The sequence below is a fragment of the Corythoichthys intestinalis genome, chromosome 3, assembly GCF_030265065.1.
Source record: "Corythoichthys intestinalis isolate RoL2023-P3 chromosome 3, ASM3026506v1, whole genome shotgun sequence".
NCBI classification, from domain to species: Eukaryota; Metazoa; Chordata; class Actinopteri; order Syngnathiformes; family Syngnathidae; genus Corythoichthys; species Corythoichthys intestinalis.
Genome location: NC_080397.1, coordinates 34,382,815 through 34,523,092, shown reverse-complemented (window position 1 = coordinate 34,523,092; position 140,278 = coordinate 34,382,815). Strand labels below are relative to the sequence as shown.

The following is a 140,278-nucleotide window of genomic DNA, read 5'->3' as shown; positions in this document are numbered from 1 at the left end:
AACACTATTGATTCTGTTTTAAACCCACAACCCACTGTCTTAACTGATGTGTCAGCTGCCACATGTGAAGAGTTTCTCAATTTCTTTCAAAACAAAGTCTCTTCAGTTTGGCAAAATGTCTGCAACTCTGGTTTCTCATCCGATAACGTACGTCCTTCAGAACTGCTCAGTGCCTTTGAACAATTTGATCATATTTCATTGTCATCTCTCACCGAAATAGTTAGTGGCATGAAACCCATTAGATGTAATACCAGCTAGGGTTCTGAAGGAAGTCATTAGTTGCCTTGGATCAAGTCTGCTGTCCCCCATAAACACCTCTCTCAGTTCCGGTTCTGTCCCAGCTGCCTTCAAACAGGCTGTAGTCAGACCCCTTCTTAAAAAACCCCATCTCGACTCCTCTGTGCTGTCCAATTTTAGATCCGTTTCCAACTTGTCTTTCCTTTTCAAAGTTCTAGAAAAAGTTGTTTTTATTCAATTGCAAACCTTCTTACAGACAAACTCCACCTTTGAAAAGTTCCAATCAGGCTTCAGGTCTGGTCAGGTACACAGCACTGAGTCAGCATTGTTAAAAGTACATAACGACATTGCCCTTTCTGTGGATAATGGAAACCCGGCTATCCTTGTTTTACTGGACCTCACAGCAGCATTCAATACAGTTGACCATACAGTCCTCGTATCTCGTTTAGAACAAGTCATAGGTATCCGTGGTAACGCTCTAAAATTGTTTAAATCGTACCTACAACATAGAACATTCTCGGTAATGATTGGGGAATTTTCCTCCTCACAAACTTCTCTGTCTTGCGGGGTACCGCAAGGCTCTATTTTAGGGCCTGTTTTTTTGCACTTTATCTCCTACCTTTAGGATCAATTATAAAAAAACATCATATCGCTTTTCATTTTTATGCTGATGACCTACAGCTTTATCTGCCCCTGAGACCTAACAAAAAAACTGCTCTTGCTAAATTGATGGAGTGCATATCTGATGTGAAGCAGTGACTTGCACAAAACTTTTTACATCTTAACGAGAGCAAAACTGAATTCACTACTTTTGGCACACCTTCCATGATTAAAGCCCTTGAGCCCAACTCTGGCGCTCCGGCTGACATTTTTAAGACACACATTCAAAATCTCGGAGTGATATTCGATAACAGGCTTAACTTTGAAAAAACAAATAAGTTCTGTTGTAAGAGCAAGTTTTTTCCAACTCCGTCTCTTAGCAAAAGTGAAGCCTTTTCTTAGTCGCCACGACCTTGAAAAAGCAATTCACGCTTTTATAAGCTCAAGGCTGGACTACTGCAATGCACTTTATGTTGGCCTCCCCAAGTCCTCGATTTCTCGGCTGCAACTTGTTCAAAATGCTGCTGCTCGATTTTTAACAGGTACACCTAGACATGAGCATATTACCCCGTGCTATCATCACTCCACTGGCTTCCAGTCCATTTTAGAATTGATTTTAAACTTTTACTGTTTGTTTTTAATTCTATTAATGGCCAGGCTCCATCATATTTATCGGAAATTTTAACTTTTCGTAACTCTGGCAGGACTCTTCGCTCGACCGGCCACTTCTTTTAGATGTTACGAGGTCAAAAATTAAACACTGGGGAGACCGATCCTTTGCAGTTGCTGCCCCCAGGCTGTGGAATAGCCTTCCCCCCGAAATCCACACCACCACGGATGTAGGTCTTTTTAAGTCTCGGCTAAAAACGCACCTTTTTAGACTCGCCTTTCAGACAGATTAGGATAGCCTGGTTTTATTTGCTTAAGGGTCTATTTAATGTCTTTGGATTTTATCGGTTTTATTGTTTTATTTGCTAGACTTTTATCGCGATGCGCTGTCTTTGTTTTATTTTTTGTTTTATTTCTTGTTTTATTTTTTAAAATGTCATTGTATAATATTTTCCTGCCTTTTATTTATCTTGAGCCATGTTTTGTTGTAAAGCACTTTGAGGGCCTTTCGGGTTTTGTAAAGGGCTATATAAATAAATTTGATTGATCTCACGTAGAAGTTGGTTGGTTAGGTCAGCCACGCTTGTAGCTGTTTTGTATCTAGGAAGCGGGAGTTGTGGATGTTTACTCTTGGTCCGTTCCACATAGCGTCCAGAAGAACGCGTTGACCGTGTTTTTGTTCCGCTTTACTTGGCATATTTAAATACAGTGGTACCTCTACATGCGATTGCTTCGACACATGATCTTTTCGACATCCAACGTAAAATTTGACTCGCCATTTGTTTCTACATCCGACAACATGCTCGAAATACGACGATTTATGACAGCCCAGCAGTGTCTTTGTTTTCCCACAAGACGGACACACGGTGGATTTTCTTGTGAGAGAAATCAACTTGGGTACCAACAATGTTAGTGCAGCTGGTGAAAAAAATGAAAAAGGTGAGGCAGGGGACCACCCTGGGTCCCGGGGGGGGGATGGTGGCTCCTTTTCTGGGCGGCGGGAGGAGGCCCCGGGCTGGCTGGGTGGGGGCCGTGGCCCTGGGTTGGCGCCCGCGCGGTTTCTCCGCCCGTCTGCGTGGCTGTCGCCCGCCCGGTGGGGCTTGCGTGCTGCTGGATGTGGTAGGGCATGCTCGGGTTGGGGGTTCCGGTGCCGGGATTGGCGATGCGGCGGCGTAGGGTTGGTCGCCAACGGGCTTACACTCATAAGAGATTCACACGATTACTGGGTTCTAGATCACAGAACTGATTTGTGTACACTCTACCCCTATCAATCACTTAGCTTATAGTCTTATAGACACCCCCACCCCCATTCTCCTCTTTCACTGGCCAATTGGCCCCCACATGGTGTAAACCGGAAATACATCTCGCTGACGATAGCACCAGCATATTAGTAACTAGTTTAGATGTTCAATGTATTTCTTGTTGTTGTTTGTGTATGTGTTTCTTTTCTTTCTTCTCTTGTATTTCTTTTCTTCTGTCCCCCCATAATCCCTTCCTGTTCGCTGCTTTGTCATAATAAAAAGGTATTTTGAATGATCACAATGGGAGTATGTCAGACTCTCCATGTGAAACATTAAAACTGTTCAGAATCCGGGCACTTAAGGCCCAAGTACACTGCATGCGTGATCGTTGCGGTTCCGGTCCGGTTCAGTGTTGCCTGCGTGCCACGCAGTCCGTCAAAAACAGGCAAATCATACCGGCTGCTGCACGGCTGCGGTCCGCCAACCTCGTCCCCCCCGTGAGCTCTCGCGTGATCGCGCGCGATAATGTGCCATTTAAAACAACGAAAAACACACGGAGTCTATACTCATCAGAGAAGCAGAGAGAGAGCACATATTTTCTTTGCATATTGATATTTTAGTAAATCTGGAATTAAGAGACGGACATGACTGCATCATGATGAGATCAGGACAGAAAAACACACATAATAGGACACCTTGCAGCTTCCTTTTTTATATTGTCCTTATAGAAAGGATCTGCTGCATCATAAATGATTTTGTGGGTTTCCACCTCCATGATGAAGCGCTCATCATCCATCTTCGCTCGTGTTTAAACCGTGATTAGGCACCTGGGTTGTTACGTCCAGGCCCAGCTCCGCCCATTTTGCCGGATGCGTGTCCGGCAAAAATAGAAAATAGCCTATACCATCCGGCGGGCATGCGGCACGCCGGAGGTGGTTCGCAGTCAAGCCGGAGCACTGACGCGGCCGGTATACGTTGAACAATAGGATATAATGGGAACGGATTGGCTCCGGCGCTATTTTTTACCGGAGTCGGACCGGAAACGCAACGATCACGCATGCGGTGTACTTGGGCCTTTTGACTTCCATTCTCTGTGTCAAACAGCTGAACAGGACAGGTTTAAAAAAAAAAAAAAAAAAAAAAAAAAAAAAAAGGTGAGGCTTACCATTGAAAGGAAGTTTGAAATGATAGGGAAATATGACCGTGGTGTCCGCGTCCGTAAACTGGCTTGACAATACAGCAGTAGAATGGCTACGAGCTCGGCGGTACTCCTCCGTTGGTCAGTCTTTATAAGTTAAGGTGGCCATTATTATTATTGTAACATCGCCAAAGAAATCGCCAGCTTCGTCAGGTTTTTAATCATTTATTTCAGAACTTGCCTTAACAACATGCTTACGAGCCTCCGCAGCTGACGTCCAAAAACAGAACACGGGAAAATGAAAGTAAAAACTCCAATACACTCTCCTTCGGTGCGTTCAGGTACAGAAAAAAACGTCCGCCACATTAGAATCCGATTCGTTACATTATTACAGGAATTGTTATTATTACTATATTATTATTCCTGTTTGTATTAATAATTCATTTGTTTTGTTATATGTAATTGCCATTTCTAATATAGCAGCAGTATTTATTATGGATTTAGTGTAGGTTTTTGGGCTGTGGAACGAATGAATGGAATTATAATGTATTCCTGTGGGAAAATCCTGCTCGACATACAACCATTTCGACTTACAAACAAGGACCTGGAACGCATTAACTTCGTATGTAGAGGTACCACTGTAATCGTAATTTGGATGTTTGTGAATCGTTCTTGAATCTTCCACGGCCGAATCACCAATAATCCAAGAATCGGAAATTTCACACACTTTTAACGCTGTCATAAATAATCGCATCTTGAGCATGTCGTCATATGTCGAGAAAAACGATGAGTCAAACTTTACGTTGGATGTCGAAATGATCGTATGTCTAGGTACCACTGTAATCCAGAGGTTTCAGGACATTAAATAAAAAAATTACCCCAAAGCTAATTGAGAAGCACTCTTTAAGCCCTAGCTCCATCTAGTGCTATAGCAGAGAAGTACAACAGAATGTAGGCTGAATTTAAGATTCTTGTGCCGATTCATATTCAGTGATATTTTCATAATTTGCTGCAAGACAATAACAACTGGGCAGCGGGAAGTAGCGAGTCACCTGGCAAGTTCAAGAAGTGCGTTCTGGCGGTACTGTTCCTCGGGGTTAGTGGGCTCACAGTCATGTTCGTCGAAGTAGGATGCCATGTTGCTCTATGATTAAAACAGAACAACCACAGATAAGAATGGATGGAGTTTGACGTGCGATTAAACGTGTAGATAGAATTCAATAGAACTTTTAGGGTATCAGACTCTTTTCAATCAAATTGTAGAACAGACAAGTGACTAAAACAGCACCGCGACCCCTTAAAACGCTCAAATTCGTTGTTTTTCCCCTTTATGTCGTTTTTAAAAATACAATAAAATAACGCTACATTAGCGATCCGTGAATACATGCGTTTTTTTTCTAGAAAAGAGATACGATTTACTACCTTAGGAATCTAAATCACTTCCAACAATAAACATTTGTCATTCTTCCGGGTAACACTGTCTTAGTCACGTGATCTGCTTACATCCAATCAGCGCAAATGAGTTCTTCTTCGCTGTTGAAAAGCAGCAGTGGCGCGCTGCAGTTGCTCAGCTAAATAACAAGCACCACGCGGCATGACCGCGGAGAAGATTTGAAAGAGCAGCATACAAAAATGAGGCGAACATTGAATGTACAGCGGGTTCTGAAACTGTTTTACGACGAGGAAGATATTTCTTCTTCCTCGTCTTCGTCCGAGGACGAGGAGGAGAATGACGAAGATGAAGAGATGATAGACCCATCCTTTGGGTCCGATGATGTCGCCAGTGATGGGAGGTAATTCAAACCAAATATGAAAATGTACAGCTTTTGTTTTGTTTGTTCTCGTTTTTTTTAAATATTACTACTCCGCTACATTTTGTTACACTACAGTCGTTCCTTTTTTTCTCTTTGGTTTTGGGTTAACCCTAACCAGTTTCAATAAATGAGACGTCGCAACAATAATCACATGACTCCATTATACCAATCACGTAACAACAGTCATATGACCACATACAAAGTTTGCAGTCGAAAGTTTTATGATCTCGCTGTAAAAATTTGGATCAACACCCTAAAGTCATTGATACAATTGAATTCTTTTCAGAGGCGTCTGGATTAATGTTACACGTAAAAAAAATATGATTCGTTGCCAAATCATGATTCTCATCTGAAAACAGTTCATAACATACCAGTAAATTCTACAGTTAAATACTTGGGCATACACAAAGGATGCTGAAATTTTAAATTACGTTAATATCTGGAACAATTTAGAAAACTTTAAATCGCTTTAAAATATTTGGTCTCAAAGGGACATCTCTCGAGTATTTCTCACGATAGAATGCCTTATTACATTCATTTACCCAGCCTGTTCTCTATCACTTTCAAGAAAAGTGATCAAATCAATAAATCAGGCTAATATTAATTACATTTGGAATAGACAAAAATATTATATTTGAAAAGGTACTTTAATTAATGATTATGAGAAAGGAGGCTTTAGAGCTATTAATGTTGATTGTATTAATGGCACTATTAAAATAAATTGGTTACGATCCTTTTTGAAAAGCCAGAACCAATTATGGTGTCAAATTCCAAACTGCATTTTAACCAGTTAGGAGGTACTGAATTCTTTTTGAGATGTGATTTTGACCTTTAAAAAATTCCCTTAAAACTACTGTATGTACCATCAACAGGTTCTGCATTATTGGAGAATCATCTATAACAGTCAAGTGCACGGGGGGCTTGAGCACCTGCCCCTTTGCTCCTACATGCCCAAAGTGCCCCTTTTGACTGAGCTTTTTTCCCTGTGTTTGTACCTGTGTGCTTGTCGACTGTGCAGGCACGCCACAGAGTACTTTGCTTGAACACCGAAAACACCCTTAATTAAAAAAAAAAAAAAAAAAAAGCTAGCTGTTTGCCGCTAAGCCGCCGTATAACCCCCCTCCGCCCCCTGCACGCTGTTCCTCTGTGACCTGGGTGTGTGGTGAGGAGTCTGAGGAAATCCGGTGGTTGAAAACAAACAGTGTTACCCTATTAAACTGTATTTAAGCAAGTTCTCTAATAATGAAATAATAGTTTTGAAAAAAACTGTGCTGATGGTGGCTAAGTGAACATCTATAGTCCCTGACAAAAGTCTTGTCGCTTATCCATTTTGTAGAAACAATTGCTAATAACCTGACTTTTAATTATTCAGTTGGTTTCCAAAATGGCTCATATGAAAGATAAGACCCAAATGATGTTGAATGTACAAAAATATATTTGTTTCACTGAAAAAAGATTTATCATTTAATGAAGACATAAAGGTCAAATTTTGGCAAGACAAAAGTTTTGTCGCCCACAGAAAGTAATGTGAAATTTGAACAAAAAATGTACTTCAAATACAAAAATATGTTACATAACATAAGCAAATTAAGTAGTGGTGCTGTGCGATCCAAATTTAATATTTTGTATGACTTCAATGGGCTTCGGCTAGGATTCATACAATTTATTGATGACGTCATCAGGAACATCAAAGAAAGCAGTCTTGCATGCCTCCCAGAGTTCATCAACATTCTTGGGTTTCGTCTTCCATGCTTCCTGTTTCATCCTACCCCAGACATGCTCAATGATGTTCATGTCTGGTGACTGGGCTGGCCAGTCCTGGAGGATCTTGATTTTCTTTGCCTTGAGGAACTTTGAGGTAGAGATTGAAGTATGTGATGGAGCACCATCTTGCTGCAGAATTTGTCCCTTTTTATGGTTAGGAATGTAAGAGGCAGCTAAGATTTGTTAATATTTCAGACTATTTATGTTGCCTTCCACCCTGCAGATCTCTCGCACACCCCCATACTGGATGTAACCGCAGACCTTGATTTTGGTAATGATGTAACCACCAAACTTCACTGTTTTCTGAGTGAATCTCTGATCCATGCGGGCTCCAGTAGGTTTCCTGCAATATTTGTGGCGACTGTGGTGTAATTCAGTGGAAGATTCATCTGAAAAATCCACATTTTGCCACTTTTCCAGGGACCATCCTTTTGACAGGCTGTGGCCCTGGCAAATGCTACACGGTTTTTTAATTATCTGCACCCTGAAAGATAAATAGTCTGAAAGATCAACAAATCTTAGCTGCCTCTTACATTCAAAATCTTACATGTCAAAATTTGAAATATTTTTGTGAACGAAATGTACCCATTATCGTCAGACGGAGCTTCAATTATGCGATTTTTTTTTTTCCCTAAGAAAGATGTTGGGATTATGAGATCCAAATTCTTTAAGTTTCCCATTTTACCAGAGGCAAAGGAAGTTCATCATAAAATTGTTAACAGAGCGTTCCCCTCTTCAGAATTTTTAAGGCTCCGTTTTAATTTGGACCACAACAACTGTATTTTTTGTACGAAGACATTGAAAGGACTGACCATATTTTTTTTGCATGATAAAATAAATTAACACTAGAAGTCCCAGAGAATTATTGTACTCCTAATAGTCCCAAGCAATGGCCGATTTGGCCTCTACCCCGGAAAAACCCAGAGGTGGCCAAAATGACCCAAGTGCTTTTGAATTGGAAAGTCGTTGTCCGACAGACAAGAGCCATTCATATATGGGAATATTAGGAGTATTTGTCTTGGGGAAAGGCCGATTTGCCCTTTGCTGGGTTTTCTAGTGTTAAACTTTCTGGGAAGATTTCCATGACTGTTTATTTCCTAAATTGGCTAATCTATCTAGCCTCCCAAAAGAAAATGTTTTATATGGTATCTCTGTATTAGATTCATCCCACGATCTAGCCATCAACATAATTATGATTCTTTGTAAATTTTTCATACACAAGTATAAATATTTCAAATCTATGCCAAATTGTAATATTTTTCACACGGAATTATGTCATTATTTTTCTTTTTGGAAATATATGAAGGGGTAAAATGCTTTGAAACTGTGTAGGATTATTTATTATTTTTATTATTTATTATTATTATTTTGTTTGTTTTCTCTCTGCTTTTTTTTTTTTTTTTTTACTTATTTGTGATTGTAATTTCTGATGTTGGTTTCATGATAATTCCTTAGGCTTCTCTGTTATGTTTAAAGAACAATGTACCATGCCACTTATGTTGTTATGTTTGTGGGAAAGACAAAAAAAATCGTGCTGTCGTGTTCAAACACAAGGACTCCTTAAAGCGCCGTAAAAGAAAACAAAAGGGGGGGGGGTAGCGCTTGTAAATATTAATAAAACATGCGAGCTTGAAACTTCCAGTTTTTATTTGGCACCGATAGACCACGGAAGTCCGGAAATAGGATCGTTTTAATTTCATGGTTGAAAATATGCACTCATGCTCCTGGGAAGGGTGATTTTTTTTTTTTTTTTTTAAAGAAAAAAATTGTAAAGGTTTTCCAGTCAGAATTTGAAGATTTTGGTGTATATTTGGCTTAATATATTTCATGTGAATAGGTTATAGTATCATAATAACCGTTCATATATATGACATTGTGCTGAGGGGAAAAAAGTACCATTGTTTAAATCAGACATTGTAAGCAGTTACTCATTATTTATGAGTATTTTTTTTCACCAGATACTTTGTTACTTGAGTGAATTATCTGGATCACTACTTTTACTTAAGTAATTTTATTTTTGAAGTAACGTGCCTATCACTTGAGTAAAATAAAAAAATGTTACTCTACCTACCTCTGCTTTACAGGTTACTAGTGTTAGGGTTTTAAAGTTGTGTTTAAAAACCTGTTTAGGGTTTGTAAAGTAGGGCTGAACGAAATTGGGGAAAAAAAATGTTATTGGGATTTTGGGGGGGTTGGCGATATATTGCGTTATTAAAACTAAAATAATTTTCACCAGACTCGAATAGCTCTGTTTGGGAAGACTTTGGTTGACTCACTATGAACACATTGTATTCATTAGAGATGTCCCAATCCGATCACATGATCTGAAATCGGGCCGACTGCACCATTTTCTTCAGAGGATCAACATCGGGTGAAAATTAATTTTTTAAATTAAAGTATTTGTTTTTCTGCTTCATGCTCGTACAGCCTCTCACGCTGCCTCCTGTAAAGCAGTGCGACCAAACAGTTTTTCATGGTCACCAGTGAGCTGGCGTTTGGTACTTAAACAAGCTTGATACATCCAAATAATATTCTAACAGCTGATGATCAATTTTATCTACTCTCAATGTGCTTTCTTCAATCAGAAAAGTAATAGTTAAAAAAGATTACTCACGATAAAAAGTGCACTAATTAGGGGTGTGTAGGCTGTCTGTATTGAGCATTTGCTTGTGCACACACATGAACGTTGTGGCCCGCGTGTTTTTTTATTTTTTTATATTAAACCTTCCCAGCGTTATTTCGTTGTGTAAATGCTTTTATAATGATCCTAAAAATATATAGGATATTTAAACATTAAGAACACTTTTTTTCTAAACGTTTTTTTCTGCCAACTGAGAATATGTAGACTATTTAAACATTAAAAAAGTTGTGTTTTTTCTGCCAACTCGAAGAAATGAAAATAAATTGCTGCTGCGTTTTTTTCTTTCGCGTCACTCCAACAACAACAAAAAATTCGGGTTTTTCGGGCTGGGCCTGCAAATCTAGTTAACTGATCGGGCTCTGGCCGGGTGGGGCTTCAATACCAGCGGGCCGTGTCGGGTCGGGCTGGATTTTTTAGGCCCGATCTAACCTCTGTTGCATATATAGTGGGTAGGGATGTCATGCCGATCGATCGGGTCCGATCACGTCATTTTCAAAGTATCGGAATCGGCAAAAAAATATCGGCCATGCCTTTTAAATTTTTATTTTTTTTATTTTTTATTTTTATTAAATTGTTTTCTAATTGTATTTAACGTTACAGACATAATATGTTACACTCATCCAGAGTCTTTAGTTTAGGCTTAAGGTAGGGTTATCAAATTTATCCCGATAACGGCGGTAATTAATTTTTAAAAAAATGTATCACGTTAAAATATTTAACGCAATTAATGCATGCGCTGCACGACCCACTCACATATTGTCGCGCTCAATCTGTATGGCGCCGTTTTACCTATATACAGAGATAAAAGGCAGCGTAAAATGAGTAGAGTGAATTTTGGCAGCCTTTGGAGCCTTTTTTTTAATTGGCTAAAGCCTTACAATCCCTCTCCCTACGATTAGAAATATCATGGGAAGCAATGTGGGGAAGCAAGGTAGCAATTGATCTTTTTCTTAACACCTTATTTCCCAACACAGAGAAGATATATCAATTGGTAGCACCACGCACAGTCATGGTTCCACTTCCCATCATGCATTTGGGCATGGCTACAGTATCATTTACCGAAAGCTCAACAAATACACTAGATGGCAATATTTAGTCACAATATACAAAGTCACAAGTCTTTCTATCCATGGATCCCTCTCACAGAAAGAATGTTAATAATGTAAATGCCATCTTGAGGATTTATTGTCGTAATAAACAAATACAGTACTTATGTACTGTATGTTGAATGTATATATTTGTCCGAGTTTTATTCATTTTTTACTTAATGCATTGCCAAAATGTATATGATCGCGAAAAATTATCGGGAATGATTGGAATTGAACCGGGAGCAAAAAAAAAGCAATCGGATCGGGAAATATTGGGATCGGCAGATACTCAAACTAAAACGATCGGGATCGGGAGCAAAAAAACATGATCGGAACAACCCTAATAGTGGGCTAGGCCTACATTTTACTTTTGTTCTACATTGCAATTTAGTTGATGTTTTGTTTGCAACTGAACTGATCCCTGGATTGATATTGGAAGATGCTGCTGCACTACAATATTTTCTTTGTCGTTTTCTTTAATATTTACTTGAATATTTTTATTGATGGGTCGTTGTGACTAAAATACAGTGACTGTTATTACTGATTTTGCACAGGAGTTCAGATGTTGCACTGTGTGAAAGGCTGCTACTGTGTGTAAAAAAAAAAAAAAAAAAAAAAAGAGAGAGAGAGAGAGAGAAAGCCCTGGTCACATTCAAAGCACTAATTAAATGCTGTGATGTTTTTTTTTTAATATACAGCGTATATATCTGAAAGTATTTTCATTTGACTTCAACAAGAGTGACACAAAAGCCAATAAAAAGTTTGCTTTAGAATTTTAATGCATCCCAGGCTTTAATGCATCGCGATGCATTGCCGAATCGAACCGAATCGAATCGTGACCCTCTGAATCGAATCGAATCGTGGCCCTCCGAATCGTAATCGAATCGAATCGTGAGGGCATTGCTGATGCACAACTCTAATCCCTAGCATTCATATAATACCGTTTAATCCTGGCTGAGAGGGTTAATTTGTTAATGATGAAGATTGGTGTATATAAAATGGATCCAGGAAGCTCTGCACACATGCTGCTTTTATGAAGAAAAACAAAAGTTTACATTTAAAAAAAAACCCAAAAAACAATCACACGTCCCGCGATGGGACTATTTGCTCATGTGCGCATTGCAATGGCGATGTTCAAACGATATTTTGTGGAGGCCTATTCCAAACTTAGGTTAGGATTTCAATCTAGGGTTAGAGTTTCAAATTAGGATTTTTCACTGACTATTCAAATTGTTGTGAAGAGCCAGATAATTTTGATTTCAATGCTATGTTTGAAATCTCAATTTACCATGTTCTTATGTATAATAAACTGAACAATCCAAAATGCATCTGTTTACAGATATGAGCATTGCGGACCCTCTTGCCGGAGGTCTACCCAGAGAAGGTGTGGGACTAGGAGTCAAACGAGATCCAGATCTCCACAACCTGAGCCACTCCATCACTTGGAGCCTTGGAGAACTGGAAACGACCCTGACATTGCCCCACCAATTAGCCCCTTCATGCCACGGAGACCACCAGGAGCCCAGTTGGACAGTCATGTCGCCTATTCACCGCGGGACCTCTTTCAGCTGTACTTTTCTCCAGCCACACTCCACAAACTGTGTGAAAACACCAACAAGCAAGCAGCACGCAATAAAGAAATGGGAAAGAAGAACATCTGGGTTGATGTCGATGTTGAGGAACTCTGCAAGTTCATCGGGCTCCTTATATTCACATCTGTGGTGTCAATGCCAAACATCAAAGATTACTGGAAACAGGACACAATTACATCACTGCCGTTTCCAGGCACCGTGATGCCAAGGGATCGTTTTCGGAATCTGCTCACCAACATTCATCCGAGTGACCCAGAGGAGGACCGAAAAAATGACAAGAGGAAGGGAACTCCATCGTATGATAAGTTGTTCAAGATGAAGCCCCTTATTGATGACATCCTCCGTGCATGCCAAGCCCACTATCATTCGAGGAGGGAATTGGCTGTGGATGAAAGACCGGTGGAAAGAAGAACTGGAAAGACCCAAAGCATGACGGTCAAGCCTGCTAAGTGGGGGATGAAACTAATTGTGTTGGTCGACTCCAGCAATGGTTACACGGTTAGTTTTAATGTTCATGTAGAGAAAAATCACACGGAAACAGAGCACGGGCTTGCTTATGATGCCGTGATGAACCTTATCCAGCCATTATATCTCTGTACTGGCTACCATGTTTACATGGACAATTTTTATTCCAGCCCCCAGTTGTTCCTTAAGTTAGCAGAGCTGAAGTTTGGAGCCTGTGGAACATACAGGGACAACAAGAGCGGATGCCCAACTAATAGAGAAAACGCGCTCACTAAAACCTCAGAGAGGGGTGCGGTCAGATGGATCAGGGAGGGCTACCTTGTTTTTGTTAAGTGGATGGACACCCAGGAGGTGTCTATGTGCTCCACGATCCATCCGGCGTTTTCTGGGGAGGTGGTCAAGAGAAGAGTGAAGGACGAAGACGGCCGCTGGTCAACAAAAGAGATCTCCTGCCCTACCCCGGTCATTGCCTACAACAGAAACATGTGCGGTGTTGACCTGTCGGACCAGCTGTTGCAGTACTACTCCACCAACCGAGAAACTGTACACTGGTGCCGCAAAGTTTTCCTGCACCTTGTGGACATTGCTGCCACTAATGCCTACCTTCTCCAATGTGAAATCAGCACCTCAAACCAGATGAAGCCCATGTCCCGCAAGGACTTTCAAACAGAGCTGGCGGCTCAGCTATGTGGTGTGGACTGGAGCGACAGGACATCCAGTAAAATTCCAGGTCACGTTCCTGTTCCAATTGCTGTGGTAACAGACTCGCGCTTGAAAACCACACAAGGCCGCAGGAAGTGTAAACATTGCCATCAAATGGGCAGAAGGAACCTCACTCCTTGGATGTGCAAGTCCTGCAATGTGTCATTGTGTGTTATTTTGGACAGAAACTGTTTTGAAGAGTGGCATACGTAATGGGAAAACAAAACTGGCCCATTTCATATAGTTTGTAATCAGGGTGGGATACAAAGCTTACGATACAATTGTGATATGACGATCTCACAATATGGTGATACAACAATTATCGCTAGATTGGTCATCATCAATATATTCTACAAAACAACAAACAGAAAAGCAAGCTTCTGCTGTGAATTGGAATGAGTTTATCACTAGTAGACGTACAATCCATTTGAACTGGGAGGGTTCAAATGGATCCCTCCCACTTCAAACGGATTGAACGTCTTTGGCCGTCAGTGGCAGCCAATGCCAGGTAACGAGGTAATTTTGAGGCGTTTAAGGTCCTGTTGACTTTGGGTTACAGAACAGGAAGTGACACAGGAATCTTCCAAATGATTAGGCAGTGACTCAAACCCACAGGAAGTGACCTGGAAATGCCCTAAAATTAGGGGTGTAACGGTACACAAAAATCTCGGTTCGGTACGTACCCTGGTTTTGAGGTCACGGTTTAGTTCATTTTCGGTACAGTAAGAAAACAAAATATAAATGTGCTAGTTCTTTATTACACACCTTTCAACAATAGGAACATTAGCCTATACAAAGCTAGAATTCTGCTCAAAAAGTAGCGGGTATTTAAAGATAATCCAACAATAATTTGCCTTTCAGACCCCGCGTATTTGTCAGCTTTCTTTCTGAAAGAAAGAAGAAAAAAGTCCTGTGCTAAAGAGAAAAGCAATCCCAATGACAAAGATTTTAACATGTATTTTACAAATGAAATGCCTCAATGAATCATTTTTTTCTTCTTATGAACTGATATCAAAAGCTTTATTGGTGGAAGCGCCACACAGAAATTAATAAATTTAATTGTGTAAGCAGGATCTGTTTATTATTATTTAATTACAGGTGTTTTAGCTCATTTCATTTTATTTAAATGGGCTATCATTTATTTTATTATGTGTGTATATTTTACAAATGTGATGTAGTATTCATTTATATTGTATATTCTATGTTGTATAACTTTAGTTCCTATGCGAATATTAGTTCCTTCTTGTTTTGTTGTGGTAGGAGGGTTTTGTATTAAACTCAGGGCTGTGTTGGTTATTATTATAGCAGAGAAGACAGCAGTAAATCAACTAAAACAAGTAAACTGTGCCCCGATCTAGCACTCAAGAGATCTGATGGACTCAAAAAGTGGGTTACGATTGCATATTAGTTTGAAAATCGACCGGATCCACCGTATTTTTACGCGAGTGACTTCCGGTCTCCCCGATCCTAGCTACCGGCAGTAGTATTGGTGCAGGAGGGTCGAGTCTCGCGTCAAATAATAAACTCTGCCGTTCTTTTCGCGTGCGTCGTGTTGAGCCGCTTCTGGGACGAGTCTAACACGCGGTCGCACTGCGACTGGTGTGCATTGGCTGATTGACTTTAACGCCCGTGTTTTGCGGCGGCCACATTGTCGCGCCATTGATGTTTCTGGGTTATACTGTCCTACCGTGTTGGTCCTCATTATAGCTTTATATAGCATTATAGCATTACCGAAACGGTTCAATACATGTACAGTTACACCCTTACCTAAAATGAATAGAAAGTGACCTGTAAATGGCCTGAAAATCGGAAAGAGTGTCTGTGAATGCTCTGTTCATTCGCCCCACCCAGTCTAAATGGATTGGATCACCATCAACGGCAGCCATTGAGTTAACTGAGACACTATTATGATAAGATTTTGGTAGCAACTTGTTTCTTGCTTTTTTACTTTGAACACTGACACAATTTTAAAACGATATCTTGGCTGGATCATATCGATAACCTTTTGGGATACAAAGTATCACAATATTAGTATCACAATTCAATATTTTGTCACACCCCTAGTTCGAAATATTTGTAGATAATATGATGGCATCTCAATTGTCTCAATGGCACATTTGCACTGGAGAATGCCAAGCTGTTTGAAAAGTCGCACCTGAAGTTTTACTTTAAAAAAAAAAAAAAAAAAAAAAAAAGCCTAAATTTTTTTTTTTTTTTAAACGATGTCTTTATTTCAATTGATCATAATCATGTTTCCACACTGTTCTTTTTCAAGTTACAAAACAGTTCATTCGGTATAATTTGGGTTTTTTATTGTGATAACTAGTATATATTTTATTCAGGTTTTTCTTCAGATTTTTGACCTATCGTCATGAAGTAGGTTATAGTGAAATAAATTGTTCATATAGATGAAGTTGTGTTGGAAAAAAAACAAGCATGTCTTAAACATTTTTTAATAATAATAATAATACATTTTATTTATAGAGCGCTTTTACCGGTGCTCAAAGGCGCTTTACAGTTGAGGAAGAAAATAAATAAAGCTCACACAACGTGGGCAGTAGACAATTGAGAAAGAATTACAAATTAAAAGCCAGTTTAAAAAGGTGAGTTTTTAACAATTTTTTGAATGTGGAAATATTAGAACAGGTGCGGATGGTTTTAGGGAGTGCGTTCCAAAGTGAGGGGGCAGCAACGGAGAAGGCTCTGTCCCCCCAAGTACGGTGTGTTATTTGTGGGGGCAGTGCGAGAATGTTTCCATTAGATGAGGGGGGGTGACGGGAGGGGGTGTGGGGACAGAGAACGGCCGTGAGGTAAGGAGGAGCCAAGTTATTGAGTGCTTTGTATGTCAGAAGGATGATTTTGAAATGTATCCTGTATGAGATGGGAAGCCAGTGCAGTTTGTGAAGGACGGGGGTAATGTGATTCCTGTAGGGGGTACGGGTGAGAAGGCGTGCAGCGGAGTTCTGGATATATTGTAGTTTATTGAGTTTGGCTGGAGATCCAAAAAGAAAGCTGTTACAATAATCGAGTCTGGAGGTGACGAATGCATGTATGAGGGTTTCTGCAGCAGAGTAGGTGAGGGAGGGGCGGAGGCGGGCTATGTTCTTGAGGTGGAAGAAGGCAGTTCTGGTGATGTGGTTGATGTGCTGGTCGAATCTTAGTTTATTGTCGAAAATGATACCTAGGTTGCGGGAGTGTGTTGAGAGAGGGAGGGTGCAGTTGTTGATGGTGAGGGTGAATTGACTGTTATTTATGTGAGCTGTAGGGTCTATGATGATTATGTCCGATTTGTTGCTGTTGAGTTGAAGATAGTTAAGTTGCATCCAGGATTTAATTTCGCTGAGGCAGTTGTAAAGTGTAGATTTGGTGCTGTGTGAGATGGTTTTAGTGGAGATTTGTATTTGTATGTCATTGGCGTAGCAGTGAAATTGCAGTCCAAATTTTCGGATGATCTGACCAAGGGGGAGGATGTAAAGAATGAAGAGGAGGGGACCAAGAACTGAACCTTGGGGGACACCTTGTGGTAGGGAAATAGCAGGGGACGTGCAGTTGTTAATGCTGATGAATTGTTGTCAGCCGGTGAGGTAGGAGTGGAACCAGGAAAAGTGCAGTGCCAGTGATGTGTACAGACTCTAGTCGGGAGAGCAGAATGGTGTGGTTGATTGTGTCAAAAGCAGCAGTGAGGTCCAGGAGGATGAGGATGGTGAGTTGTCCGGAGTCCGAGGACTGTCTATACATTGTATAGAGACAAAATTAACAAAAAGAAAAAAGCCAATAGGCTCTTAAGTGTTTAATTTATTGAGCTAAACAATTTTTTTTCCTTAATGCCAAAAGCTGTGTCAATATTAAGTTTGAGGGAGGGGAAAAGATCTCAGCATGCTTTTTACTAATGACCAAGTACTGTTACCTAATTTTGCAGCGCTGTCTTAAGTCGTTCCATGTTGATTTTTGTTACCGCTGAACAATTCGATAGCTAATTGGGAACAAGTTAGCAAACATTGAAATTCACAGGAATTTATACAGACTCGTCACTCAAAAGATTCATAATAATGTCAACTATTTTATTTAGGTAATGCTTTTCTTTCCACAGTCACCATGCCCAAATTCTTCGGTGAGTAATTAAAGTGATCCCGACACCGAATTTTGGCTCATTGGCTGCCATTATGACTGTGAAGGGTGAATGTTTATTCTAGTGCGGTCAATTACACTGAAACATGAGCATTCACAGGCAGTCTTCCCAGTTTAAATGAATTGGACATCTAGCGCCATCAATGGCATGGAATGAGTTAGATATTTTAAAAAATCAACTTTAGTGTTACCTGGGGCTGTAATAACCAGTGTGTATTTGTTTTCAATTTCATTAATTTAGTTAACATTGTATTCATATATATTTATAATCATAAAATACAACATTTAATAAACATTAGCAAATGTTTTTTAAATTACCTAAGATAGTCACTTACTCTATAAATGGTCTTAAGTGCCAACTTTTGAATAGCCGTCCAGTCCTGACCACTGTTCCCGAAAGGGTTAAAAAGAAAGTATAATGATCCCAAGCAACTTCCCTCTTTAAACTTCACGCCCTCAATCTATCGTGGATTTTTTTTTTCTCAGTTAAAAAAAAAAAAAACAATGCAGTACTTTATAGTGCGGTCTTGATCCGATCACGTAGTCTCTCACTCTCGTTCCTGCTGCTTTCCTTGGTCAGTGGAGTTTATTATTAAAGTTAATAATGATTGACAGACGTTGAGGTTTGATCTTGCTAGAGACACTTGTAAGCTGAAACTTCAAAGCGCTGCATGCGTCAATCATCGTTTAACTTGTTAAATAGTTGCTGTGGCAACTCATTGTAAGTGAGCAGCTTGAGCAGATTTGAGTGGACTCAATGAAGCATCTAAAAAAGATATGGATTTTTCTACTTTATTCTTGTTTAAAAATAATTATGTTGGACGGTAACATATTTAAAACTTTTTTTTTTACATTTGAAGTGCTTAAAAACCATTTATTAAATCAATTTACTGTATTTTTCGGACTATAAGTCGCACCTGAGTATAAGTTACACCAGCCCAAAAATTTGCAATGAAGAGGGGGAAAAAAACATATGTCGCACCCCAGTGTAAGTCGCATTTTTGAGGGAAATTTACTTGATAAAATCCAACACATAGAACAGATACGTCATCTTTGAAAGGCAATTTAAAATAAAAATACAATAGAGAACAACATGCTGAATAAGTGTACAGTATGATAATGTTACATGATGCATGACCAACGAAATGAGAACATGACTGGTATGTTAACATAACATAGCTATTAAGACTTATTCAGATAACTATAGCGTAAAGAACATGCTAACAAGTTTACCAAACCATCAGTGTCACTCCAAAACACCAAAATAACATGTGAAATGATATAATAATGCTATAGTATAGTATATAGTAATGTTAATAATTTCACACATAAGTCGCTCCAGAGTATAAGTCGCACCCCCAGCCAAACGATGGGAAAAAAAAAAACTGCGACTTATAGTCTGAAAAATACGTTACATTTAAAAAAAATTTTTTTTTTTTTTTTGAGGAAAAAAGTGAAAAAACATGTCTTATATGTATCTCTTTATCCAATGATAAACCTGAATAAATACATTGAACACACAAAGCTACTTTGCGGTTTTTCACTTATAGCAGCAGGTTGTGGTCCCCATTAACCGTGACAAATGAGGGATCACTGTACTCTCAAAGTGCAGTTTTTGAGGACACATAATTTGAGTGTTTTTACTGTGTTATACTGTCTCATCCATCCTAGCACTGAACAAATGAAGCCTCAGGAAAACATTAGTTACCAAAACATAATTTATTTGTGAGGAATCTCACTACTGAAGGGACACTTTTTGACATTCAAAGTGAAAAAAAATACTGAGAGCATTCGGTTGTTTAAAGAATTAGTAAAATCATCTGAAATGTTTTAAAACATGAAATTGTTGCATAAATTCCTGTTAGACATAAAGTAAATATATAACTTCCTCATGCAGGAAAAACTCCGTTTGGTGATATTATGCGTTCATACAGTTTAAAGTATGTAATTTCACTTATTTGTGTCGCAATCACATCAGTAGTGCAGCATCACTGTCCCACCATTAGTCACCATCTTTGTAGGGAGTGGTTATTCAACCTGTACTTGGTAAGCAGCCCAGTGCTTAGCCTAATATTGCATGTTTAGAAAAAAATACTCTTAAGCTAAAGTACAGTCATGAAGAGCAAGAGACGCTGTAAATCACTAACTCCCAATGTAAGTAGTTACACTGATAATGTTTTTTCCATTTTTGAAAACAAGGAATGATTTTGCAGCTAAACATTTAGAACTCAACTGTGTTGAACCGGAATTATTATATGAAAAAATATTTTCACGGATGAATATTTCAAGAAAGATATTCGATCGTAACTCCAAGAACGCTCGATTCATGTAAATCTTTTTTTCCCTAACATGCTGACATTAACAAATCAACTAAAATATCTGGCTGACTGAATAAATCCGTAACAAGCAAAATTTTCACAAACAATAAAATATAAAATCTCATTTTCACTTAATGTTTCACTTGCGTTAATGCCTCTGCCTGGTAAAACGTGATAGAATAAAATGACCACTTTAACAACTCCACATCTGTTGGCTGAAACTCCGATAACAGATCACTTGCTTCCTGCTAACATTGACTTGAGGTTATTATTTTTAATTCCTAAAAAAAAAAGGACACACTCAACCAGTGAGAATGTTAAAAATATATATTTCTATTATATCTTCAGACGTTCACCATCACGTGATAAGTAAATGAATTAGCAAAATGTAAAGATATTAGAAAAGCGGAAGTTACGTCAAAACATGCACCTGTTATTTCAACCTTGATTTCTTTTGTAAAATCAATCACTGCTATTAACCTCTATAGACCTCAAATCTCTATGTTAATAGGGAAGTTTGGCAGTGAATGCCTTTTAAAAGCTACAAGTTTATGGACTCATTTAATTTAGCCCATGCATGTCACATACTGGTCCTTCTCAAAAAAATTAGCATATTGGGAAAAAGTTCAATCTTTTCTGTAATGTGCTGATAAACATTAGACTTTCACATGTTTTAGATTCAATACACACAACTGAAGTAGTTCAAGCCTTTTATTGTTTTAATATTGATGATTTTGGCAAAAAAGTCAAGAAAAACCAAAAATCCCTATCTCAAAAAATTAGCATGTCATGAAAAGGTACCCTAAAGAAGCTACTAACCTAATCATCTGAATTAACGAATTAACTCAAAACCTCTGCGAAAGATTACTGAGGTTTTTAAAAACTCCTTGCCTGGTTCATTACTCAAAACCCCAATCATGGGCAAGACTGCTGACCTGACTGCTGTCCACAAGGCCATCATTGACACCCTCAAGCAAGAGGCTAAGACACAAAGAAATTTCTGAGCGAATAGGCTGTTCCCAGAGTGCTGTATCAAGGCACCTCAGTGGGAAGGAAAAAGTGTGTCAGGAAACTCTGCACAACCAGAAGAGGTGACCGCAACCTGAGAAAGATTGTGGAGAAGGGCTGATTCCAGACCTTGGGGGATCTGCAGAAACAGTGGACTGAGTCTGGAGTAGAAACATCCAGAGCCACCGTGCACGAGCGTGTGCTGGAAATGGGCTACAGGTGCCGCATTCCCCTGGTCAAGCCACTTTTGAACCTGAAACAGTGGCATAAACGCCTGACTTGGGTTACAGAGAAGCAGCACTGGACTGTTGCACAGTGATCCAAAGTACTTTTTTCAGATGAAAGCAAATTTTGCATGTCATTCGGAAATCAAGGTGCCAGAGTTTGGAGGAAGACTGGGGAGAAGGAAATGCCAAAAAGTCCAGTGTCAAGTAACCACAGTCAGTGATGGTCTGGGGTGCCAGTCAGCTGCTGGTGTTGGTCTACTGTGTTTTATCAAGGGCAGGGTCAATGCAGCTAGCTATCAGGTAGGGGTGTGACGATACGCAAAAATCTGGGTTCGGTATGTACCTCTGTTTTGAGGTCACGGTTCGGTTCATTTTCGGTACAGAAAGAAAACAATGCAAAATATAAATGTGCTAGTTGTTTATTACACACTTTTGTGCTTTCAACAATAGGAACATAAGCCTATACAAAGCTAGAATTCTGATCAAAAAGTATTTAGCATTTAAAGATAATAATCCAACAACAATTTGCCATTCAGACCCCGCGTATTGGTCAGCTTTTTTCTGAACAAAAGAAGAAAAAAGAAGTCCTGTGCTAAAGAGAAAAGCAATCCCAATGACAAAGATTTTAACATATATTTCACAAATAAAATGCCTCAATGAATCTTTTTTTTTTCTTATGAACGGTTTTCAAAAGCTTTATTGGTGGATTTTCTCAAGTTAAAGCGCTACACAGAAATCAATATAATTGTGTAAGCAGGATCTGTGTATTATTCTTATTATTTAATTACAGGTGTTTTAGCTCATTTCAATTTATTTTATTTAAATAGGCTATTATTTATTTTATTGTGTTTATATTTTACAAATGTGATGTAGTATTCATTTATATTGTATATTTTATGTTGTATAACTTTAGTTCCTATGTGAATATTAGTTCCAACTTGTTTTGTTGTGGTAGGAGGGTTTTGTATTGAACACGGGGCCGTGTTGGCTATTATTATAGCAGAGAAGACAGCAGTAAATCAAAGACAAGTCAACTGTGCCCCGATCTACCACGAGATCTGATGGACTCAAAAAGTGGGTTACGATTCCATATTAGTTTGAAAATCGACCGGATCCACCGTATTTTTACACGATTGACTTCCGGTCTGCCCGATCCTAGCTACCGGTAGTATTATTGACGCAGGAGGGTCTCGTCTCGCGTCAAATAATAAACTCTGCCGCTCTTTTTGCTGAGCCGCTTCTGGGACGCGTCTAACACTGCAAATGGTGCGCATTGGCTGATTGACTTTAATGCCCGCGTTTCACTGCATTCTCGCAGCGGCCATGTTGTCGCGCCGTTGACGTTTCTGGGTTATATACTGTCCGTGATGGTCCTCATTATAGTAGAGAAGACGGAGTAAATATATATTACACAAAGAAACTGTAACCCGATCGACTCACAGCCTCGAAAAGTAAGGGTTACATTACGCCAGAAACTCGTTCGGTACGCCTCCGTTCCGAACCGAGCACCCCGTACCGAAACGAGTTCAATACAAATACATGTACCGTTACACCCTTGCTATCAGGAGATTTCGGAGCATTTCATGCTTCCATCTGCTGAAAAGGTTTATTGAGATGAAGATTTCATTTTTCAGCACGACCTAGCACCTGCTCACAGTGCCAAAACCACTGGTAAATGGTTTACGAACCATGGAATTACTGTGCTCAATTGGCCTGCCAACTCTCCTGACCTGAACCCCATAGAGAATCTGTGGGATATTGTGAAGAGGAAGTTGAGAGACACCAGACCCAATACTGTGGATGAACTTATCCGCTATCGAAGCATCCTGGGGCTCCATAAATCCTCAGCAGTGCCACAGGCTGATTGCCTCCATGCCACGCCGCTTTGAAGCAGTCATTTCTGCAAAAGGATTCCTGACCAAGTATTGAGTGCATAGCTGATATAATTAATTGAAGGTTGACTTTTTTTGTATTAAAAAACACTTTTTTGTATTGGTCGGATAAAATATGCTAATTTTTGAGATAGTGATTTTTGGGTTTTCTCGACTTTTTTGCCAAAATCATCAATAATAAAACAATAAAAGGCTTGAATTACTGCAGTTGTGTGTAATAAATCTAAAATATATGAAAGTGTAATGTTTATCAGTACATAACAGAAAATAATTAACTTTATCACAGTATGCTAATTTTTTGAGAAAGACTAGTATTTCATACACTTTCTAAAGATTACAACCTTCTTGGACGCTCTGCTGTGCAGTACCACAAGTAGGAGCCAACTCCCCTAACTGAAGAGCTTCACAAAGCAACCGTGGCAGTAGGGTTTGTCATTCTGTTCTTTAAAGGTGCCTTTGTTGAGTTGCTTTAGGCAGAAGGCGCACACAAAGTGTTCCGGGTGGAACTTCTTGGACATTGCTGTGATACAGCGACCCGTGATTGGCTTCTGGCAGCCTGAGCACAAAGAACCACGCCTTTCATGGTAGTGGACTTCACAGTAAGGCTGGCCGTCATGCTCAAAGAAACTTCCGTTGACGAATGGGGTGAAACATTCCTGTCGAGAGATAATGGGCAATAGATGAAGATGTATTGTATAATTTCAAAACTCTTTCATAAAAAACTGTCAACTACAGACCCTGCAAACAAAACACTCCGGGTGCCAAAGCGAGTTGAGCGCTGAGATGTAGTTCTCCACGATGGCTCGAGCACAGCCGCCACACTTTGGTGCGAACATGTCAAAGTAATCCTTCCTGCAGTAAGCTTTGCCGTCCTTTTCGTGGAAACCTTCAAAGAAGAACAGGAGTAGAATTATTAACATTCTGACTGCAGCTATCGATTAATTTCGTAGTCGATTAATGATGAACTATTTAGTTCAAATAATTTAGTAATCGGATAAGGAACATAAAATAATAAAATACCTGAGCTGAGCCTCAAACTGTATAAAAAAATAAATGAGGATCTGAATACAACAGAAGAACAACAGGCTAACTTATATAGCAAAAGTCCTCTAGCTTAAACGCTATAAAATGCTAACTTTTTTTTTCTTCCAAACACATATTCCCACATTCCACACACATACTCATAAACTAAATTACGAATGCATTTAAAAAACATTAGCTCAAACAAAAACTTGGCTTACGTTGGTCTTAATAGGGAGCAGCTGGATTACACCATGTGAAATGAGTTATATCAGATTCACTGTTGCCACTAGAGGGCAGTGTAACCACCCAAATCAAGAAACCTAATGCAAACACTTTCAAAACAAACCATTATAAAGCCACTTTAATTAAATGAATACACAAAGCAGCAAAATTTAATTTAAATCATTTTTCTAATATAATTACTCAAGTTAATCGATTAATCGTTGCAGCACTACTTTGAAAAAGTAATTAGTTACAGTTAGTAGTTACTTGTCAAGTAAGACAGTTAAGCCATCTAAAATGTAATTAGTTACCTGGTAAAGTAACTAGTTTTAAATGTTTTGGGTGGAGTTGTTTGATATTTTCAGGTAGGCGATAAATGGCATTTTAAAATGATCAGTTTTTCATTATCGGTTTTGGGCCCAATATGCATTTTGCCTTCAAAGTGAATGTAGAAGCCTTGTGCCTTTGTACAAGGGATGGTCACAACTTAGCACAGCAGTTATGCTTATTGACCGTTAGATGTCTCCAAACTAAGATGCTTGCGATTTGTTATGCGAGCAGACCATTTGCATTCGTTGAGCAAAAATTAAATGAACAATAGATGATTGAAAAATAATGAATTATAAACTCATGAATTAGCCAAAGTACAGTCCCTGACAAAAGTTTTGTCGCTTATCCATTCTGTAGAAACAATTGCTAATAACGTGACTTTTAATTATTCAATTGGTTTCAGAAATGGCTCATACGAAAGCCAAGACCCTCCCAAATGATGTTGAATGTACAAAAATATATTTGTTTCACTGAAAAAAAGATCTATCATTTAATGAAGACATAAAGGTCAAATTTTGGTAAGAAAGTTTTGTCGCCTACAGAAATTGTGTGAAAATTGAACAAAAATGTACTTCAAATACAAAAATATGTTACATAACATAAGCGAATTAAATAGTGGTGCTGTAAGATCCAAATTTAATATTTTGTACGACTTCCATGGGCTTCGGCAAGGATTCACACAATTTATTGATGAAGTCATCAGGAACATCAAAGAAAGCAGTCTTGTATGCCTCCCAGAGTTCATCAACATTCTTGGGTTTCGTCTTCCATGCTTCCTCTTTCATCCTGTTCTTGTCTGGTGACTGGGCTGGCCAGTTCTGGAGGATCTTCTTTGCCTTGAAGGACTTTGAGGTAGAGATTGAAGTATGCGATGGAGCACCATCCTGCTGCAGAATTTGTCCCTTTTTATGGTTAGGAATGTAAGAGGCAGCTAAGATTTGTTGATATTTCAGACTATTTATGTTGCCTTCCACCCTGCAGATCTCTCGCACACCCCCATACTGGATGTAACCCCAGACCATGATTTTGCCACCACCAAACTTCAGTTTTGTGACAAAAGGTGGATTTTTCAGATGAATCCTCCATTAAATTACACCACAGTCGCCACAGATATTGCAGGACGCCTACTGGAGCCCGCATGGATCCGAGATTCACTCAGAAAACAGTGAAGTTTGGTGGTGGCAAAATCATGGTCTGAGGTTACATTCAGTATGAGGGTGTGCAAGAGATCTGTAGGGTGGAAGGCAACATAAATAGTCTGAAATATCAACAAATCTTAGCTGCCTCTTACATTCCCAACCATAAAAAGGGACAAATTCTGCAGCAGGATGGTGCTCCATCGCATACTTCTATCTCTACCTCAAAGTTTCTCAAGGCAAAGAAGATCAAGATCCTCCAGGACTGGCCAGCCCAGTCACCAGACGTAAACAGGATGAAAGAGGAACGCATGGAAGACGAAAGCCAAGAATGTTGATGAACTCTGGGAGGCATGCAACACTGCTTTCTTTGATATTCCTGATGACTTCATCAATAAATTGTATGAATCCTTACCAAACTGCATGGATGCAGTCCTTCAAGCCCATGAAAGTCATACAAAATATTAAATTTGGATCTCACAGCACCACTACTTAATTCACTTATGTTATGTAACATATTTTTGTATTTGATGTACATTTTTTGTTCAATTTTCACACTACTTTCTGTAGGCGACAAAACTTTTGTCTTGCCAAAATTTGACCCTTATGTCTTCATTAAATGATAAATCTTTTTTCAGCGAAACAAATATATTTTTGTGCATTCAACATCATTTGGGAGGGTCTTATCTTTCATATGAGGCATTTCTGAAACCACTTGAATAATTGAACGTCAGGTTATTAGCAATTGTTTCTACAAAATGGATAAGCGACAAGACTTTTGTCAGGGACTGTATAACGGCGTTGCAAAAATAACATTAATTAGTTTGTTCCGTTTTTCATTTCATTTTTCATTTCATTTTCCAAGCCGCTTATCCTCACCGTTTGTCATTAAATCAGTACTTCTCAAATAGTGGGGCGCGCAGTATATTTGAAGTAAGCAAGAGCACACAGAAGAGAGATATGAAGAGCTGTGCGCCGTTTTCGAAAGCCGTTTACTGGCCGGACTCACGCAGCAACCCACTGTCTTCTCCGGTTCTCACGTGTCCGCCCGAGAAGTGCCATTTTCGGCTTGGGATCGTCACGACGACCGCCATCACCTCCGGTTCTCCCTCGGCCGCCGAGAATGCGCTTTTTTCGGGACGTTTGCCTTTTTGCTTTGACATTTAATACAGTGGTAGATGAGGAAAGACCACTGTTTACTGTGTCTAAAAATGATTATAGCGGACAGCCGGAAGCCAAATCAATTAAGACGCCACTTAAAGACATTAGACCCCAATCTCAATGATAAGACGCTTGGTGGTTTTTCAGCGAAAACGTGCCGAAAATTGCCAACAATCGTCCCGCTTTGTCAGTGTTATATCAGTAAACCAGTGAGCACTATTAGCATGCTCAGTGCAAAATAACCCCACACCTTTGCAAACTGGAGGTGATACTGTGAGCAGCGAAAATAAAAACTGTCCTTCTGTCCAAAGACACTTTTTTTTTTTTTTTTTTCTTCTATTCAGTTTTATTTTTTCGGTCAAATTTTTGACATATTGTCCTCATTAGTTAATGTTTCTAATCAATTTGAATTTGTTATTATTTACTGATTTTATTTTTTCAGTACCAAATGGTCAAAAATGTACCTTGAGTGTATTTTTACAGTTTGGATGTGACTTTTTGTTTTTAATTCAGGCAAATTGATGCGCGTTAAATCTTTTCTGTTACAAACAAAACAATGTTAATAAAGTTATACTTTATAAGTTGATCTGTTATTTTCTCTAATAGGAAAAAAAAGGACACAATGCGAGGCAGAGGCGTACTTATAATAGTTATATTATAGACAAATGATACTGTTTACAGTGGCGGCAGAGTTTGGGGGGGCGCGAAACATTTACGTCTTCCTTGGGGGGGGCGTAACAGAAAATAATTGAGAAGCACTGCATTAAATAATTGCGCGAGTAACTCCGTTATAGTGTCCTAACAGTGCTAACAGGATTTTTTTAATCTATAGTTTACACACCATCTGGGTCAAAGAAGCATCCACACTGAGCACAGAAGAAGTGTTCAGGATGCCATGTTCGATCCAGCGCAGTTACAACTTGCTGTAAATACAAGAACACATGTAAATTGAATGGAACTTAAAAGTCTTGTTTAAATAAGACGGGGACCCACATTTAGTATGGGCCCATTGCAGTAGTGGCATCGAGGGGAGAACAGGTTATGGTAGTCCCTCTCACAATAGGGCTGTCCTTCCCGCTCAAAAAAGTTTCTGGAGCCGATTTCCTCTTGACAGTGTGTGCACACAAAGTGTTCGGGATGCCACGTGCGGCCCATGGCAGTCACCAACTAGTCAAACATAAGTGAGCATTACAAGGCATTATCAAATCATTCTAACCTCCAGACCTCAGCTCATACCTGACCTGGGTCATTCCGGAATTGGACTCACCTGTCCCACAATCGGCTTGAAGCAGGCACCGCAAACTCCTTTGGCTACTGTCTGCACACCAAGTTTGTTGAGATCTGACTGCAAGCTGCCAAGCATGTTGTCCAGCTTGTTGACCTGTGTCTGTGGACCACCAGGAGCTCCCACTTTCCCTTGAGTCATCTGCAAAGGTGGGAATGAGGAAAGGGTTGAAAATGCTCCCGGTAACCTACCATGCTAATAGCAAGTGTTTGAGAGGTGTTACAGAAAAAAAGATGAGGGCTCATGCCTGCACTGAGAAGAAGAGTGGGTCATAGTCAGTTTGGCAGCCTACTGATACCAGGAGTTTGGGTGCAATTGGTGCAACACTTTCCACTGGCATAGACTGGGTTACGTTTTTGTCAGGAGGCAGAGGGCACTCTAGTTTGGGAGCAGGTGGTTCCTGAACTGGTGGCGGTGGTGGTTGCAATGCTGGTGTAGCTGTTATGTGCAGAGGTGAAGCAGTGACTTGTTCTTGGCTGTGAGGAGGGGCAGAGGGAGGTAAAGGGGGTGGAGGTAAAGGAGCAACAGGGAGCATTTCCTTTGGTTCCTCTATCACAGGAGGATGACGAGGGGCGGGGGGTGACTGGGGCGGCAGAACCCTTCTCGTGGAAATGGGTGACATGGAGGAAATTACAATCTAAAGTGGAAGAGACAAACACAGAAAAGAGAACGCAAATAGAAACAGTGTGGACCAGGGAAGGTGAATCAAATGGGAAAAACGAAGTTGTTGAGAACACCGCCGCCAACCTTGTCCACCTCGCCAGCCGCGCCATCAGGGCGGTAACCTTGAGATTTGGATGTGACGACGGCCCCGTCGGTCAGCCAGTCGTCTGTCTGTTTGCGTCGACGCTCAGAGCGGCTGATACCAAACTTGCCCTGAAGTTCCTCTATGAGGCGGTCCTGGGAAGAGTTCTTGTTGACAATGACAGGGCCCATTTTCCTGCGCAGGAGACCGTCTCGATACATTGGGTGTACATTGGGGATCTCCTTAGTGCGCCTTATCACGGATTTGATCTGGAGAGGAATGTCGAGCAGCTCATGATCAATCCACACTAAACTGAATTTGGTGAAAGGCAACAGCACTCCAGGCAGGTGAGTCACATGAAAGGCTTGAGAGTCACACGTTTCCATGCTGTGGCAAACTCTTGCATTCTTCTCAAACCTTCTAGCACACAAAACAACTTAGAGCTTTCTTGCTCAGATGGTCAGTAAAACAGCAAAGCAATCCATGTTAATTCACTGAATACCATCCATTTTAAAAAAAAAAGCCCCTTCAGTACCAGCCATTTGAGAGAAATCTGACTTAATTTTCAAGGCCCACAAAAAATTGCATTCTATCATTAAGTACACACCGAACCTACCAAAGCAAAAAACTTTCTTCCATCAAAAAAAGTCTTGATTCTACCTTTACGATTCTTGTGTAATCAGCAGTGGAACACAGATGCGTTTTTGAATTTACGGCAACATCTTAGAAAAAGTGGAGATGAACAAGGACTGAGTTTTTACTTTCTTGAAACTAACATTAAAAAATATTTCATTCTAAAAAGCATGTAACATATGTTGGAATGGCTTTTGATGCTAAAATAATGACAGTGGTACCTCTACATACGAAGTTAATTGTTGTTTGTAAGTCGAAATGGTCGTATATCGAGCAGGATTTTCCCATAAGAATACATTATGATTCCATCAATTCCTCTCACAGCCCGAAAACTTACACTAAATCCTTAAAAAAAATACTGCTGGTACTACTGCAAATAGCAATTACACAGAGCAAAACAAATAAATTATGAATAAAAAAATAATATAATAATAATAATAATAATAATAACAATACCTGTAATAATGTAACAAATCGGGTTCTAATGTGGCGGCTATGTTTTGCGTGGTGTACTTGAATGCACCGCGCGGCTAACGTGACAGAGTGAGAGAGGACTTTTACTTTCACTTTTCAGCTGTGGCGGACAGTAGGCCTGCACAAGTTCTGAATTGATTAAAAACCTGACAAAGTTAGCGTTTCTTTCGCGATGTTACAACAATAATTATTGTCACCTTAACTTATAAAGACTGGCGAACGGAAGTCGGAGGAGGACCGTCGAGATCATAGACATTCTACGGCCATATTTTTGAGCCAGTTCACAGACAGGCACACGAAGGTCATATTTTTCCATCATTTCCATCTTCATTTCAATGGTAAGCCTCGTCCTATTTTCACTACCCTAACTAACATTCTTGGAACCCATGTTGATTCCTTTCACAAGATCCCGCAGTGCATCAGTCTTGCGGGAAAACAAAAACCGCGGCGCTCTCATAAATCGTCGTATTTCGAGCATGTCATCGGATGTAGAAATCAATGGCGATTCAAATTTTACGTCAGATGTCGAAAAGATCATGTTTCGAAGCGATCGTATGTCGAGGTACGACTGTACATACTTAGTGATATGCTCGAGACGTCGTGAGTGACACAACTTCACAGAATGCATATAAGTCGTGTCGCTCATAAGCAGTGTTGGGAATAGCGCAGTTATAAATTACAGTAACAGTACAGTAGTAAATCTAACTATTTTTTCCGCCGTTACCGGTACTGACGGTCAAAAACGGTGTGTTACTTACTTTGAATAAATTGAAGAAACTACCAACCGTAGCGAGTCTGCTCTGTTTATTTGTCATCCAAGACTTGGGGTGCCTTCAGGTTCATGGCAATGAAAATAGTAAACACACACAGCCTACACCTTTGCAAGAACGATGGAGTTGCCGTTTGATATGGTCATAATGTGCAGGAACTGCACCCATCCACAGCAAAACTGTTCGTAGCTTTGTAGCGATTTGTAATTTCGGAATCGCTGATGAGTTTAGTAACATACACCAAACAATAAATACAGCAGAATGTCCACTTCGCGTAATTGTGGAAGCCCGGCGACATCTTTACTCCATTTGTCTTAGGCTTGCTTGTAAGGGTCAACATTGTTCACATCCTTAAGTTTGATCACATATCTTCTCTTCGCCTTAGTAACAAGTTTGTCTCTTTATCGAACCGGCAAGTTAAAGTTTAATGTCCAGCGAGCCAGACCTGCTTCCAATATGGCTGCGTTGTTGTCAAATCTCACGTGATCCCTCATTCTCTGACGTAAACGCTCGAGCCTAATAGCGCAGTTACTTCAGAGCCGGTGTTTTCACACACAAACCGGAACAGCGCGTGCGGCAAACACACACACGCAAAACAGATGCAGAGGGATATGATGGCAGAGCATTCAGAGGAAAATTTGTCTTTTACGAGGTGGAGATATGCCTGTAACGTGTTAATTTATGTCCCGGGCAAAGCTTTTGTCGACATCCGTGGTAAGCAATTCAAATCTGCTTATTTTTGTTGCACTTCAAGTGTAGGATAAATCTGTTGCTGGTAAGTTGCAATAAATATTACAAGGTTCTATAACACAACTACCTGTCTGTTCTTCTCTATTCAACTGACTCGAATACTGCTCAGAAAATATCAAATTTTTTGACATACAACAACTTCTTTTTAAAGTACTGGCAATAGTTACTTTCCCTGGTAACTAGTCACTTTAACTATAGAGTAATTCAGTTACTAACTCAGTTACTTTTTGGAAGAAGTAGTGAGTAACTATAACTAATTACTTTTTTAAAGTAACGTGCCCAACACTGCTCATAAGGTTACACCGCGACCGTTAGGTCAGTGATCATAAGATATATCCAAGTTATAGTCCGAGGCCCATGATTGTCAGATATATTACCTATGCCATAGCTGTTGTTTTTGTCACATATTAAGTCCGCGCATCCTTTTCGGCTTTTCTCCTCAGGTGTCGTCACAGCAAAACATTTGATTCGCATGTTAAACTTGGCAGACAAGTTTATACTCTGAAAAACATAATACTGCTACAAAATAAGAGGTAAGATGAAAACAGTACTTTACTGCCCTCTACAGGCAATTTCAGATCATTCACTTTCTATTAGGGATTTTTTTTTTTTAACTGCCTTTATTTTGCTTTTTAAAAAATGAAATAAACACTTAAAATGTGAACATTTTTGACTGTTAAAATGCCTCTTAGCTCTTTGGCTAGTGTAGTGACTGACTACTGAAATACACACAGTAGTAAAAAAGTTTCTTGGGAAAGTAACTGGTGATACCTTTCATGAAAAAAACAAACAAACCCAAAAATATAGTAACCTTTGCTATGTTTGGAGGTCATTTAATGTTGTGAATCAACCGTTAAAGTTGATAAAATTGCCCCCGTTTTTGCATTAGTTCCCTTCTGTCTACTTTCGACAAGTGAACATTTTAAAACTGTTTCATCCTTTAAAGATAGACTCAAGTCAAGATTTTGCCGATTTAGGAGTATTTTAGATAAAAAGTTGCTTAGGTTCGCCCGTAAGGTTTACTACAACAGAGCCTTTCTGAGAAGTTTACTGCTCTAAAATGGCGGCTGTTTACTAACGCTACCGAGTCTGTCATTTCGCATGTAGTTCTATATGCATGAGATATCTAGGCGTAGATTGCATGTTGTCGGCTAAGTCAGGTAATATTGGCGCCACCTAGCCTAGCATCGCGTTTGCTACAGCGTCTCAACACTCTTCCCTCTCCGAGTCTCTGACTTTTCTCACGTAATTCAACCAACGCATTGTCTCGTTGCAGAAACGTTGACCAAATCCGAACGGATGAAAAAAAAAACGTAATGCACGAAAAACGTGCAGATTTTGAACGTAACGTACGGCGTACACATTTAAAAATGAGTGCTCACTTGTACAAATTACGACGAGACCATACAATTTGACAGGTATGAATTATAGTGGACCGTCACAGTTAGGTAGTAGCACTCTGTAGCATGGGGCGTCCAACTTCCAACTATCAGTGGTCAGGGCGAAACTATGCGCTTTAGCGAAATCATCTTCGATGGCTTTGCGTGCCATTTCATAAATGTCGGGGATTACGTTGTTGGAGAAACATGTCCGCGAGGGAACAATGTAACGCGGGTCAAGCGTTTCAAATAAATTAACGAAGCCCGCCGTGTGTTTTCACTGGTGTCATCTTCGGGGTTGTTCTACCCTGAGAAAGTGATATCTGTGGGTGATGCCAGCCGAGGTGCCGGAGTCATGTTATAGAAGTGTTGCCATTAGCATGGGGAACAGGCGCTGAGCAATGCTTGCGATTTTTTTTTTCTTCAATATTTTCTCTCGCTCCGCATTGACGTCCACGGGGAAACCAAAATGTTGCCACACCGCAGATTTGAAAGAAGCCGGTGCTTCCTCAAAATTCGGCCTCACCTCTCCTCCACTCGCCATAGCTATTTGTTTTCTTTCTTGTTTCACTTTCATTTCACTCGTAAGCGAGAGAGGGCGTTACTCGGCTTCTATTACACCGGTGCTTGACAGCGATCAGACATTTACTTGCGGGGCGGGAATTTCTCCACAGCGGTGCTTCACGTCACACACAGGCACACAGAGCTCGATCAATTCATTCCACAAGCGTTCGGAATACATTAATTGCAAAACCGAAAAGGCGCGGTTCATAAAGGCGTATTGAACCTTACAGGGCGAACCGTACAGTTCGGCTTTGAACCGCAAACCGTTGCACCGCTACTTTCTATACAGTGTAAGAAAAAAAATTGGAATTACCAGCACAGATGCTAAAGACATTTCTGGTACTGAACGAGTTAAGAGCCTCAGATCAACACTGATGACAAGCGGACGGTGCAACAGCAGGCATCAGCTGGTAGCAATGTATCATTCCAATGAGCAAACAATGTTGAGAAACACGTAGTTATCCTGCATTGAGCAAAAGAGATGCCTACGTGTCCTGAGGCAGACGTTCTGTCCATATTGGGGGGCTGCAACAAAGGCAAATCCAGGGCGACATCCGGTGACCCAGGACACGTGGACGGCGTCACGGACTCGTCCATCCAGCTAGCTTCCGTCAGCGGAGTCACACTGCCGTCGGTGAATAGCCTCTCAGTGTAAGGTGTCATGGTTCCGTCCGGTCCATCATGGAAGGACAAAGACAGCTCCTCATCAGCCCAGTCCAGATCGCCATTTGTGTCAGTACATCCGTCTACGGATTCGTCTGTGATAGTGTTGGTGGAGCAGGTGAACATGTCAGGCTGCACACTCTTTCTGTCCATGGGTAGAATGAGCTCCTCCTGCACCTCCGGGGGTCCACTGCCAAGACAGTGCGCCGCCGTAAGCTGCAGATCATTCTCCTGGACTAAGTGACTCTGAGAAAAACTCATCTCTAGCAGCTTGTCGAGCACTTCATCCAGGGACTGTTCTTCTACAGGGAGTGGACACAGAGTACTCTTTGCTGTGGGAGTTTGCTGCAGCAGATGACCACTGGGTATTGAGCTCGTCAAGGTCGTAGGTGAAGGAATGTTGACCAGAGAAGATGGGGAGGAGGTTTTGAAGGAGTTACTGGTGAGGGGTGGAGGTACTGAGGAGGTAAAAGGAAGCGGTGATGGAGTTTTAGGCACTGTGATAGAAGGGGTGAAGGAGTGAAGGGGTGAGTCATATATATTCATACTCGGATCAAAGTGGATGCCATTGATCATATTGTCAGGTGAACATGATATTTTACAAGTAGCTTCTAGGGGTGAAACATGCTCCACAGATGGGCTAGGTGATTTGGAGCTTTTGTGGTCCAAGACTGTGTTAACTGAAGTCATTGAGGGAGTAGTGGATGGGCTTGAACTGCTTCTCTGCTGGTTGTTCCTAACAGAAGCGTTAAGGACAAGCAGGGAATGTTGGGGGGATGTTGGAACAGCAGCAAAAACATCTGCAACGGAGCCGAGATCACTCGCTGCAGAGAGGGATGATATTGGACTGTGACAAACAAGACGATTGAGATGGGCTGTTGAAAAGCCTCGGTTTACTCCATCCTCAACTATGTGCAGTTCTAGACCGGCAGGGAAAGAGAGCGTAGGAGAGGCACAGGCAGATGGGTCAGACAGATCGAGGAAAGGAGAACCCACTGTGGGGACGAAGGTAGAAACTGGAACGTGAGGAGAGGTGGAAGAAGAGCTGGGCTAGAAATACAGAAATGAAAGTAAGCCAAAATGAGAGAATAGAGAAACCAATGCGAATAGGATAGGAAAAACCTTTATGAACAATTTCTCTACCTTAAAGTCAGACAAAGAGGCCATCAGTTCATCTAACTCTCTTGTAGCACATGAAGCTGAAATCCGTGTTTGTTGTTGAGATGGGCTGTCTAAATCACTGTGCCGGGGAGAAGGGCTGGAAAACACAAGACATGTCCCTTCCAGTTAAATTTGAACATATTGCTCAAACTCAACATACTGTAGCTGTTATCCTAAATGCTAACTTGGGACAAGAAAAAGTCAATCTGTGGACCATTATGTCACTCAAGGAAGCACAATGAGCGTGTCAGAGCAGGAATCCATTTGATTTCCATTCAAATGAAAGTGAAGGTTAAGCATTGAGACGTTATCTCAATCTGACCTGGTTGAAGGTACTGAACCCTCCAGCTCATCCAGAAGACTCTCCACTGTGGGCCTGACTTCATCTTGCCTCGTTCCATTCCTCTTGGGCTCCTCTTGAGGGGGCGGGCTCACTCTGATGTCAGGGGCATTGCCGTTTTCATAGTGTGTGATGCTGGTGGACGGTAACGGTGGAGGCCTCTCCTCTGTAGAAACATGAACATTACTCATCCTGTTAGCATGAACAGACCTGATAAAGACGAAGACCTGAAATGTACCTGTAGTAGCGAATGAAGGGGAGCTCTGTTGAACCGCATTAAGCTCTAAAAGCAGTCTGTCAAGCTCAGACAGGTTGCTGCCGAGGGCAGAGGACATGGCTGCTGACGATGAGTCTGATGATTTTTGTTTATTTGGAAAGCTGATGAAGAGACCAAGTGTTAACATCGTAGAGCAACAATGCTATGTAGATGCCAAGAGAGAGCATGCTAACCTGTATACGTGGTCCTCTTCAAAATGAGACGGAGAACTGCTGCTGTCCCTTGAGCATGAACTCTTCTGGGCTGAACCTAAAGACTGCAGTCATTCAAAAATTACTTATATGTACAAAATAGCAGGGAAGGCAATTCGACTGCATATGAAGAGTTTAAAAAATGAATACGAACAACTACTCTCTGAATTAGTTTTATAGCTAGAGAAGTATGCATAATTCCTTTGTTGAAATTGTTAAATTGGCAAATTTACTGTTCAAACACAAGGGTAAGACTGGAAACAGCCAGCCTCACCTGAGACTGTGCCATGCCTCAGTAAACACAGAAATACCACAATGCACCTGCATTATCTATAGTTTTGTTCTCTCTTCTATGTACATACAGTACATATACAGTACAAAGGTCTTGTCGTTTATCCATTTTGTAGAAACAATTGCTAATAACCTGACTTTTAATTATTCAATTGGTTTCAGAAATGGCTCATATGAAAGCTAAGACCCTCCCAAATGATGTTGAATGTACAAAAATATATTTGTTTCACTGAAAAAACATTTCTCATTTAATGAAGACATAAAGGTCAAATTTTGGCAAGACAAAAGTTTGGTCGCCAACAGAAAGTAGTGTTAAAATTGAACAAAAAATGTACTTCAAATACAAAAATATGTTACATAACATAAGCGAAGTAAGTAGTGGTGCTGTGAGATCCAAATTTAATATTTTGTATGACTTCCATGGGCTTGAAGGACTGCATCCAATGCGGTTCGGCAAGGATTCACACAATTTATTGATGAAGTCATCAGGAACATCAAAGAAAGCAGTCTTGGATGCCTCCCAGAGTTCATCAACATTCTTGGGTTTCGTCTTCCATGCTTCCTCTTTCATCCTGTTCACATCTGGTGACTGGGCTGGCCAGTCCTGGAGGATTTTGATCTTCTTTGCCTTGAAGAACTTTGAGGTCGAGATTGAAGTATGTGATGGAGCACCATCCTGCTGTAAAATTTGTCCCTTTTTATGGTTAGGAATGTAAGAGGCAGCCAAGATTCGTTGATATTTCAGACTATTTATGTCGCCTTCCACCCTGCAGATCTCTCGCACACCCCCATACTGGATGTAACCCCAGACCATGATTTTGCCATCACTAAACTTCACTGTTTTGTGGCAAAAGGTGAATTTTTCAGATGAATCTTCCATTGAATTACACCACAGTCCAGCAAATATTGCAGGAGACCTATACTGGAGCCCGCATGGATCTGAGATTCACTCAGAAAACAGTGAAGTTTGGCGGTGGCAAAATCATGGTCTGGGGTTACATCAATGGATAAGCGACAAGACTTTTGTCAGGGACTGTATATATACAGTGGACTCACATGATATGAACACTTCACCTTAAGGTTTTTTTTTTACGATACGAAGATCCCCACGAGAGAAAATGAGTCACAATATGCGAGCAAAATCCAGAAAAGCGTCTGTCTCACTTGGCATGTCCTAGTGCCTTGCCATCCCGCCAGGTGGCATGCGATCTCTCTATTTCACTTTGTCTCCCTGATTGTTTTGGCGTCTCACTAGGTGGCATGAGCGTCTCGCATCAACTAAATCCCTCATCTGCCCACCTGCTGCTCATCCTCATTTTCTGCAGTAATGGAACTTTGTATCTAAGCGCATCAGAATTATTTGTGCTTACAAGTGAACATTAACCATGTACCCCAGTTTACTTACACAAAAAACATTGTTTTGTTCATGTTATGCTATCGTTTCTTTTATTGTTATGGTGCATGTATAACTGCCCGTTCTCTCTGCTCTTGCTGCTTGGCTGGCTTGCACTATTTTTTACGTCACTATAGGACTTCCGCCCTCGTGGTAGGTGCTTGTATATTAATAATTGTGTTTGAATACTTTCAGTTTATTTTTCTGATTATTTTCCCTTATATACAGTATATTTATAATCATTCAAAAGACAATGTGGAATGACTGCAAATCACACTGACAGCTTTTCCTCTAGATTGAGCCAGAAGTTAGTTAAACTTTACTCACTGGTCCAGCTACAGTACAACATTGTATGTGGAAAAAAATATTCTACTTTTAAAAACTAAAACATGCATTCGGAAAAGAAATGATCAAACCATTCTTTACTGGCAATAATCAGTAGACTATTTAGACAGTGTTTAGAAAATAGGAAGTTTGAAAGGAAACTTAGTGATCAAAAGTTTCGTCTAAAGTTAAGCAAAGCTGGGTAGTAACGGGTTACATGTACTCAGATACATTTACTTGAATAACTTTTTGAGAAAAATGTACTTCTAAGAGTAGTTTTACTAAGCCACATTTTTACTTGAGTAGATTTGTGAAGGAAAAAATGCAACTCTTACTCCGCTACTTTGGGCTACATGTGAGTTGTTACATTTTTCCTCTTTATTCTTCATATTAGAATTTTTTTTTTGCCAGCGATGCCAAGAGTAGCTCTACCAATTTCACCAATGAAACGTCGCAACAATAATCACATGACTCCATTATACCAATCAGACACAATCTTGCCGTTCTATGATCACTCCAGCCAGTTCAATCGCGTATTTTTAAAGCATCATAAAAAATGAAATATTTCACACAGAGCACTGCCCTCAAGATGACTCCAAAGCGCAGGTTTTAATCTCTCTTCCTGTCTTTACTCAGCACCGATTGACCACGGAAGACCGGAGTTATGATCCTTTTAATTTCATAATAGTAACTACTAATAGGAACTATTCACTATTCAAAATAGGGAATATTTTCTCCACTAGAGGGCACTCGTGCTCTTTGGACGAATAATGCTTCATTTCTGTCATTTTTTTCTCTCGCCGGAATTTACTTTTGCATTTCTTTAGCTTACCGTGGTTATGTAATGGGTTGTTGTATTGTATCATTGTAAAACAGTTCATATAGATAACTTTGTGCAGAAATAAAATCTAACAGGCGGCACGGTGGCTGAGTGGTTAGCACGTCTGCCTCACAGTTCTGAGATCAAGGGTTCAATCCCGGGCTTCGGCCTTCCTGTGTGGAGTTTGCATGTTCTCCCCGTGCCTGCGTGGGTTTCCTCCGGGAACTCCGGTTTCCTCCCACATCCCAAAAACATGCATGGTAGGCTGATTGAACACTCTAAATTGTCAATAGGTGTGAGTGTGTCCGTGAATGGTTGTGTGTCTCCTTGTGCCCTGCGATTGGCTGGCAACCAATTCAGGGTGTCCCCTGCCTACTGCCCGAAGTTAGCTGGGATAGGCTCCAGCACCTCCGCGACCCTCGTGAGGAATAAGCGGCATGGAAAATGAATGAATGAATGAATAAAATCTAACAAATTTGTAGGCAGTTACTCACAATGTTACCCATTACTTGAGTATTCTTTTCACCAAATACTTTTTTACTTGTAGTTAAGAACATTTTTTGAATGACTACTTTTACTTTTACTTGAGTAATATTTTGAAGTAATGCTACTCTTACTTGACTACAATTTTTAGCTACTCTATCCACCTCTGAAGAGAGTTGAATGTCTTAAATTCAACCTAAAGGAGATCAGATTTACAACTACAACAAAATGATTGCGTTAATAATGTTCCATATTTCCATATCATTAAAGATCATATTAAGATGACGCTTAATGTGATCTTTAAATTATGTCTTTGTGTCTGAGATATGTTTTAGTAATGCAGAGGGTCACACTAAGCACGTACCTGCTGGGACGAGTGGTGGGAGTGGTCTTGCAGCGAACCATTCAGAGCCTCGGCAGAAGGCGGAGGAGGAACTGGAGGTGGAACCGATATATCCTGGTAATAATTCCCACTGGTGGGGATTGAGTAGGGGGTCTCTTCTTGCAAAAACACTGGTCTCTTTGAAATATGGGATGTAGTTGATTCCAGGTCAGCCAGTAATGCGTCTGAAAGGTCAAATCAGGAAAACACTCATGGTATTAAAAGACAGAAATTGTGTGGATTGACTGAAAGCAGGTACCACGAGATGTATTGTCTAACACCAGTGTTGTCAGTAACGCGCTAGTTAGTAATGCGTTACTGTAATCTGATTACTTTTTTCAGTAACGAGTAATCTAACGCGTTCATTTTTCTACACCAGTAATCTGATTAAAGTTAGTTTCCTTAGTGTCTCTGCGTTACTATTTTTTCATTGCCTCATAACGTATGTAGAATGAAGAATGTTGTAGTCATGTACGTAGAGCATTTTGAATAGAAAATGCTAAAATAAAAGGTTCCAGGTACGTGTTTCTATGACAACCTCTTCGCCATTTCCTGTTTTGGTCTCGCGTCACATGTGTTGTGGGATTGAGAAAGGCGTGGGCCAGGCGAGTGGACATTCGAGCCGAGTGTTGAGATGTTGCGAGGGAATGTTGATCCGTGGATATCCATGAATGAAGGTGAGTATTTTTCCTTCATTCTGGAGGGTATCAGCAAAAGGTTGGACCCCCTACATGCGCGGCCGTTTCGTAGCTTTGCCGTAGCAACGACGGGCAGTCATCGCTCCAAGTTGGCAAGCTTTGTTTACATCATATGCGTGTTGCACATTTATGCCGTGAGGTGATGTGTTCATTTAGCATCTGTGGGATGTGCTGTAAGTCCATTTGAGTGTAAAGTGCTTAGTTGCCGCCACGTTTTGTGGCCAAATTGACCGCGTGTGTGTTGAGAGGAGTACTTCCGGGTTGTGCCCGCGCATCCGCGCCCACCACCGCCTTTGTGTTTATTGCTTTTGAGGCGTAATCAGTAATCAGTAATTAAATTACTTTTTCAAGTAATCTGTGACAACACTGTCTAACACCGACACTGGATATTTGTCAGGCTGTAAAAAGAAAACAGCACCCAATCGAATTACGCCACTCATTTCAACCTGTCATCAAAAAGTGATTCACCACTTATACCTCCTTTGTACTGACTTCAGAAACATCCAACATATTTGGTCCACAAGTCCTTCACCATAAATCCAACCTTGTTGTTCCCATGTTCACTTAGTGAAATGTGGATCTGAATCCATTTGATTGTTCTGAACAAAGCTGAGGTGTTGTTCAACATTATTCAGGGAAGGAAGTGCGGCACACAACATAGTGGCAAATGGAATCCCAGAATAAAATAGACTCTTACGTCACACAACACGTCCATCCAATCGCCGGCTGCATACTTTGACACTTAAGACACATGGAACATTTACAGTCGATATTTCAGATCCGTTAGTAATGGGAGCAATAGAAAATAATTAACTGACAGACTGTAATAGTATATGCACATAGAGAATATCATCTGGAATCTGTTTGTCAACAGATTTTCATAATGTACGTATAATATAGGAACCTGAGGAACAAACGCATTTGTCGTGAGAGAAAATCTAATCCTCTTTTGAACATCAACCCATCATCCCCCATTTGAGGCAGCGCTTAAAGCTACTTCAAATTCGTGAAGCAAAATGAGACACACTACCAATGTCAATCTTAGTCACCAATTTACTGTAAGGAAAATATAACAGATACAACAACCTTTGAATTTAAACTTTTAAAATACACTCCAAAAAAAGGATCATTATCTATACTCACATTTGTGCTGCACCTGTTGTATGTGTCCAGCCACAGCAACGTGAGCTTGTGAACCAGACAAAGAGGGAACAAGAGTGATGATATACTGCTACAAGGGGAGTGGTCTGGTCACCAAATTTGCCTGACAGTGTCCCTTTAGTGACAACAATAATCAAAATTATTAGATTTTTTTCCCCCACCAAAAAAACGTTCTCATCTAAAAATGCTATATAACTGAAGCAAATTGCAATTTCATATTTGAAATGGATAATTCACCAATGCATTAGAATTCAACTACAGAAAAATATTGGAAAAAAATAAACAGTAAAACACTAATGCGCACATTCTGACAAATATACACTATGAATCTTGGCAAGCTGGCCAAAGGTTACATGTTGAATTTAGGCTGGTTTACCAGAAACCACATGGGACCTCCTGCCTATTTAAAGCACTAAGCCCAGCGAGTAGCTCATGTCTCTGCAAATGATCTGAAACATCATGGCCTTCTCAAAATAATCTGCACCTGGCGTTGACATGCTGAACAAGGTCTCACTGACGGTGTCTGTCACTTAAAAGACAAAGCCTCTAGGAAGGAAACATACCAGTGCTGGCTTTGACTGTGTGATTTATACAAAAACCTTTCCCTCACACATTAGAAATCAAAAATAAAATCCGTGTCGACACATAACTCTTTTGAGTAACCTGTTCCTAGAAAACTCATTGGTAGACTGTCATAAGAAACTCTACTCCCTGAGGCCTTTGAAAGTACTGTACTTGGAAACTGCCATGTTCTGAAACCACTTTTTGGAGCACGTCAACTCAGCAAATACTCTTTAAATGAGAAAGACAATGTTCAAACAAAGAAGGCGAGAACAGTAAGGGTGTGACAACAAAACATCGAAATGGTGATATATCGTGATATTTGCATCTCGAAAGGTTATCGATACGCTCATGCCAAGAATCGAGATATCGTTTTAAAAAGGGGTCACTGTCAAAAAAAAAAAAAAGGAACCAAAAAGTTGCAACCAAAATCTTCCACCATAACCACCATAATAGTGTCTCGGTTATCTCTATGGCTGCCGTTGACAGCGCTCGATGCCCGATCAATTAAGACTGGGAAGGGTGAATGAACGTTCGTTCACTCGAAACCAGAGCATTCAAAGTCACCCTTTCCGATTTTCGCGGCATTTACAGATTACATTCTGTTCATTTAAGGCATTTACAGGTCACTTCAATCAATCCTTGTTCTCCTCGATCTCACTGCTGCCTTCGACACCATTTCCCACACAATCCTGCTCGACTGGCTCTCCTCCCCTGGTATCGCCCAGAAACCCCATTCTTGGTTCACTGCCTATCTGTCTGACCGCACTCAATTTGTAAAATTCGGCTCTATAAATCCAAATCCCTCCCTGTCTCCACTCTCCGCTGGTGTGCCCCAGGGTTCTGTCCTGGGGCCGCTCCTCTTCATCATTTACACTCACCCTGTCAGTTCCATCTTCCGCAAACACAACATTCACTTTCACTGTTATGCCGATGACACCCAGCTCTACATTTCCTCAAAACCATCCTCTTCCCTTCCACCTTCCTCCCTCACCCTCTGTTTAGGTGACATTAATTCTTGGTTCTCCTCTAACTTTCTCCTCCTCAATAGCTCAAAATCAGAAGTCCTCCTCGTAGGACCCACCGCCATGCTCTCTCATAACAATAACTTCTCTATTACCATCAACAATGTACCAATCTCTGCTTCTACTCAGGTTAGGAGTCTAAGTGTCATCCTCGACGGCACGGTCTCCTTCCGTTCCCATATCAACAACATCACCAGATCAGCCTACTTCCATCTTTGCAATTTTTCTCGTCTCCTCCCTTCTCCCACCCGCTATACGGCTTCTACTCTGGTCTGTAGTCTAATCACCTCCCGGCTCGATTATTGTAACTCACTGCTCTTCGGATTTCCAAATAAGCCCCTCCAAAAATTGCAGCTCCTCCGAAACTCAGCGGCACGCCTCATCACTCGTACCCCTACCACACACCACATCACCCCCATCCTCTGTCAACTTCACTGGCTCCCAGTCAAATAAAGAATCAACTACAAGCTCCTCGTCATTACCTTCAAAGCACTCTATGACCTGGCCCTCCCTACCTTTAGTGACTGTGCCCCCCTGCTCTTGAACTCACTACCCCCCGACCTTCGCAATACTGTATATCTACCCTTCCACTTTTCAAGTCCAAATTCAAAACACACCTGTTTACTCTTTCTTACCCACCATGATCCTTAGCTCTGTTGTATCTATACCTCTTAATTTTTTTTTTCATTTACTTTTATCCTGTTTTCATTCCAATTTTATGATTGTTTTGTTATTATTGTGACTATATGTTTCTTGTAAAGCATCTTTGTGTGGCTTGAAAAGCGCTTTGGAAATAAAATCAGGGCTGTCAAACGATTAAAATTTTAAATCAAGTTAATCGCAGCTTAAAAATTAATTAATCGTAATTAATTGCAATTCAAACCATCTCTAAAATATGCCATATTTTTCTGTAAATTATTGTTGGAATGGAAAGATAAGACACAAGACGGATATATACATTCAACATACTGTACACAAGAACGATATTTGTTTATTATAACAATAAATCCACAAGATTGCATTAACATTATTAAAAAAATTTCTGTTAAAGGGATCCACGGATAGAAAGACTTGTAGTTCTTAAAAGATAAATGTTAGCACAATTTATAATAATTTTATATTAAAACCCCTCTTAATGTTTTCGTTTTAATAAAATCACATAGGCTCCCTGCTGTTCTTCCACAGTGTCTTTAACTACGTAAGGTAGGGATTGAAATACACCACAAGGTGTCAATGGAGAGTTTTAAATTACTTGCCAATGAGTGTGTTTTGTCCCCCAACTGACCCCGGAGTTCCCTGTTTACTAGGTCTATCCATTCCATTGTACTTCACGGTCATTTGAGTGCTGGCTTCACAACGTACGAGACCTCTGTTAGTTTGTATATTGTGACTAAATATTGCCATCCAGTGTATTTGTTGAGCTAAACGAAATTTTTAAATAGAGTTTGACCAAAGTCTGAGTAAGTTTTATATGTATTTTGAATAGCTATTTTGAGTGGGAAAGCCAGTTCTCTGTGCATTGCTGTTTAACTGTGTGAGAATAGGGCCTCATTAATACAGATTGAAGCGCTTTTCTTTTTGTGAACATTTTTTTTTTTTTGGAGAGATAGGAATGTTATTTTTGTTGTGCTTCCACTAAATTATACTTATGTTTGTTGTGAAGGAGTTGCCGAAACTTATGCCAATACACGGCGCGGTCCAATGAACGCCTGTGTCCACTCGCCTTTCTCTGCCTCTTAGCTTTCAATGTGCAAAAAAAACGGCGTCATTGTTATCTGTTTGAGGCAATGCATGAGCGGGTCATTCCGTGCATGCATTAAATGCGTCAAATATTTTAACGTGATTAATTTAAAAAATTCATTACCGCCCGTTAACGTGATAAATTTACCAGCACTAAATAAAATGTTTTATTATTATGACTATTACTTCCAGTTGAGTTTGAGTTACTGACTATTAATTTGGGAGATTCCCGGGTCACTTCCTGTTCAACAGGAGGCCTAGAATTACCTCGTTGCTTGGCATTGGCTGCCACTGACAGGCATAGAGGTGGGATGGGCCCGTTTGAAGTGGGAGGGGTTCATTTGCTGCCACCGTACTAGTTCAAATGGATTGGATGTCTACTAGTGATAAACCTACAGCAGCTAATGTATCGATAACCGTTATATCGCCATATCGTGAGATCACCGTTATCGTGAGCTTTGTATCGCAAATCGTATCGAATCGTAAGGTACCAAGAGGTTCCCACCCCTAGAAAACAGTGGAAAATTTTGCATTTTTAGATCTAAATGTTTAATTAAATCACAATTGAATTTTGATTGTTTTGTTAAAAAATTTGAGAATTGACATCAAAGTAGCGCTGCAACTAATGATTATTTTAAAAGTTCATCTACTTTTTTTCTCTCCCATTAATTGATGCTTATGACAATATTTTCACATTGATAATGAGGAAAATGACATGACTTCACTATGATTCATTTGCTAGTTTTTCTGTAACATGTCAATAAATAGTCAAACATGTTGGTCCTTTTCTAAAGTGCGAGCAATTGTTTGAAAATTCTTTTATTTAGATTCAACACATATCTTTGCTTTCACGGAGGTGTACAAAAATCTGCAAATAATAACTATTGAGATGCTGAGGGATATGTACAGTATAATTTCAAGACGAACAATCATTGTCAAAAACAGTTATTGGCTAATTTGATAATCATTTGCACTCTTCAGCTAATGCCGTTGTCGTTTGTAATAAGACTGTAGTGTCCATTTACACTTGTTGCTGTAAATCATGGAATGTAAGATTGAAATCTTGTAGGCAGACAATTTCCTGTGTAGAGGACTTATTTGAGCGTTGCTTGAGAATGCCTGCGTGCTTGCCTCTGTCACCAAGTGTGCCTTTACAAAGCGTCAGAAGCAGTCAGATTGCATACATGCAATGTAAGCCAAGTGACAGACTAATCTTTTCCATTCTAAACGGGGGACTTGAAGCCAGAGGACAAAGTCCAATTCTGCTCTAACAGTATACTGACTCAATAGTTCATTGTGCAGCCTCTGAAGAAAACATGTCATTCAGAGGTCTACGACTGGTGTTGATCGTTTCACTTGAATCAATCAGTCAAACAAACAGCGACTCAAGGCCCGGTCAAATCCAGCATCTGTGTTTCATTGGGCTACCCAGAAGTCATTCTGTGGGTACAGTACAGATTCTTGTGGTAGTAGGACTTGTCCATTCCTGTCTGTGCACTGACATGAGGCTCTGCCACACTACGGTCTTGCAGATTTTATCAGATAGATGTGAAGGTTGATGCAGCATTCCATACATTCTTTGTCCAATGTGCCGAAAGAAAGCCATCAGGTTTGGGAGGCAATGTATAATTAGCCCTATCCAGTCATTTAAAACCCACACCTGCCTTGACAGGAAAACTGAGTGGAAAACCTAAACAAAAGCGTATTCCAATTAAACTGAATATGAAAATAATGACAAAAATGTCCATAATTACAGGGCATCTTCTGCTAACTCCTGCATGCTTTGAATTCCAGAATAATGGATATGAAAGTACAGCTTTTGAATGCATTTCGTTGATGTGCTGGCAATAAGGATGGATGACCAGGGTCCACAACTCACCAGTCAACCTTTTTGATCCAGAAAGCAAAAAAAACAAAAAAACATGATTCCATAATAGCTGTACATACAGTGCATAGCCTACAGTATATTTGTTGTTTGTTATTAAACTAAGCAATTGCTGTTACCCGATTCCGATCTTCTGAAAATTACTTCATCTGCCCTGATTTCCGATCAGACATGTCTACTTTGTACTTTTTTTTTTTTCGTAATCACCATCAAAAGTTAAATCTGCATTACTCATATTACTACCACCATCAGACGAAATAGGCTTTACAAAAAAATTCAACCATTCAATAATTTTGTTTCTTGTTTTTGCTCACATGTGGAACATACTACTTTCATTAGCTAGTCTTGGCCTAGCTGCTGAAACAGCATTTTTTTTTCTTGCTTTAGCTGTAATGATTTAAGACCACGATGTTCATTCCTTCTAAACCACCATGAAGCAAAGAAACAGTCACACTTTCCTGATCCCAAATACTTGTCTTATCAGGCTCCTACAAAGGGTTTTGAAATTTGTGATTTTATGCATTTACCGATTGCTATTTGTGAATGGTGTTTACCACACCTTCGTTGCTCAACTGCACTTAAATTTCAGTCTTAAATTCCATTCAACCACAATGAAATTATTTAATCCATTCCTACCCCAAGAGACAATTTAAATGCTCTGATGAAATCATTCTTAAAAAATATGTATTTTCGGCCTACACAATATATCGTTTGAACATCGCCATAGCAATGCGAAATATTCCCATCGCAGGACGTGCGATTGTTTTTTTTTTTTAAGGTAAACTTCTGATTTTCTTCATAAAAGCAACACTAATGCAGAAACATGACTTCCTGTATCCCTTTTATATACACCAATCTCCATCCATAGACTTCATAATGTATTGACGGGACACGGAGCATGGGGCCGATAAATAGGGGGCCTGCATTGTTGGCGAGGCCGTCAAAGCTGACTGGGTTGAATCACAGACAGAGAGCTTTTCTGGTGAAAATTCTTGTGAATAAATGCTTAAATCCCTGAATTCCTTATAGATATGGATGTAAAACAGTCTCGATTTTTGGTTAAAAGCAAAAAAAAAAAAAAAAAAAAAAAAAAAAAACACGTGCAGTTAGGATTTATTTTACGCAAATATTTCGAAGTACAATGCTACTCTGTTAGTAAATGTAGCTATCGGCCGCCTTATGTAAACAGCTTTTCTGGTGAAAATTCTTGTGAATAAATGCTACAATCTCCGAATCCTTTATAGATATGGACGTAAAACAGTCTCGATTCTTGGTTAAAAGCACACAAAAAAACCGTGCAGTTAGCATTTATTTTACATAAATATGTCGAAGTACAATGCTAGTCTGTTAGTAAATGTAGCTAGCGGCTGCCTTATGTAAACAGAGCTTTTCCGGTAAAAATTCTTGTGAATAAATGCTTAAATCCCCAATTCTTTATAGATATGGAGGACGTGGAGATCGCTGCGTGCGTGTTTGGGAAAAGCTCGTCTTGATGCTGCCTACTTGAATGCGAGGCGTAGTGCATGATGCATGACTGATCTGACCTGTCAATACCATTATGAAGTCTGTGCTTCATCATTCACAGATAAACCCCCTTAGCCTGGATTAAACGGTATTATATGAACACTAGGAACGTCTGAATCACATATTTTTGCACCCGAATCGGAGTCACTTGATTTTGACAATCTGCCAATATGAGTCCCGATCTGATACCGATTTTTTTTTTTTTTTGCTTTGACACTCAAAATGCCGAGAACAGCCTCTCACTTACACAATGAATGAGTTGCCACAGCACACTTCAGACTGCACCAAGCTTAACGTTGATTCACATATTTGTGCCTTTGATCGTAGAGCTACCAAGGAGTCTCTGGCCAGATCAAAGGTACAAGCCTGTCAATCATCATTAATTTTAAGTACAAAACGCCCGCTTCACTGGTGACCAGGAAAAACAGTTTGGTCGCACTGCTTAGCTGGAGGGAGGGTGAGAGGCTATAAGGGAATGAAGCAGAAAAACGTAAATATATCATTTTAATAAGAAACCTTATCCTTTTCACCCGACCCCGATCCTCGGAAAAATCTCTACAATGAATACAATGTCTTCATCACTGTGATTTTGCTACCACCAAACTTCACTGTTTTGTGGCAAAAGGTGGATTTTTCAGATGAATCTTCCAATGAATTACACCACAGTCGCCACAAATATTTCAGGAGACCTACAGGAGCCCGCATAGATCCGAGATTCACTCAGAAAACAGTGAAGTTTGGTGGTGGCAAAATCATGGTCTGGGGTTACATCCAGTATGGGGGTGTGCGAGAGATCTGCAGGGTAGAAGACAACATAGATAGTCTGAAATATCAACAAATCTTAGCTGCCTCTTACATTCCTAACCATAAAAAGGTTACAAATTCTGCAGCAGGATGGTGCTCCATCGCATACTTCAATCTCTACCTCGAAGTTCCTCAAGGCAAAGAAGATCAAGATCCTCCAGGACTGGCCAGCCCAGTCCCCAGACATGAACATCATTGAGCAAGTCTGGGGTAGGATGAAAGAGGAAGCATGGAAGATGAAACCCAATAACGTTGATGAACTCTGGGAGGCATGCAAGACTAATTTCTTTGATGTTCCTGATGACTTGTATGAATCCTCGCCTAACCGCACGGATGCAGTCCTTGAAGCCCATGGAAGTCATACAAAATATTACATTTGGATCTCACAGCACCACTACTTAATTCGCTTATGTTATGTAAAGTATTTTTGTATTTGAAGTACATTTTTTTGTTCAATTTTCACACTACTTTCTGTAGGCAACAAAACTTTTGTCTCGCCAAAATTTGACCTTTATGTCTTCATTAAATGATCAATCTTTTTTCAGTGAAACAAATATATTCTTGTACATTCAACATCATTTGGGAGAGTCTTAGCTTACATACGAGCAATTTCTTCAACCAATTGAATGATTAAAAGTCAGGTTATTAGCAATTGTTTCTACACAATGGATAAGCGACAAGACTTTTGTCAGGGACTGTATGTGTGCTGATTTAAAATGATTTTATTCTTTCAAAATAAGAGAAGATGAAAATATAAAGAGAAATAATGCCAAAACGGTCACCTCTGAACAGTGTTTCTGACAGTCATTGTTTTTTTTCCCCCTCTGTTTCCTCAGGATGTGTGGCAGGGTCTGTTGCCTGAGCGATGAGGTCAGCTACACTGCTCTCCCTTCACCAGTTCCAGAACAGGATGGGTGGGAGTTTGGGAACGATAGTGATTTACAGCCAACAGTTTCCGTCCTAGTGGCTTGGACTGGTGTGTGGCAATCATAAGGTGTTGATAGCTAGTCAGGTTGTGCTAACTGCGACACAGAAACCACAAAATGACTTTCGGTATGCTGTTCAAACACACAACATTTAAGTGTATGTCAGCTCAAACTCAAAACAAGACTGTGTCTGAAATATAATCAGAAATTACTGGAATACTGTTGCAGGTGGCAAGGGCAAGACAATCCTGGCTAAAGCTAGATGTGAAAGTTATTGTTGGCTTCTGTGATGAAGCCCTTTTGATGTGTTTTTAACTCATTTGCTCCTAAAAACGTATAAATACGTTCTATTTATAATTGTTTCAGTGTCCCAAAAACGTATTTATATGTCTTTTACGTTAATTTTTTAAAATTTTTTTTACAAGAGACCTCTCTGGGTTCTGTTTTAATTTAGCTCCAAAGCACAAAGCTGAGAATCCATTTTAAAGCAATAAAACTGGCCACTGGAGGGCAGTAGCGCATTTGGTAAGACCCGCAACATGATGTAACGGCAACGAACAGCCGGGCCGCACGGCCAGGGATCCAGCGGAAGACGACCAAATGGCGTCCAGGATGCTAGGTGGCGGACGGCCGAGCAGAACAACCTAGAGGACGCCCGGGATGCCAGGCGCTGGACAACCGAGCAGAACGATCGGGACCACCAGTGCAGAGGACGATGCCGTTGAGTCCGTGCTGCTCGCCGAGCAGACCCCGCAGCGACTCAAGAAAATCCATCTTTATGAGACAGGCGGTGATGAGGGAAAACTTTACCCACGGCCACAACAGCGTCATCTCTCAGTTACTTATGTGTAAATAAATTGTTACTTTGCAATCAAAAGCTGTATTTGTCTTGTTGTTTATGTTATTTTGTAAAAGGAAAACATTATTCAGATGTTTGGGAAGTAACTAAAGCAAAAAAATAGCAGTGTTAAAGTCAAAGTTATGTTTGAAATGTATGCTTTCACAAAAAGCTCAATTTCTCTTTTTTTTTCATTAGAAATGGGAAAATTGCTCAAACTAAGCTATTTTCTAATGCTGATTTCCAAACAATGGAAAAAGATATGAACTTACTTTTTTTCCTGCTGAAAGAAGAGAGTCTAATCTTTCTTTTGGTGGATTCCATGTTTATATCACAATACAAAAGAATTTTCTGTGGGCCTTGCAAAATCAGTCAAAATCTAGTAAAACGGCCAGGCGCGAAGGGGGTTGCACCGGTGAAAATGGCTGGGAGTGAATGAGTTAAAAACATCAGAGTCGATGCCAGTCCCGATATCTGTGCCGATAACTATTATATCGGCACTTGTAAAAATTCCCAGACACTGGGTAGGAACCATGTTAGCTCTGTATATTGTGAATGGAGAAACTCTAGGGGCGAGACCAGTGATGGTGTCGTCCCTGTGAATAACTGCCATCCTATATCTGGTTCAGGACACGTTGTGAGAGCCAACTGAGAAGCAATTGCTGTCTTCAATCTGCCTACCACCTGATCAGAGAAAAGCTCTTGCTAATTATTGGAGCACTAAATCTCGGAGGGAATTTCCTTCCTTGGTAGACCGCTCAGGTTTCCAAACAGCTAGACCATCTAGAAGCATTTGTTGACAAGTGTGGTTTACAGGATGTGAAATAAATACTTGACACAGTTTGTCTTTGCATGTCTAGAGTGCGCCACTGAGAGAAGTGAAGGGTGACAAAGTCGAACAGTTGAAAGCCATGAAGTTCAGAGCCCCAGCAGACCTATATTAAACAATTCCAAAGAATTTGTAATTACCAGGGGGCACATGTTTGAGAACATGGATCATACATGGAACCAAGAGTGGACATAGGTCACGACCCAGAGAGTTTTTGGCCTTGGAGCCAGCATCAGATTGATGTTTGACATTCTTCTGCAGCCTCACCCCCGCCTTCAAACTCAGGCTTCTTCAGCGAGACTGCAGGCTTCTTTTTAACCAACAATCAGCCCTTTCACTGGCTCCGACTCCCAACGTATCCTGGAGCTCTTCACACAACAAGGCAAAACAAAAGAATGCTGGCAATGTCTCACTACTTGAATCATTAAAACACCATTTGACAGCTTTTCTTCAATGCGCAATCTGCAATGTGGAATAAGTCCTATATATGGCAAGAGTGTGTGTTTTACTCAAATACACATCCATGGAGTAATTAATCCCTCCTCAAAAGGTTTTTACTTGCCTGTGGTTGTCACCAAATAGTGGCTAACAACTACTCTTGTCTAAATTATGCTAATAAACCCACTTCAAATAGTTTCTTTGGCACCAAAGCAATACTTTAATTGCTTCACGCTGATCATTAACAGTGTTGTCAGTAACACGCTGCGTTACTTACTCGTTTAGCATCTTTTGAATGTGTTGTAATGCCGATTGAGCGTAAAGTGCTTAGGTGCCACTACGTTTTGTGGCCAAATTGACCGCGTGTGTGTATGGCGTACTCGGGGTTGTGCGTGCGTATTCGCGCCTGCCCCCACCTTTGTGTTTATTGCACTGTTTATTGCACAATTCATTCATGTGTTGTTGATTATTGTGCAGTCAATTTGCATTGTTTTACAGTGGCACTGATATGCTGTTAATCCTAACCCAAAGTTCAGAATTTTTTACATTAGGCTTAATCTTCGAGTTAGCGAGGGTTTAATTAGTCGGTGGAATTGATTTTAACAAATTTCAATGCAGATTGTCACTTATTTGTTAGTTTAGTGGGTTCCTGAGTGGAGTCAATGGTGGTTGAAATCAACTCCATCGACTAATTAAGCCTCGGCTAACTCGAAGATTACCGTAATTTTCGGACTATAAGGCGCACCTGACTATAAGCTGCCACCCAACAAATTTTACATCATCACAAGATGCTATAAAACCAAAGGAACCACCATGAATCTTTGCAGCCAATTGGTTCAAAGCTTCAAGAAGCTTCATTCGGCCATCACTGCTCCCTTGGAGAAGACTGTTAACCTCTGCTGCTACCTGCTGTAAACACTTGTCGTTCAACATGCCTCCTAGCATGCACTGCAGCGCGACAGACGTAAATAACAATCAAAATTCATGTTCTGTGCTAATTATTTCCTCAGTTACTGTTCCAGTTGTTTTTAAATTGCTAGTTATGGTATTTGTTAAAACTTTATTCGACAGTGCTACCATCAGACTGTCATAAGACCATCATAATTATAACATTACACTTCAATGAGCATTAATGAATACTTATGACAGATGTCATTTTGTGTCATCCTGCAAATTATCTCACTTTTGAATGGATGCGAAAGATCCGAGCTGGACATAAATTAAGTAAGTGACAATTTGATGGAAGACACTTAATGACATCTGTCATAAGCATTCATTAATGCCCATGATAGTGTCATGTCATAATTAGGACGGTCTTAGGGCAGTTTTATGACGTCGCTGTCAAATAAAGTGTTACCTACTAACCCAAATAAATCAACAAATAATCCACACTGGACTATAAACCGCAGGATTCAAAATGATGGAAAAAGTAGCACCTTATAGTCCGAAAATTACAGTAAGACTTATGCGAAAAATTCTGATCTTACTATTTAAATTCAATTACCAGTGAGTCAATTATAAGTTGCATGTGATGACATTGTTCTGCTTTCATTCTTATATTGAGGCAGTAAAGGGAGAAAAATTGGTAAAAAGTAACCGTTAAATTACTTTTAAAGTAACTTAGTTACTTTGATAATAATCAGTAAAGAAACTAGATTACTTTTGGAGGCATAATCAGTAATCAACTCATTTTTTTCCAAGTAATCTGTGACAACACTGATCATAAACAAATAAAATATGTGTGGTTCTTTTTTTTACTATAACAGGCTCATATCATACACGGATAAGTAACTGATAAGTCAAATTATTGCCAAATAAGCCTGCATTTAAATGGCCAAAAATTCCTTGAAAGCTTGCTCCTATTGGTCATAAAACATTAATTTATTACAATATATTATGTAGCAGTAATGTTACAAAATAAACAGCTTTGTCGAACTTGATCCTGCTCTGATATACAATTTACGATATTTGCATTATCTGTACTGTAAAACTGATTGAAGAATTACTAGTCTTGTTAAATGTGGGTATGTCTGGAATGTCAGTGCTGTGTAATCACAGTGCTTCAAGGCATAATTTAATGCCAAACTGCTGCAGCACATGAATAATCCATAGCCAGGAAACTAAATGAAAGTTCAATTTGAATTTGTAGAGCATGTCTAAAACAGAAGCACCTCTATTTCCTGTCTTTTTTGTTCTTTTGAAGAAAGACAAGGGTACAGACAGGCCTGTTGTCGCGCCAACATCAACAAGAACAAACAGCACCTCGGAAAAGAAAGTTAAAGAGTTGCTATTGAAAGGTCAGTCCAAATGATCTCAATCATAAAGTTCAGAGCAAGGTTAGCTGCTCCACAGGAATGCGTCTCAAAGTGAACGAAGAAACTTTTTCTTGTCACGTTGACTCCACCGCCCTGCTTTCTCCGCTACTTTGGTTTTCCCGAGTACGACCCTTTAAAATGCAACATCACGACTCACCCAGGTCGTCCATGGTGAATGCCTGCCTCGACCGGTGTCACTCGGTGCTCTAGTCCTTCAAAAACTTGGAACGAAGTCAGGGTTTGCTTTTCAAGTTTACACACTTCACCGCTGATTTTCCTCCTGGAAGTTGGTCAGGGTCGTTCACGTGACCGCGCAGGACGTGTGTGCGCGATACGTGTACTCCGCGAGAGCGCGAGCCTGCCACTTCAATGAGGGTCAGTTTGGAGCGCTATCTAGTGGTTGAAAAGTGGCATGACGTTTTCCAAGCACATTTCAATACGCTTTTTTTGTTTTTGTTAACTATTACTTGAGTGGAAAAAAGTTCTGAAGTGGCCAAATAGATTGCACCGTCAATGGCAGCCAATGAATAAAACGAGTGCCCTATGAAGGGATGACATTTGAAAAATCTCATAGCATGCAAGACTAAACAAAAATGTTACGGAAGACATGTATACAGTACTTTAATATTGACGTGTAATTTATGAGAGTCAAAAGATATTTATTATAAGCAGGGGTGAAAGTGGGCCAGAACGGTCAGGAACGCAGTTCCGGTATAAGATTCAGGGCCAGAACGCAGTTCTGGTATAAGATTCAGGGCCGGAATGCTGTTCCGGTAAACGGTGCTTTGATTCCGAAAATATGACGGCAACTGTCAAAATGCTATGTATTTAAAAAAAAAAAAAAATGCTAAGCTGCCACACATGCATTTCATCTCAAAGAAGAAAACAATCTACCAACATCAGATTCACATACACAAGTGTTAACAAGCATAATAAAGTGCTTGTTTAGAGTAATCCGTTTCAACCAATATTTATTATTTATTTTATTCTGCAGACGGCATGGACGTTTCCCCAGCTGCTGCAGTTATCAGAGTCTGACGATGATGAGTCACGTCAATGTGCGAACGCACGCAGCAAAGCAAAACGCCTGGACTCATTTATCCGTTCAATTGGCTGACATACTGACATGTGATCAGCAGAGATAGTTAGCTCTGATTGGTTCAAATGTGCATATTTTTTTCTACAACAGCAAAAAAAAAAAAAAAAAAAAGGTTGTTGAATTGATGCGACTAAAAAAGGGCAATGCAACATAAAATGGATCAAATCTTTAAGAGCAAAGAAAGAGTTGAAGAGGCTAATTTATTATATTGTTTTTGCGCTGATGAGGAGGTTCAGAACATCTTACTAGTCAATGTGCACTGCGGATTTACATTTGTGCATTTATGTTAGGCTACTTATTAATTTCCTTATGATTTAAAAAAAAAAATGTTTGCGCAATCTTCAAAATATATTCCATTTCATTCTGCATAATATGCCATTTGTACTTATTTCTCTGAATGTATGTTACATATATCTTTGTTATAAAAAAAAAAAAAAAAAGTAAATGTTTACATTGACTTCAATTTTAATATACATCCTATGTTCTTAAGTAGTTAAAATTGAGATTTGGCATTTAGTATGTGAGGAAATGAGGGAAGATATAAATTAGGAGATTGAAGTTGGGGTTATTGCTGTTTTTGTTAACTTTTATTTTGAAAATCATTGAAAAAATACAATTTTGAATGAAAATCAGTTTTTGTAGGTGCTATAGAAATAACTGCTAAAAGTTTTCTTTGCATTTCAGTAGTTTAAGAGGTTTGACCCCCCCACAAAAATGAAAGAAAAAAAAAAATACAATTTCTGGCTAACCCAAAAGAACTGTTGTGTTTTATAGAACAATACGTCCATATGCTGCAATAGCACATTCACGGCGCATTAAGCCCCCAAACTATTTTTAATTTGTCCGTTTTACCCTGGAAACCCCCATTTACAGACGTCGCGCAACCGCTTGTTTCAACCCAGCCATAAAAAGCTCAGTAATTATATTATTGGCAATGTCTGTCATTTTTAGCTTAAAATCATTAATCGAGGTCTAATATTTAGTTTAAAAAATGACTTTAAAATATTATTCACTCTTTTAAACAAATTACGTCAAAATGAAAAAAAAAGTGGTGTCTGTAAAAAGGTCACGGATATCTACCTCATAATTATCGCTTAATTGTTTTTTTTTTTGTTACAGTTGCATTTCCCCCAATATTTTGGACGATAAATAATCGATCCAACATAGAAAAATTTGGAGGGAAAAAAAAAAAAAGTTTAAAAGGGTAAAAACAAGAAAATCTCGACCACTCCTCGATGTCTGCATCACGACCCTTGTTGTATGACCATGTTTCACCCATAAAATCCTCCAAAAATCCGGCTGTGGCCATTCACAGCGGTGTCTTTACACTCGGTGATACATGCTACATGGGAGTTTTTGGATCGAAAAGAGGTAAATGCACGATAATACAGTATCTCGTTAAAATCTTTATGTTCTCATGCTCTCACCTCCAGTTAGGGTTTTGCTGTTTATTTATTTTTTATTTTTTAAATACCCTCCTGTTCAAAATTTTTCTTCCCCCAGAAAATTGAGATTTTAAGCTTTCCAATGATGCATCACACATGCATATAGGACAATTTTGAAAGCTGGCCAAATTGGGGGTTTCAGAGCGGAACAAGTCACCTGAGTGTTTTCCGCCATATAAGTAAAAATTTATAATTATCGGAATTACAAACAATGGCACAAGAAGACATGCTCAGTTAGTGCTTAACATTTTTTGGAATGGTTTATAATTATGTAAAGCACTGGTCCCCAACGTTTTTTACACCACAGACCGAATTACATTAAATAAAAAATAACACGAGGGGGCTAAAACTAACGTTAAGTCCAGGGAAAATGAAACTCACCATACGCTAAATCAACCTTTTTTAGCAGTAGCCTCTCTTAAAACTTGACGGCAAATATCCTCTGTCGCAGGCAAAATGAGTTCTTCTCCAATCGTGAAAGGTTTCTTGGCCTTAGACACTAATCTCCACTCAGATTAGTCAATAGGTGTGCAAACACCCCAGTAATGACGGTCAACCACAAGAGGGTGATGTACACAAACCTCGACTAGGATTAGTCAAGAGGCACTGTCAGATTGCGATCATTAACAAATGATTCAATATTTCTCTGCGGCCGGGGCCCGGTACCAGTCCCCGGCCCAATGGTTGGGGATCACTGATGTATAGCGTAGGTTAGCGAGACTTCGGTACATCTTACTAATTTTTTAAAATATTGAATAGTTGCCGTAGTTTGAAAATGGAACTTAAAACTGAGACCAACATTTTAAAAAATTGAATTTGCATAATACACAAATATGAGTTAAAATATTACTTTATTAAATACTTTGTTGGAAAATACCAGGGACGTTATCCAATGGTATATTCATGTGTTTCTATTTTCAAAAAGAAAGGATACAAGTATCAGTGAGTAATTACTGACCGATTTAAGTCATAATGACAGCTGAGCAACGGTACGAATGACAACATAAAATGCAAAAGATTTATCCAAATGAATACATAAAGGCAGAGCTCAAGTTCATAACAAATGTTCATTTTCATGTAAAAATGTCACATTTGTCAAATGTCAACGACTTTTAACTTTCTCTCCTCCTTTTCAGTAAGTGGCTCATTGTTGACAATTTTCTCATGCAATCGATGGTGTTTTCCAATACCCAGCTTGGGCAGGCCCCTGTTCAGACCCTCCAGCAGCACACATGACTTACACAACATCTGACTAGAGATATAGCCACACTTGCTGCAGATACCCTGCACAGGCATCTTCACATCCTCCCGTATGGAAAGATTTTCCCCTGAATGGATGATATCAATGATGGAGCTGGAACGTATGCTCTCTAGATCTTTTAAAAAAGTCCGTGCATAGCCGCGATAAGCGTTGGGGGAGTAGATGCATTCGGTGGTAAAATAGTCCAACTTTTTGAAATAGGCATACAAAACGATCTCTTTCTCGTACGCGTATTTGAGAGGCTTGCAGCGTGGCACGACACCGTCGCCCTCACTGTTCGTTGAGATGGCTGTACAGCGGCGTAGACGGGCGATGTCCCCTCGTAAGACATTCATCAACACCGTTTCCGCAACATCGTCGGCATTGTGACCTGTTCAAAAAGACGCACAAATTACATCTTGTGTGAAATACAGTATACAACCCCACTCTTCTGTAATAAACAGGTGCATCCAAATAAATTGGAATATTATGCATGAAAACATCCTTTATTGCAATAGTTAGATTCTAATTTTGAAGACAACATTTCAATTCTGATTGACAGCATACTAATTTTGCAGTGACCATTGTACACATGCATAGGTAACACTTGAAGGTACCTGTGCAAATCTTATCCACTTTCAGCATGACTGCTCCTCTATCAAGTGCCTGTCGTCTGAAAACGCCACAGAAAGTGCAGTTATTTTTCAGTCCCACTTGCTTCACAATGGCATCCATGGTCCAGCCGTATAGCTCCTCGTACGACACGATCTTCAGTGGCAGCTCATACTGTTGCTGGTTCCTCTTCACAGTCTCCAAAGAGTCATCTCTATAACCAGTGATGCCCTCGTCCACGGAGAGAAGCATGAGATTCAAGCCGTACGAGTACCTCTCATTCAGGAGCTTCATCACGTGTGCGAGAACTGTGGAGTCTTTGCCACCAGAAGCTGCAATCCCAACGGCCTCACCGGGTTTGAATAGATTTGCTGCCACAATGGTTTGATGCACTTCTTCCTCAAAGGCCCAAAAGAAGCACTCCTTACAGAGCGAGTGGCCCGTTTTGGGACGTTTCAGCACAGCACGCTTTTCAGCACAGCTGCTACACTGGACTGGCATCTTTACTGTTGGGAGATTAAAATGCGTTGACAACAATGAAGGTGCAACAAGTTATTTCCAATAAAGATCATCCTAAGAACATTGTTTTAAAGGGATCCACGGATAAAAGACCTGTAGTTCTTAAAAGATAAACGATATGAGTTAAAATAATTTGATTTTGAAACCCCTCATGATGTTTTTGTTTTTAATAGGGCTGTCAAAATTATCGAGTTAACGGGCAGTAATTAATTTTTTAAATTAATCACGTTAAAATATTTGACGCATTTAATGCACATGCCCCGCTCAAACAGATTAAAATGTCAGCACAGTGTAATTTCCACTTGTTGTGTTTTTTGGTGTTTTGTCACCCTCTGCTGGCGCTTGGGTGCGACTGATTTTATGGGTTTCAGCACCATGAGCATTGTGTAATCATCGACATCAACAATGGTGAGGTACTAGTTTGTTTTTTGATGGAAAATTTTACAAACTTTATTAAAACGAAAACATTAAGAGGTGTTTTAATATAAAATTTCTATAACTTGTACTAACATTTACCTTTTAAGAACTACTAGTCTGTCTATCCATGGATCGCTTTATCAGAATGTTAATGATGTTGATACCATCTTGTTGATTTATTGTTATAATAAACAAGTACAGTACTTATGTACAGTATGTTGAATGTATATATTCGTCTTGTGTCTAATCTTTCCATTCCAACAATAATTTACAGAAAAATATGGCATATTTTATAGATGGTTTGAATTGCGATTAATTACGATTAATTAATTTTTAAGCTGTAATTAACTCCATTAAAATTTTTCATCGTTTGACAGCCCTAGTTTCTATACCATTTGTAAAATTAGTTTAACTAGTAGGTGGCCATTGTTGTTGACGTCGCAGAGCGGTGACTTCACATGGTTACGCTGCCGAGCTTCCAGAGTACAAATCTAGCGACATAAACATGTCATCTGTTCAACCGTTTCAATTTGAACCCGAGAGGAACATTAATGAGCATGACAGCAATGTCGATATTTCACAAAACAAGCAGCAAAAGCAAAATGAACAGGAAAGACGGGATGCAACGAGACGAGAGTAGGAAAAAAAAATGGTGTTCTGCCAAAATGTGCTATACTGGCGAAACGACACAAAACAAGAGGCGAATTTGACACCCAAAGTACTACCGTGCGCTGTCAGCTTGTTTTGTTTAGATGCATACAGACAGAACATAGTAAAGATGCCTTAAGAAAATACTTGAACGTAGAAATATCAAATAAGGGTTGTTTAAATATACTATGTGATAAATGTGGTCAACAGATCAACAATCTGCTTCAAAGCTGCCACATGAAAACACAATGCTTAAAAATATGAGAAGGAAACACATGCAAAAGTATTTGGAGGCAATGGAAAGGTAATAAGACTCCATAAAAACACATATAGTAAGTACTCCTCGCTTTTAACCTACGAGCCTATGTGTTGGACGTCTCGCTGCGTAGAAGTAATTGCAGTAACTCGGTAGTATTCGTCGAGTGACAGTGACAATCTATGTCAGACATGTCCAAAGTCCGGCCCGGGGGCCAAATGTGGCCCGTGGTCAAATTTTATCCGGCCCCCAGCCTCTGTCATAAAATCAATAACGTCTGGCCCGCACACAGCCTTAATAAATTGGTCAGCAATACTGCTACCAGCATATGAAGTAGCTGACAGACTAAATGTTGCTCCTCACTTACCCACTAAAAGGCAGCAGCACTCTAAGCAACATTACCCCATGTGACCCTTTACTCCCAATTTTCTAAAATGGCGACAATCAACAAAAAAAAGAAAGTTGACTGCGACAGCCGACGCTTCAAAGATAGGTGGAAATTGGACTATTCCTTCGCTAAAATACGCAACAACTGTGTCTGCCGCATTTGCAAAGAGACAGTCACTGTTTTTAAAAGTTCAATCTAAGGTAATATTATCAAACAAGACACGCTGACAGGTACGACAAGATTACAGGGAAGATACGTCGCAAGAATTTGAAGCAACTTGAAGCTAGTTTAATTTCACAGCAGCAGTATTTCGCAAGAGCCCAAGAGTCCGAAGAGAACGCCAAAAAGGCTAGTTGCAAGATTGTTGAAATTATTAAAATAATAAAGCAAATGTGACACACAGAATGGCTTGCTAAAATTTGCTTAAATATATTGTTAAATATATATATACGTAAATGACGTCAGCCAAGGTCACCCCCCCCACACACACACACACATTTTACCGTACCAAATCTGGCCCCCTTTGCAAAAAATTTGCACACCCCTGATCTATGTCATCACCCCGAGCGTTTATTGCAGGTATTAAAACATGGCGCCCTCCTTAAGTCAAAACATGTACTAAATCAATGGCAATATTTTATGTTTTTCTAATAAAAAATTTTAGTATAAGAGAAGAATTGTGGCTTATTAGAGCCTACAAGTCTTTAAGTCCGAGGTTCCCTTTAAACAATTAAATTTGTGAAGTAATAACTTTAAAAATCTTTACTATTGTTTATATCTGGCATTTAGCATCAGTAGCCAAGTGGAGGGAGTTACTGCTATAATGTGACAATTATCATTATTACCATTTATCTATTGAGTATTCCCTATAAATGAGCAGGTCAATCACAGCTAGTTAAATGGCCACGAGGATCATAAGACCTCACCGAAATGGAATCTTATTTTTAGGGTTATGTGACTCATGCACAAGATAAAATATATTTGAGAAAACCAGACACTGTTTTGCAAATGACTGAAAGAATCATGGCGAGAAATTGATAAGAATAACCTTTCGAAATGTGCTTTGTTTGAGTGAAGAAACAAGGCGTAAATGCTCCAGAAAAGCTAGTTTACAAAAAACACACTCAAAAAACGCTTTCCATGCTTTTCCACGACCTGTTTACAAAATATAAAACAACACATTTATTGCTAGTTTATAACCATGATTCTCTATGGTTAGCTACCAAATAAGTTTATCTTATTGTGGAAAATATTACGTACCGCTCAAGCAAAGCCGGTGTTGAGATGGAATGGCAAGACAAACAAAAGAAAAATAAGACAAAGGTGAAATTCTGTTGCTAATCTAAATAGTAGTAGTTAGAATGTGTACGTTTATGAGTAGCATGCTGTCTCGATGTGGCTGTCTTTCTTGGCTCTTCTTCGTTGCTCACTGACTGTCAGGATGCCGCATCAACTTCCAACAGCGCATCCTATTGGCATTACCATGAACATACTACACTTGCTGTCTATAGAGCGTTGTTAAAATGCCGAACAAAACCAGATTAAAAATAATGAAGAACATGTATCATGAAAAAAAATGGAGCCACTGACCTCTATGCCTTCTGCTGTTTTGCTCTTAAACTGTTTCAAGACTATTTTATTAGCTTAAAAATAATACATATACCCAGGAATTCAAAATACCAAGGACATATGTACTGTAGCAAGTAGGAGTGGGAACCTCTTGTTACCTCACGATACAATACGATTTGCGATACAAAGCTCACGATAATGATGATCTGACGATATGGCGATACAACGATTATCGATACATTAGTCAGGAAATTATTCTAAGATATTCTACAAACAACTAGTAAACGGAAAAACAAGCTTCTGCTGTGAATTGGAATGAGTTTATCACTAGTAGACGTCCAATCCATTTGAACTGGGAACGAATGTTCATTCGCTGCCATCCCTCCCACTTCAAACGGATTGAACGTGTATGGCCGTCATTGGCAGCCAATGCCAGGCAATGAAGTAATTTTGGGCCATTTACCTGTTACTTTTCAGTTACTTCCTGTTGATTTGAGGGTATTTTATGGGTCACTTCCTGTTTATTTTGAGTTACAGAACAGGAAGTGACCTGGGAATCACCCAAATGATTAGGTAGTGACTCAAACTCAACAGGAAATGACCTGTAAATGAACAGCAAGTGACCTGAAAATGCCCCGAAAAATCAGGCAGAATGACTGCGAATGGTCTGGTGTCAAATTAGTGCTGCAACGATTAATCGATTAACTCAAGTATTCGATTAGAAAAAAAGATTCAACTTTAATTTTGCTGCTTCGAGTATTTGTTTAATTAAAGGGGCGTTTTAATGGTTTGTTTTGAAAGTGTTTGCATTTATTTTCATTGATTTGGGTGGATACACGGCCCTCTAGTCTACTTCATTTCACATGGTTGAATTCATCTGCTCCCTGTTAAGACCAACAAGACCAGTTTTTGTTTAAGCTAATGATTTTTTTGAATGCATTCGTAATTTAGTTTAAAGGTATATTTAGCCAGTTTTTGTGGGAATATGTGTTTGAGCCATTTGTTAAGAGCATTGTAAAAAAGTGTTAGTATTTTAGAGCATTTAAAGTAGCGGACTTTTGCTATGTAAGTTAGCCAATTGTTCTTTTGTTGTACATACTGTAGATCCTATTGTTTTTTATATACCGTTTGGGGCTCAGCTCAGGTATTTTCACTTGTTATGTTCCTTATCCGATTACTCGATTATTCGAAATACGTAAATAGTTCATTGATTAATCGGCTACTAAAATAATCGATAGCTGCAGCCCTATTTCGAATGAACGAACGTTCCCAGTCTAAATGGATTGGGCGTCGAGCACCGTCAATGGCAGCCTTAGAGTTACCTGAGACACTATTATGGTGGAAGATTTTGGTAGCAATTTGTTGGTCCCTTTTTTTTTTTCTTTTCTTTTTTTTTTTTTTTTTTTTTAAACACTGACACCTTTTTAAGGTGTTATCTCGATTCTTCAGTGGCGCCTGCAGAAATTTTTCATAGGGGGGGCCAGATGGGGCCACTTAAAATCTTAAGGTGGCACACCAAAACTAAAAGCCATAATTTAATGGTTTTATGATGTTGTTGCAGTTAAAAGGCCAGAAGAAAACTATCAGAAAGACACGCCTACTTATTTACTTTGGTGTATTGAGTTATATTTAATGTTACTAATGATTTTATGTGCATAGCCCATAACAGTACAGTCAACATTTTAAGTTCCACTATAATTCTGTTGTATTATGTTATGTACAATATATTAAGCATAAAGTGTATTTTCATCCCATTTGGGATGAAATGTTTAAATGATGCTACTACAATCTAATGATATACTGGCAAGTGGGGAGGCCAGTGGGGTGGCCAACAAATTTATAGAGGGGGCCGTGGAGACCCCTGACCACCCCTCAGTGGCACCACTGTGATTCTTGGCAGGAGAATTTCGATAACCTTTTGGGATATAAAGTATCACGATATATCACCATTTCGATATTTTGTCACACCCCTATTAGCAAGTATAGAGGAACATGAGATGGTGCGACACATTTTCAACATTTTTAGAGAACAAACTCATTTGACTTGGAGAAAGTAAGCAGGAAGGAATTTATTCAGTTGCTTCAAAGGATTTACTTTTGCAACAGCGGCAATAGGCAGGCCTATCGGAAGAATTTGCAACTAATGAGGGAATAGGTCATTGCAGGAAGAGCGTAAGCTTGCAGAGGTCAAGGTTCCTACTGGGGAGTACTCATAAGCTTAGTTGACTGGGTGAAAAGCACCCCTCTGATGCCACTGCATGTCTCTGATGCGCCGAACCGACTGGATCTGCGGGATCTGGGCACCGAACTCCATGTTGTCCTTATACTCGCCCTTCTCAAACAGATACTGGAAACCTCTGTAGCCTGGGTACTGGTAGCCCACCCAACTGAAAATAGAAATGAATAGGGAGTAGTTTGAAGCTAAATATTACAAGCTTAAAAAAAAAAGGAAGTTCACATTTTCAATGTATATTACAATATGATACAATACAATACAATATAATAATAATAATAATACAATACTACAATACAATACTACAATAATACAATACGATACAATATGTTCAGTTGTTCGTAGGTACCTTAATTTTAGGACTATAAGTCGTAACTGTAGCCGCCCTTAACTGATGGAAGGACCCCGAGAGGACCCTGCAGCAGCTCGAAGGCAGGCTGCTACAGGGAGCAATCATGCTAACCTGTTTTGTAGATATTATAAGATTTTTTTATCTAGCATGAGAGAATATGCAATGTTTTTTTAGCCTTTTAAGGTGTTTACTGAGTGATCCTTACACTCTAAATGTAACTCGTAGCTTTAGCATAAGCTTAAGCATGGCCAGCATCCTCTTAAACTCTCATTCTCATTTAATTACATCTCATCCTGACATCCTTGTGGGTTAAAATTATTTGAAAATAATATACTGTTCTTGCTGAGAGAGTAAAATCATAAAAAGAAGTGCTGTGATCGTTGGTTTCGTAGCACAAGACCAAATAGGTCTTCATTGTAAATTTTAAACTGTTGAACTTGAAGGAATTTTTACAAAAATGCCTTTAAAAAATTTGCGCGCTTTAAAACGACAAAAAAATAATAATAATAATTATATCGCTCTCAAATATCGGCTGACAAGATCTGCTTTGGATATCGGCAAAATATTTTATTTAGATATCCGTATCGGCATTTAAAAATCCCATATTGGTCGACCTCTAATCATGATAATTAATGAATGCTTATGGCAGATGTAATTTAGTGTCATCAGGCAAATTATTTCATTTTTGGATGGATGTAAAAGATCCGAACTGGCTATAAATGGAGTTAGTGACAAAATTTACCAGACGATGCTTAATGACATCCGTCATGAGCATTCATTAATGCCCATGACAGTGTCATGTCATAGTTATGACGGTCTTATGGAAGTCTTATAATGCTGCTGTCAACAAAAGTGTAGCCTATCGACCCAAATAAATCGACATATAAGCCACAATGGGCTATAAGCGCAGTATTCAAAATTAAGGAAAAAAGTAGCGACTTATAGTCCGGAAATTACGGTACATATTCAGTCAAAATGTATCATGTCAACTTCAGAATTTGATTATTTATTTTAGGAACTTACGTGCCACTCTGAACCCGAACAGAGGAGACCTTTTCTTGGTAGCCATGCGCATGAAAGCTGGGTACATCATCATCAATGATTTCTATCTTCTTCCCTGCAAAGCTAGGGTTCTCATAAAGGACAATCTTGTGCTCCTGGCTGTCCTGTGGTAGGCAAAGCATTTGCACTGTGAGTGATTTTTTTATCACACACTAAAATAATTTATTTCAAAAAGTATGTTTTTATCATGCAAAAGATATTTTGGTGCTCTCAGAGAGATTTCCAAATAGGATTATACAAAAAAATCCCTATGACAACATCACAGTAGGAGCAATAAGCTAGGGAGCTAAGAGGAGAATTCCTGATATTATTGTTTTTACTCTGATTAATTAATTCTCTCTCTAGGTTATATGAATGTTATAAAGCATGATTATTATATGATCATACACACATATTATATTTAAGTTTATTTTTCGTTTTCCTACTGTTTTTTTTAACTGACCCTGGTAACGTAAAAGATGACAACTACTACCCATAGAAAAAACATAGAATTAAACAAATAATATGATTAAAAAAAAAAAAAATTAAAAAAAAAAAGATTTCTCACCACTTTAATTGGTCGCAATGCAACAATGGTGTCACTGCGCCTGCTGTTGGTCCAGGAATCCCAGCGAGGATACTCCCCTTTCTCAAACACATACTGCTCACCCTTGCAGTCTGCCTGCTCATATCCCACCCATCTGAGAGGATTCAAGAGAAAAAGATGCTGGGTTGTGATCCATATGGGAACGAACCACATAATCAATCTTAAATTCTACTTAAAGTCTGTCTCTAAACCCACACTCACGGTCCACAAAGCACCAGTATGGATCCCACTTTCTCCACGCCTGCTTCCTGGAGATTGTTGCAGGGACCAGTCAGCTCATGGCAACGTCCCTGGAAGTTCTCCTGCTCATAGATAACCAGCTTTGGGCCAGTTGCAGAAAGGGAAAAACAATACCAAAGGATGAATATCCAAAGGGGAAAGTCAACATTTAGCGATATTGTTGTTTGTCAAACTCACCTTGAGTGCACTGGAGCCTGGCTGCTGCTGCTTGGATGCAGGGTTCTGGTGGTCTGTGGCCATAATAAATTGATAGGCAAAGATGAAACTGAAACAAAAACATACCAAAGCTACTTTTACCACAATACATATTTATGACTAGAGAAACCCATTCAAAATATCTGGACTTTAAGATGGAGGGATGGTATATATTTTCATTTTCATGGCTATACCATTAGAATGTACTTCTTCATTAGCCGTCCGTGATTTAAGAATCACTCATCTAAAGCATTCTAATAACCTGTACATTTAGGAATGCAAACATTATTTTGGTCATGCAAATAATTACTTTTAACAGACTAACTTCTTTCTCATGTCATTTCAAACTAAAAGATACAGCTCCCAAAATAAAAGTGGGCATTAACACAAACTTTGGTGAGACATTTGCAAGAGAAATAAATTTCTTAATCAAAGCAAAAGCACAATGCATCAGTCTAAAATTAAACATGCAGAAAAAAACTACTCATAGCAATGGCAAAAAAAATCCCAAATAATAAAGTTCAAGTCTTACCAGTGCCAGTCTGTGCCAGTGTAGTTGTGATGGTGTGCTGCGCTCAATATATACAGGAAACACAGGGGTGGAAACTCTGCCAACTTTACCCACTGTGACCATGCCAGCCTGCAGAGAGGCCTACCATAGGCCAGGCAGACTGAATTGAGGGGTCACAGCAAAGACTGCCACCCCCACCTGGGGTGTCACACCCCCACAAAGTAATTTCATTCGTTGTCAGTTTTATCTAGCCAGTCATTGTTCATTTATCCCCACGATTCAGCACAAACAGTGCCAAAAGGTTCCCACCCACAATGAGGGAGAGAGTGTAGAGTGGACATTCCTATCACAGGCCCTGTTGAAAATATTGCATGAAAAGTTATTTTTCAGAGCGCCAGGCATAATATAAGAAAATCTCATGTAAACTGGAGTTTTATGGTTAGCAGCAAAATGACCAACAGAAATTAAACAACTAATCATTGATTTTATGAAGCAGTTCTTTTATACAACTGAACATGTTGTCATGGATTTATATTATTTTGTTTTATTTATTATATTATTTATGTATTAAGCCTCTCACAATAAATATCTTATTTTTTTTAATAATACTTTTTAGATCATGTATTGTACCACAAGTGAAACTCTTAAGTCCTCAGTGGTTCTTATTGCTTGAATATCTCATAGCGTCATCACATTTTAGGTTCTGTTAAGTAATATCACACTTTAGAAGTAAATCCCACATCCAGAATCTTGTGTAAAGGCATTTCACTGCCATATCCTCAAGAGATCTTATCTTATGCTACAGTATATGGTCTGTTTGGAGTTTGCATATATCTATTGTAGTATGTGGGCTGCTTTTCTACATACAAATTGTACATGTGATTGTCTATGAATGTCTTTATATACATTTAGTTTTCTCGCAATGGACCACAAAAGATTATTCAGAATGTGTGTCTTTTTATTCCATCCATGTTCATAAAGTGAAATTAACATAAATTACAGTATATTTAGCAATTCAACCCAACTTTATTTCTATAGTTCTCAACAGCCACAGTTGTACAAAAGTACTTTACAAAATACACGACTAAGCAAAAAAATAAGAGAATCATTAATAACCAGCACAAATCTTCATTAGCAAGGTTATAAGTTGTTTATATTATATTATACCATTGCTGTGCTGTGGCATGTCCTTTATTGATGTGAAAACTCAATTTAGGCGCTGAGTAACATAATGAAGGAAATGCACTGCAGAGGGCAGCATTGCACGACATGCAGAGAAAGTAGCGGTGTGAATTTCATCACAGGATATCATCACATATTTTGAGTTTGCATGTGGGTTCTTTGTGCATAAATTGACATTTTAATGACTGGCTTATGAGAGGTACAATATTTTTAAGTGAATAATCGATTGGACAATGAGGACTATAGAGGGGAATGTGGTGCACCATGCTTTAATAGCAAGTTTAAATACAGTTTGACAGTTTCCATGATCTATAATGGATGCTAATTACACATTAACAAAATACAATAAAGTGGACTGCAATAGTTTCACATACAGTAAAATATTTGACTCATACTCCTTTGAGATTTTCCACATTTTTGTCACCTAAACTTGACAAGACCAACATTGAAACCACAAAACAAAACAAAAAAAACACCAATTCCAAGTGATATAACTTTTATTGGCCACTGAAACATATGGCACTCTGTGGGCACAAGCAGCATCTGTTATAATTAGTGAAGTCAGAGGGTAGGCTATGTGTGGAGTTTGGGGTGGGAAGCCGGTTAGAATCCTTCTCAACTGACCCCACCTTTGGCTGAAGGAACAGCGGGTGCTGGAGCAGGATCTGGGTCTGGACCAGGAGCTGGTGCAGGAGCTGGAGCCGGCGCTGGACCCGGTGCTGGAGCCGGAGCTGGAGCCGGAGCTGGTGCTGGAGCTGGTGCCGGAGGCGGGTCTGAAGCAGAAAAGCAGCCCCTCTTGTGCCATTGCATGTCCCGAACACGTCGGATAGATTGAATCTGGGGTATAGGGGCCTCCCAATCATTCCAGTGCTTGAAATCCCCTCGCTCCAAAATAAACTGGCGCCCTCTGTAGCCTGGGTACATGTAAGCAACCCATCTGGAGAAGTGGAACATGCACTGATGTCAACTGAAACACTACTGTCAGACGATCGAGAGAAGTGGTAGGAAGGGGAAACCTTACGTTCCATTGAGAGCTTTGACACTTGCTACACGATCCTGAAAACCGTGGACCCACAAACTGGGGACGTCGTCATCAATAATCTCCATCTTCCTACCGGTGAATCCGGGGTTCTCGAACAAGTGTATCTTATGGTCAGCGCTGTCCTAAAAATGTCCGACAGAAAAATGCTGACATCGCAAATACAAAACACAGCAAAAGATTAATTTTGCTATAAAATGAAACGTTTACCCACCACCTTGAGTGGCCTTAGAGACAAAAGGGTGTAGCTGTTCTGACTGTTGGTCCACGTATCCCAGCGAGGGTACTGGCCTTTCTCAAGAATAAACTGTTCCCCCGAGAGGCCACGCCGATCATAGCCCACCCAACTGTGGTCAGACGAAAGACGATATGATTTAAATGACACATTTCATTTGTAGGCGAGTGTGAATTCTTCAAGATTACTTACGGTCCGGATTCCACTATCACCGAGCCAACCTTCTGCAGACCTTTCTCTAGTACATCTTTACATTCTGCTGAGAACTCAGCTTTGCTTCCCTGAAAGTTCTCAAATTCAAACAGCACCACCTGGACCAGAGAGAAAGCGATGCTTTTTAGGCATTCAGAAAGTGTGACTTAAAGATTACAGTGGCATAAATCTTAGCTATCCCGTCATTCTGATACCTTGTAAATAGGTCCAGATCCACCTCGGCTCTTTCCGGCAGCCAGCTTCTCAGTGGCACACTGTTGATCTGACATTCTTCCAATCGCTCCTCCAGAAAAACCCATTGGCCATTAAGCAAACATTGGTAAATATGAGCATACACAATGGCAATCTATTGTCAGTGTGTACACAAGTTGTGTTCTAATAACATATCGTAATGAATAATGCCTAATATTATGTACGTACTGTTGTTTCTATCGATTAAGATAATCAAATCAACTAAAATGAGTCATGTTTTAATTCTTGATTAATGTTAACTGATGCAGTATCAGACTATTCCAACTACTACGGATTACTGAATCCAGATGGAGACGTTACCTGGGTATGTCTGCTAAGAAGCAGTGCCGTCCCTCTTTTTCAAAGCCACTTGGTGTTTGGTGGGGTCGAGCCATTAGAGGGCAGGGACAGGGTGCTATTTATGGTTTATTTCTGGCTACAACAGCAGAAAAGGGGGAGCTGTTGATGCAGCAAGTCTGTCGCTCACATTGTGTCCGTAACGCCGCCCCTCAATAGGCAGCTGTGTTGGCACAGGCCGAACTGCCTGTCCGCCTGCCTGCCAACTGATACGGTGTGCAGGCATGGGGGGAGAGAGCCAAGCAATTTGCACAAAAAGTCTCAGTCAGCACTAACACACAAGGATGCAACCAGACTTGGCTGCACCATAACGCCTCAAGTTTTATCAAGACAAAACAGTATTGCAACATATTTTAGAAACAATAGTTAACAAAGGTGAGACGATGCAAATCAAGTACATTTTTTCTTTTTATTAAGAATTGATTTGCTTAAGGACACTGGCCAGAACAACACAGTGTGTTATACATCTGTACGTGGAACTTAAAAAAAAAAAAGAAAAGAAATCCCAAATTCATGTTAAGAATAATGTACATACATACAAAAAAAACCCTGTTACAATCACGCTTTTTTGCAGGGACATTCTAATGTTTTCACCTGTATACATCAGACATGACCAATGAGTTCAGTGCTGCCATGCATCAAGTGACAAAGTGCTTTAGAGATGTGAATAGGTAAATGGCAACATTACGTGGAGTAACATATGTATGGAGCCATAGTAAATGTGTCGAATCACAATGGAGCAAACAAAGTATCACACTCCTCAGGTTTTGTAATCCAACTTCCTGTTCATGGGCAGGTCGCTTTTGACGGCAAAGATTGTGCATACACGATTGAAGGAACACAAATTGTCAGAGCATCATGAAGGAGTGTGTAACAGCAGTTCTATGGCTTTTTATAGATGCTTCTATATTTTTCAAGAGGGAGAGAACATGATTTCATGTTTTCATACAAAAGTGGGAAACATTTTTGTGCTGTTATGGAGTGTTCATGAGAAAAAGAAGTCACAATCCCAAAAGTACCCTCTTCATCCCTCTTCCACAAAGGAAAAAAAAATATTACAACACAAATGAAACACTAAAATTGAGGAGCGTATCAAAACAAGGCATTTTGGAGCCTCAATTGTAATGAAACAATATATTTCTCCCCAAAACTAGCTTTCTGTCATAGTAAAACATACAAATATAACATTTAATGATTACTTACATGATATACATTCCAACTAATAATGTGGTAAGCAGCATTTAAAGTTCAACATGGAACCATTAGTATCTGAAATTTTGTCCTATGGCAATGCCTGTGCGTTCTCACCAATGATTGATGATGCAGACAACATAGACACAACCAGTGACCTGTACTGTAGGGGAACCAACTATAAAAATCTTGTTTTGTACTGGTTGGCTCTCCAGTATGCGGTGAATTGTGCTGTAGTCCCTCAAGTTAAATAATTTCCTGTCAGGAAATGGTTAACTCCATTTTCCAAACAGCCTCTGGTCCCAGTTAAAAGGCTCACTAAAGTGTCTCTCTTGGAGCAGACACGATCACATTAAATGAAAGGGATGTAGAAGCAAAACAGCTGCTTTTTTCCATTCGCCCCATTTTTGTAAATATGTTTGCTGAAATTCTCTATAAAAGGCACCATGCAAGATGATCATCCCAGGCAGAGGGAACTACAAAAAAAATCCTCAGCAACAGATTTTCCACTCCAACTCTCGGAGTCGAACGATAAGGCCTCTATTTCTTACAAGTCCGTTTCAGAAGGCAACCTTGGGGACAGAAACATGTTGAAAACAATTATCTTGATAAAGTGTATTATCAAATATTTACAAAGAGGAAAAAAAAAACGTTCACTCACCTCAGCTCTCACTCTCATATTGACTCAAGCGCTTCTTAGATTTGAGCTCTTTCAACCATTGGGGGGATTCTTCCTCACTAATAAGAACAAATACACAGACAGACTTTGAGAACTATGTCGAAAAACATTGGATTCAAAGTTGGTATGGCTTACCCATTTTCTATCCCACCAGCTGGGGGAAGTACACGAGCAGCCCGAGGCAGGAAGGGCGATTTGGGGGATCGAGAGGAAAGGGAAGGAGACGGTGCATCAGCTGGATTGTCAGAGTCGCTCCTCTTCTTCAACTGGATCTAGAAGGAGAAGAATTGAACCAAAAGTAGATCAGACAAGGCTGACAGTCAGTCCTTTCAGTGGATTCCCCACTTAGTAGAATATTGACCTTTATAGCTTGAGAGTCCACCCCGGGAAACAAGGCAATCCTTTGTGGCTGAGAAGCAAAAGTAGCGGCGGCCGCAGCGCCTCCGGCCTGCTCCTCAGAATCGACTTCATCCGTCTTCCGCTCAACCTTCTCCCCTGTCAGGGAAAAGCCATGTAAGCCAATTTGTGAGTAGAATTCCATTAACATTAAGAACCATGACAGTACAAAAAACTGGTGGAATTAGCATTAATAATAGTTACACCAATATTGTGAAAAGGTGCGACAAAATATCGAACAATGATATATCGTGGTACTTTGTATCCCAAAAGGTTATCGATATGCTCCTGCCAAGAATCGATATATCGTTGGGGCGCTTACAAGCCATTTTTTGGTCATTTTAGGGCATTTAAAGGTCACTTCCTGTTGAGTTTGAGTCACCGCCTATTCATTTAGGGGGATTCCTGGGTCAGTCCCTGTCCTGTAACCCAAAATAAACCAGATGTGACCCATGAATATCCCAAAAATCAACAGCAAATGGCCTGAAATGCACCCAAATATAATCTATTGGTTGCCATTGACCACCATAGACATCCAATCCATTTGAGGAAAGATTGTCACTGCTATCCTCCCAGTTCAAACGGATTGGGCGTGTATTAGTGATAAACTCATTCCAGTTCACAGCAGAAGGATTAAAAATAGCTCGTTTTTCTGTTAATTAGTAGTTTTGTAGAATATCCCTAGAATGATTTCCTGACCAATGTACCGATAATCGTCATATAACCGTATAGTGAGATCATCGTTGTCGTGAGCTTTGTATCGCAAATCGTATCATATCGTGAGGTACTAAGAGCTTCCCACCCCTATTAGTGTGTATATCCACAACACACATATATTGACACTCTGAGATTCCAAAGGACTTTACCCGCAGTGACTACCATCTATGTTCTATCAAGCTATTTAGTAAAGACAAACCTGTGGAGTCTCGGTAAAGCCAGTCATCAGAAGTAGCCCCTTCTTCTCCAGCTTGGCTAAAGTTTTGACGAGCAGCTCTGGAGGGACGTGTCCTGGGAGCACGCTTCTTTCCCAGCTGGACTTTGGACCGTAGGATAGCAGTGTCCAAGAGAGTAGTTGGGGCCTTGGGCAAACAGAAACAAAGCAAAGATATAGTAAGAGAATAAGCATGTGCCAATGCAGCCATGAGTTCCATTTTAAAGCTTTATAGCGCACTGACTATTTTTGGTGATTAAAAAAAAAAAAAAAAAAACTTAACCGCCAAGGAACCTTTCACAATTGGAGAAGAACTCATTATGCCTGCGACCGAGGACATTTGCCGTCAGGTTTTAGGAAAGGCCATTGCTAAAAAAGGTTGCTTCAGCATATGGTGAGTTACATTTTCCCTGCACTTAACGTTAGTTTTTAGCCACATCGTGCTATTTTATATTTACTGAAATTTTCTGCAACACACTGCCGGTCTGTGAAAAAAAGGACCACATCACACTGGTCCGTGGTGCAAAAAATGGTTGGGGACCACTGATGTAGGCCACATTATTTGGTATACTTGTACAAGTGTGGCCTACGTGACCCAAAATGTGATGTCCACATGTGGGCACCAGGTCTCATTAATGATATTATTTTGTACTATTAATCATGATTGTATAACCTTTTTTTGAATCATAAATGAATAGAATGTCAACAAAACCAAAATTTAGATGAATAAATTTGATAATCCCGTTATTTGTTAAGTTATCGCAAAATTCCCTTTCTGACCTCTGCAACCTTTGACCACATTATCAAAAAATTTTAAATCACCTCTCCTGTTTCATATTACAAACATATCGTGAAAGTTTGATAGTAATCATTATTGCGTTTTCTTGAACACAAACATACATACAAAAAAATACTTGAATAGATAAGACAATATGGATGAAACACTCTGGTTATGCCCCTCAATAACACCATAAAGTTGGTTTTAAAAAATAGTCATAGTATTTAACTCATTGGCTGCCACTGACGGTGATAAACGTCCAAATAATTTAACCTAGGAAAACTGGCTGTGAATGCTCATCTTTCAGTTCTGCCAAACACTCAGTCAAAATGGATTGGACGTCTAGCGCCGTCAATAGCAACCAATGAGTTATTGTGTGTCCTATAAAGCGATAATGATCTTGGTGCATTTGTGAGTGACGCTTACATCAGGGAACAATAGCGGCTGGCTCTCCGGTTTAGGGGGTGGTTGCGGCGGGCCATCAAAGCTGTCGGGTTCAGTTTGCGGGTGTGAAGGAGTTGTGTTTCTTGGTGAAGGACTGAGGTTGCTTTCCGAGCTGGGAGTGGCTGGAGTTAGGCTAGAAATGGAGAGGAAAAACATTAAACATGAGCCTTAATGTTGGACCTTGACCGCCTCGCTCTCCATGAAATGGCTACATAAAATGTCATTCTGCACATCCAATGAGAAGCTGTTTTCAATTAAATGTGAGTAAATTCTGTGCTCATCATTATCTCCTTTCATGGCCACAGGAGGTCAGTAATGTTTATTGGCAGCAAGCATTACTATATCAACTTCATATAGTAGATTCCCCACAGTAATCATAATAAGTCAGGTAGTCAAAGAAACCCTTAAAAAGCGTACGACAGGAGAAAAAAAAAAGTCTTAAATAGCATTATTATATGAGTTAGAATCATATTTTCAGACGATTCGACTATATTACAACAATTTAGCAAAGCGCAGATGACGATAAAATGGCATACCGCACGCATGATATTTTTAGACCGTGACGTCGCATCGTAAAGCGTAAGTAAAGCTGAAGTGGGACATTATAGACCCGGCCTCGCATAGAAACAACGTAATTTGTGCTACTTTTCGCCGGTAATCTTTCAAAAACGAACGTGCCGATCACGCATTGCTTTTTTGGAACTTGTAGAAACGACTCTAGACATTACGACACATGAAGGATGTTTTCTTCCTACGTTTCCGGAAACCAAAAACTCGGGAGGAAAAAATGTGAAGACCGAATCAACTTTCGCGGACTTTAACACCAGCTCGGTGAATCCATTCACATTTCATATGCAGTAAACATTTTGTTGGGTTGGTATGGTCTTTCAGAGGACAAAGAGGTAAGCCATTTTTATATTTTTAACTTATTTTTTTAGCGTAACGTTGTGCCGTACTGCTTCTGTCTGACAATGAATGACCTGAAAAGAATTACAATGGTATCTGGCTGCCACTGTTACCGTTTCTGTTATATATATATATAATAAAAGACAACTTTAGTAAGGGGGAAGTGTAAATAAATGATAGAATTAAGATTTGTTATCAATGAAAAAATTAAAAGTGTTCGTTGGCTGTCACTGAGTAGCATTTGCGATCGCTACACAAAGCTAACTAAATTACCCCCAAGAACGGTCAGAGACGTAGGACAACCAGAGGATATATAAGAAAGACAGGGCTGATGGTAAAGGATAGCTTGTTGAAACAGGAGAATGTCATTGTCATACGCGTTGATAAAAAAACTAAGGCTATGCTTAGGTCGGCTCGTTTTTTTTTTTCCCGTCTTTTTCTGCCTTCGACACTCAAGCCATCTCTTTAACCGAACAATTTTATGTTCTTTCACGTCTTTGCCAGTGAATTTGGCACCAGGCATATCATTTTCGGAGGGAATTGGTAGGTTTGGATCTGTAAACATCTCTTTCGTACACGATTTCCATTCATTTCCTATTAGGGACAAACGGTGGCTGGTCCCTACTTAGCAACAGTAGCTAATTTCATGAATATTAATGAGTGGAAGTGACGGGTTGCTTTCGGTACGCCATTAGTCCTTTAATCTGCCGGTTAGCCACACCTACCATTATAGGGCTCTAGCGTCCCCAACAGGTGGATGACGTCAGCGGGTGACTGGGCTCATCAGTTTTACTATTCAGCCCATTGAGGGGGAATTATTGAGAACGAGGAAAAAGAGATGAAGAGAGCCGCAAAATGTCATTGTTTCTGTCTCTCTACTCCAATATTTTTATAGGATATTCTTTCTATCCAAGTATTTTTCCCCAATAGCTAAATAAATGGCTTGAGAAGGACCAGTCAGCCCGTCGAGGGGGAACTATTCACAACGAGGAAAACGCGACGAAGAGAGCTGCAAAATGTCATTGTTCCTGTCTCTTTACTTCAATATTTTTACAGGATATTCTTTTTATCCAAGTATTTTCCCCAATTGCTAAATAAATGGCATGGTCATGACAAATAACAATCTTGTGCTAAATGGAATATGAAATAATAAAAATGCATTTATTCTGGACGACATGGCAAAATTCCTCCATAATGGTCAAAACTGTCGACTTCACTTTTACTGTCGCACCTCCCGAACGGTATTTCATGACACCTAAATCGGATATACAGTGCCTTGCAAAAATATTCGGCCCCCTTGAACCTTGCAACCTTTCGCCACATTTCAGGCCTCAAACATAAAGATATACAATTTAAATTTTTTGTCAAGTATCAACAACAAGTGGGACACAATCGTGAAGTGGAACAAAATTTATTGGATAATTTAAACTTTTTTAACAAATAAAAAACTGAAAAGTGGGGCGTGCAATATTATTCGGCCTCCTTGCGTTAATACTATGTAGCGCCACCTTTTGCTCCAATTACAGCTGCAAGTCGCTTGGGGTATGTTTCTATCAGTTTTGCACATCGAGAGACTGACATTCTTGCCCATTTTTCCTTGCAAAACAGCTCGAGCTCAGTGAGGTTGGATGGAGAGTGTTTGTGAACAGCAGTCTTCAGCTCTTTCCACAGATTCTCGATTGGATTCAGGTCTGGACTTTGACTTGGCCATTCTAACACCTGGATACGTTTATTTTTTAACCATTCCATTGTAGATTTGGCTTTATGTTTTGGATCATTGTCCTGTTAGAAGATAAATCTCCGTCCCAGTCTCAGGTCTTGTGCAGATACCAACAGGTTTTCTTCCAGAATGTTCCTGTATTTGGCTGCATCCATCTTCCTGTCAATTTTAACCATCTTCCCTGTCCCTGCTGAAGAAAAGCAGGCCCAAACCATGATGCTGCCACCACCATGTTTGACAGTGGGGATGGTGTGTTCAGGGTGATGAGCTGTGTTGCTTTTACGCCAAACATATCGTTTTGCATTGTGGCCAAAAAGTTCAATTTTGGTTTCATCTGACCAGAGCACCTTCTTCCACATGTTTGGTGTGTCTCCCAGGTGGCTTGTGGCAAACTTTAAACGAGACTTTTTATGGATATCTTTGAGAAATGGCTTTCTTCTTGCCACTCTTCCATAAAGGCCAGATTTGTGCAGTGTACGACTGATTGTTGTCCTATGGACAGACTCTCCCACCTCAGCTGTAGATCTCTGCAGTTCATCCAGAGTGATCATGGGCCTCTTGGCTGCATCTCTGATCAGTTTTCTCCTTGTTTGAGAAGAAAGTTTGGAAGGACGGCCGTGTCTTGGTAGATTTGCAGTGGTCTGATGCTCCTTCCATTTCAATATGATGGCTTGCACAGTGCTCCTTGAGATGTTTAAAGCTTGGGAAATCTTTTTGTATCCAAATCCGGCTTTAAACTTCTCCACAACAGTATCTCGGACCTGCCTGGTGTGTTCCTTGGTTTTCATAATGCTCTCTGCACTTTAAACAGAACCCTGAGACTATCACAGAGCAGGTGCATTTATACGGAGACTTGATTACACACAGGTGGATTCTATTTATCATCATCGGTCATTTAGGACAACATTGGATCATTCAGAGATCCTCACTGAACTTCTGGAGTGAGTTTGCTGCGCTGAAAGTAAAGGGGCCGAATAATATTGCACGCCCCACTTTTCAGTTTTTTATTTGTTAAAAAAGTTTAAATTATCCAATAAATGTTGTTCCACTTCACGATTGTGTCCCACTTGTTGTTGATTCTTGACAAAAAAATTAAATTTCATATCTTTATGTTTGAAGCCTGAAATGTGGCGAAAGGTTGCAAGATTCAAGGGGGCCGAATACTTTTGCAAGGCACTGTATGTCATTTCCCTTCCCCGGCTTCGGAGAATGTAAACAAACCAAGAGGCGTGACAGCTAGCCGACATGCTAACCCGAACCGAGTGATGTTTCAAAGTCTTCGAAGCGGAAAATCACACATAACTAGCCCGGATTATTTGACATGACGACTGGGTTGTCGATTGTCATCGCGGATCGGCAAACCGCCCAGTGGAGAGCAATTTACAGTTCGTTCCCCGAAGGAGGGCGGCTGCAGTTGTTGTGCAGCTAACATGCAGCTAATGTGCATGAGGAGAGCTTTTTATATGCCTATCAATGATCAAACGTAAGTAGTCCTTTATTTAAAGAAAGTTTGTAGTGTTTACTTTGTAACCACTGTATTCGTATTTGACATAATACACAACAAGATGTTTACTCACTTCCTCGTAAGTCCAATGGTCCCACAGTAGTAGGACTTGTTTTGGCCAATATCCACGGTGAATGGGAACCTTTTGAAACTCCAAAAAGGCGCACACGCCTCTCCCTCATAAAGCAAGATTTTTCTGCAGCCGTTTGGTTGGCGTGATGCGAAAAATAAACGTATTAATCCGCAAAATCAGCTGAATCCTTAGTCCTCATACACAACAGTATGGCTGTTTAGTGAAGAGGACGCCTTCACCCGTACACGTCACAGCGCCCTCCTCAATGCAAGACCGAAGCCGGAAGTCACTCATTTTCATGGCGCGGGATTAAAAAAAACTAAATAAATATAGCGATCGCTTCCACACACATCCAAGCGGTCCATATCATTCAGGAGCATAAAATACCGCGTGTATTATGAAATAAACATGCTTTTTCGTGTCACATGCACTTTAAGTGTGCTTGTAGATTTTAAGTTAAGTCAAATTAAGATTTTTTAAAAAAATTTTAAATTTTTTTACAGAACATGAAATTACTAGTAGTGCTTACAAAGTTAGCTTTTTCCTCATCTCCAATGTGACTTCTCCACTTTTATCCTAATACACTACTACAAATGCTTCATGAGCTGCCTTGTTAGCAATACTATCCCAAATTGTCTGTTACTGAAAGCAACAACACTGTTGGCTTGCCTAAATACTGAAGTAATACAGTAAATGCCAATAGCTTCAAAAGAAACTAAGGACTGTAAAATGTTACATTTGACATAACAGCCCAAATAACCCGATTGTATTAAAGAAGGTATTATTAATATGTTCTGCAATGGTCCATTGTGAAATAAGTCACCAATATATATATATTTTTTTAAATAAACTTTTAACAAAATCCTTTTCAATTTAAATTGCCAATTCTTCTTTTGTGTTATTCCTACATGGCCACTAATGACTACATTCTTCCATTTGCGCACAAAGCAATTTTTACTTGCCTGAGCTTGTGCACTTTTCATTCATGTACAGTATATTCTCCAATCGGACTTCTGACAGACACACCCACCGCAAGGAAGCTGGGAATGAACGTGGCTAAAGAAACATGATTCAGAGAACTAAAACTGTGTGGAAATCCTCTCAGTTGTATGTGAGAATAATACATTTTGGAAAAAAAAAAAACTATCAAATAGTAGCACAAATAAAACACTATAAGTACTGACCCACAGCATTTTTTTTGTTTGTTTTAATCAACTCAATGAAAATATTTGCAGTCTTTGACTGGTCAAACAAGGACCCTCATTAAACAATGCTGGGCTACTGTTGATTATGGATATAAATATCTGGATAAATGGTGTTATTGTTCTAATTAGTTTGTGTCCTTAAATTGGAAAGGCTATTATTTAATGCTATTTTATTATACTGCCATTGTACTTTATATTGCACAGTGTTGACAATAAATGATGCAAATTCTTTAATAAATATTTGTGTAATATGCAGTCGTTTGTATTTACCTATCATCAGTGCGCAGTCCTGTCTCCCAAGTCCCGTACTGACTATCAGTCTCACCCACTGGCGTTACCGAGTCCTTCCTCTCATTCTCACCACTGACACCTTGCTTCTGTTGCTCCTGAGGGCAAGACAGATACAAAAATGTGAATCGGGGGTGAAAAAAACAACCTCAAGGTATTTAAAAGCTAGTGAGTGTATGTTATAACAGAAAACTTCAGGCATACATTCTTGCAAAATGTAGCATAAAATAATACATAATAGAAACTACATTGTTGATTGTGAATATGGCAGATTCACAGAGTCATCATCATTATGAAAGTATTCCTGATGTAAATTTGACAAAAGCATAAATAAAAATAAGCACAGGAAAGATTATGAAAAGCAAAGCGCCTGGTTTATGGAGGCAGAAACAGAAACAAAGATAAAGATGTGTGAGTGACCAAGTGTGAGTTTGCCGTCTAGTCAACCATGCTTCTTTTAATGAGGCTGGTACAGAGGACATACTGTCTCAAAACCCTGCAGAGCCAACAGAGGCGTGTCTGCGCATGAACTGATAAACCTGCCCTATATAGGAAAACACAAAAGGAAATCCTTCTGTCCTCATATGTTGCCTGAGGGCCGGATCGGGAAACATGATACACCTGCCTCTGTAATTACCACCCTTTACTATGAGGGCAGAGCAGTACTACATAGTGAGTGACTATAGAAATTTTTTTTTTAAAAGTTTTTTTTTAGTCTTCCTTTCTCAGTTGCCTTGGCCCGCCCATTAAAAATCTCCTATCAGAAAATGATGTCACACCCAGAAAGAGCTGCAAATGTTTACAGGGTGCTAGCATGCTATCCATAGGCTTTCTATTCTCTTGTTGCCGTGTGCCCATTCTGTCATTGTGTCAACATGTACTAGCTAGTGCAGTGCTAGAAAGCTAGACATGATCACCAATTCTGGTAATGATGACATGGCAAAACCAGAATTGCTGAAAAAAGTGGGCGTTCCCTGATGCATTGTTTTGGGTGGAATAACAATGAAATGGTTGATTAAATAGGGCCAGATTTGTGTGCCAAATTTGTTTTTTTACATGTAAAGTTACATTTGTGTAGGCATTTTCATTTTTCTGACATGGTCACTATAAATGTAAAGATAGGGAAATTTGTAAAATTATGACTTTCTACTAAGAGCTAGGCCCATTTGAACCAGTGTGGTTTTCACTCAAAAACATTTGAAAAAGACCGAAATTTATAGTCAGACATGAGTGAACAACAAACTTTACGATTGAAGTATACTGTAATGCTTCAAGAGTGAGTCAAGAGGCCCAGTATAGGGCATCATTGCAAGTGTACCATGTAATTGCTATACTCAGTTCCAGATGGAGACTTTGGTGTTATGTCATCATCCTCTTGCCTTTCTTCCACTGCTATCACTGTTGTCAAAAGGCCAAAGAAAATCTTGATTCTATGCCTTGTTGATTATAAAAATTCCTGTCTTATACGTAAGTCTGAGTCACTATAAGAACACACCCAGAAAACAATGTGTAAGAGGGTCATTGATTTTACTGAAAATATTCATCACCATTTTACTGCATCTAGAAGGGTTATAAAGTGAAACACCAAAACAAGTTTTCATGACTTTTGTATTACAGTGCTTTAATATTTATGGTTTAGTAACTGGATTGAGTTAGCTAGTTCTAATTTATTAGTTATTCTATTTGTTTCATGTTTTTTTTTTTTTTTGGGGGGGGGGGGGGGGGGGTATTATTGCTGAAGAACCACAGTTTGTCTATCACACACAGCTGAAAAAGCATGGAAACATGATTACTAGAACTGTAAATATCTGAATTTCACTCTTTATATTTCTATATCTGCCAATGCTATTATTGCTGCAGCCCCTCTAAGCATATGCCTGCATAGATAGCTGACCAAAAACTATGACAATTTTGAAAAAAAAAAAAAAATTACGATAAGATAATTTGAAAATTTTAGCATCCCTAATAGTTAATAAAACAGGGCCACAGCTATGCTAGTTATAATTTAGCGCTGTCAGAAGGCAAACTATTCTTAATAACATTAGCAATCCAGCTTGCCCTTGAGAGCAAGAAAGGTGTGCCGGGGAAACAACACAAAGAGCGGATAAATGGAAGGATGAAGGTGAGTGCACCGATCATTGAATAGGCTTAGCTGTCAGTTTGCAGAGGAAGTGGTTAGAATGAAACCTTGTAAAGTTGAATTTGATAATGCACTGATTAATGAGTGTGCCACATATCCTGTAACACAAGACAATTAGTGAAAGTCAACTGGGCAGCATTCTAGTAACGCTAAACTTTAATTTTAAACTATGTTTAAAACACAAAACAGAAAAAGTATCCTCAACTCTGAAGACTTAGCATATGGACATGTGCTTTAACTCCAAATTAATCTCTGACAAAACTCAAAACACCACAGTTATAGAGTAAAATTGCACCAATTATAATTTTTAAAATGTGGTCTCCCCAAATATGAGTTAAAGTTGCTGTACAAAACACTAAAAGATAATTAAGTAGCATTCTACATCACAACGTGAAAATTGAGACCACTGCTTAATTTAAGATGTAAACTGTAAATTTTCTGCATGCAATCATAGAATCTGCCATTACCCTCCAGTGGTAACAAACAGATGTGCGTCATTTCAGAGGCTTTTTATTCTTACAAATATAATATTTTAACAAACAAAAGCTAAGCGGCAAAAGGTGGAAAAAACATCCAGTATAAACATAGTAAAAGAATGTTAAACCCCGACTTGGCTTAAGTATTTAACTATGAAATCGTAGGATTTGAATTCTGCTTAGTTTTGAGGTAGACTGGAAAAGAAAAGCGACTTAAAGGATTATTAACGTTACTTGCAGTCTGGAGTTTAGTTTAGTTTTTCATATATATCATTTGATGTTTCTTTTCGTGAAAACAGTCACACATTTGAAACAAAGTCCATATTTGCAATAAATGGACTGATTGTCTTTTTTGCTCTGCCCTCCTGAGTGCAGCTCAGAATTATATTGTCAGAAGAATGAAAAGTGAAAAACAAAGTAGCAATACAACTTATCAAAATGGTAAATTTTCAGAACACAGAGAATTAAAAAGAAACAAAACACGAATGGTGGGCAAATCTACAGGTATGCCTACTCTGTGTCTTATTCGTTAGATCAGGGGTAGCCAACTCCGGTCCTTGAGGGCCCCTATCCAGCTTGTTTTCCATGTCTCCCTCCTTTAAAACACCTGAATCAAATGATCAGCTCATCAGTAAGCTCTGCAGCAGCCTAATAACGATCCTGATTATTTGAGTCAGGTGTGTTAGAGGAGGGAGACATGGAAAACAACCTGGATAGGAGCCCTCAAGGACCGACGTTGGCTACCCCTGCTTTAGATTATGATTTATTCTTTTTTAAGTGACTGGCGAATCTGTGGGTTTAGTCCTGTAGGTGGCATACAATTTCAAAATGTGCTCTGCTGCCATACATAGCAAGCATTTTTAATGCTGCTCCATCTGTTATGTAAAATAAATCTTGGAACTAACGTGTCCGTTGACTTATCGGGGGGGCAATCGTTTGGACAAATAGCTATAAATCATTGGGTCCAGCTCCGGAACAGCAAATACAGCCTGTAAAATCAGTGTATACACACGTGGAATTTGTCATGCTCACTGTTTGTACAAACTTGAGCTCCCATATTGTCAAAAAATACTTAAAAAAAAAAAAAAAAAAAAAAAACACGAGTCAAAGCTCACTGTCCACAGGAAATAATAATAATGAGACTAAGCGACACATCTGGATTTCAGGCCAAAAAAAAAAAAAAAGATACATGAAAACACTGCTTATGTTTAGCAGTTATGAGTCATCAAACATTGTACAGCAAACAGGTGTTGCCTAAAGATAGGAGTGAGTCTACTTGCTGCAATGTATCCATACATGGCTTTCTAAATCTGTCTTATCCGTAAGACACAGACTACAAATGGTCATAAAAATACAATTAACTGGGTTATTGTAGCTACTGGAAAGGAAATGTCGAGGGAATGTATTGCAGCCACTATTCTATTCATTTGGAAAGTTTTCTGTAAGATCTTAGGCTCGAACATGCCTGAACAACAGTCTAACCCTTACAATTCCCACAAAGTACTGTACAAATGTCGTGATGATTCACAAAATTAAGATAGCAACGAAACAAATGAATTGACAAGTCAAACAATGATTATTAATTGATAAGATCTACCGTCTGGCATTTTGAGGTAGATTTTAACATCACAGTTACTAGTAGTTTTAATATCAGCATCTGTAATTAAGGGGAAAAAAAGGAGGAAGTATAGCCTATGGATGGAAACAAAAAAAATGAGGGAAAGAAGCTGTATGAGCTCTGCAAAAGGTATACATCGCAAGAACATTTCTTCAAAGCAATCAGCTTTCAGGACGTTATCTTACAGCAGTGGGGGTGTTGGGTGCGGTGCGCCTGCGTAGGGACAGACGTTGCTGGCTGCGCAGTGAGAACCTGCGAATGGACTCCCTGCTGCGGGAAGCTAGTGAGCGCAAGGAGCTTGTTCTGTTGAAGTGTCCAGTCCCGACCTCTCCTTGTTCTCTCTCCACTGAACTGGAAAAAAAGCTGAGCGCTCCATGAAAGGAGCGACGGACATTTCCTACCCATCCTGACACTTGCGAGTGCGCCACTGACAGCTTGTCCCCTAAGTACTCCATCACAGTCCAATCAGCACAAAACCAGCTGTGTCACGATTGTCCCTGAGCTGAGCTGTCACGCTTGTTATTACAACAATAAGGAATCATTAAGACTGCAGGTAAACGGGAACTTTGTTGTTTTCATTGGTTTGGACGACAGGGTCAATACTGCAGCATTGCAGAAGGCAAGGGAAATAAATTGCCCATGTGGTCTTACGTAGTAGTGATGTTTTTAGTGTTTGAAGCAAGTGAAACACCAGCCAGTGTGACTGTAACAGGAGTAATTTCCTCTTTGGTCTCACTTGATAACGTCTTCTCTGCACTGCAGTCCCAGAGGAGCCACAAAGGCTACGTTTCAGCTCATCACTCTCAAGTCCCTAGGCCTGTAGCCAACAAAATTATGACATTTCTAATGTCTATTTTGATGCACACAAGTAATTCTTGCTATGTTATTCTTGTAAAGCCAACACCTGGACGTTTAAATATGATGTAATACTGCCTTACAGCCAGTATTTACTTTTAGCTACTGCACCACCAAATACTCTTCTGTTTACCAACAGGCTATGCCATGTTTCTTTGGCTAGAAATTAACAATATGCATGCACTTGTAATAACACAAGTTTCTATTCTCATGGTAAGTTGACCAAGTCAACAATACTTAAAATAGATTCTTAAAAGATCTCTCCAAATCTGTGTGTTTGCTCATCTGTTTAGATTCCAGTCTCAATTGGACCCAAATAGACTCTTCTCCCAGGAAGCCAAGATTAAAAAGGTTGAAAAATCCATTACTGCTTACTTCCCAAAGTAAGTAGGCGCTGCTCCCCACACAAAAAGGAGAAAAGGTATATGACAAATGGTTGCAAGAGGATATCTCCTTTAGTAATTTGTATTCTACTGAGAAACTCAGAGAGCAACCACTGACAGGAGCAAGGGATGTAGTAGGAAAGTTAAATCCAAAGGAGTGGGTTTAAAAAAAAATGTTCACTCCTTTTTAATCTGCAGGTACAGACAGGTAGGAGAAAATGCGTCAGCAGTGCGCCTTTCTGCATTCAGGACATTAGCAGTCACTGTCAAGGAGAAACTGGGTGGAGAGAGGGAGTATGGAAGCAGTGAGAGCAAGAATGGGAGGTTCCTGATTCCAAACAGAAGGGAGTGGGGAGGGTAGCATATGGTCTGCGGTGTTGTTGCTCAGCCCGGTTTTGATTGCAGGGCAAGACAAGTGTCACAGCCACGAAAAGAACGGCAATGGAAACAAATACAGAGGGTTTGTAAAGAGGATGAAACAGCAGAGCACAGAAAAAACAAATAAATAAAAAAAACCTTGGCATGATGAAATGAGAACAATAACCAGATCGTGATGACATGCATGCATGAACATGCTCAGTGGAAACAAAATTTCTTCAGGATAAGCAGTGAAAATAAAAACAATTTCTATCCTTTATGTAAGAATATATTCCCCAATTGTGTTTCCATAAAATGAATCACAACACTTTTTAAACATGTAAACTGGTATGCAAGAAACTCTAAAGCAAATATACTCAAATTATTCTCAATTCATATAAACTGGGACAGAGGAGCTAAATTGCTGCATTGTCCAAATATGCCCTCTACAGGAAATATTTGTAACATACAAACAGGAAGCTGCTTACTCCATGAAAACAGCTGAGTAATTATTCACTGTTTAAAAAATGGCTTGGAGTAAGCAATAACACCACATTCCATTTCTGTAACAAAAAGGAGACAATAGCTCATCACAAATATTTTATCGATGTATGTAAAGGACATGCTGCTAAAACAAGTTACTCTGCATTGTCTTTACACCAACCATCTGACCAACAGTGACTCACAACTGATCATCAGTTCCCCTGCTGATGATATCATCAAGTGCATGGCGGCAAACAATCAATGACCAAACACAAGACGTAGTCAAGAGACATAAACTGGACTTAAACAAAATTTCTGTGAAAATTAATATTCTATAGATTTAGTGCTACTTACCCAGGAGTAGTGTGGATTCAAGCAACAGGACCACAAGTACAAGTTGTACAACAAGGCTCTCAGCCCAGTGCCCATCTCTGCTCTGCTCAGGCAAACTCACAAACTCTCCTTCGACTAACACAGTGTTGTCAGCAGACATCCATAACCTCATCTCTATTTCTTGGAAGGACCCTCCCTCCAGCAAATGTATTTTTGCCAAGCATATTTTCATTGGTCATACTTCGATCCAACGTAAGATATATTTAGTAATCAATCATCTGTCACCTTATGTCAGTCTAAAACTACTTCACCAGAATACACAAATAAAAGAAAAAGAACATTTAAACAAAGTTTACCAATATAAGACAATTTATTAAATTAACTAATTTGACAAGCAGTAAGTAAAACAAATATTAAGGTTGTCACATTGGTTCTTTGGCTTATAGGTATGAAGGCAGTGGGTAATTATTATTAGTGAAATATACACTCAGACAGTATGTAAAGAAAATCTTATTAGTGATATCTAGAGGTGGGAATCTTTGGGTACCAAACGATTCTATTACGATTACGATTCAGAGGCTCCGATTCAATTATAAATCGATTATTGATGTCACCCAAACCTCCCCCTTTTAATATTTTGTACATTTGTTCCAAAATAGTTTAAAAATCCAATTAGGCTAAACCAAAATAATATTTAAGTATCAAGTTAACAGTTAACATTAAATAAAATACTCAAGTACTCATTCTGTATCAGCAGCTTTAAACTACATTCAATTAATTTAATGATGTGAATCAACCGTTAAAGTTGATAAAATTGCTCCCGTTATTCCATAATTTCCCTTCTGTCTACTTACAATATGTCAAAGTTTTAAAACTGTTTCATTATTTAAAGATAGATTCAAGTCAAGATTTTGCAGATTTAGGAGTATTTCAAATAAAAAGTTAATTAGGTTCGCTACATCAGAGTCTTCTATAGAAGTCTACTGCTTTAAGATGGCAGCTGTTTACAACGCGGCAACTCCTCAACGGCAAGCCTGTCGTTTCGCATCTAGTTCTTTTTATATGTTCTAACAGTCGTCTGTCATTTAGCATCTAGTTCTGCATATATGTGGTGTCTACTATAGCCGTATGTGGCCGTATGTTTGTAGCAACTAGCAACTGGGCGTTGTTTGAACCAGCTGTCGGCCGCAGTCAGGTATTTTTGTTTTTTTATCTAGCAGCATGAGTTGAACATGATATTTGCTCTTGGTCTGTTCCTCATTGCGTCCTGAAAACCACGCTGTGTTTTAGTTCTGCTTTAACTGGAATAATTCAATAATCGGAATTTGGATGTTTGTGAATCGTTCTCGAATCTTCCACGGCCGAAAGCGAATAATCTAAGAATCGGAAATTTCACACGCCTCTAGTGATATCTACTCTCAGACAGTATGTAAAAAAAATGATGTTTTGCATAATGTAGGTTACTCATTATACAGTACACTCAATTATAAGGTAACAGATGAGACTGCAATTTATTTGGGAATGAATGTTCTAAATAGTATCATGTATACATTTTAGATGTATATGTGTGTTTGTTTCAGGGGGAATGTCCTCACATACGTACATTATGATCACACAGGTTAGGAAAGAACAAAGAAGTCAAGTTGAGCCAGTTTGATAAAATTTCAATTTAACATACGACCACTAGATGGCAGCAATTACCTTAAACTTTTCTTCATTCATTCATTCATTCATTCATTCATTCATTTTCTGAGTCGCTTATCCTCACAGCAAGTTTAAAATTGTACAATTATATTGGGCAGGATTGGGGAGAGGAAAAAATTCTCTAGAAATGTGCAATACTTAAATGTCTATTTGGTTTAAATTACAGTGGTAATCATGGAGCACTGAGGAAAAACAGCATCTGTGCAGGACACAGTCACATTGCAGGCCATCTCATGTCACAGCTTTCCCTGAGCCATACTAACAGGCTTCTGACGACATGCAAACAATTTACTTAATCCAATCTTCAATTGCAGGCAAGAGTAGGCATTTACCACCACTGGACAGACACCATGATGTAAGGTAGGTAGAGATGAGCCTTTGATACCATGCCGTCCATTTTAGTTAGTAAATACCATCTCAAACACATGTATTCATCGTTATGACAATGTATAATCAAGATCTTAACAAGACCTCCTTAAAAAGTTTCTTCACTGTGTTTATGGGGATTGGAAACACTTATCTTTACAAGGTTGTGATAGATGTTTGCATTATGAATTTTTTTCCTGAACAAATTGCAATAAAAAGATCTGCTGAAATCAAACTTACCCTGCTTTGGCCGTTTTGTTCTCTGTGGGCACTACGACTCCGTATTCTAGAAAGACTTTTCTCGAGAGCAACACCAGACGGGGCTGATCGACGGGACATACTGCGAGAGCGCATCCTGTTCAGCTCCTTGTAACAGAAAGAGACCACTGAGAATTCAAGTCAAGTTATATGGCACAAAAATGTTGTCCTGAGAATGATTCATTTTCTAAATCTATCATAATTGGAAACAAAATTTCATAAAATCCTAGGGCAGGGGTCTCCAAACCGGTCCTCGAGGGCCGCTGTGGGTCCTGATTTTTGCTCACACCGATCAAGCACAGACCTTTTAACTAATGTGGTTTCTACTAAAACAACCAGCACCTGACTGCAATCAACTGATTACACTTATAAAACACCAGATTGGTGAGAAGGTGTGGTCTTGTTTTGTTGGATAGAAATCCTACACCCACTGCGGCCCTATGTGGAATAGTGTGGAGACCACTGGTGTACGGACTTTACATACAGTGTAACTGCAAACTAAAACATACATTGAACCTGTTAAGAAGGACACAGTATGCCCACTTGAGGGGCAATGGTGTGAACTAGCTACCAGTCATGCTAAATAAATAGCAACAAAATTATCTCAATGATTTTATAGTCAAATTTACCTTGGACCCCTGGGATCTCCTGTGGTTCCAGACCTCTTCTTGGTTATCTTGTGATTTTAATTCTCTGGGCAACCATACCTGGTCAACAGGAACACTGTTGTAGGCGTTGTTTTTTGACTCTCTTTGGACAAAAGGGTCCAAGTAGAGTGTGTCGCCTTGCCTATGGCGATAGTGGCTCTGCGAATGTTCATCCTGCCTAAAAAGCAGTTGTTCTGGACTGATTTTGTGTGTGTGTTTTCTGGGCTGATGATGGGGTACGTTGTAAGGCTGTGGATCCAGTGAGTCATGGGAGGATATTGTCCACTCTGGACTTGTAAAGTTGGCTGAAGTGGGTGGGGGTACCTTCCATGTAATATCTCTTTCAGGTGAAGGGCGTGAAATGCTACTACCAATTTGAGAGTGCATTTCTTGAATGCCTGACACAGATAGTACATCTTGATTTGAGAAGAAATGAGATTGAGATTTAAAAGAGTCCACATCAAGAATGGAAGGTTTATAGGGCTCGTCAGTTCTTGGAGAGGGCTCCTTCCATCTTAGTGCTGGGTCAATGTGCTGAGAAGTTCGTAGCAGAGAGTCCACATCCACTACTCTGGGCCTCAGAGGAGATTGATCCATCCCCATCCTCTCCTGTTCCTCTTTCCTTTGTTTCTCCTTTAGTCGATGTCTCTCAGCTTCTTGAAGTCTTGCAATCTGTCTCATTCTATCTGCCTCAGCCTTTTCCATCTTTTCTCCTCCTGCCTCCCGACTAAGCCTTTCATTCTGCAAGGCCTGTTGTATTAGCTGTTGATTTTGTTTCTCAGCATGGAGTTGTTTTTCCCTTTGCAAGTCCCTCAATCTGTCGAGCTCTTTTAGCCTTTTCCTCTCAATTGCTTCCTCACGCTCCATCTCCAATTGCCTTTGTTTTTCCCTTTCTTTATCAATCCCTCTCAGTCTTACTACGTCCTGTTCATATGACATTTTTTTTCTCTCAGCCTGCTCTATGGACTGCTGCTCATCAAGCTCATCGAGATACCTCTCATTTTCTTTTATCCTTTCTTCATTTTTCTTTTTAAATCTCTCCATTTCCTCCATTCTCTTATTCCTTTGCATTTCCAAAAGAAATGTCTCCTTATCTAGCTCTGTCTGCCTCGCTTCATCTTTCTGTCTTTGTCTTTCCCAGTCACGCTGTCTCTCTTGTTCCATTTCTTGCTGCTCATGAAATCCACGCAGCCGCCGTTTTTCCTGCTCCTTCAGTCTCATCTCCTCTTGATGTTGTGCAAGTTCTTGTTGCTTCTCCATTTCTTGCTCCTTCTGCCTCAGGTGTTGTTGCTGCCTCTCAAGTTCTCGCAGTCTTTCCATTTCTTGTTTCCTCTTCCTAACCTGCTCTTGCTGTTGTTCAAGCTCTTGCTGTCGCTCCATTTCGTTTTCTTTTTGCCTCAATTCTTGCTGCAGCTTAAGTTCTCGTTGTCTCTCTATTTCCTGCTCTCTAAGCCTTGCTTTGTCTTGCTGTCGCTCTAGCTCTCGTTGTCTTTCCATTTCTTGTTCTCTTTGCTGCCTCTCAAGATCATGCAGTCTCTCCATATCCTGGTCCCGCACCCTCAACTGCTCTTGTTGCTTAAGTTCTTGCCATCTCTCCAATTCCTTCTCCCTCAGTCTCATTTGATCTTGCTGTCGCTCAAGTTCATTCTGTCTCTCTTTTTCTTGTTCTCTTTGCTGCCTTTCAAGTTCAAGCAGTTTTTCCATTTCCTGCGCCTTAACTCTCAACTTTTCTTGTTGTGCAAGTTCTCGCCGTCTCTCCAATTCCTGCTCCCTCAGCTTCATCTGTTCTTGTTGTCGCTGAACATCTCGCTGTCTGTCTATTTCTTGCTCCCCTTGCCTTATTTGTTCGTGCTGCTTCTCAATTTCTCGTCTCATATTTTCATGTTCTTTCTGCAGGTCAATTTCTCGCCTTCTCTCAATTTCCTGCTCCTTCAGTCTCATCTGTTCTTGCTGCCTAAGATTCATTTGGGTGTGCTGTCTTTCAACTTCTCGCCTTCTCTCAATTTCGTGTTCCCTTTGTTGCAGATATTCTTCCTGCCTGTCAAGTTCTTGTCTCTCATTTTCATGCTCTCTATGCCTCTCAATTTCCTGCTCCCTCAGTCTCATCTGTTCCTGCTGTCTCCAAACTTCTTGCTGACGGCTTTCTAGCTGCTTTGTAAGCCTCATCAGTTCTTGCTGCCTCTCAAGCTCTCGTTGTCGCTCCCTTTCCTGTTCCTTCAGCCTGATCATTTCCTGCTGTCTCTCCATTTCACGTTGCCTTTCAAGTTCCTTCTGCCACTCGTTTTCCTGATCCCTAAGCCTCCTCAATTCTAGTCTTTCCTTTTCCTGCTCTTTCAGTCTCATCTGTTCTTGCTGCCTGTCCATTTCCTTTTGCCTAAGCCTCATTAGTTCTTCCTGTCTCTCAAGTTCTCGCAGTTGTTCCTTTTCCAGCTCTCTCATCCTCATCTGTTGCAGCTGCTTTTCCATTTCCGCCTCCTTTTTCCTCATCAGTTCATGTTGCCTCTCCAGCTCTTGCTCTCTCTGCCTTTGCACCATTTGCTGTCTCGCCATTTCTTTTTCCCTCTGGTTAAGAATTTCTTGTTGTCTCTGTTTTTCTAATACTCTTTGTCTTGCTAGATCTTTTTGCTTCTCTACTTCCTGCCTCATCTGAATCTCTTGTTCTTGCTGCTTTGCCTTTTCTTGCTTGAAATACAGCTGCGTTTGTTTTTCCACATCTTCATGACCTTCAAATACAAATTCTTGTAGATTTTGGTTTTGAAGGTCTTTCTGCTTTTGTTTCTCCCTTTCCAAAGCCTTTCGTCTTTCAAACTCTCTTTGCAGCTCCCTTTCCTTCATCTGTGCAAACTGGAAGATAGCCTTTTTCTCAATTTCCATTTGTCTCCGTTTGTCCTCATCAATAATTTTAATTTTGCCATTTTGTCTTTCATCCTCTGTGCTTTGCTGTCCTTTTGTTACTCCTGTCACTTTCTCTGCTGTCTGCTCTGCCAGTGCTGATACTACATGCCTGGCAGAAATGTGGCTCATCCTCCTTACCTCCTCAATTTTATCTGGAGTTTTTTCCCCTGAAGTTTCATTTATTGACAGATTCCTCTTAATTGCAACAACCTTATCCTGAGAGTTTACCTGTTCAGAATCAATATCATCATAAGGCGCTTCAGAACCTACAGTGTCAGATCCAGTATCTAAAGACGACACCGAGTCCTGTATTTGTCCGGTCAGGGCAAAATAGGTTGCCTTCGGTTTTGTCTTTTCATCAGTCGACAGTGTTTTCATACGTTTAGGAGCTGCAGCTATTTCCTCATGGTCGGCTTCTCTCTGTCTGTCTTTAATTAAATCCATTTCTTTTCCCCTTTGTGATTGCTTTAGCACGCCATCCTCCACATCTACTTCTTGAGCTAGACCTGTAATAGGCCATTTCTGCAACGATCCTATGCGCAAGTATCGAGGCTGTTGCTCTATTGCCATTGCGGAAGATGGTTCGCCTTTTATTAAATCAGTTGTCTCCATCATTGGCTTGTTCCCTTCAGAGCGTCTGGAGCGTAAGGTCATGGCTTTATCTTCCCTCTGAGCAGATGGAATGCTCTCACTCACTACTCTGCTTCCTCCAACATTTTGCACTGTGTCCACAGTGTGGCTCACTCGCTGGGGACTTGAACACACAGGGTCTTTATAAGTGACAGTCACCAGAGGTCCTGTATCCTCATTGCTTCCACCACTAACAGAGTGATTACTAAGAAATTCTGCTCCATTGTTCACGCTGGATATCTCCACATTATTATCAGGTAAGGAGGCACGCACAGTATCCACTTCAACACTAGAACCACTTTGATTGCTTATAGCACTTGAAACCTGCTCTGCCTCTAGAATTTCTGCCATTGAACTGCTCTTTTGGAGCTGATCTCGTAAATCCACAGCCATCGTGCAACTGAGGTTAGTCGCCTCAATCTAAAAAAAAAACAAAAAACAAAAGTAACAGTCAGACATGAGTGCTTATGATAAATGCCCATTCGCAGTTTTACATTTCAATGTCTTTGTATTAGTGAAAATGCATTTTTGACTTGCAAATTGTAATATGATTCTGTTTAACTTAATATGAAATCTGCAGATCTCTTACCCTGCGTTGAGGATCTTGGCTGATCTGATGATTTGATGCAACTTCACTGAGTGATCCTTTGCCAAAGTCAGATAACCTCTCTGATGAAAACCTGACAAACATAAACCATATAACAAAAGTCAAACATGACAATGGATTTTGACATACAGAATATCATGGACAGGACTAATGCATTGGTGAAACATCTTACTTTTTAGTGAGATCAGTGTGCAGGTGTCGAGTCTTCAATACAGGTTTCAAGACAGGACTGTGTGTTGGAGTTGTATCCATAGTTAGCTGCTTGATGAGCTGTTTGACGCCCACCTGTGGTTCACTTTCGGGCACTGTCTGCTCTGGAGAGAGAATAGCTGATTTTTGGCCAAAAGAAACTGCCTCAGGAGCGGAGGAGGAATCAAGTAGGAGATTAATTCGTGATTTGATGCTACCACCTCGTTGATCCTCTTTATCCTCTTTTACAATTATATTTTCTGCAGTGTTGTTGCTGTGCTCATCTGTTGTTGCTTGTTTGACCTTAACATCACTACTACTGTTTTTTTCCTGCTGTGTGTTTTGTGGAATTGCTTTGCCATTTGGAGTGCTTTCTTTAACGTTGGCTTTGGCTGCTTTACGGTGCAATGACAGACCAATTGATTCAAACTTTGATGTAAGATCAGGTGAAAGAGGTTTTCCTCCAGCCAATCGTGGCGCAGGAACTGGTATCTCTGGATCGGTAACAAAAACCGCAGACACAGGTCTTGGCCTGGAACCTCGCGGTTGGGGTCGGGGTGGGACAACTGTCACAGATTCATCATGTTCATCCTCTTTCTCAATCTGATTAAGAAACCCCAATGACTTGGCTCTGGTAATGGATCCCCCACCTTGTATGGATGTCAGCTGGTCCTTAGGTTTCTGTCTCTCTGCTGGCAATGGTGGCGTTGATTTGTTGGTGTCAACAGCATCCAAAGGAGGTGCTGGTTTAAATGGATGAACAGCAGGCTTTATGGTTTGCCCACCATTCACTTTAGTGGATGTTCTAAATGAGGTTGTGGCAGGACGAGTGGAATTGGTTGACACGGGCCTTGGTTTAACAATGGCAACTGGTTGCTGTGGTTTTGGACTGTTGGGAAGCTCTGGTTTGTAAGCAGCAGTGTTTGTGGATTCTGGTCTGGGTTTGGTTTGTGGCTTTGGGGCAGGTATAGGCTTTATTGTGCTTTTTTCCACAGCAAATGGTTTTGGCGTAAGGCGTGGCTTGGGACCAGGGACAGGTTTCTTGGGTTCAGATGGGATCATATGTGACTGCGTGAGTGATGGACTTGTGTTGCTTGAGTCAGTCAGGGGACTCAAGTGAAGCCTTCCTCCTGTCATTGTCCTCCCAACCTCCCCACTTTGTACTTCCACCTGTGAGGCCATCTTCGTTAACACCACCTATCAACACAAACATTGTTCTCAATGGCAAATATACTGCAAAAGAATCAAAGTCTTACCAAGGATGTGTGTCGCTTCTAGTAAAAAATATCTCACAATTAATAAGATACAACCCCTAAAAAAAGTGTAATTTAATTAAGATTTTTTTTTCTTACGTTTTATAAGAAAAAAGTAACTTGTGTTAAAAAAAAAGTTACTCAATTTTGAAGTGGCATTTTTTTTTCGGTGTAAAAATAGTAACATGAAAGCCTCACAGCGAATATTTTATCTGGCCACTACTGAGGACTTTGTGTAGGGAGTGTCACGAGTGGCAGTAGAGGAATACAGTATTTATGCATGGTAATAAATTACTCCAGAGTAATAAAGCATGTGGCTGTGTAGTTAATGCAACTGATTAAGGACTAGTCTACATCCACAGCAATAAAGGATTTTAAATCAATAATAGTTTATTACATAACAAGTATTTATCAATCCTGCACTTTTGAGTGATGTCTTTAAACATAAATTTTAAGATGTGCAGTGGAAAGAAAACTTCTGTGCCAATCTGAGGTGCCCAAACTTTACATTGGTCTCCCCTGGGCAATTTTGGAAAGCCTTAACTTTTTGAACCACTGAATCAAAATACATTATTCCTCGCTTTTCGCGGGTAGATCCCCCTGCGAAAAGGGAAGAAACCACAAATGGTTTGCCTCCACCCCTTTAAAAAAATTAAACTAAAAAGATCAAAGTAAACAGTATTTATTTACATGTACTGTATATACATAATGTATACTTCACATATACAGTAAAGCACAGTACTATTTACATCTATTTAGAGTAATTACTGTCCCCGTGCAGTCACTCTGTGATGTGTGGGGGAAACTTGGCACACCTCCCGGATGTCGTGTCAATCCACTCATGAGCATGTAGCAGGAATATGATGCTTCATTTGCAGGTAAAAAAATTAAAAATTAATAAAAGTTACAATCCCCCAAGAGATGTTGGAGGTTTGTAGCTGGCTTTAGGTGCTGTTAAAGCAGCTAAAAATGGGGAAACCTACAGCTTAATATCCCCTAGGAGGTTGTAGAGGTGTTTGGCGGTGCTCCATTTACGGGTAAAAGTTGTTGAAATTTCCCTGGGAGGCGTTGGAGGTCGTTCTGTAGCTGACATTGGGTGCTCTATAAGAGGGTAAAAATAGTCCTGGAGGTGTTTAGCAAGATGGAGTGCCCCATTTTCGGGTTTTAAAAAATGTAAAATACGTAAATAAAAAAAATAAAAAGGTAAAAATTCCCCTGGATGTTGTGGAGGTTTTTTAATGGGCTCTCGGTGCTCTCAAAGCGTGTAAAAATGCTGTAAACTTCTGCTGAAAATGAGCCTTGAAGTCTTGTTGAGATTCTCGCAGGAGACATGGTAAAAGGCTGAGCAAGGCTACGATGTGCACAGTCAATCAGCTCACTTGACAAAGCCACTATTATTGGCGGTTCAAGTTTGTCAATTACAATTGGGGACGTCCCGATGGTCCACAGCCAATGAGCTCACGGAATAAATGCACTCTTACTGGCAGTCTCGTCTCCGTCATAGTGGGGGCGGCTTTGATTGTGCTCTTTGCACTTGTCATGTGTCAATCTCGCACCAGGAATCAATCACACGCCTCGGATGAGTGCCTGTGGGTATGAACAAAGCCCCTGGGTCATGTACAGTATGCTTTGGTGCTGTGAAGCATACTCTCACGTGCCTCAAAATGAAACATATTTTTTCATTATTTTATGAATACTTTTTCCAAACTCTGCAACTAACTAAAACTGCAAATGGGCAAGGATCTCTGTATATCAATTAGTGCTGCAACGATTAATCGATTAACTCGAGTATTCGATTAGATAAAAAGATTCAAATTCAATTTTGCTGCTTCGAGTATTCATTTAATTAAAGTGGTGTTGTCATGGTTTATTTTGAAAGTGTTTGCATTCAGTTTTATTGACTTAGGTCAGGGGTGTCCAAACTTTTTGCGAAGGGGGCCAGATTTGGTGTGGTAAAAATGTGGGGGGCCGAACTTGGCTGATGTCCTTTACGTGGAACGGGTAGCCAACGTCGGTCATTGAGGGCCCCTATCCAGCTTGTTTTTGTGAGGAGCAGCATTTAGTGTGTAAGCTACTTCATATGCTGGTAGCAGGTACTGCTGACCAATTTATTAAGTCTGTGTGCGGGCCAGACATTATTTATTTTATGACAGAGGCTGGGGGCCGGATGAAATTTGACCACGGGCCGCATTTGGCCCCCGGGCCGGACTTTGGACATGTGTGACTTAGGTGGACACACTGCCCTCTAGTCTGCCTAATTTCATATGGCTGAATCCAGCTGCTCTATGTTAAGACCAACATAAGCCAAGTTTTTGTTTGCGCTCATGTTTTTTTTAATGCATCCGTAATTTAGTTTATAGGCATTTTTTGCCGTTTTTTGTGACAATATGTGTCTGAACCATTTGTTAAGATTATAAAAAAAAAATAATCTCAAGGCTGCAAGTCCATCTCCAAAAACTTGAATGTTCCTGTGTCTACCGTGCAAAGTGTCATCAATAAGTGTAAAGCCCATGGCACTGTGGTTAATCGCCCTTAATGTGGATGGAAAAGAAAAAATTGACGAGAGATTTCAACGAAAGATTGTGCGGATGGTGTATAACTTCGACTAACATCCAAACAAGTTCAAGCTGTCCTGCAGTCTGAAGGTACAACAGTGTCAACCCGTACTATCCGTTGGCGTCTGAATGAAAAGGGACTCTATGGTAGGATACCCAGGAAGACCCCACTTCTGACCCAGAGACATAAAAAAGCCAGACTGGAGTTTGCCAAAACCTACCTGAGAAAGTCAAAAACGTTTTGGAACAATGTTGTCTGGTCAGATGAGACAAAAGTAGAGCTTTTTGGCATCATAGGGCATCAACATAGAGTTTACAGGAAAAAAAACAAGAACTTCATAGAAAACAACACGGTCCCCACTAGAGCTGGGCATCTTTGGGCACCTAACGATTCGATTACGATTACGATTCAGAGGCTCCGAATCGATTATAAAACGATTATTGATGCACCCCCTCTTTTTTTCTTTTTTTTTTCTTTTTAATTTTTTGTACATTAGTTCCAAAATTGTTCAAAAATACTCTTAGGCTAACCCAAACTACTATTTCAGTATCAAGTTAACATATAGCAGTAAACAAATACACAAAAATAACAGTAAATAAAAAACTCCAGTCCCCATTCTGTATCAGCAGCTTTAAACTACATTCAATTAATTTAATGTTGTGAATCAACCTTTAAAGTTGTTAAAATTGCTCCCGTTATCCCATAATTTCCCTTTTGTCTACTTTCGACATGTGAAAGTTTTAAAACTATTTTAAAGATAGATTCAAGTCAATATTTTACCGATTTAGGAGTATTTTAGATAAAAAGTTAATTAGGTTCGCTTGGAAGGTTCGCTACAACAGCCTTGCAGGGAAGTGTACTGCTTTAAGATGGCGGCCGTTTACTAACGCCCGTATCTAGCTTTTTGTAGATGTGCTGCTAACGGTACCGAATCTATATTGCATCTAGTCCTATATAAATGATATCTACCGTAACATGTGGCTTTGTAGCAGCTTTTCGGCAGCAGTCAGGTATGTTGTTGTGTTTTTTTATCTCGTGGCGTGAGTTGAGCTAGAGCCGTTAGTTGAGCATTGGCATTACCCGAGGGGCCGGGTAATGAGAAGCATGATGTTTAGCTACTCTCGCTTCGTTCCTCATTGCGTCCCGAAGACCGCGCAGCGCGCTGAGTGTGTTGTACTTCCGCTTTACTTGGCATATTTCAATAATCGGAATTTGGATGTTTGAGAATTGTTCTCGAATCTTCCACGGCCGAATCGCGAATAATCTAAGAATCGGAAATTTTGCACACCTCTAGTCCCCAGAGTCAAACATGGTGGAGGTTCCCTGATGTTTTGGGGCTGCTTTGCTGCCTCTGGCATTGGACTGCTTGACCGTGTGCATGGCATTATGAAGTCTGAAGACTACCAACAAATTTTGCAGCACAATGTAGGGCCCAGTGTGAGAAAGCTGGGTCTCCCTCAGAGGTCATGGGTCTTCCAACAGGACAATGACCCAAAACACACTTCAAAAAGCACTAGAAAATGGTTTGATAGAAAGCACTGGGGACTAAAGTGGCCAGCTATGAGTCCAGTTTGGAGACGGCACCCTTCAAATCTCTGGAACAGTTGGGCAAAGAAGAATGAAGAATGTTACAATGCTCTGCTAGAATTTTAGACCAAACTCATTGATGTTTACCAGAAGCGGTTGTTCGCAGTTATTTTGTCTATAAGGTTGTGCTACCAAGTATTAAGCTGAGGGTGCCAATACTTTTGTCCGGCCCATTTTTGGAGTTTTGTGTAAAATTATACAGTTTTTTAAAATTCTGTTTTGTGTTTTTTCATTGCAAGCAAAATAAATGAAGATATTACTACCAAAGCATTTGTAATTGCAATTATTTTCTGGGAGAAATTGATCACTATCTGACACAATTGCAGGGGTGCCAATACTTTTGGCCAGCAGTGTAGAAAATTGATTGATGGATCTGTATTGCAAAAGTGATTCATGAAGAGTCATGTTCACAAACATACGCATCTGATTTCTCACTTTAAAATCAACTGTCTTTACCGGTAATTTTGTCTAAAAAAAATACTTAGTTACAGAAAGTAGGAAAGGTAGGGAATCACAATTCAGACAAGCGGCCAATTTTCAATTATTTTATCTAAAATTCATCTAAAATTTTTATGTAAAATACATACATTCGTAGACAAGAGTTATTGTTATTTTCAAGTCAGTTTGTTTGACTTCCAAGAATAGTATTTCTTTGTATTGGATAATGAGATCCACATGTTTCTGTCGAAAAACACAGCTACTAAATGTTGCTCTCCAGGGTTAAAAGGAAAAAAATCTGAAAAATGCTAAATTTCCGTGAATAAATACAAAAAGACTATACCTGAGCAGATGTCAACCGTATGCTGTAGACCTCTGGCTTTTACCCAGCAGTGACGGCATATCAAACAGGAGTAAGGTGGTGTTGAGGCAGCCTAAGAGGAAGGCAAGAAGCTTCCAAGATTTTATCTGAGTACACAAACATGTTTCGCCATGTAAATCACAGCAGAACTACTCGACTACTAAAATTTGACCACAACATTTTATATTCGCACACTTTCATGCAGATACAATTATATTTACACTGACAGATTTGAGTAATGAGTCACACCCACACAGTTAAGCACACACACCCAGTTGCTTGCTCAAAACCTACATTATAACCAACTTTAAAAAAAAAAAAGTGGTATTTTATTTATTTTGTAGGGCAGTTTGCAAACATAACTCCAACAAAAAATTCATTCTCAATTCTTTTCAAGTTATCAAACTGCAGAAGTAACAAGCCAAGTAAATTACTATTTGCGTAAAAATCCTGTATATCCATTCATCGATATTTTAGTTTATATTAACACCAAAACGTCTCAAAAAAATATCGCCTTGATCGACAGACCATCTCGTTAAGTCAAACTCCAATATATCAAGTTAATGCTTATTTTTAGTATCAAAAAGGAAAGTACTAAGTGCAAAAAAAAAAAAAAATTCTTCCTCCCTCGTCCAGCTCCACACCCGGAGCAGATTAACAAACCTGTATTGGCCTGCTCCAAAGTGAGGACCAATTAAAGAAACACACACATGGTTTCAAAAAAAAAAAAAAAAAAAAAAAGTACCACACGGAAACAGTAAAATAGTTTATATTCTGCGACAAAAAGCTCGCAAACTAAGCAAGCGAAAGCTAACCCAACAATAGCCAACTAATCAAAATGGAAACACTGACTGAACCTGTCTTTCGCGGTTTGATGCGAAACACACGGAACTTACCTAGCAAAGTCCGTTCTTCATCTTGTCTAGTCCAAATATCTTTCCTAATGGGCTACATGGTTGTAGTAAGTAGAGTTTCGTATGATGAATTAGAATAGTCAAAAATGGATTTTTCGCTACTTCGCAGGTTCACTTTGCTAGCTACAGAAGCTGCTATCCTGTCTCAGGTTGCGGTGTTGTTGACAGGCACCACTACACAGCGCTACAGGATTCCACTGGTTGAACAACGAAATTGCATGAACTACGGTTTCCGGGTAGCGTTCACAAAATAAAATCGGGATTTGATGCAAACAGTACCGATCCGTTTCGGTCCTTGAGTCAAGTTTTTAACATTGAAGAGGAAATTAGACATTATATTCATAAAAAAAAATATTTAAACATAATTTAAAGTACTTATATCGTATTCTGCATTTTCAAAATGGTGTTGACAGCTTTATTTTTTTTTTTTAAATCAAAAGTCATAGTTCATTATGATTAGTTTGTCACACGTTGCTGTGTTCAATGACTATAAATTTTAATTGCAAACACGTCACCAAACAAGAAAAAAAGAATTTGAAACTTCGGCACACGTGTGAAGGAGTAAATGGCAAAGAACAAATGCGAATGATTTTGAAATTGAAAATCTGACATTCCCTCCCAATTCTCACCATTCATGATGGAATTCATTACTTGTTCTGATAACTGCAAAGCTAGCCATTCATATTTTCAACAGGTTTTTTTTCACCAATAACTCAATGAACAAAGTGTTTGATTGTGCATAACTTTATTAATTTCACACCTGCCTATGTGTTTGCTCAAAATTAAAGAATTCAGGAACCCTAAAAAAGAACACCTCCATCAACTCCAGAACAACTCTGTATTGAGCACAGTCTTCAGCTTCACACAATTGCAGCACTGAAACAAAATCAAAGTTGAGAAGAAAGCGAGAAAGTGCATGAATTATGGTATATAAACTGTATACAATGGCGCTTGCTTAATTCCTAATGGATCCTCTTTATTGCAATACTGTTCCTTTTCAACTGTAACATTCAAAAGCAATGAGCTAAACCCCGATGTTTCCTTGATGTGAGTACAATATCTACTACATGTGAGCACTGGGAATTCTGCAAAGATCTCAAAGGTGCATGGTACTCGCAGCTGGCTGACTGCTATTCAATGTTTAGCACCATTGAATAATCTTATCCAATGTTAGTAAAACCTCATTTTCACCAATCACCAACCATTACAATTTACACCAAGTGACAAAATTAACTGAAAAAAAGTCTCAGTCAATATGGTGTATCATTTTGGTGTATTTTTAAACCCCTTGACAAAACTTTAAACTACCAGAGGTTGACAAGGAAGTAAAGTGATTTATCAAAAAAACAAATAATAATACCGTAATTGACCATAATTTTTGGACTACAAGACGGCAACTTTTTGCCAGAGCTTATTATCCAGCAGTTTTAGTTTTTTACAGGCCAACTAGTTGCATATCTTTTGGAGTAAATGTTCCGTATTCCTTACACAGGGTGAACCCAAAATCAGGAACTTTTTGATAATACAATGAAAAGAATGGCAGGGAAAAATATTTTATTCATCGTAATTGAAACCTTAAAAACATGCTATTTAATAAACAACTATGGATTATTTATATATTATTTACTTACAAGTTACATCATTTAAATAGTGGCCTCCTAAAAAACAAAAAATCTTTTGTGGGGTCAAAACAGGAATTTCAAAGTTCGTATTTGCTGCCATGAGCAAGTGGGAGCAGAGACAGTGACCTTAAGCACGTTAACACACTGCCAGTTCACTACCAGATTTCAAGAATGCATTTGTAAAGGATGATGCCATTAAAAGGATTTAATTACTATGAATAAAATATTTTTTTACATCACTCTTGGTTTAGTAGCATTGTTAAAACGTTCTTGTTGTTTTGGGTCACCCAGTATATGAATAAATGCAGTCTTCCTGTGATATTTGGCGGGTGCGGCTTATAGTCCAAAAATTACTGTATTTCAGTGTTCTCTACTTTGTGTGAACCATGGATGTGCTGAAGAGAAGCTTCTGTTTTTTCTTTTTCTTCTTCCCTCCTTTCTCATCTGCAGAAGAAAAGGAATGACAGTTTCAGCGATTTAAAAAACAAACATGCTTTTTCTTTCTTCCGGGGGGGGGGGGCCTAATTCAGAGATGCCGCACCTGAGACAACTACAGGTTGTGGAGAAGGTTCTGGACTGTCAAGCTGCAGAAGTGCCTTCTCAAATGCTTGGCTGAAAGAGTTCTGAAAGTTGGGCACTGGAGCACGATCTGACCCGTCACTTTCGCCTTCGCTGTCAGCTGTTGGCGGAGCTAACAGTTTATCTGTTTGACAACACATAATCTTGACTGTAAGGAGCCTTTAGAAGTCGCACTCTTCTATAGTCACAAAACAGGTTTTACGGGAAGAGAAATACAACAACAAAACTGTTATTTCACCCTTCAAACACACCCATCAATAGGTAATGTATCCAATTACACAAGAACATTGAATTTACAAGGTAACCTGTCACTGCATCGCGTAAATCTATGAAGGTCTTGAAATCACGTAATTTATGCAAATCATAGTCATGTATTTTCGAAACACCTGCTACATTTATAGGGTGAACTCTTATATTTTAACTCCAAGTAGCCGAGTTCACGGCTTTCAATGTTCAGTTCCATATTTTTAGTCACATTACACTTAGCTTGCTTGCAATAGAATGGAATACAACAGAACAGAGCCTTTACTATCATTGCACAGAGTACAACAAGATTTACCTTTTTTTCTGGTGATTCTGGGTCCATCAACTCTGGCTTTTCCATCTTTCAACATCTGCATGGAATACAAAATGGTTGCAATGTGAAATCAATGTAAGAAGCAAGTTTGGCCATTTAACAAAATGTAATTATCGTTCCAAATCTCATGTTTTGGAAAATCGTGGTCTTTTTGTTAATACCATTTGGTGCGGCTCTGACTGAAGGATGCTAGAAGCATTATACAACAAGAAGCTAATAGGGCAGTATTTTTCACCAAAATTATGGACTAATGGAAGAGATCTATTCTGGTGTACATAAAATTGCAAATGAAGATGTAAATTAAGAAAAAATATCTTTTGTGCTGAAGTGGGAATCTTTTTAAGTAACTGCCTTTCAATGTCATGCTGCTTTGTATGCATGAATTTGAATATAGCTTGCTACTGACATTTGTTTTTTCATTTCATCTTATGTTTTAGGTGCATGATATTGGTGGTCATATCTTGTCACTACACTGATGAGTATGAACAATAATCAATGATTTGGAATTTTCCAACTTTTTCATCTTACTCTGCGCAGCAATAGTTAGGATTGAAATAAGCATTCTAGTTCATCTGTACGACTTAAACACACCTGTGCAAATGACATGCAGTGAGAGTCATCTTCCGCACTTCCCACAACAGGAGAGGTTTGTCCATTCAGGCATGGGAACATCATTCCCTCTGAAATACAAAAGAGAAAATCCATGTCAAATTTGTAAGTGTTATGTCAGAAAACATCTATCAATCTTCCCCAAAAATGACCACTCATGCCCACATCAATTTATCAAAATATCAGAACAATTATTAAAACATTTTGGACTTTACATTGGCCTGTTTCTGAGCACCACCTGCACTTGTATGAACAGCATAGGCGGATCTACTATTCAGGCGAAGTAGGCGATCGCCTTATGCCCCCAACCAGTAGGGGGCCCCCAACCAGCTGCCCTTGCCCCAACGAGCAAGCGCTTGGGCCACCGGAGACAGCAGCACCCCCAACTATTCGTCATGTATGATTATGTCAGCATACCAAACAAAACAAATAACAAAACAAAAAAGAAAGCCATTTGAATGCTGCATTTATATTATCTCTCTCCCACACACACGCACTACAATGGACTGTTCCGCGACGATGGACTGAGTATCAGTCGCTTAGCCTCATTTAGCACCGTTTAGGTTCGCTTAGCTGTTCGTTCGCTTCACTTAGCTCTCCCGTGTTTTTCACACCACTAAGCTCACTATCTTTACAGCTCACTTGCTACTTTGCACATCGGTTATCGTTTATTGCGAACACATGAGCAAACGTGCTCTCCATGAGAGCCAAAGTGCAGTGAGGGAGAAGATGAGAACAGGCCGCTAATGCCTCTTAACTTTGTTCTTCTTCACACCGAACATAAAATACACGACAGCACACCCAGTGGGGAAACAATGTAGTACAGTTCCAATGAGTCATAGAATAACAATCAAAAGCTGCTTAACAGCATTTGCTAACGGGGGGGAAAAAAAAAAAAAAAAAAAAAAAAAATCGATTAGTGACACCACAAGCAATAACGAAGAATGTTTTTTTACGGAGTGTAAAGCTTTCGGTTAGCGGTTTAGCGAATGTACCTCCAGTGAACATTTCAAAATAAAATGTTCGTCATATAAATAACGATTTCTGGAGTTAATCCCACATACTTCAGAATTAATATTATAATATGTTGAGTAATTACTACAGAATACAGATTCTACACTAAGAATAGCTTTCAAATGACTCTTTATGACAAATATGATTGGCAATGAGTAATTACTATGATTATTATATTACCATTATATATAGTAGTAGAGCTGGGAATCTTTGGGCACCTAACGATTCGATTACGATTACGATTCAGATGGTCCGATTCGATTCTAAAACGATTATTGATGCACCCCCCCCCCCTTTTTTTTTTTTTTTTTTTTTTTAAATGTTTTGTACATTAGTTCAAAAATTGTTCAAAAATACTCTCAGGCTAAACCAAACTACTATTTCAGTATCAAGTTAACATATAGCAGTAAACAAATATACAAAAATAACAGTAAATAAAAAACTCCAGTCCCCATTCTGTATCAGCAGCTTTAAACTACATTCAATTAATTTAATGTTGTGAATCAACCGCTAAAGTTGTTAAAATTGCTCCCGTTAATCCATAATTTCCCTTTTGTCAACTTTCGACATGTGAAAGTTTTAAAACTATTTTAAAGATAGATTCAAGTCAATATTTTACCGATTTAGGAGTATTTTAGATAAAAAGTTAATTAGGTTTGCTTGGAAGGTTCGCTACAACAGCCTTGCAGAGAAGTGTACTGCTTTAAGATGGCGGCCGTTTACTACGTGTGCATCTAGCTTTTTGTAGATGTGCTGCAAACGCTACCGCTACCGTAGTGCATCTAGTCTTATATAAATGATATCTACCGTACCATTATGTGGATGACGTACTTTTGTAGCAGCTTCAGGTATGTTGTTGTGTTTTTTTATCTCGTGGCATGAGTTGAACTAGAGCCGTGAGTTGAGCATTGGCATTACCCGAGGGGCCGGGTAATGAGAAGCATGATGTTTAGCTACTCTCGCTCCGTTGCTCATTGACCGCGCGGCGCGCTGAGTGTGTTGTACTTCCGCTTTACTTGGCATATTTCAATAATCGGAATTTGGATGTTTGTGAATCGTTCTCGAATCTTCCACGGCCGAATCGCGAATAATCTAAGAATCGGAAATTTTGCACACCTCTATATAGTAGTATACTATAATAATAATTTTTTAAGAATTGTTTTGATTAATGTTGGAAAGGCAAAGTCAGTGTTCTTAATCCGTTTACTTTCCATTCTTTTGCACTAGTAAATGCTATCAGCATTTACCCTCATTGTTTATTTGTGATTAATTATTGTTATTTACATGATTATTTGTACTTTAATAAAGAATTTAAGTGTTCCAAAGTGTTTTGTGAATTAATAAGCGTCAACAAAAATTTCATTGCTAAATTAGTAAACTAAATTAGTAAAAAAAAAAAAAAAGAGAAAATTATTAGATTAGTCGACTACCGGTAATTGTAAAACTAGTCGGCTGACTAATCAGGAGAAAATTTGTCGTTTAGGACAGCCCTAGTGTACTGGAACATATTTCCTCCACACCCTTCTCACCTTTTTAACCCCTGACCCATGAAGAGGGCCCCTGGATATGTTCGCCTTAGGCCCCATAATTGCCAAGCCTGCCACTGATGAACAGTGATGCATTTGAGAGCTAGGAAATAGCAGCACTTCGCACAAGAACACGTAACAAATTATCTGGGGTTATTTTAAGTGTCCTTTTGAATTGGCATATTGTATCCACAAGTGTTACGCCTCAGAAATTACTGTATTACGCTGTATGCAGACAATGTAGGTGACTTAACACTATGATTAAGAACATGCTTCCTCTCAGTGCTTTACAAACCTAGTGGGCGGCCAGTCTATTCTTGTCCCTCACCAGGCTAAAACAATGCTACAAAAGGAAGTATCAGATTTTAACCGTATTTTAAACATGTCTGCTGATACGTTTGAAGGCCCATTGACGACAGCTTGTGGTTAATATGTGAACAATCCTGTCCCAGCTCTCTGCCAATGCACTGAATGGCTTATAAGACATTCATAATTTAAATTCCCATCAATGTCACGTTTTTATTTGCCCCCCCCTCCACACACATAAAAACCTAAGGAGCCGGTGTACTTTACAACAGGGATTTGCACGTATCCTGGGAGAAATCCCTGGATCAGTTAAAAGTTTCAATTTAAAATTTGCAAAAAAGTTGCAATTTTGTTAAAAATGTGATATTCTAAATAAACCTTGATGTAATACTTTCTGTGCATTTAATAATTTCTTTTAGAATTTTTTTTGGTAATGTGTTACAAATATGGTCACCATTACAGGGTTCCTTTAAGTTCCATCAAGTAATTTAACATTATTTAAGAACATTTAAAACAATAAGCGATTGAGTGGGGCTAGAAAACCCAAATAACTACGTAAGATAGGAGCGCTTACCAGAGGAAGGGCTGCTGCTTAGGGGAGAAGGAGGAAGCAAAGTAAAATCTGGCTGTACTAGAGGGCTGCTGTTGTGAGGTGGCGACCCAAATGCTGGGAAATTTTGAAGGTTCTCTAGTCCAATATGCACCTCGGGGTCTATTAGAAAAAGAAAAGCAGCAAATATGTTTACCTACCAGAGTATGTAGTAAAATATTCTCAAACCAGCTCATATACTTACATTTACCCTGCTTCTTGTTCTCTTCAATTTCAATTCGCTTCTCTCTGCGCTTCTCGTCTCTCGCTTTCTTCTGTCTCAGGCGTTTCCTTTTCTCCAATTCATCTTCAAGTTGAAAAAGTTACTTAAAGTTATTTTCATACACTTAATTTCCTGTGCAATTACTGCCTGATGTCAATTCAGTGAAAATTTGATTGATTTAATTACATGGACATTTTTCAAGGATGCATGCAGGCTGGCTCATAAGAGTTCTCCAATGAGGTTGCAGACAATTTGGAGAGCATGCATATTGGATTATATTAACATTTAGAAGAGCACCTGCTACAACACATGCATGAATTATGCCACCTGGGGTCCAAAACAAAACAAAAATCTAAATCGCATAATTTTATAATGCATTTTTAAATTTGACAAAAAACAAAAACTAAACCTGCAAATGTGTCCATGGTTTCCTTGGACAGGATTGGTGGCTGCAAGGCCAACTCACAGATGCTGAATTCACATGTGAGTGGAAGATGAGACAGGTAACGATGTCGACGACGGATCTCCTATGATTTAAAAAAAAAAAAAAAAAAAAAAGTGAGTGAGTGAGTGGCTAAGCAGTGTCATCATGCCCTTAAAAAGCTTGAATTTAAATGGCTTGCTCCCGATCATTTTAAGCCTACTTAAAAAAACTGAGCATCTCCACATATCAAGTGAATTGTTTGCAAAGTAACGTTTTAAGTACATTCTGAATTGTTTGCAAAGTAACATTTTAAGTACATTCAACACCAATTTTAAAAATGTTGTTCTGTCATGTTCTCCTTAAATTTTACCCTGTTTATTTATTTATTGTGACATTATAATAAGTCAACAAACTAATTACTTTGCAGCGTTGATCATAATACTGACGATGTCACTTCATTCAAAGTAAAAACTTCCATGTTATTCCAAAACTAAAACAGGCACTGTGCAATATGTACTTCAATTTTGCTGACCTCAGTGACTGTATGTCCCTCGATCTCCACCACTGTGGCAGTGATTGAGTCCGGGCTCGCTTCCAAACTGCCATATTCCCTCAATAAACAGCGTATATTCACAGGATGCAAGAACATCTGCTGGCAGTCTTCAGCTAGAGGGGGTGGGGATTGAGGTTATGACATGAAGCAGAACACAAATTTGCTATTCAGAGGTAATTTTGACTTCAGTGCAATGTAATGTTTTATCTTTGTGCTTGCAAAAAGTAAAATTAAAAACAAACACTGAAAAATACAAACCTTGGTAGAAATAATAGAACGGTCCGTGCACCTGGTTGGTTTGAGAGTGACCTGGTTCTGCCTCTTTGGCAGAGTTTTCTTCATCAGTAAAGTTATGTGGCACTGGATCCAACACAGTATCCGGAGGCTCTTCAAGCACACTTTCCAAAGTATGCTCAAGCGATCCTGACTGCTCTTCATTAATTGGGACTTCTTCCACCTCATCATCAAAAGCAGAAGAGTACTGGAGCACAGGCTAAAAAGAGAGAAGGTATTATTGGTGATGTGGCTAAAGCCAGAAACGTTTGTCAGAAAAATTTTGATTTCCCTTCAAGCATACCTTGGTAGAGCTCTTAATGGTCAACACCTCATTGACAGGAGTAGGTTCCTCAAGAGTCAGAGTGGACAAGTCAAAGCTGTTGTCTGTAGATGGCTGCTGCTTCTTCAACAACATTTCTTCTCGCTCCTGAATGAGAGAAAAGAAACATTACTGCGTATTTTTGATAACTCTGCCTCATATTCCTTCGAAAGATATTAGACCATGCATGCAAACCTTTACCTGCAAGAGGCAAAGCGCACTCTGGATAAAGCAGTCTTGCGCATCCTCTTCCAGGCATAGCTGAGCTTGCAGAACTGCCTTTTCCTCTGCCACCATGTTGAGGACCTGACTGCAGGATGTCAGCAGCAACTTGGAATAAGGGCTCAGAGAAGAATCTACAGAAGAAAAGTAGAAATTTAATGGTGTCTTTTTCTTGAATTTGGGTTAGTTCTCATCAGGTATATGTGCACTAAGCTACAGAGGGTCAATGCAAGATGGAGATTTTGTGAATTAACCAACGCCACAACAGCACGCACATGCTGAATAACAATGTCTTAGATTACTCACCTCCAAACCGTACAGGTTCCTCCACTTTTACCCACTGAGAGCTTGGCATGGCCACCAAAGTCCCCTTTTCCCTCCGCATGAGGCGCATGGTGATGATATCCCCAACCACGTATTGCCTGGTCTCCATGGCAACCACACTGCAACAAGAATCATTCTATTTTACAAGTTGCCTGAAAACTAGTATTTCAAACGGTACATAACTATAACACTTACCTCTTTAAATCCACAGTGTGAACAGCCTCATAGCATATGGGGCACTTTGACCAAGTCTTGTCACTTAAAGACAGGTAGTGCAGTATGCAAGGCCAACAGAAGATGTGTCCACAACGTGTAATGCGAGCTGCCACGGGTGGATAGAGGCAGATGGGGCAAGATGGAACCTCATGACTGTAGATTCGCTAGTTGGTAAAATAAGATGTTCATTAGATGTTTGTGGTTTAGTCAAAGAAACTAACCTTGAATGGAAAGGTACTAACCACTTGCTGCACACAATCCCAGCTGACCAGAGTATCTGGATCAGTGAAGTGACCCTTGTAGTCCTGGTCATCAGTCACCACAAACTGGCAACTAAAATGCAATCTTGTTGAGAAAACATGATCTTGCATCCTCATTGGTGTCATAAAAGTATGTGCACTTACTTGGCTTGCAGGAAAAGCTCCTTGTTAAAGGGCTTGTGCTTATGACCCCATTTATTTCGACGTCCCCAACAAGTGTAGCCTCCATCTCCGGCAGCACCGTTACCTCCACGAGGTTCAAAGGTGAAGTTCAACAGGTGGTTCAGGCTTATTTTTTTCGGTCCAGCAAACTGAGCCGGGCTAAACTCTGCCCGGCGCGTCTCTGCTACCTGAAAAGCAGAGAGAAATACATTTTTAAGAAACGATGGCTAAAATTGAGTTGACATAAAACTGTCTCTGCTGGGTTCAACAAGCCAAGTTTCCGGCAAAAAAAAAAAAAAAAACGCATAAAAGATTTGAAGGAAAATTGGAGGCCCGGAATTACTTGCAAAGTATATGAATTTATTCCAAGCTCTTTCACACTGTGATACAAATGAGCATGAAGTACTACTACTAGTAGTAGTAGTAGTAGTAGTAGTAGTAGTAGTAGTCACGCAGTAATGTCAATAGATTAAGACCCTTCAAAATTGTATTTAAGAAATTATGAGATTCTTCTGAGAATTTGAGACATTTTAAGGCCTTAAATTCAAATGATTGGATTTAAGACTTTTTTTAAGACCTCACAGATACCCTGCATAACAAATGCTGACAAAAAATTGTATGATTAAAATACTGACCTCCTCCCGTCGTCCTCCACCTGTAACCCCATATTGCCGTCCTCCACCTCTCTGGGGGGGTCTCTTGTCAAAATTCTTGCTTTTCTGTGGATTGGTGCGACGTGGGCCCGAGAAATTTTCTGGTTTGGGAAAGGAGGGCTCCCGCTTGCGGCTATAGCGCTTGGCGCCTCCATTATTCTTATTTTCTGAAATATGAAATAAAAGTTGTAAGAATACAGAACTATCCTCTTTTCTCTACAACACTGGTATTTGTCAATTGTGCAATAGACTTCATAACCTATTGACCTGACACTTCCGTCATTCTTTGCGCCTTATCATAGGGGGCCGAGCTTCATTTGGTCTTAGTCAGCCGAAGACGGCTCACGCTCATGTCTAAGCCAGATTCAAGCTTGGATTTTTGAAGAACTACGAAAGCTGTACCGCATACAAACATGAAGGATTGTCTCAGGAGTGATTTGTTTGAGGATTCAAGGTAAATATATTTTTCGTATCATGCATGCATTTTGAAACGTGAAAAAAAATCAATGGGAGAATGGGAACCGCTACGGCATTGGCGTCATTCTTCGACATATTTATGTAAAATAGATGTGTCACTGCCCGCTTTTTGCTCTTTTAACAAAGAATCGAGACAGTTTTACGTCCATATCTATAAAGACTTCAGTGATTGAAGCATTTATTCGCAAGAATTTTCTTCTTTGTTTACACATGGAGGCGGCTAATTTTTGTAACTGACTAGGCTCATTGTTCGCAATATTTACGCAAAATAAATGCTACCTGCACAGTTTTTTTTTTGCTTTCAACTCAAGATTCAAGACTGCTTTACATCCATATCTATAAAGAATTCAGGAATTTAAGCATTTATTCACAAGAATTTCAATGTAAAAACCTCTTTGTTGTGGTAAGGCGGCGCCACAGTGAACGAGCCGCACATTCGCCATATTTACGTAGCATGCATCTTTTGCTTTTAACCTGTATGGTGCTGCCCAGGTGTCCTGGGGGTGAAGTAAGTGGCCAGCATTATTCACTTTATAAAAAAGTTGAATCAGAACACCTATCTTTCTAAAATTAACATGTTTTTTTAGGAACCTGAGAGGATAAGGACTCCCCGATTCTCAAACCGGAAGATGCTGGCCAGGTGGGAGAACTAAAAGTCTTTCAAGGCTGGCTACAAGTTGACCCAGAAGGTGCTGGCGCGCTCTTTGATCAAGAAGCAGAACGTCGTGCTCATCATGGCAGTCATCAACTCCAACACGGTCGCACGGCCAAGGAACACAGGGACAAACAGGGCCGACATCCTGGAGATGTTCCAGAGGACAAGGGAGACCTGGAGACGGCCCGGGCGGTCCTCAAGCGGCCATCTCTCCCCATGGCCAACATGGCGTCCTTCAGAATGTCACTGTGGGACTCCCTGATGTGCAGGAAGCACAAGAGCACCTGCTGGAGTTTTTGGCGGTCCCTTTTCAACTGTTTTGGTGCGAACTTCTCCAAGGATGTGACTTCAGAAGCGAGGAAGAACAAGGCCTTGGAGTGGCCGGCCGACAGGAAAAGGAGCAAAATCGAGGAGGGCAAAAAGGAGACGGTGGGGAACAGGGACTTGTACAAGTCGAGGTGACCAGAAAACGCAAGGCATAAAAAAAAGCTATGTGATTGTTGAAAGACTAGGCTCACATCCTGGCAACACATCGATTATTTGCACTGCCTGAATTATAGGACTATCTCTTACAAATGTTATATTTATGTTTATTTAGATTTCATACTTGCACATCACTTTTGAGATTTTAACTTATCCTGCAGTTTAAAGGGATGCTCCACAATTTCATTGTATAACTGTATAATGATAATAAAGGGCTAATCTATAATAAGTTGTGATTTTATACAGAATTTATCAATAATGTATTTACATATTATTTATAATTGATTCTGCATGTTTTCCTCAAGTATTAAGTTTATGATATTAAATTAAGTGATTAGCCGTTGAAAACTTGAAAAAAATTAAGTTGCTATTATGGTCAAAAATTTATCTATGTTAAATATTGCTATTGATCATGAAAATATAGGTGATTATCTCTGCATTTGATGATTTTTGTTCATCTAGTGTAAAATCTGAGAATTTTAAGCCATTTTAAGCTTTGTTATACTTATATAAAAATAATTAATCGGTATTTTATAAGGGAACTAGTGTGAGTTTTTTGATGCCGCTGCTCATGGACACTCATATAGGCCTATGGCTAAGGTAGGTGCCTGTTTTGCTTTTACGTCGGCAGCAGCTTTAGTTTTGAAAATATTTGAAGTTTTTGAAAATAGGCCCCCTACGGTTCGGCCCAGTTTCCCGTGTCCTGTCAAGTATTATGAAGTCTATGACATGCTGTAAAATGTAGTGAAGTATAGATACACAAAAAATGTACTTAAGTACAGTACTTCGTTACATTCCACCACTGTCTTAAGGTAGTATCCGGTGGGCAAAAAAAATAAAAAATAAATAAAAATAAAAAAAAGAATTTTACATCATTCGTAAATTTCAAACAATAAAAGGAGTAGCTATAACAAAATGCAAGTCTCAGGGGTTAAAACAATACAATAATCATATCTGAGAATACTATATGATGGGTTATAAACTAGCATGATCTGACGTAAGTGTTGCGATAGTCACTATGTCGTTCTAACTTTATCTAGTGGGTCAAATGTTTTGACAGCGATGTCAGCCATGTTGGATAGATTAGAACAGTGCGCTACGACTAGGCCTGAACATGCACTCGTGTAGCAAAAATGTTTACGAACTCGATTGCCTTTTACGATTTTGAATTCCGATTTTACCTGACTTGGGTTTAGATTCCCCCGGGGTTGGCCCAGAGGAGTTGGAACGAGGTGGAACCTTGGTATTGCTGCTGTTGTTCGGGTTCTTCTCCATATCTGTCTCCCTGCAGTGAACGAGGCCGAGCTCCGAGCCGAGAGCTGTAGAGCTCTCTAGCATTAAACGAAAAAACAAAAGAATAAAATGGGCTGCAATGAGTACGAGTCAGGCGGCTAAGGCCCTGATTCATATCGCTCAAACACGGAGAACCCATCACGGCGACATCTTCACAACAAAAAATCCGGAGAAAAAAACAAGAGACACGATATCGGCGTCTCAAGTTATGAAGGCTTAGCGAAGAGAGGACGAAAGCTCGCCACACGGGGACAAAACCCCCGTAAATGAAGCTCCTTCTCGTTCAGGCCAACAGTTAGCCAAGCCGATTAAACAAAGCCTCCCTTTTTGTTTGCTTCTATAAAGTTGAAAATGTTGCTTATAAATATAAATTTCTATTCGCTTGCACGAATGGCGACGGGTCGCCAGTCAGAATGCTGAGAGACCCGGATGTTTCTCTTCGCCGCAGCTGATTTATTAGACCGAGTCCTTGGGTATCTTGGGAAATGTAGTTGTGCAATGGCTCGTCTGACTAGAACTAGTTCGACTCGTTGCTACGCATTAAAGGCAGTTGGTTTACGAACGTTCTCATATTTCGTTGTCATTAATTAAAACATTAAAGACCAAAGTCTTTAATTGCGGTGGTCACCAAATTATGATTTTCACCTATGTAGTGCTGTTTTCAACATTCACTCCGAAGCATTGTAAGTGCAAATTTAACGTTTAAACTGAAATGGAAATCATACTAGTAATTGGTCGATAATGTTTAAAACAGTAAAAATGATTTTAAAAAATGTTTTTACAACATGAAAGACTAATCACAATCTGCAAGAGGTCAGCAGCTGGAAATAAGGGCTCAGAGAATCTTGTAAGGCTGGAGTTTTTGTACACTTCAACTCATCATAATAGTTAAAAATCTTGTATGTCCAAAGTAGGCAGAAGCTGAGTCTTTAAAAAAAAAAAAAAAAAAAAAAAAAAAAAAAAAAGGGGGGGGGGGGGTAACGTTAAGTTGTTTGAAATTCAAAACTGCACTTCTAGTACTGGGGTAAAAATACTCAAAACAATTCACGTATTGTACAGAAAAAAACAGTACTTTTAATAAAAATTTACGACAAGATTCTTAAAGATTAAATGCTAATGCGTTGGTTGTATGTGTATGCATTGTATTGTCACCTCAAAATCAGTGAATACTTTTCCACAAAGAGAACATTGAGAAACACTGAACAATCGTGAAACATATGAGTCTACGTCTTTTCATAAAAACTTAAAAGCACCCAAAAGTTTTTCTAGATGTATGGTTGTCCTAGATTAGACAGAAAAGGGGACTATAGTAGCCGTAAATGAGGAAAAAGTTTATAAACATATACATTATATGTATATATCATGTATGTATGTATATGTTAGTTGTGTTTTAGCCCGATAAACAAAATGTCTAGTAATGTAATCAATTTTAAAAAACAACAAATTCATCGAGTGTGCATTTTATTTATCCAAATACACAAAATTGCATAACACATGTTTTAAACCAAACCCAAAATGACCACAAAGTGAGGATTAAATCACTGTGTGCTGCATTGTGAGATTAGACTTCATCATCATCAGCATCAACAGCATCATCTGGTTCATCTTCAAATCCTTCTTGTACTAAGGAGCAACTTAGAATGGCCTTGCGAATCTGTTGCTTTTCCTCTGCAATTCAGAAAAATATAATGTCAATTTCCTTTGCCAATGTTTAAACTTGGGGAGTGTGTCGGATCACATATCCATGGTTGCCAACCTGTAGGTTTGACATTTTTTTAAATACAAAATTGAAGATGCAAGGAAATATATCCAAGAGTTGATAAATACACTTACCTTCATTTTTACAATTTGGCAGCATACGATGGAGCTGCCGTGTGTTATAGCGTATCAGAAACTTTTGACAAGTTCTCATTGTTCCTTGGGAAATATTAAATTGAGTTAATCTAAAAATGAATTAAAATTTCAATAAAAGTATATTGAAAAAACTCCTTACCTCCTATGTGCAAACAGTTCAGGAAACACGGAATTTTTTGGCGATGGGTTTCAATACTAGTGATAAAAGGCAATGCTGACCACAGTAGTTCGTAGCACATTTTAGGGAAACGCAGGAATACCATTCCTGTGTAGGTATTCAGGTATTTCACTAAAAAGAAAAGAGAAAACAATACTTTTACAGGGGAACTCAATTTGAATTATCCAAATTTTTGATTGGACGCAAATAAATTGTTCCATGTTTGATTACGGTGCACAATTTTCCATTTTCTAACAAGAAGCTGAACAACAAAATTTTTGTTCCATTGTTTCCTCGAATGATAAACCTCATGTGCTCCAGGCTGAACTCACTTAAATGTCCAATATATTAGACTGCGAGAGACAGGTAGCAATCATTTGCTGCCAACGCTCCCAGTCAAAATTGATTGAGAGTTTTGCACCGTCAATTGACAATCAAAGCTGAGCATTCATAGACACTCCTTCCAGTTTAAATGAATTAGATGTCTTGTCATTTTCAATGGCAAGCAATGAGTTGATAAAATTGAACAGATTTTACCAAAGCACATTTGTCTTGGCCTTAACGTACAGCACAACCTGAAAAATTGGAATATCAAGTAAAATTTGTTTTATTTATGCAATTTAACATAAAACATGAAACCAACAAATTTGATCGAGCCATTACACGCAAATTGACATCTCAAACAGTTCCTTGTTGTACCTTTGGCTGATAATGATTTTTCAGCTCCTTAAAACCACAAATCAGACAATTAGAACACTATGAAAAGTATCACATGTGTAATTCAAAACACATGCCAACGGATTCTTTAAGTCAGTCTTAAAGCGGCTCAGAGGAGTTCAGAGGCGTGTACCGGTATGATATTGTGACAGTATGGTAACCTTAAACCAGTATATCAATGTTTCACGGTATTGCAATTACGCTCTAAAATGTGTTACTTTTGTGTTACTTTCAAATATCTGGGTTTAAATTAAAAAAAAAAAAAAAACTTTTACCATTGAACAGGATTTTTTTTTTCAAAACACATAAGCAAATTGGAACATAAGTATAATGTTAAGTTTAAAAAAAAAAAAACTTTTAACATTGAACAGGGTTTTTTGTTCAGTTAAAAAATATATATTCTAGATAAAATTAAAATATATGCAGTACTTTAGGTGAGCCTAAACCCACAGCTCAACATTATTACCATCAGGAAAAAAAAAAAATCCGTAAAAAGCATTTGTGTGTATGACTCGTATCATGTTTACATTATACTCACTCTTTCTCCACACAGACAGTTGTTAGAGAGAAAAAACACCACGTTTTGCCACCGCTAAACACACTAAACACACTTAACTCGTAGCTGGTGGGAAACGTTTGTGACAGTGTTTATTATTATAAACCTTTAATTTTGTATAGATGTGAAATCATATTGGAGGTATTGCCTCCTCGGCAGCTACCCTCCGCAAACATGTTTTACATGTCAGTTGGCCTTCCTCCTCTAAGCCGCGGCTGTCTGTAACTTTTCTGTAGCCGATGTATTTGCATACCGGAGAGTTCGCTTTCTTCGATGGTGGAAAACGTTCAGGAGTTTCACCTCCTCTAACCATTATGTAGCACAGCTGACTCACTGTCACTGAGCAACAACCGGTGGGGGAGAGTTGAGCCTTAAAGCTGCGAGCGAGGGATTTCTCCATGCATTTTTGGGACATAAAAAATAGTTAATACCTTAGGACCGGTATAACGGATTTTTTTGGTGGTTTTGAAACCTTGATGTTTCCATACCACGGTATACCTTGAAACCGGGAACTGGCACATATCTAGTTCAGACATGAGGAAGATTGCTGATCTGACAGGTTATTCTCATTTTCTGAGTAGTACTGTATGGTTACTAAATTCCCGTGATAAAGGCTTTAGTTTAGAAAGTATAGGTACCACAGAATCTCATGGTGCACATCGCCGTTCCATAGTCACCATGTATACGAGCCACTGCATCTTTCACAGCATCTGCGACAACTCTATCATTCAGGAGCAAGAGGCTGTTCCTGTCCAAGACGTTTATCTCACAAAGTAAATACCTGTCAACAAATACACTTTCAGAAACGTATCAATTAAGACAATCCAAGACGTAAAAAACCAAACAGTAATCAGAGTTTACCTCGATTTAAACCTTACCATCCTTGCTAATTTCTTCTTCTAGGAACGTGAACTTCCGTCAACAAAATATCTAATTCATGCATCACGAGTTTCGTTAGCGCCACATGCTGGACATTAATAATACTGATGTAAATACTTTTATTTTACTTGTTGGCGTTTCTTTCTCGTAAAGAATCACTGCCACCAACAATATTGAAATATTAAAAACCATTAAGTGCTAATATTGCATTGAATGTCAAACGTGGGTGTAAATTAACTACTTAAATCAAGTAATTCCGCACCCAGTTAAAATAAAGCGGGAGGGCATGGACAGCAAAACACTCATACCCATTTGGTAACTATGACAACGCAAATCGTCCTCAGCCAACCGCAGTCGTACTTTTCCGTCAGCCATACACGCTTTACGCCATCTTGAAATTACAGCCGCAATTTGCTAGAGCGCTCTCAAAATAAAAAGCGCAAATATTTTTCCCCTTACCGCCAAGGTGCCTAATATGAACGGTTCTCGGAACAAATCGGCACCAACTGTCGGTAAGGGACACACGAACGCAGACACCGGCTCCGAATCGAACCGCAGGGACCGAAAAGCTGTGGGAGGCATGTTCAAGAAGCTGAAGTCGAGGCGCAGTCAAACGGATAAGTGGCCCGTCGTCACGGAGGATGAACTTAGGGCGCTCGGAGGAGATATTTCTCCGGATCATGTGCTTGGACTCCGGGCTGTCACGGAGGGTACGTGAACGGTAGCTTTTGTGGTCCGGATGGATTGTTAGATGTCAAGCAACACTTATTGTTTGTGGTTTAGCGCTAACAGGGAATGAGTGTCTTGAGCAGTTTTTACAGGTGCACAATGGGCATGAAATTAAATTGTTGTTTTGTATTTTGTTTTAAATGGAAAGGAAAACTTTCCTTGCGCTGATGAAAATTTGAGTTTAGTGTCGCGGTGTGAAATTACATCTAAATAAATGCTGTAGTTGGACTAAGATTATATTTCTTTTTGAATCTACAAGTGAATACTATTGTTTTTTTAGTCAGATTTATATTATTATTAGATTTAATAGCTGTTTAAATGCGCCGTAGTAATTATTGCTGGGGTTTGATATGTGCGAGTTAACAAAAACCTTTTAACATTTCAAATTTTTGCCATTGTTGTAACATGAAACTACTTCAATTGATGAACAAACAAAAACTGTATGTCTAAGGGAGTGACCTAATGAGACCACCTGACTCTCACCAACCATGGGGTCTGTTACCGGAGCCTCAGTCAATGTTAAATGCCTCTCATTGTTTTGGCCTTTTCCTGCGCACGACAACAATGGCGTTTCCTCCCTCCTCAATCAGGGTGCTTGGTTAAAGGGCCTCGGAGAATGAAGAAAACAGTTGTGAGTGACAGCATAGGTGAAACTTGAAGCACTTGTTGTGCATCGTGCCCAAATTTAGGGGCAGAACAAATATACATTAGCAAATAAATTGGTTCAATCATCGATATCTTGGTTTGGTTTCACTAATGTCCTGTTTTCTATTGCAGACTATCTTTGCAAACCTGAAGACAATATCTACAACATCGACTTCACGCGTTTCAAGATCAGAGATCTCGAGACTGGCACAGTTTTGTTTGAGATCGCCAAACCTCCCAACAGTGGTAAATGTGTTAATAGGCTTTTTGTAATTAGCCCTGTGGTGTTATATCCGTCGAGGAGATGACACCTTTACGCTGTTGCAGTTTGGCAAACTACGACAGCAGTGTATTTTTAGAATTGAGTTACCAGCTGATGATGAGTCTTTTATAAGTTCATTTTCTAAAAAATGAATCCCTTTCATTCTAAAGCAATACAACAAACTAGTAATCAGAATCATCATATGGAATTTTACAGTGTGCAAAGTGTATCGTGTCTCTGTGAAATAATAACTTGAGGGTGGGGGGGTATATTAAATTACAAGTCAGTCAGACACATGTTTTAAATTTTCTCCTTGATACAGTTTTGGCAAAAAAAATACCTTCAGATAACGAAGTTGGATTGTTTTTCTTGAACCGTTAATAATCTATTTTTCTTTTGAAATATTTGTTTGTACTCAATAGAGTATTCAAATGATCGCATTACTCTGTTAGCACCAATATTTTTTTTTTGTCACAAAGTGACGATCATTCCTGTTTTCATAATTTGATTTCCTAACAGCTAAACTGGTTTTGTCTGTCAGGTCCTGTAGAGGCTGAAGAGGTGAGCGGAGATGTTGACGTCAGTGCTGGGCGCTTTGTGCGATATCAGTTTACACCAGCGTTCTTGAAACTACAGACTGTCGGTGCAACGTAAGTACAAAGATCATAAATATCTGTTTCACACCACAAAGATTAATTGTTGTCTGTACAACCGAAGTGTACAACTCTTTTTCCTGTTTCCAACCGTCAGTGTGGAGTTCACCGTCGGCGACCGTCCCATTAATAACTTTCGTATGATCGAGAGGCATTATTTTCAAGGACACCTTCTCAAGAACTTTGACTTTGACTTCGGCTTTTGCATTCCCAACAGCTGTAACACATGTGAACACATTTACGAGTTTCCGCAACTTCCAGATGACCTTAGTAAGTTTTGTACTTACACGCTGCCTATACAATACATAATGTTGATCAATGTGTCCATATTTCATCTTTCCCACTATTTCTTCCATTTTACAGTTCGCCAAATGGTGGCACACCCTTATGAGACGAGATCAGACAGTTTCTACTTTGTGGACAACAAGCTCATCATGCACAACAAGGCAGACTATGCCTACAATGGTGGTCAGTGAGACCTTTAAGTGGACTGCTGTGGAATATACCCAAGAAGGGATTTTTCTATGATTCCTGTTATTTTTTTTAATTTTTTTTATTTTTTGGGGGGGAGACTGATGAAATCTTCCTTAATCAACAGAATCAACAGAATCAACAGCACAAATCCCTCATCCAAGATTTTTGGCTAATTATTAAGTATCTTACAGGGGTTGGGGACACTGAGGAAAATTCTGTTCAAGTTTGTCAATTGCATGTCATGTCACGGTTTGTGCACTGTTTTCCTTTAGTTTGCATCTCTGCTGCAAAGGGACTATCACAGACCTCTACTGGCACATGTTCAGCTACAACACACTTGGCTTTAGCACAGCAGTTTTCCAATGAAATGACTTAAACTACCTGCTTTCTGAAATGACGATCGCTCCTCTTGAAGAGTGAGCCCTGAGTAGAAGTTGTAATGTATTGATAATGGTGTTTCTTTTTATTTCTCCCTTAATTATTTGTATCATTTTTTGCATTGCTGGTACTATTGTGTGAAATATTTAAGTTACTTGTGCTTGATATAACATGCTTAGTTCATTTATAGCCTTGTTGTATAAACTAACATGGACATCAGTTGTCATGTTCATCCTAGAAAATTTGGACATTTTCATTTTCAAATAGCAGTTCTCATTTTTCCATGCCTAATCCTGGTGCATGCCGAAGAGTGACATATCATTTTGTTAGACTTAATTCTTTATTTCAGGACTTTATTTTTATTTTTTTTAGTCTTCCAGCCACTCAATTACAAATCTGTTAACTTGGAATGCAATACCAAATCCCAAACTGGTATTGTTTGCATTGCTCTAAGTTAACAAGCAGATGACAGTGGGGTCTTATTTTTTTGTATTCATTCAAATAACTTCTTGTGCCTTTCATCCCAATAATCATTGTGAAAAAAAAATGTGAATTGGCATTCTCATGTGAGAGGACTATGAAATGCCGTCTTTCATCTGATCCTATAGGATTTTTTTTTTTTTTTAAATCATGTGAGAATTCTGCAAAATGAATTTTAAAAAATGTAAGATGTGCAGATGGTAAGAAGTGTATAGCTCAGTAACAGAAAATTTGTTGACTTTGAATGCTGTAGTACATATATTTTTTTCCCAACTTTTTTTTTTAAACTTTTGTTTGCTTCATCAAAATAGATGAAATGTTATTTATCACATTTGGTGACTGGTTGACTTACTGGTTAACAACCTCGTAGTGTTGGTGGCAATGATTTGTCAGTTGTGTTGTACATGATCATGTGATTGCATTTTGTATGTTGTATGTCAATAGTCATGTGAAAACAAAATCAGAAAAGTACAAATCTGTTTTTAAAGTTATTGATAATTAAGTGGACTGGCAATTTGCAAGATTCACTTCCTTAAAATGCATTGTAAATAATAAAAAAAAATGAATGCATTTATAATGTTTACTGTCAGGGGTTTTCAACCTTCATAGTATCCACGTTTCCTTACAATACTTGTTGCATTCTGATGTCTGATGATCTTGGCCCATAGTAAAGGAACTTATTTAGGGATAAACAAGATGAGTGGCATAAACCCAGTGCTAAGATTTTTTTTGTCTTTTACCCCTCCCACTAACCAATTTAGAATGTAAACTGCCTACTTCCCCATAGTTAGCTGGGATAGGCTCCAGCACCCCTTGCGAAGATAGGCGGCAAGGAAGACGCCCCCCACAATCCATTGCACTATTTATTTGACTTCATGCTGTTTGTTGCCATTATTTTGGATACAGTAAACACACCAGTCTTTGTCTCCCACCATAGTCCTAGTGAAGCCAAGTGCTACACTCACATGTCATATTTCCTGGTCAAGTGCTGCAGAGACTCCTTTGTCTCATTAACTCGTTGGCTTCCTTTTCATCTATGTTGATTTTTTTTTTTTTTTTAATAATGTTGTTTCTTGGGGATTTTTTTCACTGCACTTTATATTTCTTTTCTGTGTGATGTGCAGTAACACCCTACTTACAACAAGTATAAAGCTAATATTTCATACATTCCCACTGACAGTAAGCACCATTGCCATCTACCGTAGTAGATGTGCAATTACACTTTACAAGTAATGACCAAAATAAGCAAGTTCTCTTGGATTTCTCCCTAGTTTTGAAAGGATTTGCTGTAGTCCAACATTTTTATTAATTGTTTCAAAACTATTAATTATAACAATATTTTTCTTAGAGTCATGTAGCTCAATCTATAACGCAGGAAAAATGTATATTTTTGTATCTTGATTCTTTTAAATCCTAAAAGCAGTTTGAAAGCTAAATACAATTGTATATAGTACATTCGTGAACTCGTTTGGACTCCCAAGTTACACAGATAGATGCTCAAACGTTTGTACACACGTTTGAGAAAAGATGTGAACAGATAGGTTGGGGGAGGGAAAAAAACTACGTTACCCAGAATCCTCATCTGCAAACAGGAAACACTTCAAGGCGGCACGCGTGTTATCATGGCGGGCGGCAATGCAAAGAAGATGGTAGGTGCAGCAAGGGATTCCAGCAGTAGCAGTGACGACGAAGAGGAGCTGAAAAGATGTGAAGAAGCTGTTTGGGATTCACGAAAAAGTGGGACCAGTGGTAATATTTTGTCTATATTTTAAAAGATGTCATTCAGGACTCAATATTGCAGGACAAAAACATGACGGACGAACTAATCTCATGTGGCAAAGTTACTTCAACATCACTGACACGAATATTTTTGTTGGTGGTTTACACTAAATAAGACATTATTTGTGTATCATTGTAATGCATATATCAACGGAGATGTAATTGCAAGCCTGTCTCTTATAGGAAATGGCAATACAAAACAGTCAAAACGGTAAGTAATGAAACCTCCACATGTTGGAGTATTTTGCGCTCCGTCCTAAATAACTCGCCTTTTTTGGCATTCATTCCTCACCTGTAGTTTGACTATACCTCATTTCAAAAATTCTCCCTCGTGTTTATTATAGTGTGTATTTATATTGTAATGTTATGGTCACAACAGTGTTATAGTTGTTGACCATGAACATGATGGCAACGAGCTGCAGGTCACTCAGGGGTTTCAAACTCATGTTGCCAAAAAGCTGGGACAACTTCTTGACAGGTAATAAAATCTTGTTTTTTCCAACATGTTTTTTATCAGCACAATATATTAAAGATTTAATCCACATATATCTGATTTAGTCGCTTTACAGAAATTGAAACTGACATCTCAAACTGTAAAACACCAGCACAGTGTGAAGATGAAGGTAAAACTTCTTTCCCGCTTAACAATCTTGCATGTTTGCTGTTAACTATCTTACAGTCTTGCATTTTTTTATATTAACTAAATTTTGTTTTTAATCTGTTTAACTCTTAACATTTTTCTCTTAGGATTTCTTTTGTTCTCTACATCTGTGCCAGGACAGGCAGCAGATGATCCCCCTCCTGCTGTACGACGACGGCCTATACCTAGCTCAAGGTGTGTAATGCTACATTGTCATTGAGAGGGCAGAGTAGCTTAGCAAGAATATAATGGGGGGGGGGAAAATCTAATAATCACTCAGAATAGTAGAGAGTCCGTGATGAAGGACATGATGCCAAGGGAATTATATTATGAGGATATTTGCTGGCATAGTAAATGTAAAAATAACCTTGAGGAAAATTTAAATTTAAAGAATAGTGTTGGCGCAGCATGATGACAAAAAGGAACCCCTGAATGAAGTGAATTTTTTGCAACATTTTACGCTCTCTTTGGTCCAGCGACAGCGACAGCGAGATGGACACAAGGCTGAAGGAAGCAGCTGTTTCGTTGAAAGATCTTTTACCCTCATCGTCACTCGTTGCCTTACCAACACCAAAAGCAATTCCCCATTCAGAAAAGAAAGAATCATCTGAGACAGAAGTGGCCAATGTTGCTAAGAAGAAGAAAAAGAAAAAGAGGAAGCAGGCAGAAGATACAGAGAGCAAGCATGTGGACTGTGAAGAATCGCCTTGCGCTAAAAACAATGGTGACCATGCAGCTTTAAAGCAGGAACATCACAAAGTCAAACGGAAAAAGAAAATGTCGAAGTGTGATGAATGAGAATGGAATGTAAAGCCCAGTGACTGGATAAAAACACATTGAAGAAACTGCTCCTATGTTTACAATCATATACAACGTACACATGTAAATTCACGCTCTTTAATACTATTGTTCTTGATATGTCACAAAAGATGTACAAAGTATGTACACATTTGAAATGAACATACAATTTCCCCAGATTATAAAAAAGTAAATAAAATACTTTATAATTTGGTGATTTTCTGTGTGAAAAGCTAATATTTTCCATCACGAATACCTGTTCATATTCTACTGTTTAAAACCCTCAAACCTTTTGTTGTCCTTTCATCAGAACTTGTTAAATTTGATTCAGAGGCAACATTCCTTTCCAAAAAAGCTTCTTGGTCACATTGGTGTTGCAGAGGCATTGCTGGGTCGCAGCACTACTGTGCTGTAGAGACCATTTGTGCAGGAATGTAAGAGCTAATGTCTGTCGGTGAAGTTGACAAGAGATGAGACGGGTGGTTGTCTGTTGTCTGGGAGGCAGGATAGAGCTCTGGGCTCTGGCTTGATGCTGTTGACAAACCATTACATTTATCTGGGATGCAGTTCTATACAGCAAAGAATCACAATAATAATGGCAGAAAGACTACACACAATGATTTATGTGATTTTAGACAGGCCTGTACAAGCCCAAGATAACTTTTACTAAAACCAATAAGAGCGAGCTGTAACATGAATGGACACTGTAGAGCTGATTAACATTGGAAAAAACAGACATTGCGACTTTTGGGGTGGGGTTGCGATATACTGTGATACAACACCTAGAAGACTTCACAAGATGACTTGAATAGCTCTGTTTGGGAAGGCTTTGGTTGACTCACTCCGACCACATTGTATTCATTAGAGATGACCTGATCCCATCACGTGATCGTAAATAGGGCTGATCGCTCCATTTTTCAGAGGATTGGAATCAGGAGAAAAGGATTGGGTTTTTAATTTTAAAATATATTTGTTTTTTGCTTCATGCTCGTACAGCCTCTCACCCTCCCTCCTGCTAAGCAGAGCCACCAAACAGTTTTTCTTGGTCATCAGCGCAGCTGGTGTTTGGTACTTAAAGTTAACGATGATTGACAGGTTTATAGCTTTGATTGGGCCAGTTCGGTAGTGTTAGGTTTTGTATTTGTTTTCTCCTAGTGTAACTTGTCCCTGTGATTGCCCATTGATTTCACCTGATGTGCCTTCTCCTAGCCCAGTACTTCTCAAATGGTGGGGCGCGCCCCCCCAGGGGGGCGCACAGCGATGCCAGGGGTGGCGCGAGTGACCTCGGGGAACACGCTTTTTTTTGTTTGTTTGTTTGTTTTTCCGTACTACAATAAAGTGTACTTGCACATCCACTCCGTGGGTGACAGTGGCGCTCTCATTTTCAAAGTGCGTGCAGTATTTTTGAATAAGCAAGAGCACACGGAAGAGACTCATGCAGAGCTGGACTCTCGCAGCGACCCACTGTCTTTTCTCGTCTTCTCCGGTTCTCACGTGTCCGGCCGAGAAGTGTCGTTTTCGGCTTGGGATCGTCACGACCACCGCCCTCACCTACGGTTCTCCCTCGGCCGCTGAGAATGTGCTTTTTTCGGGCCGTTTGCCTTTTGGCTTTGAGTTTTAATATAGTGGGAAATGAGGAAAGACCACTGTTTACTGAGCCACTTAAAGACATTAGACCTCAATCTCATTGATAAGCCGCTTGATTGTTTTTCAGCGAAAACGTGCCGAATATTGCCAATTGTCACAATCGTCCCGCTTTGTCAGTGTTCTATCAGTAAACCAGTGAGCACTGTGGTGAATCAGCGAAAATGAAAAACTTTCCTTCTGTCCAAAGACACTCCCCCCCTTGTATTCAGTTTTGTTTTTTTCGGTCAAATTTTTTGGCATGTTTTCCTGAAAAGTAAATGTTTCTAATCATTTTGAATTTGTTGTTTTGATTTTATTACATTTTATTTTTCAGTATCAAATGGTCAAAAATGTACCTTGAGTTATTTTTACAGTTTGGATGTGACTTGTTTTTTTGTTTGTTTGTTTTTTTAACTTCAGGCAAATTGATGCGCGTTGTCTTTTTTCTGTTACAAGCAAAACAATGTTAATAAAGTTATACTTTATTATAAGTTGATCTATGTTACTTTTTTTCTTTAATAGAAAAAAAGGACACAATGTTAGCCTGAGGCGTACTTATAATAGTAATATTACAGACAAATGATACTATTTACAGTGGCGGCAGAGAGTTGGGGGGGGGGGCGCGAAACATTTACGTCTTCCTTGGGGGGGCGTAACAGAAAATAATTGAGAAGCACTGTCCTAGCCTATCCTCCTGTGCTCACCTGTTCCTTGTTGTCTCGTTAACCCTTGTTTGCGTGTGTGTATATAAGCTCCCATTTTCTGTTCACTCCTTGTTGCGTCATTGTCTATGTCTATGTCCGTCTTCACCAAACTCAAGTCAGTTCCACGCCCTCGTGTACCAGTCCCTCTGCTTAAGTAAGTTTTGTTTGAACATTGCCTTTTGAGCCATAGCCCTTTTGTTTGTACTTTGTGATTTTGTTAGTTATCATTAAAAGGTTTTTTTTGAGTTCTCCTCCACCTGCCTTGCTGCTTTTTGTTTCCCTGCAATTGGGTCCACACCACCTGCCTTCCCGCGGTTCCCTGACAGGTAGTGCTACGATCAAAGCTCAAATGTGTTAATTATTGTTAAGCTTGGTACACAGTCTGAAGTCTGATGTGGCAACTTATTCATTGTGTAAGTGAGATGCTGTTCTCGGCAGGGTGTGAGCATCAAAGCAAAAAAAAAAAAAAAAATCGGTATCGGATCGGGATACATCCTGAATATTCATACAATACCGTTTAATCCCGGCTAAGGGGGTTTATCTGTGAATGATGAAGATTGGTGTGTATATAAAAGGGATTCAGGAAGCCATGTCTCTACACAATTGCTGCTTTTATGAAGAAGTACACAGGCTTACATTTTAACAACAACAAAATCGCACATCATGTGATGGGACTATTGCACATGTGTACATGGCCATGTTCAAAAAATATATTGTAGATATAACTGTATAACTGTTCTCAAGTTAGTGCTACTGTCGTGGTTAGAGAGGTTTCCTATTACCACCATGTAACCTGCACTCGCTGCTGCCTACCTGGTACAGGTGTGTGAGACTGCAGGTGCAGAGAATTTTCCTGCAATGAAGGATCTGTCTGCTCCTCTGGATCTGTTGTTAGAATCTATTCAAAAAGATAATGATGGTATTTGAGGTATTCCTGTACACAAGGATCATTTATATAGTAGCTATGTGTGCTCTACCTGTCTGACAGAAGTGAGGCTGGTTAATGTCCCCAGACTACTGCTATCAGTGATTACCATGGCTTGCGATAGCAGACTGGACCCAGCATACTGAGACGAATCAGTCTTGTTATACACTAAAATTAACAGAAGAATGAAGTGACACTCTCCATAAATTATGTTGAATTGTGCTTATTGCTGCATCCTTACTGTGACTTGGCAGTTGTGCCATGGTAGCCATAAATGGACTGGCACCCATATGACTCTGGAGCTGTTGTGGCATTGGTTGTTGGGTGTGAATCTGCTGCTGGAATGAGATTGGCTGCAGAGTTGTAAAGCCACCTCCCATGTTGTTTATGACTGGTACCGTTTGAGGTTGTGTTGAAGCTAGGCCTGAGAATGAACAAATGAAGGTAAAAAACCAAGTCATTTAAAACTTGGAATGTTGACATTACCAATGAGAAGTGAAGACTCTCCAAGGCTCATGACACTAGGCAGGGAAGCCATGATTAGGCCTTGCGAAGATGCAGGCGATGAGGACAAACTGTGAAGTGAGGTCAGAGTGCTTACAGGGGGAAGTGGGCCTCCACTGGAAACCTAAGACAGATGGCAATATGATCATTACAGCTCTGAATTCGTCAGCATTATGGAGGTGCATCCAACACTTGCTCACCAGTTTGGGATGGTGGCTCTCAAGGAGTGTGTGGCTTGGCTCCAGCTGGACAGGACTTGCCACAAGACGTCCCACATTTTCCCCTCCACTAGCTCTGGCTGAGTTCAGGGTCTCACATTGGATTTGATGACTGTATTTGGCACCTACGGTAAAACATAAAGTCACTGACCACGCAACTTTTGTCAATTTGCCAAATGCGCGAATAGTAATGGGCTAATAACTTTTTTGCTAATCATAAAAAAGTGTATTTGAATTTTTTTTTTACTGAGTTCTGGACTAGAAGAAAGGTGGTTTGAAGAAGAACCCGAATGGCTGGTAAATGGCCCATCAAGAGCCAGTTTGTGCCGGAAAGCCTCTTCTTTTCGGCGGTTTGCAAACCAGTTGTACACCCTGACTTCTGTGACCAGGTTTGACCCCAGACCAGCAAGCTGTGAAGGGGATACTCCTCTTTGGAGACACTCTGCCCTGAAGAAGGAAAACCACATGGCTAATAAATAAATACACTGATTTAAAATGTGATGTCACTTGAGTTCAAATGCAATTAGAAGTAGGAGACTGAATATTTTTGGCAGCACAGTGTATGTCATAGAGTCATCAGGTATAGCTATACAAATTTGTTTTTGTTAATGTGAATAATAATAATATATATTAAAAAAAAAAAAAAACGAAATAATTCGGGAATTTTCACTTTAGCACTATACCATACCAATACACTTGACAATCATGGCTCAACTGTCAAGACTTGGGGTTTGTAAACACAGGGTGGTTATGGGTCCCCTTCCGGACATATGCAAAATGGCAACTAGTTGATGGAGAGATGCGAGTCTGCTTACTGACTGCTTCCTTGTGCCTTTGCCCCACATCCCTAATTCAAGAGGTGCAGCACTGTTTGTTTGCCCTTTCTACTCTAAATCTCTGCTTGCAAGCCTGTTTAATCGGGTGCTCTTCGTGGTGTACAGAACAAACATTTAGAAAAGTGTAAGCTCCCCTTCATTGACATTATGTGCATGATAAACACACATTGTTAAATTGATATTGTAAAAACAAATTGTATAGCAGTGGTGTCAAACTGATCCCACAAAGGGCTGCAGTGGGTCCTGGTCTTTGTTTCAACAGATCCAGCAAAGACAGTTCAACTAATGAGGTTTGTGCTAATACAAGCAGCTTCTGACTGCAATCAACCGATTACACTTGTAAGACACCAGATTGGTGAACGGCTGTCGTCACGAGGGTTTGAACAAAAACCCACACCCACTGCGGCCTTTTGAGGACCGGTTTGACACCCCTGTTGTACAGTGTATACAATCTTAGCATTGTATTGCTTTAAATACAGTTGTGTGTGATATATCTTTTATTGATTGAGCGTCTGTAACATTTGATTGAACACTGATTCTAGATGAATTCCCCTAAATTTTTCAGCATTTTTTTTTAAACCTAGTGGTTCTTTCACCACAGTTGAAGATCATGTGGAAAGACAGTTGTGTGACTCCCACTCGAATGTGATGAAAATATACTTTTGGGTAAAGATGCACGATAATATCGGTTACCGATAATTATCATTGTGACATCACACAGATAATCCAGATAAAAATTTTTTTTAAAAATCAACCGATAATGCAATCCGATAATTATATACTTGATTTAGCCTCCAAATGTGCGCAACCGAAGCAGTTTTGTCCAATTCTGCACCGCCGCCTCCTCAACCCTCCTCCCTCTGAAGCCCCTGCCGCATGAGTGACACGTTACCAAGGCAGTTGGATATCATGGCGGCTCTGTCACCTGCGTGGGTTGATTTTTTCCCAGTGTGAAACAAAGGACGCTCTCGCCATCTACAAAACATGCACTGCAGAAGTTCCACGAGGCAGAAATAAACCTTCCTCATTCAATATCACTAAACTGATCAGCCATTTAAAGCTGCATCACAAAGATTTTTGGAAAGAATACAAGGCTGGTGCATGCGCGTAGGCTGAAGCTAATGTAAACAAACATAAACTAAGCTAAGTTACAAGGCTTGTGACAATCGGAGACGCTTTTGAGTGCAGCGCCGCCACCAATCTGATTCAAAACAATAAGCACCACAGCCAGACTGAGGCCTAGCACGGGTGCTCACTTTGTGGCCGGACGGACTGAAGAGCACAGGCAGGAGGAGATGCCAGGCTCGGTCGGACGAAAGACATTTTTTACCGAAGTGACCCGAGCGCCAAAAACCCGGATGAAAAAATAATGCAGTTTATACGACCACCATTCTTCGTGAAGCACATGCCGATCACATCAGTTTCACCACGGACATTTGGACAAGTAATGTCAAGTAAGCTTGCTTATCATGATGGCACAGTTGTTAGATGATAATTTCAACATGCACCAAACTACACTCACAAGAAGTAAGTCGGTCAGTAATGCATGCAGTACGCTTTAAATTTATAACGTCGTAATCAGATAATTTTTCTTAAATCTAATCAAATGATTTTCTCCATCTTGTTTTGAGTGTTAAAGATTAGTTAATAGATGAATGCGCCAGATTATTCCACTTACTTGAAGTGAATATTACCATTTGTTCTTATTAAATCCATACATCTAAAAATTGGTCATTTTTCACCTAAATCAAGAAAAAATGCTTTCAAATAATGTTTTGAACCATAACTATTCTTGATTAAAGAACATTTCTGACAAAAAAGGTTTTTTTTTTTTTAGGATTAAATATAATTTATTGCTTAAAGTAAGGCTGTTAAGCTTATTTTCAGCTAGCTATTTTTCTTATTTCCAGAAATCTGAGGGAAATATACTTGAAGCGCTGGCAGATAATTTCACTTATTTCCAATAGATTAAAATTCAATAAAGTTTTAAGGAGGTGTGTTTTTGCAGTGTAGCAATGTTATGTATGTTAGGAATGGCTTACTTTTAAAGGCATTTTTGTGCAACTAGGTATTTACTCTGTAAGTAATTGTTGCCAAAAGTTTACCATTACACAATGTTGGGCAAGCTGTCATTATTTCGATGTTGGAATTACTACTTGTTTGAAGTTGAACAAAGAGCAATAAGTTCTATTTATTATTATTTATATTTGCTCTTGTGTATACTTTAAATTTTTACATATATCTTTTATTAAAATTATCGGCTTGACATTATCAGTTATCGGCTGGATCGAGGGGGAACTTATCGGTATCGGTTGAAAAATGTATTATCGTGCATCACTACTTTTGAGTTGACATAGCAAAATAATGAAAGAAATATTTTTAATTTTATTTAATTATTTTTAATTCAAAAGTATGATCCTATTTAAAGATGAATTTACATCAAGTAAATCTGGCATGCATAGAAACACTTCAAAAGTTTTGCGTCCCACCTGTTACACTCCTCCACTAAACCTTCTCTCTCCTCTTTGCTAGGGTTTTTTTGCCGTTCGTAAGCATGGAAAAGGATTTGCAGGGAAGCTGGGCCCCATTTGAATCTGTTCCTCCGACCCCTCCTGGAGTCATCACCTGGCTCCTCCAATGATGTGAGGCCATGTTTGGCATTGGTGAATTCTAGCAGGTAATGGCCACATGCTTTTATATTTGCACTCTTGAGAGATTTTGAAATCAGACATTTATGGCTGATACAGCACTCCAGCTGCTTGTGTACTCACGCTGGCTGATTTCGCACTGCTTCTTGACGTACCAGCTGTACAGTGCGGCTCTCTTCTGGTTCTTCATAGGTGTGCCTTTGTTGAGATGCTGGGAGAGGTGCGATTGATTAAGTCCTGTGGACTCTACCACTTCTCTTTGGGGGAGATTGTGTTGTTGCATGTAGCTTTTCACCATTTTTGCAACATGCCATGGGTCCTCTCTGTTGAAATCAGACATAGAAAAAAAGAGACTGAGGTTCAGTTTCACAATAAGTGTGAGCTGACTTTGATTAAAGTCAGTGGACTGGTCGCAAGGCAGTTAAAAGTTGCATATTCACACTCAGAATCATACTAATGGAAAACTTGTGAACAGTACACTCGGAAGTTCAAGATTCAGATCTAGAAAAGTCACAGTTATAAAATATAATGGGATAATAATCTTTTTTTTTTTTTTTTTTTTTTACTCTCCATTACATTGGTTGTTTTAACAATACATGTTTGACTATAGAAAACTAAAAATTCGCTCAAAATGTAATGGGTATATCATCCTGCCCGTGTTACTGCTATGAAAAAGCTCAACTGAAATAGCAATGTCAGTTTGAACTGTACTTTGTATTCACCAATAAATTAAAAAAAAAAAAAAAAAAAAAAAAAAAGTACGTTGAAGTAGGGGAAGTTAAAAATTTTGGTCAAATTTTAAATCAGATGTCAATTTGAATTCCAGTAATTCAAAAAACACATTGAAGCATTTCATTTTGGATTTAATCCCGACCTGAAGATTTAAATCGAATCATGAGCGTCTTAACAATACCCATCTTTTTGTTGTATAATCTTTTCACTAATTTATACAACCAAAATACATGCGTTAATTGTAAATGCATATATTTCTGACTGACATTTAATTTTTAAAATCTGTTTTACTGTCTTGTAAACAGCAATATTTGTTACAGCAAATATTTTTGTGACTCTTTCTTGTTACTCTTTTAATATATATATATATATATATATATATTTTTTTTTTTTTTAGCGTTCCCTTCATTCTGTCATGCATAATTTTGTTGAAGGTTGTTTTATTTTACCAGAACACTCTGGGTCTATTTTATAACAGATGTCTTTGACGTGATCACTTGGAAAGAAGTGTCCAGGCGCAGTATTGACAAAGAGATAAGCAAAAGCACACAGGAGCAAAGTCCAACTGTATCAGATCAGTGACAAAATCCCCTAAAACTATACTCAGCATGGAAGGCCTTCCATTAAAGTTTTATTTGTTTGTTTGTTTTTAAATGTTAGTCAGTTATAGATGGACACTTATAAAAGTAACAACAACAAAAAGTAATCATTCTATGATGGCATATGGCCCAAAGATGAATATTGATGGAAAATTTGTGTTTACAAGAATTCGTATTTTAATGATTAGGAAATGCAGTACTTCGAGTATATGCCACATTAGAATTTCAGTTATTCAGATCTAGAGATACTTCATGTGTGACTATGTAAACATTGACTTAGGACCAGCCCTTTTTCATTAATCTTCACCTACATATGCATGTAGTTTATTTATTAAGAATTGGCCACAGAATAATGATGGGGTGGGTAATTAGTAACTAGCAAAGGAGGAACCCTCTTTAAATTGGCTTCAGACGGCAGAGTGAGACAGACAAGCAGGAGAAGGAGGGAGCATTTGAGAAGAGAGGGGAACCAAGCTTGGGAGGTGTCCCAAAATTACCGTTTTGAGGTCATTTTACCAGCTAAAACCAAAGGGGAGGATATTTTCCATCAACAAATTTTCAAGATATTTTTCTACTCAACTCATTTCGAGGAGGAAACAACTCTATGCAGGCTTCAGTTCTGGAATCTACTTACTGCAGGAGCCGTTCGACTTCAGCCCTCAGTTTGGCTGCCTCTTCTGGGGCAAGCTTCTCCAAATCTCGGAATATCGGTGGTGGGTAATCCATCTCTCCTTCCTCGGAGCTTTCCCCGTCCCCCCGCTCTCCTTTGTCTGTTCCATTCGCCCTGTCTCGCTCTAGTTCCCCCATTGCATGGATCAAGACTTCCCGAGACAGGCCCGATTCTAGCAGGGCCCAGATGAGCTGCTCCTGAAGGGCCGTCAGACGGCTCGACCTCGCCATGGCAGGCCTTTCCTCACCCTCCATTGCTCTAATGCCTTACCTGCTCACGCTTTGCAAACAAACTCTCAGCTCTCATATGTGCCGGTTACACACTCAAGAGCTTGGCCAGATGGGTAAAGCCACGTGCTGTCATATTTGTAATCCCTCTTCAGTTGAGAAAAAAATACTTTTTTCTTTACATTTATTTTCTCCTCGATGAATCCAGAGCTGTGCCTGGTTTTTCCTCTCCACCTGCTGTTTAGCTTTCAAAGGTCAATTTTCTTTTTTTGAACCTTCTTCCTCTTCACCGCCTTCCCCCTGCCTTGAACTTTGTCCCTTCTCCCTCATTCCCAAACAGTGAACAAAGTGCACTTTAACAAACAATTAGTTCAATGGAAAAAAGCGCAACAACAATGCAATTCCTGGCAAAATTTCAGAGGCAATTTGGATCCCCTACCCATGTAACAAAGTGATAGCAATTACAACAACCCATTTCTGTATCATAACAAATACAGTCAAAATTGTGTACAACACAAGGGGCAATATTTACCCTGCGTTGTGAATTTACAATCTTCATTACCATGCTGGTAGTTGAAAGTTATATGATGCAGTGTAAAACTAAAATTTGAGACAGCAGATTTGGCTCGTGCTGGTCACTAGAGGGCCCTATTGAACAAGCCATGCATCAAATATTTAATGTCCACCTGTACCAAATCTGCTGCTGGCATGTTTGAGGAATAACAAATGACAAATAACGAGATTATTTCATCTAATTACAATAGGTATGTAATTCATCCTTATTGTATGTAAATGTGTAATTAAATTAGAATTTTGATGGATATAAAATTTGATACATTTGAAAAATTGCTACAAAAATTCACCAATAATTTTTTCGTTGCCTTCGCCCATTTCAGGCGAGATAATCAACATTTCCTGCATTTGTCATTACTGTACATAAATGTGGTGTCTTGGTATCTGCCTACTGTGGACATATAATGCAATAACCAGTTTGAAAAAAAATATTTGTGAACATTACATAGGAAAGATAAAGGAAACCTGACCTTGGATAAAACGGGAGACGATAGGATGGAGATCAATAAAAATATTAAGATGGTCCCACCTTAGAAAAAGAAAGCAACGAAATATAATGCCAATTCTGCCAGGGTATAAACAGTACATTTGAGAGCAAAATTTTAGCTTCTGAAACAACCCTACTGCTTTTGTCAACATTTTTCTCTATTTAAAAGTTCTCATGTTTTTGGCAATATAATATCTGTGCGCATCCTGTTATTGCTGTGCTTTAACTTTCACCTATTCGCTTATTTTGACTGTATAACAAACATCATTTTAGTGCTGCAATGATTAATCGATTAACTTGAGTATTCGATTAGAAAAAAATATTCGAATTAAATTGTGTTGCTTCGAGTATTCGTTTAATTAAATTGGCATTGTAATGGTTTATTTTGAAAGTGTTTGCATTTTGTTTTATTGATTAGGGTGGATACACTGCCCTCTGGTCTGCCTCATTTCACATGGCTGAATCCAGCTGCTCCCTGTTAAGACCAACATCAGCCAAGTTTTTATTTGAACTAATGTTTTTTAATGCATTTGTAATTTAGTTTATAGGTATATTGCCTGAACCATTTGTTAAGAGCATTGTTTAAAAAAAAAAAAAAAAAAAAAAAAAAGTGTATTTTATAGCGTTTAAGCTAGCGGACTTTTGCTCTGTAATTTAGCCAATTGTTCTTTTGTTGTACTTAGATCCTTATTCATTTTTTTATGCTGTTTGCTCAGCTCAGTTATTTTACTTTTTTATGTTCCTTATCCGATAACTCGATTATTGGAACTAATTCATCGATTAATCGACGACTAAAATAATCGATAGCTGCAGCCCTACATCATTTCACTCAACAGAGAATTATTACCCCCAGCCCTCAACATTAACGCCACTGATACCCCAAATTGTCATGTTTATTTGCCGACACTCTCTCGAAATAAACATAATAAGCACAGTCACACCTCAAACTCGTGTTTGTGTTTTGTTTGGCAACGACGTTCCTCCTTAGCTGTACACTTTTCTCGCCAAATCTCTTGATGCTCGTCAGTCTGCCCAAGAAAGTGTAAAGTCAGAAGCACTGTGGAATAAAAAGAAGGCAAATGAGAGAATGCCTGTGAGAATTAACCAATCTTTGTTGTTTTTTCTGTGTGAAACACTCACTTTCTCTACCTCAATCACCTTATACCATTCTCAGGTTCAGGGTATCAGCACCTTTTTGTGTGGAGCTCTTGTTACACCACCCCACCCTTGGGAAGATGGTATTATACTGTATTTGGACGTGTAACAGAGCTCTCTGTATCTCTCTGAGACATGCCACTGACCTGTAATTAAGTCGTTGCTTTGCAGAGGAAAACCCTCATCAAAGTGGACAGAGGGTAGTGTGTTTGGATTCCTGACAGTTCAGCCACTGCTGTGACGAATTCTCCACCGCACAAACTGGGTTTATCAAGATAGGCCGCATGCAGCTTAAATGTATGAACTCGCATTTTCCACAGAAAGCCGCAACCAGTACAGATTTGTAATGAGATACAATCCACACTGTCCATTTCTCATTAATGAGACTTTACAGGCTGCTTTTGTATACCCACTGCTAGCTCTCTGTCTCCACATCCTCCTAGTCACCCCCAACCACCACCACTATTCAACCCCATTGATCATGCATGCAGAAATTTAACCACCCCTTCATTCATGTCCAAATAGCCCTTGTCCCACTTCCAGAGCTTCATCTGCTGTGAAGGGCGGGCAAGTTAGAAGAGTGGACACTGCACTATAGCAAGACCATAAAACAAATTCTCTGCTTACACATCTTTAACTATAAACTTTATGACTGCAAAAGAATACATATAGTCCATCGACATATACTGTACACTTTAGTGTGTGCCAATACAATAGGCTGCTCCTAAGACTGGTGAAATAAAACTCTATGCACCTTACTCCCTACACAAGTCAAAGCTGCCATTGTCTTTGTGTGAATTACAATTGATTGGTCTTAACGCTGGTTACCAGGTCACATGTTGAAGCAGTGTTGAGAAGATTAGCTGGAGCTGGCTTTGGCACTAATTAAATACTTAAAGTCCAGCAGTGAATGAGCACAGCACACAAGCCTCCTGTTAGAGAACACTGCATCAGCTAGTTGGCAGTATTTGGGGAGAATTACAAAACTTAAAACATGAGGCTGACTAAAACTTTTAAATGCTCTTTTGAAGGAATCTTAAAAGCAGTCTTTTGATGCACTCACACTGAATTACCATGGGCTTCTTAAAAATATGTGAAAAGTGAGTCTGAACTGTCAACCTTCCAAAGAAATTGCTCGAAAACACTTAGGATTTTTTTTTTTTTTTTTTAAACAGCTACAAAAGAGCTCAATGTTTACTTTGTTTTTCATGA

General features: G+C 39.4%; 12 protein-coding genes across 27 annotated transcripts in view; 3 read left to right on the top strand and 9 right to left on the bottom strand.

Moving 5' to 3' along the window:
- rnf181 (ring finger protein 181) overlaps positions 1 to 5,371 on the bottom strand; it is a 17,908-nt gene extending 12,537 nt beyond the window's left edge. Inside the window, exons 1-2 of the mRNA XM_057831130.1 lie at positions 5,248 to 5,371; positions 4,878 to 4,969 (exon numbers count right to left, since the gene is read on the bottom strand). Coding sequence (XP_057687113.1) covers positions 4,878 to 4,963 — 86 coding nt within the window. The 5' untranslated portion in view covers positions 4,964 to 4,969; positions 5,248 to 5,371. The remainder of the gene's footprint in view (positions 1 to 4,877; positions 4,970 to 5,247) is intronic.
- Positions 5,364 to 16,676, top strand: LOC130912947 (piggyBac transposable element-derived protein 4-like). Its single transcript, XM_057831125.1, has 2 exons — positions 5,364 to 5,618; positions 12,472 to 16,676. The coding sequence occupies exons 1-2, from the start codon at positions 5,458 to 5,460 to the stop codon at positions 14,102 to 14,104; spliced, it is 1,794 nt and encodes a 597-aa protein (XP_057687108.1). The 5' UTR covers positions 5,364 to 5,457; the 3' UTR covers positions 14,105 to 16,676.
- A 5,742-nt stretch (positions 16,677 to 22,418) lies between these two features.
- Positions 22,419 to 55,311, bottom strand: pxnb (paxillin b). 2 transcript variants are annotated; one of them, XM_057831123.1, is made up of 14 exons: positions 55,163 to 55,311; positions 40,244 to 40,446; positions 36,551 to 36,633; positions 36,339 to 36,478; positions 36,083 to 36,266; positions 35,743 to 35,857; positions 34,426 to 35,649; positions 29,369 to 29,635; positions 28,869 to 29,258; positions 28,604 to 28,762; positions 28,330 to 28,503; positions 28,178 to 28,259; positions 24,202 to 24,350; positions 22,419 to 24,120 (listed from the first exon to the last, which is right to left on the bottom strand). In XM_057831123.1, the coding sequence occupies exons 1-14, from the start codon at positions 55,173 to 55,175 to the stop codon at positions 23,854 to 23,856; spliced, it is 3,450 nt and encodes a 1,149-aa protein (XP_057687106.1). In that variant the 5' UTR covers positions 55,176 to 55,311; the 3' UTR covers positions 22,419 to 23,853. The 2 variants fall into 2 exon arrangements, with proteins under 2 accessions (XP_057687106.1, XP_057687107.1); XM_057831124.1 differs by lacking the exons at positions 28,869 to 29,258; positions 29,369 to 29,635; positions 34,426 to 35,649.
- A 3,090-nt stretch (positions 55,312 to 58,401) lies between these two features.
- Positions 58,402 to 63,112, bottom strand: ctu1 (cytosolic thiouridylase subunit 1 homolog (S. pombe)). 2 transcript variants are annotated; one of them, XM_057832438.1, is made up of 3 exons: positions 62,999 to 63,112; positions 59,407 to 59,907; positions 58,402 to 59,180 (listed from the first exon to the last, which is right to left on the bottom strand). In XM_057832438.1, exons 2-3 carry the CDS (start codon positions 59,900 to 59,902, stop codon positions 58,645 to 58,647), a joined length of 1,032 nt encoding a protein of 343 aa, XP_057688421.1. In that variant the 5' UTR covers positions 59,903 to 59,907; positions 62,999 to 63,112; the 3' UTR covers positions 58,402 to 58,644. The 2 variants fall into 2 exon arrangements, with proteins under 2 accessions (XP_057688421.1, XP_057688420.1); XM_057832437.1 differs by having other exon boundaries at positions 62,890 to 63,078.
- A 2,135-nt stretch (positions 63,113 to 65,247) lies between these two features.
- Positions 65,248 to 68,475, bottom strand: crybb2 (crystallin, beta B2). The gene is made up of 6 exons (XM_057832182.1): positions 68,399 to 68,475; positions 67,849 to 67,936; positions 67,633 to 67,751; positions 67,393 to 67,525; positions 66,807 to 66,949; positions 65,248 to 65,585 (listed from the first exon to the last, which is right to left on the bottom strand). Exons 2-6 carry the CDS (start codon positions 67,909 to 67,911, stop codon positions 65,417 to 65,419), a joined length of 627 nt encoding a protein of 208 aa, XP_057688165.1. The 5' UTR covers positions 67,912 to 67,936; positions 68,399 to 68,475; the 3' UTR covers positions 65,248 to 65,416.
- Positions 68,476 to 69,402: 927 nt separating this feature from the next.
- On the bottom strand, positions 69,403 to 71,678 carry LOC130913459 (beta-crystallin B3-like). 4 transcript variants are annotated; one of them, XM_057832101.1, is made up of 6 exons: positions 71,606 to 71,672; positions 71,241 to 71,341; positions 71,026 to 71,144; positions 70,813 to 70,945; positions 70,581 to 70,723; positions 69,403 to 70,496 (listed from the first exon to the last, which is right to left on the bottom strand). In XM_057832101.1, the coding sequence occupies exons 1-6, from the start codon at positions 71,670 to 71,672 to the stop codon at positions 70,175 to 70,177; spliced, it is 885 nt and encodes a 294-aa protein (XP_057688084.1). In that variant the 3' UTR covers positions 69,403 to 70,174. The 4 variants fall into 4 exon arrangements, with proteins under 4 accessions (XP_057688084.1, XP_057688082.1, XP_057688083.1 ...); XM_057832099.1 differs by having other exon boundaries at positions 69,404 to 70,496; positions 71,241 to 71,326; positions 71,599 to 71,678; XM_057832100.1 differs by having other exon boundaries at positions 69,404 to 70,496; positions 71,241 to 71,342; positions 71,600 to 71,660.
- A 369-nt stretch (positions 71,679 to 72,047) lies between these two features.
- On the bottom strand, positions 72,048 to 102,988 carry si:ch73-138n13.1 (trichohyalin). 7 transcript variants are annotated; one of them, XM_057832399.1, is made up of 14 exons: positions 102,782 to 102,988; positions 101,868 to 101,992; positions 98,425 to 98,530; positions 95,674 to 96,887; positions 95,484 to 95,574; positions 91,352 to 95,314; positions 90,705 to 90,830; positions 81,732 to 81,847; positions 76,036 to 76,186; positions 74,817 to 74,979; positions 73,866 to 73,999; positions 73,640 to 73,776; positions 73,487 to 73,563; positions 72,048 to 73,397 (listed from the first exon to the last, which is right to left on the bottom strand). In XM_057832399.1, exons 3-13 carry the CDS (start codon positions 98,482 to 98,484, stop codon positions 73,488 to 73,490), a joined length of 6,231 nt encoding a protein of 2,076 aa, XP_057688382.1. In that variant the 5' UTR covers positions 98,485 to 98,530; positions 101,868 to 101,992; positions 102,782 to 102,988; the 3' UTR covers positions 72,048 to 73,397; position 73,487. The 7 variants fall into 7 exon arrangements, with proteins under 7 accessions (XP_057688382.1, XP_057688383.1, XP_057688384.1 ...); XM_057832400.1 differs by having other exon boundaries at positions 101,868 to 101,958; XM_057832401.1 differs by lacking the exon at positions 98,425 to 98,530.
- A 539-nt stretch (positions 102,989 to 103,527) lies between these two features.
- rnf10 (ring finger protein 10) lies at positions 103,528 to 116,610 on the bottom strand. Of its 3 annotated transcripts, none has more exons than XM_057833001.1 (18): positions 116,050 to 116,610; positions 113,236 to 113,420; positions 112,583 to 112,788; positions 112,421 to 112,511; positions 112,158 to 112,342; positions 111,945 to 112,081; positions 111,618 to 111,772; positions 111,399 to 111,524; positions 111,080 to 111,314; positions 110,801 to 110,934; positions 110,254 to 110,371; positions 109,827 to 109,928; positions 109,607 to 109,744; positions 106,169 to 106,257; positions 105,560 to 105,614; positions 104,963 to 105,100; positions 104,796 to 104,865; positions 103,528 to 103,675 (listed from the first exon to the last, which is right to left on the bottom strand). In XM_057833001.1, the coding sequence occupies exons 1-18, from the start codon at positions 116,204 to 116,206 to the stop codon at positions 103,660 to 103,662; spliced, it is 2,337 nt and encodes a 778-aa protein (XP_057688984.1). In that variant the 5' UTR covers positions 116,207 to 116,610; the 3' UTR covers positions 103,528 to 103,659. The 3 variants fall into 3 exon arrangements, with proteins under 3 accessions (XP_057688984.1, XP_057688983.1, XP_057688985.1); XM_057833000.1 differs by having other exon boundaries at positions 104,963 to 105,124; positions 116,050 to 116,607; XM_057833002.1 differs by lacking the exons at positions 103,528 to 103,675; positions 104,796 to 104,865 and having other exon boundaries at positions 105,059 to 105,178; positions 116,050 to 116,607.
- A 106-nt stretch (positions 116,611 to 116,716) lies between these two features.
- unc119.1 (unc-119 homolog 1) lies at positions 116,717 to 124,597 on the top strand. Of its 2 annotated transcripts, none has more exons than XM_057830780.1 (5): positions 116,717 to 116,844; positions 121,831 to 121,944; positions 122,502 to 122,610; positions 122,711 to 122,883; positions 122,977 to 124,597. In XM_057830780.1, the coding sequence occupies exons 1-5, from the start codon at positions 116,796 to 116,798 to the stop codon at positions 123,087 to 123,089; spliced, it is 558 nt and encodes a 185-aa protein (XP_057686763.1). In that variant the 5' UTR covers positions 116,717 to 116,795; the 3' UTR covers positions 123,090 to 124,597. The 2 variants fall into 2 exon arrangements, with proteins under 2 accessions (XP_057686763.1, XP_057686762.1); XM_057830779.1 differs by lacking the exon at positions 116,717 to 116,844 and adding an exon at positions 120,688 to 121,034 and having other exon boundaries at positions 122,977 to 124,591.
- pop5 (POP5 homolog, ribonuclease P/MRP subunit) lies at positions 117,606 to 120,568 on the bottom strand. Of its 2 annotated transcripts, none has more exons than XM_057830782.1 (5): positions 120,307 to 120,568; positions 120,123 to 120,226; positions 118,155 to 118,304; positions 117,995 to 118,078; positions 117,606 to 117,829 (listed from the first exon to the last, which is right to left on the bottom strand). In XM_057830782.1, exons 1-5 carry the CDS (start codon positions 120,324 to 120,326, stop codon positions 117,723 to 117,725), a joined length of 465 nt encoding a protein of 154 aa, XP_057686765.1. In that variant the 5' UTR covers positions 120,327 to 120,568; the 3' UTR covers positions 117,606 to 117,722. The 2 variants fall into 2 exon arrangements, with proteins under 2 accessions (XP_057686765.1, XP_057686764.1); XM_057830781.1 differs by having other exon boundaries at positions 120,084 to 120,226; positions 120,307 to 120,530.
- Positions 124,598 to 125,527: 930 nt separating the features above from the next.
- On the top strand, positions 125,528 to 128,411 carry c3h12orf43 (chromosome 3 C12orf43 homolog). The gene is made up of 6 exons (XM_057831624.1): positions 125,528 to 125,694; positions 125,908 to 125,935; positions 126,104 to 126,202; positions 126,283 to 126,347; positions 126,472 to 126,559; positions 126,841 to 128,411. The coding sequence occupies exons 1-6, from the start codon at positions 125,568 to 125,570 to the stop codon at positions 127,160 to 127,162; spliced, it is 729 nt and encodes a 242-aa protein (XP_057687607.1). The 5' UTR covers positions 125,528 to 125,567; the 3' UTR covers positions 127,163 to 128,411.
- On the bottom strand, positions 127,248 to 137,138 carry hnf1a (HNF1 homeobox a). The gene is made up of 10 exons (XM_057831622.1): positions 136,589 to 137,138; positions 134,747 to 134,946; positions 134,465 to 134,645; positions 131,387 to 131,586; positions 131,122 to 131,264; positions 130,904 to 131,045; positions 130,659 to 130,841; positions 130,470 to 130,585; positions 130,306 to 130,390; positions 127,248 to 127,694 (listed from the first exon to the last, which is right to left on the bottom strand). The coding sequence occupies exons 1-10, from the start codon at positions 136,876 to 136,878 to the stop codon at positions 127,564 to 127,566; spliced, it is 1,671 nt and encodes a 556-aa protein (XP_057687605.1). The 5' UTR covers positions 136,879 to 137,138; the 3' UTR covers positions 127,248 to 127,563.
- Positions 137,139 to 140,278: the final 3,140 nt, after the last annotated feature.

Bases quoted from the DNA above. Each gene is read 5' to 3' on its own strand.
- LOC130912947 (XM_057831125.1), top strand. From the start codon at position 5,458: ATGAGGCGAACATTGAATGTACAGCGGGTTCTGAAACTGTTTTACGAC. The intron at 5,619-12,471 runs GTAATTCAAACC...ATCTGTTTACAG, and splicing joins GATGTCGCCAGTGATGGGAG to ATATGAGCATTGCGGACCCT.
- pop5 (XM_057830781.1), bottom strand. From the start codon at position 120,326: ATGGTAAGGTTTAAATCGAG. The intron at 120,227-120,306 runs GTAAACTCTGAT...ATTTGTTGACAG, and splicing joins ATGGTAAGGTTTAAATCGAG to GTATTTACTTTGTGAGATAA. The intron at 117,830-117,994 runs GTAAGTGTATTT...TCTGAATTGCAG, and splicing joins GCCAAATTGTAAAAATGAAG to AGGAAAAGCAACAGATTCGC.
- LOC130913459 (XM_057832101.1), bottom strand. From the start codon at position 71,672: ATGGCTCGACCCCACCAAACACCAAGTGGCTTTGAAAAAGAGGGACGG. The intron at 71,342-71,605 runs TACCCAGGTAAC...AATGGCCAATGG, and splicing joins GCACTGCTTCTTAGCAGACA to GTTTTTCTGGAGGAGCGATT. The intron at 70,946-71,025 runs GTAAGTAATCTT...GTCTGACCACAG, and splicing joins GTGATAGTGGAATCCGGACC to TTGGGTGGGCTATGATCGGC.
- c3h12orf43 (XM_057831624.1), top strand. From the start codon at position 125,568: ATGGCGGGCGGCAATGCAAAGAAGATGGTAGGTGCAGCAAGGGATTCC. The intron at 125,695-125,907 runs GTAATATTTTGT...TGTCTCTTATAG, and splicing joins ACGAAAAAGTGGGACCAGTG to GAAATGGCAATACAAAACAG. The intron at 126,203-126,282 runs GTAATAAAATCT...TATCTGATTTAG, and splicing joins CTGGGACAACTTCTTGACAG to TCGCTTTACAGAAATTGAAA.
- pxnb (XM_057831123.1), bottom strand. The intron at 29,259-29,368 runs GTTGGCGGCGGT...CTTCCACTTTAG, and splicing joins CGGCTGGCGAGGTGGACAAG to ATTGTAATTTCCTCCATGTC. The intron at 28,504-28,603 runs GTGAGTCCAATT...ATGTTTGACTAG, and splicing joins TCAAGCCGATTGTGGGACAG to TTGGTGACTGCCATGGGCCG.
- ctu1 (XM_057832438.1), bottom strand. From the start codon at position 59,902: ATGCCAGTCCAGTGTAGCAGCTGTGCTGAAAAGCGTGCTGTGCTGAAA. The intron at 59,181-59,406 runs GTACCTTCAAGT...CTTTTTGAACAG, and splicing joins AGTGGATAAGATTTGCACAG to GTCACAATGCCGACGATGTT.
- crybb2 (XM_057832182.1), bottom strand. From the start codon at position 67,911: ATGGCCACAGACCACCAGAACCCTGCATCCAAGCAGCAGCAGCCAGGC. The intron at 67,526-67,632 runs GTGAGTGTGGGT...GAATCCTCTCAG, and splicing joins ATACTGGTGCTTTGTGGACC to ATGGGTGGGATATGAGCAGG. The intron at 66,950-67,392 runs GTGAGAAATCTT...TGCCTACCACAG, and splicing joins CATTGCGACCAATTAAAGTG to GACAGCCAGGAGCACAAGAT.
- rnf10 (XM_057833000.1), bottom strand. From the start codon at position 116,206: ATGCTAGAGAGCTCTACAGCTCTCGGCTCGGAGCTCGGCCTCGTTCAC. The intron at 111,315-111,398 runs GTATGCTTGAAG...CTCTCTTTTTAG, and splicing joins CCATTAAGAGCTCTACCAAG to CCTGTGCTCCAGTACTCTTC. The intron at 110,935-111,079 runs GTTTGTATTTTT...CACCCCCTCTAG, and splicing joins GTTCTATTATTTCTACCAAG to CTGAAGACTGCCAGCAGATG.
- si:ch73-138n13.1 (XM_057832399.1), bottom strand. From the start codon at position 98,484: ATGACAAGTGCAAAGAGCACAATCAAAGCCGCCCCCACTATGACGGAG. The intron at 74,000-74,816 runs GTTTGTCTTTAC...TTTCCCTGACAG, and splicing joins GCTTTACCGAGACTCCACAG to GGGAGAAGGTTGAGCGGAAG. The intron at 73,564-73,639 runs GTAAGCCATACC...TGTTCTTATTAG, and splicing joins GCTGGTGGGATAGAAAATGG to TGAGGAAGAATCCCCCCAAT.
- unc119.1 (XM_057830779.1), top strand. From the start codon at position 120,800: ATGAACGGTTCTCGGAACAAATCGGCACCAACTGTCGGTAAGGGACAC. The intron at 121,035-121,830 runs GTACGTGAACGG...TTTCTATTGCAG, and splicing joins ACTCCGGGCTGTCACGGAGG to ACTATCTTTGCAAACCTGAA. The intron at 122,884-122,976 runs GTAAGTTTTGTA...TCCATTTTACAG, and splicing joins GCAACTTCCAGATGACCTTA to TTCGCCAAATGGTGGCACAC.
- hnf1a (XM_057831622.1), bottom strand. From the start codon at position 136,878: ATGGAGGGTGAGGAAAGGCCTGCCATGGCGAGGTCGAGCCGTCTGACG. The intron at 134,947-136,588 runs GTAAGTAGATTC...TGATTTCAACAG, and splicing joins GAAGTCGAACGGCTCCTGCA to AGAGGACCCATGGCATGTTG. The intron at 130,842-130,903 runs GTAATGTCAACA...GTTCATTCTCAG, and splicing joins AGAGTCTTCACTTCTCATTG to GCCTAGCTTCAACACAACCT.